This window comes from Carettochelys insculpta, chromosome 2, assembly GCF_033958435.1.
Source record: "Carettochelys insculpta isolate YL-2023 chromosome 2, ASM3395843v1, whole genome shotgun sequence".
NCBI classification, from domain to species: domain Eukaryota; kingdom Metazoa; phylum Chordata; order Testudines; family Carettochelyidae; genus Carettochelys; species Carettochelys insculpta.
This window is the reverse complement of record NC_134138.1, coordinates 77,209,096-77,353,274: the sequence shown is the minus strand read 5'-3', so window position 1 is coordinate 77,353,274 and position 144,179 is coordinate 77,209,096. Positions and strand designations below refer to the sequence as shown.

At 42.6% G+C, this 144,179-nt stretch overlaps 1 protein-coding gene across 4 annotated transcripts; it reads right to left on the bottom strand.

Moving 5' to 3' along the window:
- Positions 1-36,898: 36,898 nt before the first annotated feature.
- ST18 (ST18 C2H2C-type zinc finger transcription factor) lies at positions 36,899-112,158 on the bottom strand. Of its 4 annotated transcripts, XM_074985799.1 has the most exons (19): positions 111,969-112,158; positions 106,746-107,119; positions 106,328-106,667; positions 103,825-103,959; positions 101,324-101,414; positions 99,773-99,877; positions 97,757-97,962; positions 93,119-93,330; positions 82,350-82,595; positions 74,661-74,776; positions 68,895-68,957; positions 67,838-67,906; positions 63,563-63,625; positions 63,387-63,467; positions 56,168-56,389; positions 54,566-54,654; positions 51,886-51,989; positions 39,738-39,881; positions 36,899-37,039 (listed from the first exon to the last, which is right to left on the bottom strand). In XM_074985799.1, exons 1-19 carry the CDS (start codon positions 112,147-112,149, stop codon positions 36,899-36,901), a joined length of 2,982 nt encoding a protein of 993 aa, XP_074841900.1. In that variant the 5' UTR covers positions 112,150-112,158. The 4 variants fall into 4 exon arrangements, with proteins under 4 accessions (XP_074841900.1, XP_074841899.1, XP_074841901.1 ...); XM_074985798.1 differs by having other exon boundaries at positions 106,328-107,119; positions 111,969-112,149; XM_074985800.1 differs by lacking the exon at positions 82,350-82,595 and having other exon boundaries at positions 106,328-107,119.
- Positions 112,159-144,179: the final 32,021 nt, after the last annotated feature.

Sequence of the window (144,179 nt, the reverse complement as noted above, 5' to 3'; positions counted from 1 at the left end):
CTCTTAAGGTTTTCCAATCTAAAAAAGTAAAATGGAAGGTTAAAACTCAAAGTTCCTGTATAAACTGGGACTAAAAGCACATTGCCTCATCTCGTTTTAACCTGGGTTTGAAATACAGCAGGCTTCCTCAGAGTAAACATGTCACTATGCTCTCTTCACCCATGCAACGCGAAAGGGACAAAGGGTATTTCAGGCCCAGCCTACACTACAGAAGAAATTTAACTTAAGACACTCAACTTATGCTACAAGAATTGCATAGTTGAAGCTGATGTGCCTTAAGCTAAATTTCCAGAACATCCCCGCTGCAGGAGGTCCACAGGAGAAACTCTCCTGTTGAATTCCCTTACTCTTCATGACTGCAAGGACAACTGGAGTCAATAGGAGTGCCTCAACATTTGATTTAGCATATCCCTACACAACATGATAAATCGAATCCCTGAAGATCAACCTCCAGAGCACTGATCTTCCTGTAAGTATAGAGATGCCCTTGTGCGAGTTGAGAAATAGTGTTCTATCTTTTGCCTGGTCTATTCAATTGTCATGGATGGGGAATGGATGGGGAATGTCATGGAACTCAACTGAAGCTTGAAGAGCATGAAACAGCTTTTAAAGATGGCTAAGGCAGCAATATGACAGCAGCAGAAGGCAACATCAGCCATTTGCTTGGGAAGAAGACAAAAATAGATAGTAAGCAGCAGGTACTCACACCTGTTGTTGGGCTTGAAGAAACAGCAGCAGAAGCAGCTGGCAGGCATTATGATTTCACTCAGGGCAGGGGGCTGAGGATGCGTGGGGAGTGAACAGAGGATTTGGGGACTGAAACTCTCTCCCCTCAAGATTTATACGAAGGCTGCTTGCTATTCTCTTTCTGACACTGTCAGGGAGTGAGGGGAAAGTGCACAGCTTGTCTGCCCCCTGCCCTCCGGGGAGTCCTGTATTCTGTGTGAACACTACTCTGAACGATCTCACAGGGGTGTGCATGGCTTGTTCTGCACCTGTTATCTACAGCTTATAGGCTGCAGAGCCTCAATTGGTGCAGAGCAGCTGCAGGTCCAAGAGCACCTGACACATTAAAGATCACAGAGTCTATACTGTGGCTGCTAATGGGGTTGTTTGTTGAGTTTAACCCCGAACACCACCTCAGGTTTCGTCTCTTCTGTGTTTTCAGTGCACATTTTTATCCCAAACTCAGAAGCACTTTAGCCCCTTGAGAAAAATATCATTGAGTGTCTTAAAGGGTCATTTCATCTCTGTATTCTAGGAGTAATTTTTGGATGACACTAAGATATACATTTGTTTCGGTGCATTCCTCCTTTCACAGTTCAGGTACTTCCTCATCATGGTCCCAAAAGGGCATCTGCTCCAGGCTCCTGACTGTGGCCTTCAGCGCATCTCTTCTCCTCCTGCATGGTACTTTTCCAGGATGCACAGCTCCCTTCCTATACTTTAATGCTCCCAGCAAGCATACTGCTTTGTTTTTACATTTAAAGGCTATGAACGTCATACCTGATAACAGTGAAGAGCTACCATACAGCTCTTTCTAAGCAAGCACATTTATTCTCAAGGTGTAAGTTTTATGGAGAAAACATATTAAAAACAATAAAAAAACCTATGGGCAAGCAAATACATTTACCAGAGATCACCCCAGTTCCAAGGACTCTGGTAGCAGTCCATCCTTCCAACACAACAAAGATATTTTTTGTGCGTATGTCAGAGGTTGGCTGTGTGATCTGGGTTGGCAGTACCACTTAATGGTGCTGTTCCAGGCAGTATGTCTTATGGCAAATATCTCAAGGTTGCTTTGTCTAGGATCTACAGATTGGGGAACATTGTGGGGGAGGGGACTGAGGATCTCAGACCTACCCTACTTCAATGGGTTTCAACCCAGGGCACTTCAAAACAATAGCCCCTGTGTGGGGGCTAGGCTCTGATGCCCTTAAGAACATTTCTGGAGTCACATCCTACCCCTGTTCTGTCCTTCCTGAATGACCATAGGTTATAGTGGGGGTCCTTCCTGTGTTCCTCTTGGGTTTGCTTCTGGAGTCTCTTTGGGTAGTGACAGTGAGTTGTTACCCTCAACTCCCACAGTTGAAGGGTCCTCCTGTTGCTAGGTTATGAGGCTTGGTCCTGGCACCTGGGAGACTTGGTGACTGCCTGACAGAAGTCTGCTGAACCCAACTATTTTCCCCCTCAGTCAGCCCACACTGAACTGAGCTGCTTCCTTTTGAATGTTGTTGCCAATGGAAGCATGCCCAGCAGAGGTGGGGTGGAACCACTTCCTGTGTCCAGTATAGCTCCTTTCACCTCGCTTTACCAGGTTGGAGCTGATACACCCCAGCACAGGTTACAGGTTTGTAGAAGCCTCAGTTCAGAAGCAGCATGCTCATAAATAGTTCTGTTTTTCCTTTATACCACTTGGATTTTGAACTTCATATTCCAGGGTCAGGAAATCAGCAAATAATGGTCCTTCCCTCATGACATAACTCAAAAGTCTGGATTTGGGTATAACCAGAGGTGGGAAATTTACATTCACCACCCCCTAGAAATGTTATGTGCAATCCTGGTCCACAATAATACATAAGCTTTGCGTTTACTACATTGAACTCCAAAGACACAAACTTAATTCAGTAAGATGTTTCAAAAATATTAGAGGAAATTGTCTTATCTGTCACACTTCCAACAAGCATTTTCTCTGGCAAGGTGTCAAGTGTCCAATTATGCAGAAAAACAAAACAGGACTATGGAGCATGCCAGACACGAACAGAATTGGAAGGGGGAAAAACCATCCAAAGCGAGGTGTAGGAAGGTGGCCAGTTGTCTTTCTATTTTATGGCAATGGAAACATGCATGGTTCTCATGGTTAAGAGAGCAAAGAGAGTAAAAATACCACCTTTTCACATGCTATCTCTGTATGGGCAGAGCACCGACCAATCACTGAGGCAAACCCAGGAAAGATTAGGTCGTATATCTAAATACACATTTATTCTGTATTTTTCTCAGTGCATGCCATATGGACATTTGAGGCTTTCTACCAATTTGCCTCTCATGATCATGACCAAGGAACAAGAAAATTGGAACATAAAAGGGATTTTGTTAATAAGCCCTTTTACAATGGCACTTTAAAGTCTACCTCTCAAAGGAGTGCAGTGCCAGCTTTGTTGTGAGGCAGATGGTGGAGAAAAAGGTAGATGCGACTCTGATCATTTAGCAGGCAAATTAATTTATGTGACAGTAACCAGCCTCCAAACTGGGTTTATTGGCTCATTACAGTTTCTGTAAAATGGAAAAGTTTTATATTTTAAACAAGCTGAAGATTTTCATAGGTTTAAAAAAAAAACAGTAAATCCAAAGCTTCAGAAGGCCTGCGTTAAAGCTGTGTAATGTTGTGTAGCTTGAGACTCAGGACTTCATAGGTGATGTAAGAATCTTGAGGAAATCCCAAATTGTGAATAAATTCCCTTTTTCCCATGTGAGTGTTTTTAATTTATTAGATTTTTGTACTGCAAGGTGGGCACAATTAAACATCAGTGCTGAACTTATAAGCGAGGAAAACAAAATGAAATGTTGTTATGATCCATTCCACCAGCATTTGGATATTTAAAGCATTTGTTATTTAAGTAAATTTTTGAGCCACCTTCAGTTTACAAAAGGTTAAAAATTCAGAGTGAAGAGTAATTATTGGGCTACCTTTTCATCTTTCAATGTTGTATGTCAAGATATCACTCCATATAACCACTACATGCCCTCCTTTGGAGAACTGCGTAGTTTGACACAACAGACTAGATGAAAGAATTAAATGTTTGCTTTAACTTTCAAACTCGTACTTGTAATTAATTTAGGTAAAACACCTGCCTCTACTTATGCTTCACTCTCATCCCTTTCTTCATTTATCAGTTTATTAACATGTGTGCTGTATAATGCTCCTACTTTGTTCTCAGTGGTGCACGTGCTGATCTTAATTTTGAAAGAAGCTTGTATAATATGCCATGAAATAATCCCAGTCAGGTATGCACAAAAATTAAAACTCTCCTTAAAGTATGCAACTGTCAGTTTTATTGCTTACCACCATTTTCATTTTTCTTATCAGTAGAAAATTCATTCCCAGCAGACTCTCAAAAAAGTAAGGGATATTTTAGATTATTTAATACATATAATAAGAGTCTGTCTCATTATCTGTTAACCTTTCAGTGTTGAGATTTTTGACTGGAGAAATATTACGACTACTGATATAGATACACTGGTAACATTTCTACTCCTTTTCAATTCACAGTCCAAAGCAAACCCCTAAGAGCTACAAAGACTTCTCACAAAACTGGGTTTTTGGGGGAAAAATGGCTAATAAAATTAATCTTGAATACTGTGTGCAGATGTGGTGATCCTAACTCAAAAATATATTTCGTAATTAGAAAAGATTCATAAAAGTGCAACAAAAATTATTAAAGGTGTGCAACAATTTCCTTATGTGGAGAGATTAATAAAATTGAGACTTTTTAGGTTGGAAAAGAGATGACTATGGGACAGAAGTCTATAAAATCCTGGCTGGTATAGAGAAGGTAAATAAGCACTGTTTACTCCACATAATACACAAACTAAGGAGTCAACAAAGGAAATTAATACGCAGCAGGTTTAAAACAAACAAAAGGAAGTATTTCTTCACACGGTACATGGTCACCCTGTGGAACTCTTTGCCAGAGGATGGTGTGAAGTCCAAGACTATTACAGGGTTCACAAACAACCAGATGTATTAATGGGGAATAAGTCTGTCAATGGGATTGGCAGGAATGGTGTCTCTAGTCTACCTTTTCCAGAAACCCGGAATGGGTGATCAATTGATGATAATTTTTTTCTGTTCCTGGCATTGGCCACTGCCAGAAGACTGGTTTCTTGATTAGATGGACCTTTGGTTTGACTCAGTATGGCTGTTCTTATGTGTTTATGCATCCCAGGATCACACTAATCATTGTAGTCACTGTGTTGCTCATGTTCAGATGATTATCCACCACAACAACCATTTTTTGTTCATAGTCACTGCTTCAAAGCCTATAGTCCCCCATACTGTAAGTATGGTCTACATTCTTTGTTCTTAGATGCATACATTTACAGTTACGCAAATGAAATGTGTATAGTTTGTTTGATCCCACCTTACCATGCAGTCCAGATTGTTCTGTATTACTGACCTACCCTCTTGTTATTCAACACACCTCCAATTTCTGGGTAATCTGATAAATTTATCAGTGATGATTTTGCACTTTGAAAAAAAATGTTAAATAGCATAAGACCAAGAACCAAACCTTGCAGGATGCTACTGGAAAGATACTCACATAAAATTACATTTTGAGATCCATTGTTTAGCCAGCTTTCAATCCATAAACATAACTATGTCAATTTTACATCTTTGTATGTTTTTAATCAAAATGTCATACAGGCAGCAGCAAGTCAAATGCCCTTCAAAAATCTAAATGCATTACTTCAACACTATTACCTTAATAACCAAATTTGTAATCTCATGAAACAAACATTTATTTTGATAGCACCTAACATGCATAAAGCTACATTGATAGGACATTGTATTGCCCACCTTGGAATTTTTATTAATTGAGATGCAATTAATTAATTTATTTTCCCCAGAGAGATTTTTTTAACTTGATGAATGTTTTTGCAACTTGCTGATTTGGTTTGAGAGAAATAAATTTTAGTTTTGTTTCAAACTGACAGTTAACAGAAGAATCAGTTAGATTGGGAGAGGCCTCTACCCCTCCTGTCTGAGGCATTGCCTTTTCCTGGAGCCTAGAGCTGTCCTGCCACCCCCTGCCCACATGCCTTGCCCAGAGCTTGACTAAGGCTTCATCTACACTATGAGATAAATTCAAATTTATTAGTATTGATTTTGTAATTCTAGAATTAATAAAGTCAATTTTGACTATCCTCACTTCCCCACGTGCTCCTCACGAAGTCGACTTAATGCTCCCACACTCAATTGGCAAACATCGACTCTTTCAGTAGTCCATTGTGGGAACCTATCCCACAGTTCCCTCATCCCTGCAGGATTCTGGGCATGCTTACTGGTCTTTGAGATCATCTTCCCACATTGCATTTTCCTCATTCCGCTCCTGTGGAATCCAGGAAGAAAGATCTTTGTCTTCCCTTTTCGCGACACAGGGATTGCCAACATGGGGAATGGCAGTGAAATCTCATACACTGAACTTATAACTGAAACAGGAATCTCAACTGGCCTCCCCGCTGTGTTTTTGTGGGGGGAGGGGTGTCAAAGCATGAAGACAGATAGGAAATGTTGGAGAAAAGATTTTACAACAGAAATATCAAACCAGCAGGTGTCTGCAATGGACAGCAAGCCACTGAATATATTTTTGGTGCTGGGGTTGGGGGGTGCTGTGATCTGAAGCTGCAGAACCAGTTGAAATGCTGAATTAGATGAAGTTGTACCCTCCAACTATCTTAGCCACCGGGTAGCGGGGGAGAGTTCCCTCCAGTGTCAGCAAGCCCCTGAATATCTCAATCACTGGGGGAGACTCCCCACTGGTGGCAGCAAGACCCCAAAATTCTTTCCTGCCCTTAGAACCCTAAACATATGCAAGCCAGGGCATGGTGCTGCCTGTCAGCATGGTCAGCACCAAATGGCAGGCACATCCTTTTTTTGGGTTGGGGACTAGCCACGTGATTTGGCTGAGTGTGGGAAAGACCCCAGACTGCGTGGTGTCTGTGGGTGGGGAAGGAGGGTTCGTGCACAAATGTAAACCACTGAGAAGAAGTTTCTTGGTATTTTATGAAAGCACGACCTCCACCACCGCCTTGTTGCCACAGGGTGCGGCAGGGCAGTGGCTGACACCAGGCAGCGTAGAAAAAAATGTAGAGACAGAACCATGAACTCCCTGCAGGAGCTATTTGTAATGGGTGGATGTGCTCACAGCAGTAACAGCAAAGAAAGAAAGACATTTCTCAGGCTCTCATACTAACATGAGCCCACAGCCACAGGCTTGCTGCTCCCAATTTGAAATTCACGGTCTTCCTGTTACCTAATTCCTGCACACCTGAGCCGCGTCTACACTTGCCGGCTACTTCGAAGTAGCCGCGCCAACTTCGAAATAGTGCCCGCCACATCTACACATGGCGAGCGCTATTTCAAAGTTGACCGACGTAAGTCGGCGAGACGTCGAAGTCGTTATCCCCATCAGGAGATGGGAATAGCGCCCTACTTCGACGTTGAACATCGAAGTAGGGCATGTGTAGCCGATCCGCGTCCCGCAACATCGAAATAGCAGGGCCTGCCATGGCGGCCATCAGCTGAGGGGTTGAAAGACACTCTCTCCAGCCCCTGAGCTCTATGGTTGCTGCCTGCAGCAGGCCCTTAAAGCTCGCCGCCCCCGCCTTCCTGTGCAGGAAGCTGAGAAAGCGTGCAGGCAGCAGCAGTAACACGCGGCCAGCCTGCACGCCTCCCTGCAGCTCAAAGACACCCCCCCCACTGCGATGGCCGCCTGCCAGCCCCCCAAGCGCCCCCAGGGCACCCCCCTCAAGGGGAGCCAGGGCTCCCAGCCTGGCAGCCTGCCCTGGAAGAGGCAGAGGGGCCCCTCCTGGATGGAGGCTGAGATTTGGGACCTGCTGGGGCTCTGGAGCAAGGAGGAGGTGCTCCAGGTAATGGGGAGCAAGAGGTGGAATGCGGATGCGTTCGCTCGGCTGGCCAAGGGCCTGGCCACCTGGGGTCACCCTGCCCGCACTCCTGACCAATTCAGGAGTAAGGTCAAGGAGCTGCGGCAGGGTTACGCCCGGACCCGGGATGCGGCCAGCCGATCTGGGGCGCCCCCACCACTTGCCCCTTTTACAGGGAGCTCAGGGAAATCCTGGGCCCCCGGCACACTTCCTCCCCGCTGGCCACTCTTGACACCTCGGCCGACGAGACTCATCAGGCCCCGGAGGTGGAGTCCGCCCTGGAGGCAAGCCCCGCACCCCAGGGCCCCCCCCAGGAACCCACCCCTGGAATGCCGGAGGAGGAGGAGGGGGAATTCTCCTCCAGCGACGGGGGGCTCCACATCATCCTGGCTTCCCGGAGCTCCAGCAGGGTGTCCACCCAGAGGGTGTATCCCGACCATGGGAGCGGACCGTCAGGTACGTACCCCCCCAGTGCACACCCCCGGGGTTGAGGGGCAGGGACAAGAGACATGACCAGGGCCCTCCGCATGCCCAGATGACCATGGCCCCAAGGACAGCAGTGGCATGTCCCTCAGAAGACTGCATCAGCCCCTGCCCCCCCCAGCAGGATAGTGCCATGCCCCATCCCTGGGGATGGGGGGAGCAGAACCTAGGGTCCCCCGGGAGGAGGGGGTGGGACACCCATCATCAGCAGCAGCATCTCCTAGGGACGGGGATGGGGAACCAGCAGCAGAGGGGTGGGGGGACAAGGGCCATGGCTCAGGGGCCACACTAACGTCTGTCTCCACTCTTCTGCCCCCCCTGTGTTCCGCAGCTGCACCATCGGAGGGCCCAGAGAGCGCCGGTGAGGTGTCAGTTGTCCTGGAGAGCCCACCAGGGCCATCGCTGCAAGCCAGGCCCTCGGCAGAGCACCAACCAGCCCCAGGGCGGGGACGATGGCAGACCCAGCGCCACCACCGGACGGCGACGGACCCCCAGCTGCTGGCAACCCTCTGGCGAGAGCCGGGGGTATCGGAGCAGCACCTGCAGGTGGATGATCGGCGCCTGCAACTTCAGGAGCGGGTGCTGGCCTGGCGCCAGGAGGCATGGGGGGCCTTTATGCGCACTTTTGAGAGCATAGCAGACTACCTGGCCCCCGATGCTGCACCGCCTGCCGCTCTGCCCACCCTGCCAGCTCCACCCGCCGTCCCACTGCCGTCCGCCACCGAGGGGCCTTCCGCCGAGGGGGACCTGGGGCTTGCTGACACCCGCCGGCCGTATCTGCTGGTTCGCCTGGCCCCCAGCCAGCCTCGGCCAGGGCGGAGGCTGAGGCGAGGGTCGCGCCCGCCAACCCCAAGCGCTGGACAGTAGGGGGTGCGGGGCCCAGGACGTGGCCCCCCCCCTCCACCTTTGTACATGTCCCCGTTATTTTGTATATAGTTTGTATTAGACCCCTGTTATTTTATGATACCTGCCCCCCCATGTAAATAGTTCTCCCCTTCCTTGTGTTCCACTATTTATCATAGAATATATATATATTTGTAGTAATAATAAGAAAATTCACCGTTTTGTGGTTTCAAGAACAACAGGTCTATTTTTATTTGCAAGAAAAGTGGGGGAGGGTGTGCTCTTGGGTGGTCTGTGGTGTGGGTGTAGGGGCAGGGAGTGTGGTGGAGGATGGGGGGGTGTAGTGGGGGGCCTGCCAGCGTTCACCCCGTGGCCTGGTCAAAATGGGCCCGCAGGGCCTCCCGGACCCAGGTCCCCTCAGGGTCCACCTGGCGACTGGGGGCAACGGGTGGCTGCACGTCAGCCCTGCCAGCCTCCACAGCCCAGCCTTGAAAGAATGCCTCCCCCTTGCTCTCCACCAGGTTGTGGAGTGCGCTGCACGCTCCCACAATCTGGGGGATGTTGGTGGGGCCCACATCAAGGCGGGTGAGGACACACCTCCAGCGCCCTTTGAGGTGGCTGAAAGTGCACTCCACCACCTGGTGCGCATGGTTCAGGCACGTGTTGAAATGCTCCTGGCTGGCTGTGAGATGGCCCGTGTAAGGGTGCATGAGACAGGGCCGGAGAGGGAACGCCGCGTCTGCGACGACGCAGAGGGGCATGGTGGTGTCCCCTGCAGGGATCTCCCGCTGGGGGATGTAGGTCCCCACCTCCAGCCGGCAGCACAGGCCCGAATTCCTGAATATCTGAGCGTCGTGGGTGCTGCCAGGCCAGCCAACATAAATGTCCAGGAAGTGGCCCCGGCTGTCCACCAAGGCCTGGAGGACCTCCGAATGGTAGCCGTTCCTGTTCAGGAAGTGTCCTCCGCTGTGCTCCAGAGCTCGGATGGGGATATGGGTCCCATCCAGAGCCCTGAAGCAATTTGGGAAGCCCAGGGTGGCAAACCCTGCGATGGCGGTATCCGGGTCCCCAAGCTGCATGAGCCTGTGGTGGAGCAGGGCGTTGATGGCGCAGACGACCTGCAGGGGAAGGACACGAGAGAGCACCAATGAGGGGTGTGCAGGGTATGTCTGGCCATCCCCCTCCCAGGGCTCCCCTCCCCCCCAGGGCTCCCCTTCACCCCCAGGGCTTCCTTCCCCCCAGGGCTCCCCTCCCTCCCCAGGGCTGCCTCCCCCTCCCCATGGGTCCTCTTACCTCTATGAGGACAGCCCTGATGGTGGCCTTGCCCACGCCAAACTGCTGCCCCATGGATCGGTAGCTGTCTGGAGTGGCCAGCTTCCAGACAGCGATGCCGACCCGTTTCTCCACACTGAGGGCACGCCACATGGCGGTGTCCTGGTGCCTCAGTGTGGGGGTGAGCCACTGGCAGAGCTACAGGAATGTCTGCCGGCTCATACGAAAGTTCTGGAGCCAGCAGTCGTCGTCCCACTCGCCGAGCACCAGCTGCTCCCACCAGTCGGTGCTCGTGGGGTAGCTCCACAGCCGGCGGCGTGTGCAGCGTGGGGGCGCAGAGGACAGCAGGGTCTGGGATTGCTTCCTCCTCCCCTGGGGGCAGCTCTTCTTCCACGAATAAGAGGTGATCAGCTGCCTCCTGCATGGCATTGAGCAGGGCGAGCACTGCTCCTGCAGGGGCGGCTGGGTGGACCTCTGGCTGCTGCTGCTGCTGCTGCTGCTGCTGCGGGGCCGTAACTGCTTCGCCGAGGTGTGCGTGCCTATGGCTCTGCAGACCGGGTGCTGTGCAGGCTGAGTGTGTCTGGGAGGGGCCCTTTAAGGGAGTGGCTAGCTGTTGCCCCAGAAGTGCTAGTCTGCCCTGTGACCCCGTCTGCAGCTGTTCCTGGCACCCTTATTTCGAAGTGTGCCGCTTTGGCATGTAGACAGTCCCCTGCAGCGCCAACTTCGATGTGGTGCTGCCTGGCACCAGCCATGGAGGATGGGTAGACGCTATTTCGATGTAGCATTCACGTGTAGACGTAGCTCTGAAGAGCACTGAGGGTCAATTGTGGATTACATTTGGGGCAGCTCTGGAGGCTAATACATTTGATTTTAAGATGTGGCGCTTCCACACTGGCCTTTAATCGAACATTTGGATTCAAGTTTGATGCTATAACCATCAGGTAATGATGATATTGTAATATTGATATTAGTGCTCCCTAAATTGAGCTAATAGTATTTAGAGTGAAGACAGTCATGTGGTGATATCAAGCTAACTGCCTTTAATTCGAATTTACCTCATAGTGTAGTTGCAGTCAGGTCTGTCAGCTGCCCTGCCACCAGCCAAAGGAATGAGAGAATGGGGATTCTCTTACTTGGGAACACTCATATACTAGTCAAAAAGTACAAATAGAGTGCTTATAGAGTGCCTTTTAAAGATAGGTATGTGTGTTCCTTATAACCAAGAAGTCCAAGGTCACACATAAATGAATACATGTTATCACTGAAGACGGATAAGTTGTCCAAAACCACGTCAAAGGAGAAAAGGACAGTTTTTAAAGACTCTCTTATATTAGTATTCATAGAAAACAGCCAGATGGTGCAGTCAACAATAAACTAAAAATATCCCTGGTGCATAGTCAAAAGCAAAGTAGCATGAAAATTAAAGGAAAAAAAATTGCACTTGCCAATGGTGTCCCAAACAGCCCCTTAATGCAGACTCAGCCTATACTTGCTGAGGGGGTGAAAAAAGGACTTGTATGTGGATACACTGAAAGTTTCTTATCAGGGTCTTTCTTGGGAAGGGTGGCTGTATGAGTGAAAAATCAGTGAAGAAGAGTAATACGTTACATGACTGATTGTGATATTGTATTTTTATACAGGTGGGATGGCTTAGATGGGTTATAGAGAGCTGCAGCTTTAAACTTCCACCTGCCCTGTATGTGCAATTCATTGAATGACACTGTTAGTCTGTAAGGTGCCACAGGTCTTCTTGTTGCTTTTGAAGATACAGACTAACTGGGCTACCTCTCTGATAGTTGAGTGACACTGAGTTTCTCTTTAAAAAATCACTTTTTCTGCCAAACAAGGGACATTTTAAGGTTTTATGACAGTGTTCAACAGACCCAGTTTTCCCTTGCCTTGCAGCCTGTGCTATCACATTAAATATACCAGTGTAAATGACTTCACAAAGGTGTGGTGATGAATCAGACCTGTTAATATGGATGTCTTTTTAATCACCAGTGACCTATTCTAGGCCAGGCACATGGTAGTAGTTCCCAGCAGCATCACTGAAGCTGATTCACTTTTATGTCTTGATATGAATCTCCTGGGCTATGTCTACATGACAGCCTGACCTCGAAATAGGCTATTTTGGCATGTGACACTGTCTAAATGGTGCCACATGCTGAAATAAAGCATTATTTTGAGGCGTCCCGGTACACTCCCTGCGATGAGGTGTACAGGGATGCCGGAATAGCACACTCGTTATCTCACAAACTGTTTCAAGACAACAGGCACATTTCTTAGACATGGGCGGATGTTTCAGGGTACTGCCATATGCCAAGATAGCGCCCGCTGTGTTGCAACCTTTCTGTCACAGTAAAAAAGAGTTGGCTAGCTGAATGAAAGATGGAAGAGTAAATACAATGCCACATTCTCCTATGTCACAACTAACCTGCCAGGACTACAATTTAAAAAGTTCATGAACACAGGTAAGATCTGGAAATAGCAGTTACACCTCTGGATGACTATTGGAACGAGAAGCTGCTGCCAGCCATATGTTTGCCAATGCAGGACTGAGCAAACTTTTTATGTCGGGCCCCACTTTTTGTCCCCGAAAGCAGCAGGGCCCCACCCTGCCACCTGTCTGATGTAATCCAAACCAATGGAAATTTGGGTATGGTCATATGAAAAAAAAAATCTTTCGACAAGTGTAAGAAAATAAGTATGTAGAATGCAAATTCTTTATTAATCAGTATATAAATGTGAATACACATACATAAGGAGAGTAACAATCCCATATAAAGCAGAAACTAAAATATACAGTAACTTCATGAGTTGTAAAGAGGCTGTCTAGGCCTAAGAGAGAATCAAAACAATTCATTTTTTGCCTAACTGACTTACACAAATGGAATTTTATAGCAAAGTTTAACATTTTTTTTCAAAAAAAGATTTTTCATCAGACATTCCTGGGACATATACCACAACACAAGTGGTCTATTTAAAACATGGCCCAGCAAGGAATTTGGAGACATTAAACTTTCATGTGCCATTAACCCAAACTTCTGCTTTTCTCCATACAATGAGACTTTAGTATGCACATGGTATAATGCATGTATTCACAGGAAGTATATGCCTGGGGCACAAAACAGTTCTTATGAGTATTGTGAAAATCACCAGCAATTAAACAGAAAAGGAAAACAAAACATAGCAGCAGTTAATATATACCAGCTCAAAGACAAATGGAGGAAATAATCTTCAGTTAGCTGCAAAATTGCTACTTTAGGACTGCAGTTGCTTGTCTCAGACTGAAAGAGTCAGCCCCCCTCCTCCCCATAAAGGCCTGCTGGGGAAATATGCCTGGGGTAGTTACTCAGAATTTAAAAAAAAAAAATCACAAAAGAAGGGGCTTCTGGGAAAAAGGCTGCTTCTGGGGTTTACATCCCATCATAACTATACAGTTATGTTATTAATCCCATGATAAATAAAGGAAAAACCACAACCAAGAAAGACCAAATGTTATACAGTCAGAGATGACACTGAAATCCTTAGACACATTGTTGGATTCAAACCACCTCAGTTACATTGAATTCAGTGGACTTTCTCCGGATATTGCTGACATCACAATATGACCTAAATTCATTCAATCCAATCACTTCTTCTCCCCAAGAGCTATTTACTTTCTAGTTATGTGTTTATAGGGTTATTCAGGGCTGGAATCATTTTCATGTGAGCACGTGTGCATCTATGAACTGTTATTTCTGCAAGAAGCCAGTGGAAAAATACATTATTTTAATTATGCTGCCTTTAAAACTCCTTTTATGTTATGTAAAGAAATAATGTTCAGGGAAATAGAGTACTATGTACTTGCAGAAGACTTTTTCTGCTACCAAACCCCCTTTACTTCACTTCGGCAGTTTATTGCTCAAATACATATACACTATAATAATACACTCCTTTAAGTACCCATGCCATCAGTCACTGAAAGAAAAAAAGGATAGCTCCGGAATTGGTGTGTTTGTAGTCATAAACAAGCAGAAGGGGCAAAATTATCCAAAGTTTCATTTTTTGAAATAAAAACCACCCTCCCTCCTGTGAAAAGGGATTATTTTAAACATGAAGTGATTAGAAAAACAAATCCTTTTGTCATTTTCTGTGCTAACAGGAGCTTAGGTTACATCTACAGTACCAGATCAATCTGATTTTATAAAGCTGGGTTTTATAAGTTTGATTTTGAGTATCCTCACTTCCCCACAAAGTCCGCACAAAGTTGAGTTAGTGCTGCCACACTGAATGGCCAAACATTGACTGTTGCAGAAGTGCATGTGGGAACCTATCCCACAGTTTCCTCAGCCCTGCATTCTGCGCCCTCCCCCTGGGCCCTGCTGCGCCCCTGCTGCCTGGTTCCCAGGTCCTTGAACCTTGGGGGAGCTGGAAAGCTGACCAGCGCTGCTGAGCTCGGCTCACCAGAGCCAGGAGCTAGGCGCAGCAGAGAGCCAGGTGCTGTGCTGGTCAGTTTCCCGGCTCCCATGAGTGGGAGGGAGCTAAGAAACAGGTGCAGCGGGGCCAGTGAGTTTCCCAGCTCCCTTGAGGGGCTGGGATTGGAGCCAGGTGCATCAGCACCACTCAGCCTCTGGAGGCCAGTGAATTCAATTCAAAGACATGGCATTTTCACACCAGCCTTCAGTCAAACTTTTAAATTCGAACCTGAGACTACACTCAGCTGGTTTTAACAATGTTACGATGTCGATATTAGCGCTTCCTAAATAGAGCTAATGGTATTTACAGTAAAGACAGTCACTTGGTACAATTGAGCTAACTGCCTTAAATTCAAATTTATGTGGTTGTGTAGATTCAGCTTTAGTCTGTGAAGGGACCTCCTGGGTCCTGAAGCCAAGTGGTTTGCCATGGCAGTCAATCCTATCACAAAATCCCATTCATACACTCATCAAGGTCCCTCTTGAAATGAGTTAGATTGTTCGCCCTCTAACCCTGATGGAAGGTTGGTCTAGAACTTTACTGAGGTGTGATGTCCTTTTTATAGTAGATCAGATGGTGACATTTCCTCATGCTGGATACCTTACACCATGACTAGTCCCATGAAGTCAAAAGAGTTATTTGTAGAGTGACATACATCAGAAGTAGCTCCATGACAGGTGTGACTGTCTGACTATACTAGAATAAAGTTTGCAGCAGGACTAATGTTCAGCTGGTTTGCTCTCACTTTAAGAGCCATGACAACATTTTTGAAAACACCCAAATAATTTAAGAACTGAAATCCCATTAAAAATAATTTAGGCACTTAGGGTCTGATCTATAAAGGTATTTAGGTGTCCAACAGTGCAGATAGGTAATCAGTGGGATTTTCTAAAGGTCCTAGGTGAATTTTTCATATTTTGTTTTGTTGCGTTTTAAGAGATGTTGTTTCAGAATTTAAGCTGCATTTTTCAGGATGAATATGACAGTAGAAAAAAGAAAACACATTTCTAAATAACGTGAAAAGTGAGGGCATACTAACAAGTTTTTGAACTATCAAGCATTAGATAGTTTTGTCTTTTGTTTTCAGCATGGCCTCTTCACCTCCCAACTTGCTTTGAAGTCTTGCCACCGGTCGGTTAATGAGTGCAATAATTTTATATGATGAGACTGTTTTCCTGTAATGCTAGACAAGGAAAAATACTACCCTAAAAGTTACACTTCCTTTACAAAAATATACAAAAATTTTACAACTTCAGAATTTTCTGTATGCTCAAGAAGTCTTTTGAAAAAGGACAATTAAGTGATCCAGACTCTTCCCAATTGCTGTATAATTTATCCTAACTTACTATCACCCCACGTGACTTAGGCTGCCTGACAAACTTTGATGTCTTTTAACTAACATGTTCAAAAATACATGAAAATATAAAAACACCAAATCTCTGCAAAACTATGAAACCTCTTTTTCTAGTCAAAAGGTCTATACAGTAAAACACTGAGTTATATGGGGGTTGCATTCCTCACAACCCCTGCATAAATCAAATTTTGTGTAAGTTGGGGAGGGGGACTCCTCCCTCCTCCTTCAAGCTGGGAGCCTAGATCCAGGAGCAGAATCACTTGGTCACTTTCCAGGCTTCTGTTCACCTGTGAGTAGCCAGTAGCCAGGGACAGCAGTGCTTAGTGGACTTCACTGCTTCTTGCGGGAACCAGGAAACTGACCAGTCACTCCTCTGCCTGCCTCCCAGCGGGCTGAGGGGCTTCCTTCCCCACCTCCCTACCTTCCTCTGAGACCCCAGGAACCAAGTACAGTGGCACTGGTCAGTTTCCTGGTCCCCCTCTCAGGAGCCAGAAAACTGACCGGGGCAATTCCGCCTGGCTCCCACTCCCCAGGGGCTCAGAGGAGGAGGGTGGTGATGGGGGGAAGCCCCTCAGCCCCCCAGGAGCCAGGCACAGCATCACCTGCTCAGTTTCCCAGCTCCCCACTGCTTGCAGGAGCCAGGAAACTGACCAGGCATTGCCGCACCTGACTCCCAGCTACCCGGGAGTGAGGGGCTTCTGACCTTCCTCTCCCCTCCTCCCAGCAGTAGCACCCCCAGCTGCGTAAAGAGAGAGATAATGAGATACACATCTCCTAGAACTGGAAGGGACCTTGGAAGGTCATCTAGTCCAGTCTGCTACCCTCCCAGTAGGGCCAAGCACCATCCCTGACGTCTATTTATCCCAATCTCTGAACGGCCTCCTCAAGGATTGAACTGACAACCCTTAGCAGGCAAATGCTCAAACCACTGAACTGTCCCTCCCCAAGCCAGGGGGAAGCAGCAGGGCAGCTCCTTTTAGCACTCTGCTGCCAGCTCCAGCACTTGGAGCCCAGGATTTTGACATTTGAGTTACTATGATTAACCCGTATGTCAAACTTGTGTAAAGTGGGGGTTTACTGTAGACTTAAGCATTTTTCACTATTAAAAAGTACATATGTGTATTGCTATCACATAAAATTATATATACAAAAATGAATACACTACAAGCACTTAAGCCCACAACAACATATGATCAACTCACTTCATAACAGCAAACAGATCAATCATCTCATTTGGCTTCAGAATCATAGCCTTCTCCACTACCAGAACCTCACACAGTGAGAAAATATTCAGAATTCTGCGTAATGCAACCTGGCAAAATACACCTTTCAAAAGCTTTGCTAGACGTTTAATAGACAGTATATAAAACCAACAATATAAGTCCAACAATATACTTCTGCCACAGAGGACTACAACAGGTGAAGTTGATGCTGAATGGGCAATGTAAGACAAATGGGGTGATAATATAACAAGGATATAGCAATGGGCAAGTAACTGAGACCCTGTCCATTTCTGGACTTTTCAATGATGGGGTTATAAAATCTTTTTCATGAAAAGTGCTACACTTTATGGGGGATGTTACTCAGATTCAAATGAAACTCATTTTCGTCCATACCTCTTTTTAACCAAGATGTTTAAGAGTTAAGTACTTGTATAAAGCTGTTGTTGGTTATATTTGTCATTATTGATGGCAACACACCCCTGAGCATCTGGAACATTGTAGAATAGAATGAAATTGCAACTGGTTCTACTTCTGTGTATGTCTGTGTCTCTCTTTTCAGCTAGCACTGGGAGTGCTCTCTAACCCCTGTCTACCCATCCTGAAAAAAAAAAAAGCAGCAGTGGCACTTACTAAGAAAACACGTGCAGAGGAAACAATGATCATCTTGTAGTAGCTGCGCTCCAGCTATATAAAAGTATCATTATCAACACAACTTGCCCTGACACCTCTAGTAAGCTGTGTTGTGATTATTCAAACAAAAAGGGCCTGAAGGGAGAAGACAAATATTTTAACAAAGATTTGAAAAAAGCATCACCAGGGAGTTGAAAAAATACAAGGAAAATGAAACTGCTTCATTCAGAGGCCTCGGTGTCTTCTGCTCATTATTTTGTGTACCCAGAAAGAATTCACGAAAGAGCACTCGACGCGATGACAGTATGACAAGGGCCAATTTGTGGATAACTTGTCAACAGCTTGAATGAAACTCTAGAAATCCATAACAGGTGCTCAATAGCTATAATCGAGTGACAGATGGATTAGATATATGAAACCACAACAAACCAACTGAATGGGAGAGGGAAAGAGGGTGAGCATGGGGGAGATTCATTAACTAAGGAAGAGAGCAAAAAAACACATGAATTATTAAAGAAGCTGCATGAGCCAATTTATGTGTGTGCTTCCTGCTCATCTTGAACAGGACTGGGAAGAGGCTCTGCTGTGCCAGCTGCACATGTGCAGGAAACAACACACAACAGTAGCAGTCTCATATCTTGACAGTAGGCCGGGCGAGCATCAAAGCCTGGCATATGCTTTTGATGACAGAAAGCACTGTTTTATTTCAGTACATTTATAGAAGCTGATTCAGCAATTTACTTAAAATACAGGCCTCATTGTAAGTAGTTCCACTGAAATCAGCAAGACTACCCAGTGCTCAGAATTAGGAGTCTGTCTGTATCTTTAGGGGTCTGCTGTCTAAATACCTTGGTAAATCTGACCTTTGGGGAAATTTTGATAACGTTACACAAAAGCTATTAGACCCCTTGGTTGGCCTCCCTGACAAAACAAGCCGTTTTCTTAGGCTACGGTTACACTAGCAAGTTTTGCCAGCAAAGCTCTGGTTGTGTGAACAAAACTTATGGAGCGTGCACACACAAAATGGGATTTGTTGACAGTATTTTGACAAAGCACAGCACTTTCGCTGGCAGCGTTCTGCCTCAAAGCTTTGAGGCACAGTCCTGCTGTCTACAGAGTCGGTTGATAAAACTTGAGTGGACGCTCCGGGGGGCCTAGTCTCAATAGACAGGGCACCCACAACAATGGGCAACCCTCTCTGCTGTGCTTCTGGGTGCCTGTTTTGTCAAGAGGGCTGCTCTGTCGATGGAGTGCAGCGCTCTTCCGATTTGCTTTTATGTGTGGCTGCACTCTGTCAACAGAAGTTTTGTTGGGAAATCTCTTCCGATGGTAACTTCTGTCGTCAGAGTACGGTAATGTAACCATAGCCAGAGTGTTAGGTGTTAATTGTACTATAGAGTGAGGTTTCTACCACATCCATTCTGGGGATCTTTTTAATAAAATACATTTCATGATCAGAAAAATTTCCCCTTAAACTCAGGCTGAACTTCCCCTTTCTCCGTTTCTTCCTGTGCATCACACTGTGCAACAACACAAGCTCAGATCTGCAAAGTAATTCCACCAAAACACAGTTCAGGGAAGGGAACAGCAGTCTGACAGGTGCACATAGTATGCAGCATTGTTATACCTCAGTTGGCCCCAGGATATTAGATGGTCAAGGTGGGTGAGGTAATATCTTTTATTGTACCAACCTCTGTTGTGTGTGGGTGTGGGTGTGTGTGAGAGAGAGAGAGAGAGAGAGAGAGGCTTTCAAGGTTACACAGAGCTCGTCTTCAGACCTGAAAATATTGCCTAATCAAACTTGTGTTACTTAGACTAGCATGTACTTTTGGTTTGCTTTTTAAAGTGACCTAGCAATTGTTCCTGAAGATAGGCTGGTTATACCTCTCATGGGAGTGGATTCTGATAAGTTTTGTGTCTTGCTTGGGCAATGAATAAAAGACACTTGCTTACTTGTTATCTGAGTGAAAAACAAAGGTTTGTGATCACTAAACAATATTTGCATGACATTTTCCTTCTTTACCATAATCATCTTGGCTGCTTCTACACATGCCACCTGTTCTGAAAGTGGCATGCTAATGAACAGCTTCAGAAAATGCTAATGAGGTGTGGATGTAAATTTCTGGCACCTCGTTAGCATACAGTCACATGATTCGGAGTACAGAAGAAGCACTTCCAGACTCCAAAACAGACATGTAGAGGTGTGGGCCCCAGGGATTTCCCAGAAGGAAATCCTCCTTCCAGAAGCCCTGTCATCCTGAAATTTTTTTTCCAGATCTGTTTCTTCTGGACTCCGAATCATGTGACCATATGCTAATGAGGCACGGGAAATTTACATCCATGCCTCATTAGCATTTTCTGGGCTGTTCATTAGCATGCCGCTTTCAGAACAAGTGGCATGTGTAGAAATGGCCCTTGTGATTTTTTTCTACTATACAGCAAGCTACCAGTTATAAAATTTCAGCATTAGCGATGCCATTTCCTTATCATGTAATTCCCCATTTCTGCTGGACCAGAAATCCATGTGACCATAAACTACAGTGATATTAAAAGAATACAGTGGGTTTTAAACCCAGGCCATTGGCTGTGGCTCCCTACATACAGGTATTACTAATAGGACGAACAGCTTACTCCAATAATTCTGCTAGACGGATCATAAAGATTTATCCTAAGCTTATTCCAGTAGAAGGCAGTGAGTCTCATACACTCAAGTCAGTGTAGCTTTACATGTTCTATTATCTTCTAATACAAATGTCTGAGCTCCTTATAGATGCAAGTTGTAAATAACAATGTGTCTAGTCTGTTCTTCTCTTTGTTTGTTCAGTTCAGTTTTCTATAGGTTTAATTTCTTTTTTGGATGAGTCTTAGAACTATTATGATGCTTATGACTAATATAAAAACAGTATGAATGTCCTATGCGTGATGGAAACCAGGAGAGATAAGAGTTGCTGTAAATGAGTGAGCACAGTGTATACAGTGAAAAAGAAAAAACTGACCTCTTAAGAGCCTTGAATGGCCCCAGTTTGGGTAGTGTCTACTTAATGGTACATAATAGCTGACAGACTTTTTTGGCTCTGGTTACACTGATTCAAACCACCAGCAGCAGTATGCAAATGGGCAGTCAAGAAAATGCAAATGGATGCTCATTTGAATATATGCTTACTGGCAGACACTGCTGCCAGCAGAAAAAATGCTGTGTAAATGCGGTTCTGCCAGCAATGCCCATGACTTTGTCAGCAGCCTCTTATGTCTGACTTTTTCCAGGCATAAGAAGTTGCCAACAAAGGTGTGGTTTCACTGGCAGAACCATGTTTACACAGCTTTTTTTCTGCCGGCAGTGGCCTCTGCCTGTAAGCAAATATGCAAATGAGCAGCCATTTGCATTTTCAAGACCACCCATTTGCACACTGCTTCCAGTGGTTTGGGTCAGTGTAACCATAGCCTTCAAGTTTAATTAACATATTTCTTATGTATGGAATCCAATTACAGAAAAAAAAATCTTTCTTGGGAATTTTATAGTGTTTTAGGATTTGTTGGATACTCCTTCATGGGTAATTTCGGAGGACATATTTATTTCTCATTTCTGCTACATGCTATTAATTTTGAATGATTTTAGGCTGAATTGTGCCTTCTGGATCCAGGAAAGGGGGGTCTCCGTGTGACTGAAATGCAGGTGTATCTCACGGAAAGAAGTTATATTTTAGAAATGAGTGAGTTCTACATTCCCAAATATCTCTTTCTAAATTTATTCTAGCTAAATGGCACCATCCTTCCCTTATCAGTCATTTGTTTGCCTGTACATTTTCTTTGGAGAGCATGAACACTTTCTGATGTCAAAATCAGGGGTCAAAACTGATACTTTATTTCAGCTGTAGAGATAATTACGTGTATTTCACATATGGAATGCCCTTCAGCTGCTAATAATTAAGGAGATAATCAAGTATGACAGTTAACACACACAGAATGAATATGTACAGGTGAAATACACTTCTATGCAGAAGGTCAGCATGCCTTTGTACATCATGTAAATCCCACTAACGTCCTGCAAATCCCATAAGTGGGATTTCAGTGAGAGAGAGATTTTGTGCTAGCATATAGGTGGGTCGTAGACCTTGTGCTGACACAGGAGAGAATTTTACCTGTACAGAGCTGTGGCCAAGAGGATGAAAGAAATTAAGCAGGGAAAGTTAGTATATTAGAAGATCCTTAGGTTCGGGAGCATATCTGTATGAGATGCAAATATAATGGCTAGTACAATGGGATTCCAAGTCCTGACTCCAGCCTGCAGAGCCTCACATCAAACAAATAAATAATTACAATAATATGGCTGCTTTCAATAGTCTGCTAACAGCATCAGTAGCAGGGAGTGAGCAACGAAAGTTCATTATAACAAAACCACAGAGAAGAGTTTCATGTTGTAACCTACTGAAGAATTTGGGAGACCAGGATTGCACTTTTAAGTGCTTAATTGTTTCTCCCACTGAATTAATGAAGCATGTCAGTTTGTAAGACTTGAAATTAAAAAAAAAAGTTGTTTATCATGTGACATTCCCAAATTTGCTCCAAACTGATTTATATAAATATAAATATAAGTATAAATATAAATTTTATGTACATTTTGGCCGAGAAACCCACTTTATGTATATCAGCCTTGGATCTGGCAGGGCTGCCCTGTTCCAAATAAAGTAAAAAGCATATGCTGATTGCATGCTTTTGTGACTATGCCTCCTTTGTAACGCACACTGTAATTATCACCATGTAGAGAATTTTTGCCTGTGCGCTCCACAGCTGCTTGTGGGTGAAACAGCAACTATACGTGAGTACACAGATGTTCATCTATTTAACCACTTCTTTGCAATACAGGCCTGAGATAATTGCTTTGATGTCAGTGCTCTTCAAATATCTAATTCAATGCTGAGTTCCTTGTCTTCAGGAAACCAATCAACCTTTGGACTAGCTCATTTTATTAAATAAAAACAAAACCAGTGAACTGATCTGCACAGTTGTAACAACTAGGAAAGATTGTCAGCTCAGTCTTAAACTTGTAAGGAGATTATGTTTTGAACATTTCTCATCTCCTCCTAACCTTTCCTGGGAATGTCAGTAACAGAAGACGAATAGATACAGATGGAAAGTAGTGGTGGGATACACTTTACTGGAATATGTAACTATTATTAAACATGAGCTTCTGGGCTGTAAGTGAATTAATTGATTGCACATATGTTTAACATCTTGCACTTCTCTTTGAAGCATTACAAAATTATTTACAAACATCACTTGAGTCTACTGTAATCAGTGGTCATGGCAAAGTATTATCATTCTCATTTCAAAGTCGGGAAACTGGGCCACAAGAGAATTAAAAGTTACATTTCCAGTCAGGCCTCTCCCATCCTTCTTACACGCATCTGCAATTGCATACATGCTTGTTAACCCAGGTTAACAAACCAGGATGCAAATACCCATATTCATTCTTTAAATAGTGAAAACACCTAGTTATTTAACTCCAAAGTGAGAATTTGCGCAGACAAACTTGCACCAGATATTTGAAACAGGAATGCAGGTGCAGGCATACAGAGTTAAGTATATAGGCTCACATCTGAAACATATCCTTAGTGACTTACAGGAACTAGGAACATAACACAAGCTTTGCAAACTACAGTGATAGGAATATGAGTTTCACTCAAAACACACTCCACTGATAGCTGTGCTGACTTCATTAAAGAAATGTAAATGAAGCCATATATCAAGCCAAGTTGACATCTTCTTTAATATCAGGAATCCCTGACCCCAGGCATGATTATTTCTAAAAAAATATCTAACTCACAGTTTAAAATACGAACATTATAGATAATAATCAAGTATTGTTATATTGGAAATTATCCTTATGCAACTATAAAGTAAACTCTTTTATATCTGGCAGCCCTGGGACTGGGAGTTGGCCAGACTTTCAAATATTTGGGATAATAGAGAGATATAACTAGCAATGATAACATTAAAGAAAAAGCAAGACTAGATATTAAGAAACAAACAAAATGTATGCAGACTACTTTATTTACCAACAACAGAGTTATTATACACTGTAAAATTATAGGCTATGTCTACATTACAGCAATCTGTTGATAGAAGTTACAGTTGGAAGAGATCTTCTGGCAAAACTTATGTTGACAGATCACGTCCACACACAAAAGCAGATTGAAAGTGCAATCCGCTCTGTTGACAGAGAGTGACCAGACTGCCCAGCCGCTCTTGCGACAGAACAGCCAGCTGGAAGGTCAGCGAAAAAGGCTGCCTGGTGAACCAGAAACCCTGTCTGTCAACAGAGTGCTCCCCTGCCCACCCCAGAGTGTCTATACAGCTTTTTTTGTCAAGAGACACTGTCAACAGAGGTATTATTCCTCATTGCAGAGAGGCAGAACACTGTCACCAGAAGTGCCGAGTTTTGTCAACAAAACACATTTTGGCTGTTTCTACATAGGCCACTTCCTTTGGAAGTGGCATGCTAATACATGGAGTGAAAGATGCTAATGAAGCACGGATGTAAATTCCCCATGCCTCATTAGCATAATGTCACGTGATTTGGAGTCTGGAAGACCGTTCTTCCAGACTCCAAAACACCACGTAGAAGTGTGGCCTTGGGGTGGGGAGGGACTTATGGAAGGAAGTCCTCCTTCTGAAGGCCCCTTCTTCCCAAAAATTTTGGGAAGAAGGGGCCTCCAGAAGGACTTCCTTCCAGAAGCGCCCCCCGGGGCTGGGCTTCTACACGGCATTTTGGAGTCCGGAAGAACGGTCCTCCGGACTCCAAATCACATGATGTTATGCTAATGAGGCATGGGGAATTTGCATGCACGCCTCATTAGCATCTCTCGTTCTGTGTATTAGCATGCCACTTCCAAAGGAGGTGGCCTGTGTAGAAATGGCCTTTGTGTGTAGACACTCCAAGATTTTGGTCTACAAAACTGTCTAGTATAGATGTAGCCCTACTGTATTTGCTGTATTTATTTGCGTTTACTTTCACTATACTGTATTTATGGAAAATGTAACTAATATTTATGTATGATTAAAATATCAGTTTTTTGAGAGTTACGGATAATAGAGTGGCAGATAGGAAAGAATTTACTTAAATAAATCATACTAGCCTTTTTGTATTCTTGGAGGTGCTTATCTCCTCCTCTGCGTATTTCATTCCTCTATTGGAACAATTTCCCTATTACTAAAATCATTAATATAGATGCATGGACAGGAGGGGAGAAAAGTTGAGAGAGAGGATACACATTAGTTTCTAATTCTTCCAGACCATCTCTGGCTACACCCCCCACCTCCCAGATGGACCATTTTGACAGCCAATCAAGTTGCTCTTCTACATGAAACAGACAGAACCTAAGCAACAGAAGCCAAAGCACGATTTCAGTGAGATGGGTTGATGCAAGAGAATAAAAGAGTGAAAAGGGATTGAAATGTTGGAGGTTAAACTAGTTTTCCCCAGCAAATGCTGTGCCCTGTGTAGGAGGCTGCACTTATTAATTCCTACCCCCCTTTGTAAATTAAAGTCTCCAAGAAGCTACTACTCAGCGTTGCTTCTTTAATATACATCCTCTCCTTTGCCCCCTGTATACTTAATTTTCAGGCTGGTAATTGGAAATAGGAGTGGAGGCAGCCTGCACCATCTGGCTTGTTAATAAGTAGAGGATAAAAAATGTCTAATGCTTTGATCTACATATATATAAGAATTACCCCATAACTAAACAGCTCCCAGAAACCTCAACCTGCCAGAACAAAAGGGAGTCATCTGGGTTGAGCTTATTTAAAAACAAGAAATTCCTGATCATAGAAAGAACAAATGAGTGAGAAAATAGAGGAATAGATGGTACGAAGATGATTGTCTGAAGTTTTGGTGGAACAAAAAATTAAAACATTGAAATATAAGGCAAAAATAAATGTGTAATGTACACTTCTCACTGATGTATATGAGGAAACTGTACAAATTGGTTAATTAAAACTGCTGCCTTTGTGAGCCAAAAGCTAAGATGAGTTCATTACAACAGAAGTTTTGGTTTAAAACCAATAACATTATGAATCTCAGAATTAAGATAATATTCCTTGAGGGCATCACAGCTAAAGTATATGAAGTTGTCCTGAATTTTTGGGCAATAATTGGAAGATTCACGTTAGCAGATCTCAGGGCACAGAAAGGCTTACAAGTTCATTTACACATCAATGGCCAAGACCATGCACAATCTTGCTTGTAAACAGTGCAGTATTGTCATCAAAGATTTAATTAACTGGAAGCCAATATGAAGCTGTCAGCATTGGGGAAATCAACTTGGATCCTGTAGCCTGGATGAGAAACCTTACTGCTGTGTCTGGAGGCTCCTGGAACTTGCACAGCACTTTACCAGACAGGCCTGCATTGTTGCACAATCTGGTGGTGAAAAGGGCATCACTGACTATTAAATTGGCACCAGTCTCAGGCAGTGGATGGCCACCGTCATCCTTGGTTTCCAAGGTGATGAGAAGATTCAACTGAATTAAAAACTTTTGAATTGGATTCAAACTTTTGTCACACCTACCAACATCATGAGCTGGACAATATTGCTGGGGGGAAATGATGCAAGCCAGGCATCACAGGAAATAAAATGAAACCCATCATATCAGCTTTAAAAAATCAGGATCGGGATAGTGTGTAGGTCAGGGGTCAGTAAACAAAATAGCAAGAGGAGACATTTTTTTCCAGTTTGGTAAAAAATTCAATAATTCAAGAGCTGCAGTGCATGTGAATGCAGACAGTCCTTAATAAATAATATCAAACTTTATTTTTTGTAACCCCTATTTTGAGACCAGTGCACATGCAATGATTTGTAATGTGATACACGTGTACTGCAGGGCAGATCTAGAGAAGTGGTTATTCTGCTCTATTTGACACTGGTGAGGCCACATCTGGAATATTGTGTCCAGTTTTGGGCCCCCCAGTATGAAAAGGATGTGGATGTGCTGGAGCAGGTTCAGCGGAGGGCAACAAAAATGATTAAGGGGCTGGAGCACATGACCTACGAGGAAAGGATGAGGAATTTGGGCTTATTTAGTTTACAGAAGAGAAGACTGAGGAGTGATTTAATAGCAGCCTTCAGCTTCCTGAAGGGGAGGTCTAAAGAGGATGGAGAGAAACTGTTCTCAGTGGTGTCAGATAGCAGAACAAGGAGCAATGGTGGTCTGAAGTTACAGAAGGAGAGAAGCAGGTTGGATATTAGGAAAGACTACTTCATGAGGAGGGTGGTGAAGCTTTGGAATGCATTGCCTAGAGATGTGGAGAAGTTTTTAAGTCCAAAATTGACAGGGTCCTGGCTGGGATGACTTAGTTGGGGTGGATCATACTTGAAGCAAGGAACTGGACTAGATGACCTCCTGAGGTTCCTTCCAGACCTATGATTATATGATTTTACCAGAAATAGGTGAAGCAAGGTGCCCATCAGCAATGGCTAGGATACAGGGCTTGATCCTGCAAACACTTCCTATATGGGCATAACACTGCCATGGGTAGCCCCATCTATCCCAATACTACTACTACCACTGCTACTACTACTAATATAGTATTAGCAGTATAATTACTTCACTCATCGGTAGATCTTAATATGTATTACAGATGGGAAAACTTAGGTGAACTGACTTGTCCAAGGTCATCCAGAATGCCAGTGGCAAAGCTACAAATAGCCCCCAGGTCTCCTGAGTCCCAGGCCAATACTATATATATTAGGGAACATTGCCACTCTATGGTAGGCTTACGAATGGACCACTCCTCTGCACTAAATTATGATGTTGGAGTGCTTGAAATGAACCTCTCTTTTTGCATGTAAGCCCAAATTTTGCATTCTGTGATAGTTCTTGTTTTAGGGCCAACGAAAGCATGCTAGAATATGTGTCAGGCCCGGACTTAAGGCAAGAGGAGAACGGCTTTTGCTTTGGGCCCCATGCCTTCAGTGCTTCGCACTCAGCCCACCACCCAGGTTCTGATGTCATCATGCTGCCTTGAACCAACCCACTGGCTGGGCCATGCTGGGCTGACTCTGGTGAGAGTCCTATTAAAGCAAATCAGGTGACTCATGTTTTGAGCTACGGCTCCGACTCTCACAACCAGAGAAAACAGGCATGAGTCATCTCTGTTTTTGAGGCAGGGGGACACTTTCCTTTGTCTAACTGATTCACATCTTCCATTAAATAGAAGGCTTGTGGTTTGATTTAGGTGTATTCTTATTCTGGCTTTATCCATTAGTTCATCAGTAGTAAAAATATGTCGTCACATTAACAGAAGTGGTTGTATGGATATTGACTTAAATTTGAGATACTGAATGGGCTAATTAAATTGTCTTTTACTATATGCTTATACAGCATCCAGACCAATGAGATACCAGTCCTCACCAGGGTCTCTGGCTTCCATTTTAAATACAAATAAATAATAATACTACAATTACCAAAATCACACTGGACAAGATTTCCAATAGTAGCTGGTAATTTTGGGTGCCCAGCTTGAAAGATTTCAAAAGACCCTGATTTCCAGAAAAAGCTGAGCCATCACCCTCTGAAAATCAAGCCTTCTTGAGATGTCTGAAGTCGGGCATTCAAAATCACTAGTGACATTTGAAAGTCTTGGCCAATAATGACAAAGAAATAAAATAATGTTAAAACAAACAAACCAAAAAATTCAATAACTGGACTCCTCCCCCAATATTTGTGCAGTGTTTCCCCATTAAAATCCTTTAACAATGACAGACATTGGAACAAGAAAAAACTCAGAGAAGAAAGCAGGCTAATCCTTTATGAAATTATGCATAAGCTTGTCTGACTAAGCATGGTTAGAGCCAAAGAGGCAGAAGAAAAGCAAACCAAAATGAGATGTTGAAAGATAATGAAACTGGGTCACTGTTCTACATTACTTGAAAGAGGTATGCAGATCTATCACCCCTGCACTATTCTGTGCCAGAGAAACAAAGTTGTCCACTAAAGTCAGAATAACACATATGTATAAATTATAAAGCAAACTTTTAGCACAGCAGAGTCACAAGGTAATTAGAATTGAGAACACTGAATAATATTTTAAGCACAAATAGTGCAATAGCCCACAAAGAAGATTATGTTCATCATCCCACTTCATGATCTGATCACGATCACTCCTCCACATAATTAGAGACTATGAGACTGGGGAATGGAAGTGCATCTACACAATATGCACACAGAATATTAAAGTTTGAATGTTACTGGAAATGTACTATAATTACAGAGATAGGCCAGTAGACAGTCAAGGTAATTTATCCTTAATTGTTAAATATAAATATAATTGCAATTGAGAATGGAGTCATATTGCTACACAGCAGGCTTCGGCTGTGGTTACAGTACAACAGTCTGTCGACTGAAGTCACTGTCTGAAGACATTTTCCGACAAAACTTCTGTCGACGGAGTGCAGCCACACACAAAAGCTAATTGGGAGAGTGCTCCCGTCTGTCAACAGAGTGGCTGGACTGCCTGGCTGCTCTCTCCACCAAACAGGCACCCAGAAGCACATCAGACAGGGCTTCCCATTGTTCTGGATGTCCTGTCTGTTGAGAGAAGCCCCCACCCCCTGCCTCCAAGCATCCACACAGCTTTTTTGTGAACATTCTCTGTTGACAGCAGCATTATGCCTCCTGACTGAGAAGCAGAATACTGCTGGCAGAAGTGCTGAGTTTGGCTGACAAACTATCAACAGAATGCATTTTATGTGTGGATGTTCTACCAGTTTTGTTGACAGAACTAGAATTTTGTCAGCAAAACTCGCTAATATACTGCAGCCTTCAAGAACCTTGCTGGTTAAGATGCCAGTTTGTTTTTGTAGATTTACCAGATACCAGATTATGTATATCAGGCTTTGGCTGGTCTTTATTTCCCTTTCTCCTCCTGGTAATTTAAGCTCCAGTTTAATAAGGCATGTAAGCTCATGCTTAAATTCATGCTTAAATCCCATGGAAGGTATTGGAACTTAAGCAAACATGTAAACCTGTGGAAGGATGTTTTTTGTTTGTTTGTTTTTTAATACACAAATGAATCTGTGTAAATCAAAAGGTAAACTTTTAGCACAGCAGAAGTCCTTATGTAGTTAGAATTTACAGCATGGAATAATATTTTAAACAAAGATGATTAGTAATTTAAACCATACAGGTTTTATTATCCATTTTGCCTCGGGATGATTTATTAAATGTTCTAGCAATAGTAGACTGGAAATGTTGGAAAGGTTATTTCAGGCAGAAGGCCTTTTTTGTGCTAGATCAAAGTAATTTACCTGGGATTGTTTACATAATTCAGCCTCCGCTGTGAAAGACACTAATTTCAGTGTTGGGCATAAAAGCAATAATTTCAGAGGCTAGTTTAAAAACCTACCCTGTAACAGTCTTTCTGCAGAAACAATCTAACCATTTCACATAACTTTGAATATTTTCTTTTAAAAGCCACGGCGGAAAAGTGTGTTTGAGTTCATACCAGGCCCACCAGTGGACTGGGATGAAGGAGGCAGTTGGCCCAGGCCCCTTTGAAGCACCATGGCAGTGCTGCTCCAGCTGTGCACAGTTCTGAGGGATATTTTTTTGTGGGGTCAGTGCCACCCGGATTGCTGGTATTCACTGCTCTTGGCTCCACTCCTTCTGCTCTTGGCCTGCCCCTTCTGCGGAGCAAAGGTGAGCCCCCTCCCATCTTGCCCCAGAGCCTACGGCAGCTATCAGCACTACCGGTTCCTACTCATTAATTTCACAAGATGGTAAGCACTAGAGAGAGTACATTTGCTTGTGGCCACTACCCCAAACCCACCATTTTGGGGCCAATGATCTAGATCACATTAGATGATGTCAACTTTATCTTGCACTGGAGGGCACCATGTGGATGGGTATATTAGATGATATTATGGAGTTCAGTCATTGTCTGACCCTGCCTTTCCCCATTTCTTTGATTTGGTGCAGGTGGAGCACTTAGAAGAGCTTCTGCAGGTCTTGGAATATCATGGAAATCCAGGTCTGCCTCCACATACCAACAAATGAGACTTTCTAGAAGAGGAAACAGCCTTCATTACTTCATATAAATATTAATAAGAGTATCAGCATCTTGCCCACGTTTCTAACTAAAGGCCAGATCTTGCACCCTTAGACAAGTAATCACAGTCATCTGAGAGGCAAACAGGAGGTTGTGCTAATAGAACATTTACTTTCAGTGCCTACACTGGGAGCTCTAAGGTGCTGTGAACTAGTAAGGTGACTGTTAACAAAGGATAATGAACTTGCTCAGGCTACAATTTGTGAGTGCAGTATGATTTAGTGATTGAGTAAGAACTGGATATCAGAGGATATAGGACCATGCTCGGAGCCTCACACTGAAGGGTGTTTTTTTAGAAAGTTGCCAAAACTCTAACTTAACTGGCTTACTTAGGAGCCTGAAACCTGTTTTCAGAGGTCTAAATCCTATTTTTAGGCACTGCTGCTATCCACAAAATTTCTGCTCACCTGCTGACTCACCCTACAGGCAGCTAAACTTACAGGTTTGCCATTGGATGTGCACTGCGGCCTCCCTAGAGGTTCTCAGTCACCTGTCTGCCCACATGAACATGTGCAGTGATGCTTCATCCTAGGCATCCGGACACCTATCTGCCACCTACACCTCAGAGTAATTCAGAAACAGGGGGTATTATCTGGTAGGTAGTTGGGCCCGTTAAGCAAGTTCACACAAAACAGGCTGTGTCTGCACTACAGAGCTTTGTTGACAGAAGGGGCCTTCTGTCGACATAACTCAGGGAGCATCTGCACACGTAAAGCATTCTGTTGACAGAGAAGACTCGGTTGCCAGGCAGCCCTCTCTGCAGAGCTGCCATTCCGCTTTCTGGAGGGCAGTGCAGTCTGTCAATTCTCTGTCAACAGAGCAAGTTGTGTGTCGATGCAATCTATTGACAGAGGTTCTGTCGATATTTCCTTGTTGACAGTAACTTCTGTCGACAGCTGCTTCTAGTGTAGACATAGCCTCAGAGCCTAATTACTGTTTACACAAAATCCTCTTTCTAAGGCAATGTAAAGGAGTAATTTATGCCCTAATGATGTAAAGTGTCTACGTGTAAATAAAACCCAAGTCCTCAGAAACTTACACACGGATCACCTGGGAGTGTAATGCACCTACTGCATATATTGCCTCTTTCCATGGTCCACTGACTGAGTGAAAGGTGGTCTAAATGGGGGTAGTTTACCCAGAGAAGGCAAGGAGTGAAGCGGTGAAGGAGAACAGCGGATAATGGTAGCCCAGTTAACCCTTTACTTTTCAGGTTACTTTCACCTTCCTTTTAGACTTGAACCAAATTTCTAGGTCTAAACATTCCTGAATTTGGAGAGAGGTTGGTTTACAAACCCCATATGGATAACATCGCCCACTTTGTAACTGCAGAGAATGGAGCAGACTTGCCTCAGTCCCTGTACTGCCCCTTGTCCCAGGCCACTCACTCCATCGCCCCTCCCTCTGTCACTTGCTCTACCCCATCCTTATTCACTCGTTTTCACTGGGGTGAGGCAGGGGGATGGGATTTATGGGGGTGAGGGGAGGGGGTGAGGGCTCCAGCTGGTGGTGCAAGCTCTGGAGCAGGGCTGACGAGTTTGGAGTGAACTGGGGGGCGGGCTCCAGGCTGGGGTAGGGATAAGTGATTTGGAATGCAGGGGGTGGCTCTGGGCTGGTGCTGAGGTGTTTGGAGAGTGGGAGGGGAGTTCAGGGCTGAGACAGGGCTTGGGGCGTGGGAGAGGGTTCGAGGTGCAGGTTCCAGGTGGTGCCGAACTCAGGTGGCCCCAGCTTTTCCCAGGGGTGGAGGATGTCCATGTGACTCCCAGGAAGTGGCAGTATTCCCTCCAACTCCTAGGTGGAAAGGCAGCCTGGGGGCTCCACCTGCTGCTTCCACCCATAGGCACTGCCTCTACCACCCCCATTGGTCCAAAACCATGCCATTGGGCACTGTGCAGCTGGCACTTGGAACAGCGCCTGCAGTTAGTGGCAGCATGTAGAGCCCCCGTGGTCACTGAGGAGCCAGAGGGACATGCCTCTGCTTTTCAAGAGCCATGCAGAACTGGGCAAGGAGCCTACTTGCCATGCTGTGGCCAACTGGACTTTTAGCATCCCTGTCAGCTGTGCTTACCAGAGCCATCAAGGTCCCTTTTTAACTGGGCAGCCCATTCAAAACAGAATACCTGGCAACCCTAGATATGGATCAGAATTTTTCAAAAGGCACCTCTAGCTATAGTGAGCTGCACCAAACCTCCCAGATCCAAATACTTTCAGATGTTTGTGGGTAGTGGGAGGGTTGGCAAAATACACATCTGGATCCAAATTCTACATCTTTGGCCTATCTCCACTTCAACCCTGGACAAGTTTGTCTTTCCAGCATTTGAATCAATTTCCAGTTGTGTGACTGTGCCCATCTGTATCAACTCTACTCCAGCTCCTTCCCCAAGTTTACAGCTTCCAGTTTCACATTTCTTTAAGTGAAAGTCATGCTTTATGTAGCCATATAAGGTTGGAGTCTACGACTTCACTTGTACGTTAAAGGTACTAACATATTTTCTATTAACAAAACTAAATTATCCTTTTTCCACTTTAACTGACAATGGAATATAGAATCAGTTAGGCTGTGGCTTCACTACATTCCCCTTTCAGTGGAGGAATGCAAATTAAGGAGATCAAAAATGCAAATAAAGTGCAGATTTACAAATCTAGTGCCTCATTTACATAACATCACACAATCTCATTTCAGGAAGAGACTTTTCCAAAAGCAAAAACAGCCATGTAGATGGGGTTCCTTTCGGGGAAAAAAAAACATTTTCAAAAGAACCCTTCTTCCTGAAACATATTAGGAAGAAGGGTTCTTTCAAAAAACTTTTTTTTCTTTTTCCTGAAGGAACCCTGTCTACATGGCTGTTTTTGTTTTCAGAAAAGTCTCTTTCTGAAATGAGAGTGCGTGAGATTATGCGAATGAGGTGTGAGATTTGTAAATCAGCACTGCATTTGCATGTTTTATGGATTTCATTTGCATTCCTCCTCTGAAAGCTGAATATAGTGTAGCCATAATCTTAGACACTTGGTATATCCTCTTTCTAAAACCAGTAGGTTATTCGTTTATGCAACATCTGAACACTGCACAGCTCAGAAAAAAACAAACAACTTCATTGAAATTGTAGGTGGCTCCTAACTGCTACAAACTTTACAATGGCTTTTATGTTTAAATACCATTTAGCAGCTGTTAAAGGGGCAGCACATATCTTTCCTTTGCTACTACAGAGTCTGAAACTGCCAAGAAAAGAATGCATGATGCATTAAATAATATTTAAATGTAGTCATTATTTTCTTGATTTCTTTTCCCTGGATAATGAAGGAAATCAGTTAACGTATTTCCATTTTTTCTTGTTTCCTTCTGACAATGTAAAGCACTAATTAAATTATCTCTACCATAAATTGACTTACAGGGATGACACATTTTGTACACAAGCAAGCAAAACACCTGACACATTTTACAGTGCCAGGTGCAGCTAAGAATGTTCAATACAGATTGTCATTGAAAGGTTCACAAACCCCCCAAAACTTGCAGTAATGTTTCATTATCAATTTTATTTCCTACCATACACCAAATGTACAGCACAGAACACAGTTTTGTTGCTTTGATGTAAGAAATATTAATTGTATGAAGAAACAGTATACAAACTACTTGAAATAAAAAAAAATGCATACATCATTGCTCTTTACAAAAGGTCTAATTTACATTATAGCTCATCAATGCAGTTTAACACAAAAAAGAAAAAACAAAAGAAAAACAAGATAAATCAGTGCACATTACAAAACACATCAAGTACAAAGGAAGCAAATAAATACGAACATATTTCACAAAACATCCTGAGCAAACAATCCAAACACACACAACTTAACCTGAAGCCATAGTAGTAAATCATAGTAATAAATATATAGGTTGGTCAGAGATTTTTAAAAATGTAAATTAAATAAAATATATAACAAATTTGTTAAAATATGTAATTAATTACATTTTAGTCTTTGTAATGAGTGAACTCATTTTGTATGCTCTTTTTTTAGCAAGTACAATAACTTTAATAGCAAATTTTTGTTTGGTGTCCTCCTATTTATATTAGACAGCACATATGGTAGCTTTTAAAAATCAATTTAAAAATAACCACAACTCCTAAGAACATACATCTTCTTCTGTCTAAACTAAGGTTAGAGGGTTGAAGACACCCTCAAGTGAAGAAGCAAGCCCCACCTAATGCAGAACACAGTGCATGAGTTGAATCACCTTTGAATATTACTTTTTGTGCAGGAACAGTAATAGTATAATTGTAAGTGTCAAGACTGTGAATGCTGTCATAGTCAGTCTAGATATAAATGAGGCTAATAAAAATAAACACTTTCATTGTAGCACAGAAAAATTAAACACACGCTAGATCAATGTATACATTTACACTGAGGCACATATGCACATGAGGTGTGTGTGCATACAAAAAAGGCAGTTTAGCTGGTTGTTTATACCTTTTCTTAAGAAAAATAAATATAAAAAAAACTTTTGAAACAGTGCTTAATTACTTACAATCCCTGAAATAGACATTGCCTCTGCTATAGCAACTACTAAACTCTGATTGATTCAGAAATCCAAAACACAGGCAAACTGAATAGAGACGTGCAGCCAAGTACTTTTGTACTTGTGCGCGTCTGCGTATGCCCGTATGTACTGTACTGTTTGGCACCCTACCTAAAGACTGGTAACCAATTCAATACCAACATTGTCTTTGTGCATAAGGAGGGGTTAAAACCAACCAGTGCATTGCTACCATTCAGGTTCAGAGAAAACCAATTACAGTGAGAGTGCAGTATTATTTTTCTCCAGGTTGCTACCTTCTCAGCTTCTCTCAGTTCCAACCAGTATGACAAAATGCCATTTCAGGGGAGATCTGCTGGATTAATTGGTATGTACAAAATCTTCAGTCTGGGATGCTTTTGTATCTTGCAAATACAAATGCATATTGATATTGGTCACTCATCTAACGTAGCAACATATTATACTAAAAAAGGACCAGTCATATCAAATCATCTCTTTTTTAAGGATGATTAGCTTCTCTCTCTGAACAAACTTGACAAAGAAAACTGCATTGTTAAAATAATTCTAAAGTTCTTTTGAAACATTTTAAATAATTGTTTGAGTAGGCTAAAACACACAGCCACGTCAAATACTTCACTGATTGCTATATTTCATTATTGCTACCAAATCTTTTCCAGCAATCTGTGCTTTTCAGAGCGCAGGTTCCCCACTAGTGGGAGCCATTTATCTTTTCATTCCTGGTTTCTTCACATCTCATGTTACGGCAAACTCATTTCTGATCCAAAGCCATTATAAAAAAGCAGAATGCGATGAAAATAAAACTAGAACAACAGTTCGGTTATTTGTTACTTTCATAGTATTTGTTTTCTTCCTGTACAAACCCAACAAGATATTTAATTTACAGTATAACTTTCAGTCTATTTAAAATCCCATTGGAAAATAAATTAATAAACACATTTGTAAAAATATGGCAGGCCGCAAAAATGCTGTTAAAAGATAAAAAAAACACAACTCTTTGATTAGAAATAAATAAAAAATATAAAAAATAGTTGCACACACTTTTTACATTCACTTTACAAAAACTGAGTGCAAAAGAAGGAAAAAAGGAATCATAATGAAATAAATACAATATATTAATTGAGTGCATTGCTGTTAATACAGATAGTCTGTTGTGTTTTCCATCATTTTTATGTCAGCTGGGAAAAAATTAGTGCAATGTTGCAATTGTAAATGCAGCACGGCAACCTACACGCCTTAGCAGTACATGAACCTCCTAACAGATCCATCTGGAGTTTACTGCTGTTAAGTAATTTCTGTTGCCCGGCAGCCTTCACATCCTACACATGGATGCCCTTCACTGCCTGTTTGATACTTTCCAGCAGAGCTTTGCATTCCGGGGAATAGTCCCGTTCCAGATTGCTGTACATGTCTGTGAGTGTATTTACATATGCTTCGAAGTTCTGCTCAGTGATTGGCCCCTAAATGAAAACAAAACATATTATGCTGACTTCAGAAGCCAAAATGAAGGCTCACCCCCCCACCCCAAAAAAAAATGTTAACAGACAATACGAAAAGTGACAAGAGCGACTGAGAGGGACAGAGAGGTCAGATGCATGGCAGACATTCGAGTTACCGAGTGCCTTGTTGGAGGTGAAGGGAGTTTAATATGTTGTGGGAGCCATGTGCTCTCCCTCTCAGGAGGGAATGTGAGGCATTTGCCCTTAGTGTTCCCTGCTGCTCTTTAATTCTGGGCAAAATCTGTGTGCCTTACTCAAGCATGTACTGCCCCAGACTATGCTGGGACTGGGTGTAAGTAAGGTGAGGATGATTTGGCTCTTAATGGGCACACACTGTTGTTGTCCCCAGAGGCCATTGCTGAATAAAAACTATGGCAGAGGTGGGTGGGGATGAAATGGGGTAAAGATCTTCTGAGCAAACTTTTCGGTCTGTGTTTTATGAATAAAATGGGGAGTGTCCGGGTGTGCAGAAAGTGGAGGAAGACTGGTAGACAAGAGAATGGACTCACATACTGAGCCAAATCCGACAGCAAATACTTAACCAGGTACCTAACTCAAACCCAGAGAGTGGTTCCAAAGACTTCAGTTAGGAGTATTAAGCACTTCCTGAATCAAGCTCTCAAACCAAACTTTTATTGGCTTCAGTGAAGAGATTTGGCCAGTTCCCAGCCAAATTACAGCGCAGTATCAGTAAATTCCTTGCAGGTTTGCAGCTTTACGACTAGACAGCCAAATACATACAGAAATCGATGGGTGCTGTTAGAGACTTAACTGAAAAAGACTCTAACCGCTCATCTGAACTGTAGCAGCAACTGAAAGGACTCGTCACCTTACAGGAGACCCTCACTTCTTCAAGATGAAGGCCTACTCTACCATGCTATGTTGCAGAAGGATAGTTGTGTTAGTCTGTATCTGCAAAAACAAGGAGGAATCCTGTGGCACCATAAAGTCCACCAGATATGTCCATGCATCTGACAGTCATTTTACTTAAGAAAGCTTATAGCTAGATAAATCTGTGGTTCTTTTTCAGCACTGGTTCAGCTGCATTGGTGCTAAGAACTCTTTTAGTTGGAATTTAGACATTACAACATTGTATCATGAAAACCTATTGAGAGAAGATACGTGTTGTCCACATTGTTGGCTGGTTCCATTGCCATGAGGAGTGAAGACATCTGAGCCCTGTCAACAGTTGCAGCTATACCAGTTTTTCTACCATCGTAGTAAAAAACAAATTGATACAAAATTTTCTAGTGTGGATCAAAACCCACAACCAGATTTTTGGATGTGGCTGCATTGAACTTGGTGAGGAACTTGGTGGGAGGATAGAGAAAAATGGCTTTCTGCTCCCCCCATCTTCCCTGATCCTAAAGGCTGAACCAGCACTTAGCATACCTTAGAGCAACCTACGGGCTGCTGTAACTGGGACAGTTCCATAGGAATCCTTCTACAAGTCTGGGATTACTGAAGTGCAGTGAACAGGGATCTCAAGAAATATTTTTTGTGCCTGGTGTCCAGAGCACAGAGCCACCAAAAGATTCTCCCATGTTATCAGGGAAGATCCCAGCTGTGGACATCTGCTCACTGACATTTAGAATGCAACAAAGAAATTCATTGGACATAAGATATAGGAAGGACATTAGAGAGCATCAACTACATTTACAGCCAGTCTGACCTACGCAGAAATTCAAGGTACCATAGGGTATCCATATCTCATTACCAACCCTGAGATACACAGTATAATATGATTCAAAATAAAGTAAATTTTATACAGGGTAGGATTGCATTCCTGGTGGGTAAAGCAGGACAGTATGTGAATATAGCTCCTTCCTATCTGGCTTTTGTCACACTGCTGTTTTGAAGGAGAATACACACCTGACCCCATGAATCTTTACAGAGATCCCTTGGGAAACTTATGCAAAGATTAATTCTTGCACAGATAAAGGGTGTCCCATGTTACTGCAGTGCCCAGACCCGCTAATGGAGGGGCAGGAGGGCAAGAGGGGAGTTGCCCCTGGGCCCAGCATTTCAAAGGGGCCTAGAGCTCCAGCCACTGCCGCTTTGGCAGGCCTGGGGGCTGGAGCTCTGGACCTCTTTGAAGTACTGCAGCAGTGTGGCTCCCTCCCTCTGCACATGGGTATGATAAGACAGGGGACAGCACCATGGTTCGGGCAGCATTGACGGCACAATGCCTTAGGCTGCGCCCCTTCCAGGGGGTGGAGTCAGGTCCCCCTCTCCTTTGCCCCGAGGTCCATGGCAGCTGTTGGTGCCGTTGGCAGTGCCTCAGTCTGGGAGACTTTCCCATACCTGATGGCCTAGTGCACAGGACAGTGTGACTCCTTCAGGCTAGGACTAGCATAAAATACTTGACTCACATATAATTTTGTTTTGCACCCTCTTACACCAAGACAGAGTTTGGGCTCCACCAACTCTGAATATTTAAAACGTTGGAAGCAAGTAATAGTGCAAACTCATGCACTTACTGTGTTATGCTTGGACAGAGGGAGAGTAATGAAGCAGGAGAAATAGCTTGAACCCCAGAAGGCTGTCCTCTGTGAGGTGGAATGGAACCCACGTCGGTGATGCACTGTGTGATTACTCTGGCCAAACCTGTAGGCAAACACCCTCAAAGAAGTGGCAGCGTTTTTAACTGCAGACTTACCATTTGTGGAAGCTGAATGTCGGCGAGGCTGGTGATGAGGGCTTGGCTTAGGCCAGCTAATTCTTTCAGCAGGCTCTCGTTATTCTGCTCTATAAGCTTGTTCTCTTCTTCTATTGTTTTCAGATTGCTCTCCATAGATGTGATCTACAATTACATACATAACAAGATCCTTGGCAGCATTATGAATGGAGACGGAACCCAAAATGAAGGGCTTCCCTTGGAAGAGGGAGCACAAGACGGTGAAAGTTGTCACTTCAGATCTGAACCTTAGCTACGTTTTTATAAGGGCCGCACATAACCTGGCTACAAGATACTCACAATAGGCAGGGCTTTTTTTTACGGCCGAATGCAGCACCTTTTTGCCAGGTTCCATTTTTAAGAGGCACTGCCACTTCTCTGCGTCCGGCTCCCCGCTTGCAGGGGGAAAACAGGACTCAATTGGACGGGTTTAACGGCCAGCCATACTGTTAAACCAAGTACATTGAGTCCTGGTCTTTCAGTGCTCAGGTCAGGGATCTGCTCCTGCAGCTGTACGTGGGGGGAGCCGTGCAGCCGGGGAAGCAGTAGGAACACCTGGAGCTCCTTGTGGAAGGTAAGTCCTGGGTTGGGGGGCCAGTTGGGGAGGGTTTAGCCTGGTGGTGGTGTGGGGCATTGGGAAGGAGGTGAGGGGTTAAGCCTGGGGTGGATTCAGGCTGTTGGGGGGCAGGTCTGTGTTGAGCTGGGGCCACAAGGCTGTGTGGGTGGTTGAGCTGGGGGAGGTGGTGGGTTGAACTGGGGCTGGGGGGGCTGGGGCCATGTGGGGGGTGGCTGAGCTGTGGCAGGAGGGGGTTTAGCTGGGGCCATGTGGTCACATGGGGGGTTGAGCCAGCGTGGGATGGGGCTGGGACTGTGCAGTTGCACAGTGGGTTGAGCCTGGACAGGGGGCTAGGGTTGAGATGGGGCCATGTGGCCATGTGGGGGATTGAGCTGGGGTGGTGAGGGGTTGAACCAGGGATGTGCAGCCATGCAGGCAGTTGAGCCAGGGTCATGAAGCTACACAGAGGGTTGAGCTGGAAGTAGGGCGGGTTGAGCAGGGCTATGGGGCTATAAGGGGGCAGTTGGTGGCTGTGGGGATGTTGAGCTGGGGGGACCAAAGGGGGCGGTTTGGGGCTGTGGGTCGAGGTTAAGCCTGGGGGAGCAGTTTGGGGCTTGAGTTCTGCCACCTTTTTGTGTAGAAAAAAGGCACTGATCTCAGGAATGTACCACATTTATGTTGTTTCACAAGGAAAACTTGTGCGAAGGAACCTGTAGACTGTGGCCCTGCTGAGTGAGGAGTGTTTTGTGCTGGGAAGATGAGTCCAGAAATAGATTAGAGACATCAGGCCTCAAGCTGCTGGAAGGGTCAGTATCTAGCTAGTGATGCAGATTGTGGCCCCAGGATTGGTGGGAAGGAAAAAGAAGAAAGCTGATGTTTACGTTGCTCTTCTTTTCTCACAGCCTCCCTGCTGATGGACTATAATAGCAGCAACACCGGTGTTAGTTTTGCTGCAGCTTTCCTGTCCTCCCAATGGGTGGAGGTGAGCGTTCTGAACTGGCTGGGATTAGAAATAGGGCAAGGAATGGAGACAGTAAGAAATGAAATATACTGGGGAGGAAGTTGATAAGTTCTATATGGTATAAATATGATTGCACAGTTGAGCTCTGCACAGTCAGATGAAAATACAAGTTTTTAGGAGCCAAGACTGAAAACAACCTGGATTTAGCAACATAATGTACTTTTTGTGGAGAATCAGTAACAAGAATGAACTTGGAATGTCCACATTTATGAAAGTTCACATGCAAAAACCTGTGCTGAAAAACTGAAGCTAGAAACGTTGGGTGCTGACTCTCCCTTACAGTAATGTATATCTGTGCAAAGTGGGCGATTTGGTGCCATTACCACAATTGCAGATGACTCCCTAAGGAGCAGGGCAGTGAAGAAATAGGTCCATTTATATCTAAAGGTGTTCACTGTTCCTAAGGGGGTTTCATCAACTCTGCAAAGTGTATTAATTTTTGCATCTGGAATCTCTCTTAGACAGGCCTTGGCTACCCTAGCCCCTGCCTTTCCAAAGGGGGATGCTAATGAGCCCCTTCAGAAGAAGCTAATGAGGCGCTGCCATGAATATGCCCTGCCTCATTAGAATAACGGTGGCTGTGCGTGTTTCAAAAGCACCACTTTCGAAACGCACGCGGCTCATGTAGGCTGGGGCCTTTCCAAAGGATCTCTGGATTCTGAAAGCTCCTTATTCCCATTTGGTTTTGGAAAGAAGGGGCTTTCAAAATCTGGGCGGTGGGGTGGGAGCGGTCCTTTTGAAAAGCCCCTGTCTACGCGGGCAGCATGCGTTTCGAAAGCGGCACTTTTGAAACGCATGTGGCCACCATTACGCTAATGAGGTGCTGCATATTCATGGAAGCACCTCATTAGCATCTGCTGAAGTGGCTCATTAGCATCCCCCTTTCAAAAGGCAGGGGCTAGTGTAGCCATGGCCACTGTGACCAAATAAACTCCTTGGGCTGTGGTGGCATAAATTCAAAGATTCACGGCTCAGAACACATGGTTACCTAGCCTGCCCCTCTGTATAGCACAGGTCAGTGAACTTCCCTACATGTTTCCTGCTTGAATTAAAGTGTTTCTTTAGGAGAACTTCCAACCTTAACTGAAAATTTGTCACCATCCTAGCTGCAGACCTACTCTACTCTGCCAGGACTGGGAGGCTGTGTCTAGATTAGAGCAAGGTGTCAACGGAAGTTTTTGTCAGAAGATATTCTGTGACAAAACTTCTGTTGACAGATTGCGGCCAGACAACAAAGCAGATCGAAAGACCGATCTGCTCTGTTGAGAGTGCGGCCAGACTGTCTGGTCACTCTACCAGCAAAGCGGCCACCCAGAAACACAGCAGACAGGGTCACAGGTCACCAGTGTCTTCTGAGAGCCCTGGCAAGAAACTCCCTTAAAGGGCCTCCCCCCCACAACACACAGACACCTGTTCCCACCTATACAGCAGGCGTGCCTACCTCCTCAAGGGACAGCACAGCCAGAGCAGGGCTTCGACTGTTTCTGGAAGACACAGCTCATTACAGGGAGCTATGGTACCAGAGCCTGAGCACCTGCTGCACCTCCTGATGGCTGTCCTTCTCTTCCCCATGGAGTGGGGGGTCTGAGACCCCCTTCGAGGACCTCTACATGGCTGCAGGACAGTCACACTTGTGCTCACCCCCTGCTCCCTGGTGCACAGGTGGATTTGAAGGCACTGCACCAGTTCCGACTGGTGGGACTGGCTGCTCATGGGACAGTGGGATGACCAGCAGTGGCTCCAGAACAGATATCTGTAGAAGGACATTTTTCTGGAGCTCTGAGCCTGGCTTGTCCCCGCTCTCTGGAGACAGGACACCTGGTTGCTGCTCACCTTCTTCCTGGATAAGCGTGTCACAGTCGCCCTCTGGAAACTTGCCACACCTGACAGCTACCACTCACTGGACAAGAAGTTCAGCATGGAGAAGTCCACCATTGGGGCCCTCCTTATGGAGGTCAGCATGCTCAGGCGTGTGTGTGTGTGTCCTGTACAAGGGGAACCTTTGGGACATGAAGTTGGGAGTGCTGGGGGTGTGGTGGAGGGGAAAGCCCCATCCCTGGGGGACTGTCATCTCATTCTTGCACAACCTGGTGACTGGGTGGGTGGTATCAGGGGAGCAACAGCAGGGGCATGTGACCCCCTCAGAGTCCAGGGACTCCCTCCCCCAGTTCATGATGTGTGTTCTGCCCCCTCCCTCTGCAGGTTGTGACAGCCATTAAAACACTCCTGCTGCAGGGAGTCATCCTTATGGACACAGTTGTGGCTGCATTCATTGTCCTGGGGTTCCTGAACTGTGTCAGACTCTCAGTGGGACCCACATTGCAATCTGTGCTCCTGAGCATAGCACAGCCAAGCACACCAACCACAAGGGATACTTTTTGATGGTGCTGCAGGCCCAGGTTGACCTCTGTGGACAGTTCACAGACATTTACACTGGGATGTCGGGCTGGGCACACGGTGCCCCTGTGTTCCTCAACTCTAGCCTGTGCCGGAGAATGGAGGCTGGCACCTCTGGACTTGATGATCTCCCAAGGTTCCTTCCAGTTCCATCAGATGTGTATCTCCATATATTATTATTATTATTATTATTTGTCCCCTGCTGCGAACTGGCAGTTGGGGATGTGCAGATTCCACACTGTGTCGGGGGGACGTAGCCTACCCCCTCATCCTGTGGCTCATGAAGTCTTACACTGACCAGCTGGACCCGAGCCAGGACTCTTCAATGTTCACATCTACTGGGCCAGGATACAGGCCAAGTGAACCTTTGGCTGCCTCAGGGCATACTTTATGTGCCTGCTCACCCACCTTGATGCGGAGGGGGGGAGTACAACATCCTCCAAGTTGTGATGGTTTGTTGTGCCCCGTACAACATTGTGGAGGGGAAGGGAGAAGCCATCCTCCCAGGGTGCAGGGTGACTACTGAGTGCAAGGGGCATGCAGATGAAGAGCCAAATGTAGCTCCGATCTGCCAGACACACTGGGACAGGTTGCAGATCTGGGAGACCCTACAGGAGAGTATCTCCCAAGGACCCCAGTAACCCTCCCCAGGCCCACTTTCAGTGGGGGCCTCAGGCCCACAGCTCTACACCACCCCCACCACAACCCCTTCCTTTGAGCCCTCAATCCTCCCCAACCCTGCTCAGTAAAGAGGGATGAAGGTGTGGTGAACAAATAACTATTTTATGTAACCAAAGAAAAACACACTGAAAAGAGCCGCTGTACTTACAAACTATTTACAATAAAGCAAAGTGAAAACACCTTTGAACTATGTATGGGGGAGGGTTGGGACAAGTGGTGTGGGGGCCTCAAAACATGGAGGGGTAGAGGGCTTCGTACCTGAGGGGGAGTGGGACCCCAAGTGGCATTGGCCTTGGGATCTGCTCCTGTTGTTGGTTTGGGGCCTGCCTTCAGGCTGGGTTGGGGCCAGTACCGGGTGGGGGTATATAGGAGGTGGGGCTGCAATGGAGGCTGAGTGGGCAGGGGGCGCAGGGGTGGCCTGGGGGCAGAGGGAACAGGCATGGCCCTCAGCCACTGGATCAGGTCTAGGATGCCCTCCTGGGATGGCCAGCAGGGGGAAGGCGGTGGGAGTGGGAGGGATGGTGGGGGTGGGAGCAGCAGCCACTGGTGGCCTCAAAGCAGGACATGAGTTGGTCCCAGGTCCGCGACCACCACTCCTTTTCTGTCCACGGCTGCCACTCCATAATAAGGGTCATCCTCCAGAGGGTGGCATTGTGGTTCCAGTGGAGGTCCTTCTGGATGTGCCAAAGGAGCCTCCAGCTGTGGGCTCAGCCTGGTGGTGAGGTGGGGCCGGCCCAGCCCACGGGCAGTGTAGGTACAGCTGTAAGGAAGATGAGGAGGAGAGATGATGGACCATTCACTCAATGCAGCTCCTCGGTCCCTGCCCCCAACCATGAGCAGCGACCAACATCCTCTATGCCAAGGGATGGGAATGCCCCCACCCCCACACACAAAGGACTAGTGGGCGAGCAGGGGTGTCTGGCCACAGAGGGGTCCCTTCATGGGTGGCTAGGAGCAGCTTCACACTCCCTGGTGCCCCCACCCATCACCTGTAGCTGGCAGCACTGTCCATGGGAGCAGGTGTGGCCTCGCATCTTTGGGCATGCCTGCACGTCAGGTGCTGCGCTCCTCAGGGTGTCTGGGCTCAGGCTGGAGCCCTTGAGGCCAGCCTTGTTCTAGCCATGGCAGGTGTTGGCAGGGCCCCCCAACCCTCTGGGCCTGGGGTTCACCTGGCCTCCCATGAGGCTGGCAGTGGGATGCCATCCAGGTGCTGTCTGCTGGGTGGGGGTGGTGCACATTACCTTGCACATGGTTCCATGTGTGGGGACTGCAGCATGAGGTCCCACTCCACCTGGCCGGGTGATGCTTGAAGCATGCCCCATCTACGCCCGCCTCCCACGTCCGGGAGTGTGTGACACCCTAATACTCACCTAAGGGACCCTCGCCCACTCCAACAATGCCCTGGATGTGGCCTGGCTATCAGGGACTGGGTCCAGGACAATATACTGGCTTCAGCTGGGCTCTGACTCTGTGTCTGGCTCTAGCTCCAATGGGGGTTGGGTCTCAGACGACTTCTCCTCCTCTTGATGGTACTCCTGCTGCAGTGGCGGACGGGGCGGTCTCACGCACCGTGCCCATGCTGCGGTGCAGCGGGGAAGTGTCCTCCTCAGGATGGTGTGGAGCTCACGGTAATAGAAGCAGGTGACGGGTCCTGCCCCAGAGTGTTGGGCAGTGTCCCAGGCCCAGACATACCTCTAGTGAAGCTCTTTAACTTTGGCCTGTACCTGCTCCAGTCTTCTGGGGGTGGGGGAGTCTCCCCCATCCAAGCACATATTGGGGCATTGCAGTGTCTTGCTTTGCGGTCTTGGAGGGTCTCTTCCTCCCTCCACAGGTCCAGCAGGGCCGGGACCTCAGCCCCCACTCCAGGATGGGGCCCACCTCTTGCTGCCCCAGGGTGACTCTTAGGACCCCTCAAGCTGGTATCTCAAGGGCCCATGGGGGTCTCAGGCTGCCTGCTCCTCAGCCATCTGAGACACTCTCACCAGCACTGCAGCCTAGCTCTGCTGCTCCCACGTTCTCAGCTCCCTGGCACAGGGATTTCTGGGCTCCCTGCAGCTTTCAGAGGGGCTGGAGGCAGGGACCATAAGCTGCGTCTACACGTGCACGCTACTTCGAAGTAGCGGCAGTAACTTCGAAATAGCGCCCGTCACGTCTACACGTGTTGGGCGCTATTTCGAAGTTGAAATCGACGTTAGGCGGCGAGACGTCGAAGTCGCTAACCCCATGAGGGGATGGGAATAGCGCCCTACTTCGACGTTCAACATCGAAGTAGGGACGTGTAGACGATCCGCGTCCCGCAACATCGAAATAGCGGGGTCCTCCATGGTGGCCATCAGCTGTGGGGTTGAGAGATACTCTCTCTCCAGCCCTTGCGGGGCTCTGTGGTCACCGTGGGCAGCAGCCCTTAGCCCAGGGCTTCTGGCTGCTGCTGCGGCAGCTGGGGGTCCGTGCTGCATATACAGGGTCTGCAACTAGTTGTTGGCTCTGTGCATCTTGCACTGTTTAATGAAAGTGTGTCTGGGAGGGGCCCTTTAAGGGAGCGACTTGCTGTTGAGTCCGCCCCGTGACCCTGTCTGCAGCTGTGCCTGGCTCCCTTATTTCGATGTGTGCTACTTTGGCATGTAGACGTTCCCTCGTTGTGCCTATTTCGATGTTGGGCTGAGCAACGTCGAAGTTGAACATCGACGTTGCCAGCCCTGGAGGACGTGTAGACGTTATTCATCGAAATAGCCTATTTCGATGTCGCAACATCGAAATAAGCTATTTCGAAGTTGGGTGCACGTGTAGACGTAGCCATAGAGTGCTGTTTGCTGGGGACAGAGTGTCCCCGGGGCACTTGTGCAGTGCCCTGGAGGCCTTTTGTGTAACAGAAGTCCCCCTGGAACATCCAGACCCACGTTTTATTCACAGGTCTCGCTCAAGATCTGTGTGGTAAATGCGTGGTTGCGTAGGTGGTGTAGCAGGGAAGGATTTGGTTTCTTTGACCATGGGATTCTGTTTCGTGAACAGGGATTGCTGAGAAGAGATGGGATCCACCTCATGAAAAGAGGAAAGAGCATCTTTGCGGGCAGGCTTGCAAACCTAGTGAGGAGAGCTTTAAACTAGGTTTGTCGGGGGAAGGTGACACAAGCCCTGAGGTAAGTGGGGAAGGAGGAGGGAACAATCAAGTGGGCTTCCTGGGTGAAGACGAGAAAGTGAGCCAATCAGCCCCTTCTCTAAGATGCTTGTACACTAATGCCAGAAGCCTGGGGAACAAACAGGAAGAATTAGAGGTCCTGGCACAGTCACACAAGTATGAGGTGGTTGGAATAACGGAGACTTGGTGGGACAATTCGCATAACTGGAGCACGGTCATGGAAGGTTATAAATTGTTTAGGAAGGACAGACGGGGAGAAAAGGAGGAGGAGTTGCGCTCTATGTGAGGGAGCAGTATGATTGCTCAGAGCTCCAGTATGAGGAAGGAGAAAATCCAGTTGAGTGTCTTTGGGTTAAGCTTAGAGGTGGAAGTAACAGAGGTGATGTTGTAGTTGGTGTCTGTTATAGGCCGCCAGATCAGGGAGAGGAGATAGATGAGGCTTTCTTCAGGCAGCTTAGTGAAGCTTCCAAATCACATGCCCTGGGTCTCATGAGAGACTTTAATCATCTGGACATTTGTTGGGAGACCAATACATCAGCACACAGACAATCCAGGAAGTTTTTGGAGAATGTTGGGGATAACTTCTTGGCACAAGTGCTGAAGGAACCGACCAGGGGCAGTGCGCAACTTGACCTGCTGCTCACAAACAGAGAAGAACTAGTAGAAGAAATAGAAGTGGGAGGGAACCTGGGCTGCAGTGACCATGAGATCGTAGATTTCAGGATCTGGACGAAAGGAAGAAGGGTGAGCAGTAACATACAGACCCTTGATTTCAGAAGAGCAGACTTTGACTCCCAAACAGACTGGATGAGCAGGATCCCTTGGGAAACGAAGATGAAGGGGAAAAGAGTTGAAGAGAACTGGAAGTATTTTAAAGAAGTCTTTGTGGAGGCACAGGAACAAACAATCCCGCTGCATAGTAAGAAATGCAAACATGGTAGGCAACCAGCTTGGCTTAACAGGGAAATCCTTCGTCAGCTTAAATTCAAAAAGGATGCATACAAGAAATGGAAACGTGGACAGTTGACTAAGGAGGAGTATAAACATACGGCTGGAGAATGCCGGGCAGTAATCAGGAAAGCGAAAGCACAATTGGAACTGCAGCTGGCAAGGGATGTGAAGAGTAACAAGAAGGGTTTCTACAGGCATGTGAACAATACACAGGTTATCGGAGAAGGTGTGGGGCCATTACTGGATGAGGGAGGTAACTAAGTGAAAGATGATGCAGGAAAAGCTGAAGTACTCAATGCTTTTTTTGCCTCCGTCTTCATGGACAAAGTCAACTTCCCCATGACAGTCCTAAACGATGCAGTATGGGAAGGTGGAGGGCAGCCATCTGTGGGGAAGGAACAAGTTCTGAGCTATCTAGAAAAACTAGATGTACACAGATCCATGGGTCTGGATTTAATGCACCCAAGAGTACTGAGGGAATTGGCAGATGTCATTGCCAAACCTTTAGCCATTATCTTCGAAGACTCTTAGAGATTGGGAGAGATCCCAGGTGACTGGAAAAAGGCAAACGTAGTGCCCATCTTTAAAAAAGGAAAGAAGGACAATCCAGGGAACTATAGACCTGTCAGCCTTACCTCAATCCCTGGGAAAATAATGGAGGGAATCCTCAAGGAATCCATTTTGAAGCACTTGGAAGAGGGGAAAGTGATCAAAAGTAGCCAGCATGGATTCACCAGGGGCAAGTCCTGCCTCACCAATCTGATTAGCTTCTATGACGAGGTAACAAGCTCTGTGGACATGGGGAAGTCAGTGGATGTGATATACCTTGACTTCAGCAAGGCTTTTGATACAGTCTTCCACAACATTCTTGTCCATAAGTTAAGGAAATATGGATTGGATCCTTGGACTATAAGATGGATAGAAAGCTGGCTTGATGGTCAGGCCCAAAGGGTAGTGGTCAATGGCTCGATATGTGGATGGCAGTCTGTTTCAAGCGGAGTGCCGCAAGGCTCGGTTCTGGGGCCGGAGTTATTCAACATCTTTATTAATGACCTGGGTGAGGGACTGGATTGCACCCTCTGCAAGTTCGCGGATGACACAAAACTAGGGGGAGAGATAGATACGTTGGATGGTAGACAGAGAATCCAGAGGGACCTGGATAAATTGGAGGACTGGGCCAAAAGAAATCTGATGAGGTTCAATAAGGAGAAGTGTAGAGTCCTACACCTGGGGCGGAAGAATCCCAAACATTGTTACAGGCTGGGGACCGACTGGCTCAGCAGCAGTAGGATGGAAAGGGACCTAGGGGTTATGGTGGATGAAAGGCTGGATATGAGTAAATAGTGTGCCCTTGTAGCCAAGAAAGCTAACGGCATACTGGGGTGCATTAGGAGGAGCATTTCAAGCAGATCTAGAGAAGTAGTTATTCCTCTTTATTCGGCACTGGTGAGGCCACATCTGGAATATTGTGTCCAGTTTTGGGCCCCCCGGTATAAAAAGGATGTGGATTTGCTGGAGCAGGTTCAGCAAAGGGCAACAAAAATGATTAAGGGTCCGGAGCACAAGACCTATGAGGATAAGCTGAGGGATTTGGGCTTGTTTAGTTTACAGAAGAGAAGACTTAGAGGTGATTTAATAGCAGCCTTCAACTTCCTGAAGGGGAGCTCTAAAACGGAGGGTGAGAAACTGTTCTCAGTGGTGTCAGATGGCAGAACAAGGAGTAATGGTCAGAAGTTGAAGAGGGAAAGGTGTAGGTTGGATATTAGGAAAAACTACTTCACCAGGAGGGTGGTGAAGCAGTGGAATGCGTTGCCTAGAGAGGTGGTGGATTCTCCATCCCTTGAGGTCTTTAAGTCCCTGCTGGACAAGGTCCTGGCTGGGATGACTTAGTAGGGGTTGATCCTGCTTGAAGCAGGGGGCTGGACTAGATGACCTCCTGAGGTCCCTTCCAGCCCTATGATTCTGTGATTCTGTGAAGAGGGACGTTCATCCTCATGGCAATAGATTGCGCTTGGTAACCTGGATGCTTTTGTTGACAAAACCCTCTAGCCTGGACATAGCCAGAGAGCAGTTGTACAAATCACCACAATCCTGGCATGAAGTTTCTCCATACGATCAAAACTGCTGGCCAGGCCAATTTAAGAAATGACAGGGCAAAGACAAGCAGGGGATGTGCAGATTCAGCACCTCTCGAGTTCAGCTATCATTCAAAAGATTCACCAACAGTAAATACCACACATTTCTAACTTGAAGTCACAATAAATTATGTTAAACTTGTCTGGTATGAATTTGGATTCTTATTTTTAAGATGTCCACCTAGAATCTTAATTCTCCTCATGTAGGCTACGTCTACACCTGCCCCAAACTTCGAAATGGCCATGCAAATGGCCATTTCAAAGTTTACTAATGAACCGCTGAAATGCATATTCAGCGCTTCATTAGCATGCGGGCGGCAGCGGCGCTTTGAAATTGATGCGCCTTGCCGCCGCGCGGCGCATCCAGACGGGGTTCAATTTTGAAGCGCCGCTGCCGCCCGCATGCTAATGAAGCGCTGAATATGCATTTCAGCGCTTCATTAGTAAACTTCGAAATGGCCATTTGCATGGCCATTTCGAAGTTTGGGGCACGTGTAGACACGGCTGTACTGAGGCAGGGCTCTGTTCTTACTTTCACCGAGTTTATCAGGTGAAATATAAGTGAGTATTTATGTCACCTTGTATTTTTATACACTCAGTTCCACCTGAACCATGGGCCTGCAATCAGCATCTTCATCATAAACTTGCTCATATGAATAGAATAAAACAATGAAAAAGATTTTGTATTCTCTACCTAAAGCACTGCATAGGTTAGCTATTTCACCCACTGTCTGCCATCTATTGTGTCAATGCAAAATTCAGAGTATTTAAATAAAAACATTCATTAACTGAATGTGGTGAACAGAACTAGGGAAAATTCTAAATAATTATAATAATAAAGATCTCCTTCCAGTAGTAGTTAGAGTATGTTAATAAGAAGTTACAGTCTTGTGACCTAATGGCTGCATTTTGTTATTATAAAGCCTCCCTCCGTGGTTTTTCAAAATGCCCACAGGACAGCATATGCTGGCATATGATTAACAAAAGAAAGTGCACATTTTATACAGTAAATATGATTTCCTTGTTTGCCAAGATTAGTTCTCAAAGTACTTAGTTCCTGCTATTGACCCTGCAAGTCTTTTATAGTAATATGCAGGCATTCACTCTTCACTGCTAAATAGAAAAGCTGGTTAAAAATGTTTAAAGCCACAACATGAGGGCATGTGTGTAGATGAGAAAAAGGATACAGAAGCTTAAAAATGTGTACATTATATACATTAGAACTGATGGACTTGTTTGCTTTGATCTTATACCTGGGTTTGAAGTTTCATCATGTCAGCTTCAATTTTAAGATTGGATTCATTTAATTCTTTTATTTCCTCATCCAAGTGTCTGATTTCTTCGTCACTTTCAATACCTGCAAAAAGGCAGATGGACCAAAGTCAGGTTTAAAGGTGCACATGTAAAAAGTAGTTGTATTCTGGGAGTACCTGTATACTGTCTTTCAGATTAAACTGCAGATCTTTACTTGGGTTTTTACTAATGTTGTTTGTCAAAAGTGTGCCCTATGTTGAAATATCTTGGAAAGCAGGAAGAGTGATCAAGGGTCAAAGGGCAAGCTGAGTTTCACTGAGCTACTGTATTTCCCATCTGAATGAGAACCTCTGCTGCTCAATAAAACAAGCAACCACATCAGGGGAAGAAATGTGAGAGGGAAAGGGGATCAGTGGGCACTGAGTGGAGAATATTCCAAATACAGCGTTTAAAAACCATACAAGTGGGTATATGTTACAGTTTTGGTGGAGATTTTTAGATGTAGCAGAAAGGGAGCAGTTCCTTTGCCTCCCTCCTTTCCCCCCCACCAGCCCCCAGACAGTCAGATCCTCCTGACTCCATTGACTTTAATAGAGCTGAGAGAATTGAAACCAGCTGAAGATCTAGTCTGATGGTGCAGGGAGCTCTGTATGGGCCGACCCACAGAGACGAATCAGGCCCTTAGTTTACTGTGACACATGAGCCACGTCTACACGTGCCAGCTACTTCGAAGTAGCCGCGCCAACTTCGAAATAGTGCCCGCCACGTCTACACGTGGCAAGCGCTATTTCGAAGTTGAAATCGACGTAAGGCGGCGAGACGTCGAAGTCGCTATCCCCATCAGGAGATGGGAATAGCACCCTACTTCAATGCTGAACAGCCATCAGCTGAGGGGTTGAGAGACGCTCTCTCCAGCCCCTGCGAGGCTCTATGGTCACCGTGTGCAGCAGCCCTTAGCCCAGGGCTTCTGGCTGCTGCTGCTGCAGCTGGGGATCCATGCTGCATGCACAGGGTCTGCAACCAGTTGTCGGCTCTGTGGATCTTGTGCTGTTTAGTGCAAGTGTGTCTGGCAGGGGGCCTTTAAGGGAGCGGCTAGCTGTTGCCCGGGAAGTGCTAGTCCACCCTGTGACCCTGTCTGCAGCTGTTCCTGGCACCCTTATTTCGATGTGGGCCGCTTTGGCATGTAGACACTCCCCTGCAGCGCCTACTTCGATGTGGTGCTGCCCAACGTCAACGTTGAACGTCGATGGCACCAGCCCTGGAGGACGTGTAGATGCTATTCATCGAAATAGCGTATTTTGATTTCGCTACATTGAAATAAACTATTTTGATGTAGCCTTCACGTGTAGACGTAGCTATGGTGTGGCTTACATAACACTGTGAAAGGGAAACTGGAGCGAGGCCAAAGGAGGCAAATACATCATGGGCTATGTGTAGATTACAGTGATTTGTGAACTGAAGTTTCCTTGGAAGATATCTTCTGACAAAACTTCTGTCGACAGATCATGGCCAAACTGCCAAGTGGATCATAAGAGTGATCTGCTCTGTTGACAGAGAGCAGATGGACTGCCCAGCTGCTCTCCTAACCAAATGGCCAACTGGAAGCACAGCAGACAGAGCTGCCCGGTGTCCCACAAGCCCTGTCTGTTGACAGAGGGCCCCTTGGAACTTCCAGACTGGCTTTCTGTCAACAGCTCTCTGTCGCCAGGGGTGTTCTACTGCATGGGGAGGAAGACAAGACTGTCAACAAAAGTGCTGCATTCTGTCAACTTACTGTCGACAGAACACCTTGGAAATGCTCTGTATATTTTCTTGACAAAACCCTCTGGGGTAGACATAGCCATGGAGAAAAAGCTGCCCCTCCAGCTGAAAGAACACGCAACAGCCTCCATAAAACCCTGATCCTGAGACGTACTAAGCATCCATCACCCGCCGCGATGAATGTTTTCCCCTCACTATCATGTTGGGTCAAATTAGGCTTACAGATCAATAATTTTTTATTGCAGAAGCACCCACAGGCTCTATGTTCAGTGCCCCGTTGTGCTTGGTACAATGTCCGCACGCAGTGAGAGACAGTCCCTGTCCTGAAGCCCTTATAGTCTAAATAGACATTATGGACAAAGAATGGGGCATACAGAGAGATGACTTCACCAAGGTTAAGATGCAAGTTAAAGAATATCACTAAATTTCCTGAATGCTGTCCCTGAGCCCTTCCCACTGGACTGAACAGAATCTTTAACTCTTGGATGGTTGTTCCATTCTATTTAATGTGGTGAAAACAGTCATAGCAGGAGACTGAGCAATTTAATATGATATTAGTGGGAACGAGATTGCTAACTTCTGCTTTTAACATGTATTCCTCTGTGGGTTTGTTAGAAAATTTTTATCAGGCTGAGGTAATGCCTTCTAGTTAATAACATCCCCACCCCAAACCTGAATCAGTCTTAGTTGTTAGTTACTCTGTGTGACCGTATGTTATGTTCCATAGATGTAAATGATGTGTGGACGATGTATATCTTCTGTGAAGACATTTTTGTTATTGTTTTTAAAGAAATTTTAAGACATTTTACCTATTTTCAGATCCCTTTACAGTGTCCAATTACTATAAATAGGTGACATGTAAATGAGAATCGGGTCCCCAGCCACTGTATAAATGTAATCATTTGCACGTCTCCTTACCCCCGCTTGCTTTAAGCTTGATAGTCATTAGTTCTTCTGAGATTTTGCCCTTTTTTATGGCTTGTGCATTCAGAGGACACCCTGACAAGCTTAAAAAAATAAGAAAAAAGAAGAGAAAAAACAGTGTGACCCATGAGAAAATAGAAGCAATCCTTTCACAGTAGTATTACAGTGCTCACGTTCAGACCTCTGTTCCTAAGGTCATGTCAGCAGCTCCATTATAACCTTGTTAAAGGGGATAAAATAATTCACAAAGAGCTATTTTAGCAGAAAAAAAAATCAGGCTTGAAAATTGGCACTGAAGTCTCAGTCTCAAAGCAAACTATACTTACAGATATTTCAGACAAATCAAAATAGCAGTGGCAGATACTTTAAGGTGATATGAGTGTAATATTTATAGAAATCTTGAGGTCATATTTTTCCATCAATTTTTTAGCACATATTACTCTGTGCTTATTGTGGAATTATGCTTCAGAATAAAGGGGGCAGTAGCATCCCTTTCAATGGTGAGTATACTTCAAAAAACAAACAAACAAAGAAACAAAAACCTGATGTGCAGATTTTCACTGTGCCTAACTATAGGATAATTTGATGACACATAATGATCTATGTGGTGATACCTCGTTTTATATTATAGTCTGAAATATTTTTAAATGATTGTGTTATATGTAGTCACTTTACTTTTTTGTTGACTGTCAGAGCTATTTGCTATTTCAAATCTTATAGTTTGGGGTAATTATGTGAGACTATTTTTATAGTAAAGCACTAAGGTTGACTGTGCAGTCTTTAAAAGTGAACAATAAGATTTATCCTTGTGTTCAAGAAATGGCAGAGGGATTCATATTCTGATGTAGTCAAGCTGGAAGTGATGGAAAAGTTTGCACCAAGGGGCAAACTTCTGATTTTGAATAATGTGTTAAAAATAAGAATTCTAATGTAAGTGGTATTTCCACGCAGGGGTCAATGAGAACTTCTAGAATTTGAAATACAGTCCACTGTTTCTTTGTCTTGAGCAGACTGCTGGTCAGAAGGATGCCTCAATCTTAGTAGGCCAGCAGGAAGTTGTCTGATCTTCTCTATACTGGGGAAATACATCATCTTACAAATTATGTTAACTAGTGGCATTCTTAAGATTTTTTTTCTCCTTGTAATGTAACACAGATTTCATGTACACTTTCTCCTGCATTGGTATGGCAAGCAAGATTTTTGCAATTTGTTCAATGACAAAATAAATGGAATTGTTGCTTTTGCAAAACCTTTTGGTAAAATTTCAAAAACATTTTGGATTAGCTGATAAAGATATGCAACTGATATTGATAATTTCACATATGTCAAGCTACTTTCAACTACAGAAACCCTATAATCAGACTCAGGGAATCTAGCAAGATCTGTGAAAGTCATTGTCTTATGGGCAATATTAAAATAGTTCTAATTGCATGCAAGATCTCAATTTATTCAGCTTCTACCACCTCAACAGATATACAAACTTTTCATAAGAATTCAGTATCATTGAATTAGATTATAGCTCTATTTTTTGAAAGTGACACTACAGTGCATTGTCAAGAAAAAACAACAAAAAAGAGAGAAAACACAAAATTATACCTTCTGTGGGTGACAAAAACATTATTAACATGACCCAGCCCGTTGCAGCCCGGCAAAGGACAGTGTGGCAGCTCTTGTTTGTTCAGTTTCCAGGATAATGAAGACCCATTGAGAGGACTCTCCTTCTGTCTCTTGGCAGCCAAAGGACAACCAGAAGCAGTGCGATGAGAAGTGTATTTACCTGATATGTGACCTTGGCCATCACAGCCTATCACTGGACATCTATAAAAACATAGCAAAAGAGTCCTTATATTTACTTAAGAGAACAGAAAACAACAGTCCAACAATAATCAGTCTAAGAAAAGGAATCTAAATGGCAAATATTCTTTCTGTGCTATTGTATCAGGGCTTGATCTGGAGAGGGACCTGAATCTTCCATTGATGTCAGTGAGAATTATGGGCTTTTGGCAAACGTTAGGCCTGAACATTTACAATACAGCTGTATGTTTTAACACCGTCAGCACAGACAGCACACAAAATTGTGTCAAAGAGGAAAAAAATGCTATTAGGTGAATAAATATCACATTTTAATGGCTCTGTTTTCTATTCAGATATTTGGCAAAAGCAAAAAAAAAATGCATTTTCTGTGGAAAACTGTTATTTTCCAAATACATTCCTTGCCGAGGTGAAACCTGGCAGTTGTGCAGAGCGCTGATAGCATTAACAAGAGCATTCATAGGGCCTTTCATATGACATACCAGCCACCTGAGAGGCAATCACTAACTGACATTCTAAATCAGGGGTCAGCAACCTTTCTGAGGTGGAATGCTGAAATCCAATCTTTTGACCTTCATGTATGGTCCAAGTGCTGGTCCAAATGTCAGAGGGAGTTTTTAAAAACGCTAATAGTCCTTCATGCAACAGCTTGGGTGCATCTACACTAGTCGACTATTTTGAAGTAGCCGGTACAACGCTGAAATAGCATGCGTTGTGTTTACATGCACCGTGTGCTATTTCGACGTTGAAATCGATGTTAGGCAGTGAGACGTCGAAATCACTATTCCTATCCGAAGATGGGAATAGCGGCCCACTTAGACGTTCAGCGTTGAAGTAGTGCATGTCTAGACGATCTGCGTCCTGCTACTTCAAAATAGCGGGGTCCTCCATGGTGGCAATCAGCTGAAGGGTTGAGATGCTCTGTCCAGCCCCTGTGGGGCTCTATGGTCCCCGCATGCAGCAGCCCTTAAAGCACCATGGACATGGATTTCCTTTCGCAGGAAGCTGAGAGTGTGCAAGCAGCAGCACATGCACGTGCTAGCCCTGCATGCCCTCTATAGACCGCAACCCAACCACCCAGCGCCATGGCATCACACCAGTCCCCAGAGAGACCCCAGGGCTCCCCCCCTGAAGGGACCCAGGCACTCCCACCAGCCAAATGGGGGGGGGCAAAAAGAGGTGGGGCCCCTCCTGGTCGGAGGCCTAGCTCCGAGATCTGCTGGGGCTCTGGGGTGAGGAGGAGGTGCTCCACGTGATGGGGAGCAAGCGGCGGAACACAGAAGCATTCGCCAAACTGGGTGAGGGGCTGGCCACCTGGGGTCACCCTGCCTGCACTCCAGATCATGTCCAGAGCAAGGTGAAGGAGTTGCGGCACAGTTCTGCCCAGGCCTGGGACTTGGCCAGCCAGTCTGGGGCCGCCCGCACCGCTTGCCCCTATTACAGGGAGCTCATCCTGGGACCCCAGGACACCTCCTGCCACCCTTGACACCATGGCTGACAAGCCCCAGCAGGCCTTGGAGCCGGAATCCAGCCTGGAGGCCAGCCCCACACCCCAGGGCCTGCCTGAGGAGCCCCCACTTGGGACGGCAGAGGAGGGGTCTAGCAGCAAGCGGGGGGGGGGGGGGGGGTTCCTCATAGACTTCCCCTCTCGGAGCACTAGCTGGGTGTCTGCCCACTGGGGCTCCTCTGACCGTGATAATGGACGGTCAGGTACGTACCCCACAGGGCACATACCCCCAGGCCACGGGGTGAGGGCACCAGACATGACTGGGAGCCTCACACACCCCCAGTGGACCCCAACCCACAAGTGCCCAGCCATAGCATGGTCCCAGGACAGCAGCATGGCCATCAGCACCTATCAGCACCCACACCCATGGACAGCACTGTGCCCTAACCCTGGAGGCTGGGGGACCATGCACTGGGGATGCCCAACAGGGACATCACACCCACTAATGGGGACGGAGACCCAGCACCCAAGGGGGTATGGGGAGAACAGACCAGGGCCAGGGCACAGTACTAACAGCCTTCCCCTCCCTCTCTCTTTCTCTGCAGCTGCACCATCCAAGGCCCCAGGCAGCCAGGCACCCTCCATCGTACCCGACAGCCTGCCGGAGGTCAGCCACCGCCAGCGCCCGGGGACACCCCCAAGGCCAGCGGGATGGTCACACCGCCGACGGACCCAGGGGATGGCCCCCGTGGACCCGCAGCTTCTGGCAGCTCTCCAGCGGCAGACGAGGTGGGCAATGAGAGACTTTGGTTTGAATGGGAGGAGTCCACCCGGTGCTGGGCAGTGTGGCAGGAATTCATGGGGGTATTCCGGGACACAGCCGGGTCAATCCGGAAGGCTGTCACCCAGCTCTCACACCCCACTGCCCCCCATGCCACCCTCCCTGCTGCTCCACCCAATGCCCCTCGCCGCTCCATCTGCTTCACCCCCTGCCTCACCACCAACCGCCCCACCTGCTGTGCTGCCTGCCGTGCTGCCTGCCAGCCCCCCAGGACTGGAGCCCACTGGGGCTGAAGACCAGCCAGTGGAAGCATCCTGACCATACCTGCCAGTCCTCCTGACCCCCAGCCAGTCATGCCGGGGACCGCGGACAAAGGGGGGGTCGCGACCCTTACCCGCCTGAGGTCGCACACCTCTACACCCACCCCAGACTGATGGGCCAATGGCCGAGACATCTGCTGGGCCCCCATTTGTATATAGTTGTCCCCCTTGTGTATAGTTGTTCTCCTTGTATCTAGTTGTCCTCCTTTGTATATTGGTTGCAGTTTTAGTTGTGCACATAACACAGTTCAATAATTCAGTTTTATTTTCCAAAGAACCTGAGAAGTGTGCTTGTTGGGGGGATGGTGTGCGGGCAGGGGTGGCAGTGTGTGGGTAATGCAGACGGTGTGTGGAGGGCCCTCCAGGGAAGGCCCCTCACAGTGGGCCTGGTGACTGGGTGCAGTGCCCAGCTGGGAGGACGCCTGTTCCGGCATCGACTGCCCACCCCTGGATGAAGGCCTCCCCCTTGCTCTCGACAATGTTGTGGAGCATGCAGCACACGCTCACAGCCTGGGGGATGTTCTGGAAGCCGACCTCCAGGCAGGCAAGGAGGCACCACCAGCGGCCCTTCAGGCAGCTGAAGGTGCTCTCCACCACCCGGTGGGCATGGTTCAGGCGGGCATTGAACTGTTCCTGGCTGGCATTGAGGTGGCTGGTGTATGGGTGCATGAGCCAGGGCTGGAAGGGGTAGGCCACATCCACCATGAGGCAGAGAGGCACGGTGGTGTACCCTAGAGGGATCTCCCTCCGGGGGTTGTAGGTCCCTGCCTCCAGCCAGCAGCACAGGCCCGAGTTCCAGAAGACGCAGGCGTCGTGTGTGCAGCCGGGCCAACCCACGTAGACATCCTGGAAGTGGCCCCACCTGTCCACCATGGCCTGCAGGACCACGGAGCGGTAGCCCCTGTGGTTGATGTATCTTCCCCTTCTCTGGTCCGGGGCGTGGATGGGGATGTGGGTCCTGTCCAGGGCCCCGAAGCAGTACGGGAACCCCATGGTGGCAAATCTGGTGATGGCTGCATCCAGGTCCCCGAGTTGGATGACCCTCTGCAGCAGCATGGCATTGAGTGCACGGACCACCTGTGGGTAGGGAACACAAGTGCCCATGAAGGTGTGCAGGGTGCCCCAGGCCCTCCCCGCCAGACCCCCTCCCAGGCATCTCTTTGGGTATCCCTCGCCCACCCCCTCCTTCCCTGGCAGCCCTCCCTCCTCAGGCCCACACCCCTGGCTCCTGCCCCCAGTGGGTGAGTGCCCAGGCCTCCTTACCTCCATGATAACGGCCGGGCCTTTTCCACTCCAAACTGGTGTCCCACAGAGCAGTAGCTGTCTGGAGTGGCCAGCTTCCAGACAGCTATTGTGACCCTCTTCTCGACAGGGAGGATGTACTGCATCCAGGTGTCCTGGTGCCTCAGTGCAGGGATGAGCCACTCGCAGAGCTGCAGGAAGGTCTGCTGGCACATGCGGAAGTTCCGTAGCTACTGGTCATCATCCCACTCCCCCATGACCAGCTTCTCCCACCACTCAGAGCTGGTGGGGTAGCTCCAGAGGCGGCGGAGCACCCAGCGGGGGAAGAAGAGTGGTCAGGAGTGTCCCCATCTGCCCCCTGGGAGGGGTCCCCTGCCAGGAGCTGCTGGGTGGCCTCCTGTGCAGTACCTAGCAGGGCGCTTGCTCCCTGGGTGACTACGTGGAGGGCTTCCAGCTGTTGCTGCTGCTGCTACTGAGAGTCCATAGCTGCTGTGCGTCAGTCTGCAAGAGTGTGGCTAGCGCTCTGCAGACCTCGTGCTGTGCAGACCAGGTGTGTCTGGGAGGGGCCCTTTAAAGGAGCGGCTTGCTGTTGCCCCGGAAGGGCTAGTCCAGCCTTTGATCCTGTCTGCGGGCTTTTCTGGCCCCTTATTTCAATGGGGAATGCTTTTGTGTGTGGACGCTCCGCATTTCCTTCTGGGGTGGCTCCTTTCGATGTTCCCTGTCACTACTTTGACACTGAATGTTGACAGCACCAGCCCTGGAGGCTGTGTAGACGATACGCATTGAAGTAGCCAATTTCGATGTTCTTACTTTGAAATAGGCTACTTTGACATAATGTGCTAGTGTAAATGTAGCCCTTTATTAATAAATAAGTTAAGATGCAGAGCTTTACCATTTAGGTGGTGGTTGGTAGCATTAACTGATTAGTTAATCAGTTAACTAATCTAATTAGTTTCTACAATTAGTTTCTATTAATCTGACCAATCTGATTAATTTCTACAATGAGATAACTGGCGCTGTGGATAGGGGAAAATCAATGGATGTGATTTATCTTGATTTTAGCAAAGCTTTTGATACAGTCTCCCACAATATTTTTGTCGGCATGTTAAAGGAATGTGGATTGGATAAATGGACAGTAAGATGGATAGAAAGCTGGCTAGAAGGTCAGGTCCAGAGGGCAGTGATCAGCAGCTCGATGTCGGGATGGTGGTCGGTTTCTAGTGGAGTGCCCCAAGGTTTGGGTCTGGGTCCTGTTCTGTTCAACATATTTATCACTAACAGAGAGTAAGCTGTGCTAGTCTATACACTATCAACACAAAAAGCAGTCAAGTAGCACTTTAAAGACTAGCAAAATAGTTTATTAGGTGAGCTTTTGTGGGACAGACCCACTTCTTCAGACCAGAGCCAGACCAGAACAGACTCAATATTTAAGACACAGAGAACCAAAAACAGTAAGCAAGGAGGACAAATCAGAAAAAGATAAGCAAGGTGAGCAAATCAGAGAGTGGAGGGGTGGGAGGGAAGGTCAAGAATTAGATTGAGCCAAGTATGCAGACGAGCCCCTATAGTGACTCAGAAAGTTCCCATCATGATTTAAACCATGTGTTAATGTGCCGAATTTGAATATAAAAGCCAGCTCAGCTGCTTCTCTTTCCAAAACGGTGCGATAATTCCTCTTCAGTAACACACATACTTTTAGGTCATTGACAGAATGCGAAGAAGCTGGAGGGAGGCTGTTCGCAGTGGTCACGGATGGCAGAACACGGAACAATGGTCTCAAGTTGTGGTTGGAAAGGTCCAAGTTGAACATTAGGAAACACTTTTTCACTAGGAGGGTGGTGAAGCATTGGAATGGTCTACCCAGGGAAGTAGTGGAGTCTCCATCCCTGGAGGTGTTTAAGTCTTGCCTCGACAAAGCCCTAGTGGGGCTGATCTGATGGGTTTGGTCCTGCTTAGAGCAGGGGGCTGGACTTGATCGCTTTTTTGGGTCTATTCCAGCTCTATTGTTCTATGATTCTATGGTTCTACAAACTGGTCTTTTGTTAATCCACAAGCAGCATGACTTTGAGCATACTTCAATCTGCAGGGTGAGGAAGGCTGGGGCTGAACTCTCACCTTGAATGCTGATGAAAATTGGCTCATATGCCACTCTTGGCACCTATGCTGGGGTTTCCGACCCCGTTCTCAATAATAAGAGCAGCAAAGGAGATAGCAAAGTCCTTTGTTGTAAATGAACTAGTCATGTATGCCTTGGAAGCAGCTTGTTTATGTATTGATTTGCACAGATCACATACTCAAGTTGGGAATAAAGTGAACTTGTGTAGAACTATCAGTTTTTTCCATGGTTGAAATTTTAGCCAAGTACAGAAGAGGGATGGCATAAAACCTATGTGCCACTCCAAACCCAGGAAGCCACATTTTCAGGGCTTAATGTATGTCTTGTGGTAGATCTCTGCACAAAGGTGGATTTCACCTGGTTGTGTCTCCAGGCAAGAAGCATGAGATTTTTGAAAATTGGATCTAGTCTTAAATTTCACCACTGCTATTATTTATTGTTGCCAAGATTTCATCACAGTCAAAACTTGTTACTTATCCTAAATTTTGCCACACATTGACTACATCTACACTAGCCCCAAACTTCAAAATGGTCACGCAAATGGCCATTTCAAAGTTTACTAATGAAGCGCTGAAATACATATTCAGCGCTTCATTAGCTTGCAGGCGGCCGCAGCACTTCGAAATTGACGCGCCTCGCTGCCGCGTGGCCTGTCCTGACGGGGCTCCTTTTCGAAAGGTCCCCGCCTACTTCGAAGTCCACTTATTCCCATGAGCTGATGGGAATAAGGGGACTTCGAAGTAGGCGGGGCCCTTTCGAAAAGGAGCCCCGTCGGGACAAGCCGTGCGGCAGTGAGCCGCGTCAATTTCGAAGTGCCGCGGCCACCCGCAAGCTAAGGAAGCGCTGAATATGTATTTCAGTGCTTCATTAGTAACGTTGAAATGGCCATTTGCGTGGCCATTTCGAAGTTTGGGGCTTGTGTAGACATGGCCATTGTGTCAGGCAGGACTGGTATGAAACATTCCACCAATTTCATTAGCTACAGAAATACCATTTGTCTTAGCTTTAACAGTAAGGCATCTAAAATAATTCACATATTTCTTGGGTGTCAAGCACCATCCTGTTCTCCCTTTTGGTTGAGTTGCCTTTAAACTTACTTAAGTTCAGGGTCTTCTTTTTCTTCCTTGGTAGGAGTAACTTTGACACCACCTTTCCTGGCACGAGGGCAACCAGACAAACTGAGAGAAATACACAAGAGAAAAACAATTTTGTTCCACTGACACTTTCAACAATTTTCTGCAGCTTCACTCCCAAACAACCGAATGATATTTACCTTCTGTGTGAAGCATAATTTCCAGTCACATGACCAGAGCCATCACATCCAGGTGTGGGACACCTAATATATACAGAGAAAAAGAGATGACTTTTTAAAAAGTAACAGACACATACATCTTCAGTGGAAAGAACAGCAGTGGAACTTTTGCTACCACTAGCTCCTGCCGTTTCTTTTTTGCAATAGACTAACTACTTTCACATTTTCTTATGTAACTTTTTTTTAATATGGATCGTGAAATGTATTGTATAACAGAACTGTAGAAAAAACAAGCAGTCCTTGACCACCTTAAAGATTAAGTTTATATTTGCACTGAACATTTTGTTTTCATTGCAAAATATTTCTTTTCTTATGAAGGAAGAATTTTTATTCATTGATTTCTCTGTGAAATAACAGTTGTGTGTGTATTTAAAACTTACACTCCTGATGTGAGTCTGATACACAGACTTACAACAACTGAGACATTTTCAATATACTCTCCATTTTATAGAAAGGGAAATTGAGGCTGAGAACTTATGTCACTGAAGATCACTGCAAAAATCAACATCATAGCCAGACAGGAACTCAGGAGATTCCTGGTTTCTAGCTCTGTACACAGAAAGGAGATCACCTGTGTTTCCCATAAGCCAAGACTAGGCATTTTATTTTACAAATGGGCCCTGCTTCCACTTTAGAGTTCAGAGGCTTTTGTGCGTGCAGCAAACAGACAAAAGCCTTTAAATCTGAAAATGTAATAACAAAATATTTCAGCATCATGAAAGAAAGAAAGAAAGAAAGCTGCATCTTACTCTTAGGACCAAACTTTGTCACTGGTACTCAGATTGAATAGGCATATTGCATGTGCCAAAGCATGTTGGACTTGACCTAAAGTCTACAGAAGTCAGCGAGAGCTTCTGCGTTGATTACAATGGGCTTTGGTTCAGGCATGTGCTGGGTAAGTGGCAGATATTTAGGTTCAAAATTAATGTTGTACATATCTGAAGGAATTTTCTCTTTTGCTGGGGGTGTTCCTTTTAAAAATGCAGAGAACTGACACACACCAAGGCACACGAAGCAGCACTATCAGCACTAGGAAAACATTTACCTTCAGATGCTGTGCCAGCCTTTTGTACTTTTCTATATAGTTTTGAGTACCAGAGCTAAGCCTCCCCAAGGGCCTTTGAACATTATGTTTATTTCCAGAGTATCAGAACTACAGAGATACCTGTGCCAAGTAACCCTGTATTCATCCACTATGGAAATTCACATTGTTCAATAACTCTCTACACGCCTCAAATTCCTGCCTGTGGTGAATGCATTGTGGTTGGGTGAACTAAGCACAGGCATGCTGGGCTACTATCTTAAATAACTAAATATACAGTTGTAAACTCTCTTTTAAAGGTACAGTTGCCCCTTCTAGCAGTGTATTAGTCTATTTTTATACTGAATCGATATTAAACCATGACAGTCAGGGGACTGAGTGGGTTTAAAAACGATAAGAACTACTTTATATTGTTAATTCACCACAGGAACAATTGGTCAAGCGATGCAGAAGATTTCCCATCATTTGAAGTTTATAAAATAAGATGATGTGTTTCTGAAACATGCTCTAACTGAGTCAGACATTACAGGCTCAAAGCAGAAATTACTGGGTGAAATTCTTTGGCTGTGGTATGTAGGAAGTCAAGCTAGATGACCACAAGGGTTTCATTCTGGCCTTACCATTTGATAACCTTCATCACCCCAGGCACCAGATAAGGTATTCTGTACCAGTCCATTTCTGTTGTATTCTAGGTACCAATAATCCTTTAATTTTCAATGTGCATGTAAGGATAACTCTATGTTGTCATCAGCATGGGAGCCATCCCAAGCTAACTTTGATATAGCTAACATGGATAATAATAGCACTGAAGCTGCTGCAGCACTGCTATCTATTTGACTACGTATCCAAGCTCTCATGAAGGATCCTGTTTGTGCTGCTGCCTGGCATACTATGGTTTCACTGTGTTTTTTGTTACTACTCACACTGCTATATCACATGCTATGATTGGGACACATTCTGCTTAATTTGCTTCATTGACTGGTCCTACTAATGTCAGGCAACTTTTTTTATTTTTATTTTCTTTTGTTTATTTTTGCTGTCTATACCCTGGATTCTGTTATTTCCACTCCAACCCATCTGATGAAGTGGGTTTCGCCTATGAAAGCTCATGAACTAATAAATTTGTTAGTCTCTAAGGTGTCACAGAACTGCTTGTTGTTTTTGAACCAAGCTTGGGTACTTAACTGTGCTGCAACCACACCTCTGTCTGCAGTGTGTACACACTATGAGGGTTTTTTTTTAATTCATTTATTCTCCATGACATAAAAGAAAATAATGATGTGAGTATAGCTACAGACAGGTTTTCAGGATCAGGGTTTAAGATTTATTTTCTACTTCCTTCTTCCTGCTGTTTTTTTTTCCTCAATAAGCCTGTAGAAAATGATGCCTTTTTAAAAATGGGACTTTATTTAATGTTGGATAGAAAAAAAAATTGCTGCAACCTGAAGCTGGATGATCTAAGTGATAGCAAATAATTTTACTGGTCTGGGAACAACTTTGAGTTTTACTATTTTGTTAATTGTTTGAAATTTGACACAGAACACCTCATGCACTCTCTTCTGCTTATGGCCTGGTCTTGAACTTTGACTATATTTTTCATGACTCGCTTGTTATTAACAGCATGTGGTTGGTAAATTAAATCACTGGTTTTTTGCTGCTTTTTCCTTATTATGCAACTGAAACTGTATCATCTTTAGTGAAAAATATCTGTGTTGGTATGCAGCTGTCACAGCTCACATGTGACCATGCATGTTTGCATACAGAACAACCATGTATAGTGCTTGTATGGCCACCCAGGCAAGTCTGAGTTCATGGAAAATCCGTAAAAGTGCTGAATCAGCAACTGAAACCGAAACTGGCACCATTTGCACAAATCTTTTTTTTTTTCTTGTCATTCTTTCCATAGCCCTATTTGTACCAAACTAAAGCCAAACATTAGGTGCGGGAGTGAGTTCAGCAGACCCCAAAGCTGAAATGTCATGCCACGGTGTCAATCTATGTCTATGCTTTGAGAACAGCTTTCATCTCTCTCCCCTTGTAGCTGGCTTTTTCCTGCTGCCTTTGCCCTGTCCCAAAGGACAGGCTGCCCTTGGCTTAGCATCACACAGCATATTTTTTTATAATGCAGGGCAGCACCAGATTGTCATGGCTGCAAGTGTCTGTTTTATTGTGGGCAGTTAACAAATTTTATAACTGAATTCTGAACTCCAAGCTGGCTCTTTCTGGATTTGGCCAGCTGTAATTCAAACACCATTAAAACAATGTAAAGGTAGCAGCCTCAAAACTTATTTGCCTGCTTTTGGACTGAGGATGACTCCAAAATATTGTCAGCATGTACAGACCCACAAACCCCAACTATGTTCCAAGCCTCACATTGGAGGACCCTTTTCCTGATGCAAAGAGAAAAGAGGGCTGGCAAACCTGTCAAAGGCTACATTGACAGTACAAGCAGGGGAAATACACCCCTCATGTACAGTGCAGATGTCGCTAAAAGCACCAACCTTCCTTTCACTCCACTCCTTTCTGCTAACAAAATCCACCCATTAACTAAAGGATTGGCTGCCAATCCCTCTCCTGACACCGATGGCCAGCTCTGCAGATTAGTGAGATCTGCTTGAGGCCCTGTACGTCTGCCTATCTACTGGGGGTGCAAAACCCTTTTCATGTCATTGCATGGTGAGAAACATGCAACACTGATTCATCTGATTTGATGGCTCCCTCAGCGACATTATGCTGAGCGTATCTATCTAGTGCTGGAGGATGAAGATTTGTAGGTTTGGCTCATTTTGGTTTTCAAATGTCTGAATACTTATCCTAACCTCTTTGATCTAGAAATCAGGCTGGGTATTTTGTGAGACCAGATTCTTTGTAACACTTTGGAACATCCTGGCTCCAGCTGACTCAGTAATACAATCAGAACAGCCTCTTTATCAGTGCCCAGAGTATCTGCTCCAGGTTCAACCTAGTGTATGCAAATGAAGAGGTGCAAAACCATGAAAAACAAAGAAAAATGAATCCCACTTTTCTTAAAGGCTTTTGGTTTCAATTTGTTTCACATTTGGGACAAAGAGCTGAACTGGCCTTTATTTTACAAAGATCAATTTACTCACCTAATAAATAGCTGCATTAGTTTGGGAAACATGCCAATATGAGATGAACAGCAATCATGTCTTTCTTCTATTGTCATTACTTACTTAAGCTCCTGAGAGTTGGCAGCCATAAGGGATTTTAATGTCTTGTCAGCTAATGGACACCCTGAAACACTAAGGAAAACAGATGTGAAACATGTTTTCTTCAATATGTTAAGACAGAAAAGGGTTTTTCTAGAAAAGTGTTACTTATTTATTAGAGAAGACAAACAGCTCATCCTTCCCCCGCAAAAAGCTGTTGGCGAAGGAGAGCTAGACAATTCAGGATAGTCATTCTTTAGATAGGAGCAAGTTACTTGCTCAAAATCAGGTTCTGTCTGGTTCCAAAGCAGACATGCACATGTACCCCCCATGCCTATTGGGTGTGGGTCACTGTGCCCTGTAGGGGCACTTAGACCACTTATAGAGAGAAAGACTGAGTCTCCCTTGAGAGGCTGGTGGCTTTTTAGCTCACGCAATAGACGCTCATGCACTGATCACCACAGGACCTAGGTTTGAGGCTGCCTGTTGGTGGTTACATGTGGAGCTGCTTAAAGTGCAAAAGAGCTTTCCCACTGTTTTGCATTGCCAGCATAAAAAGCTGTAGTCCATATTGCTGAGGAAAAGCAAGGACTGTTTCCTACCTACAACTTAGGGGAAAGGCAGCAGATGGACCACGCTCTCAGCCGAGAGAGTAAACAGCCTGCACAGATTCAAACAGGGGGCACCGCCACAAAAAGTATTTGCGAATATGTGAATTGCAAAGACACATGAACACTAACATTCATGGAAATCTACTTTTAAATATGTATTCATGCCACTAGTGTTTCCACACTAGTGCAATTAAGGACACACACACAGAGTAACATATGACTTATCTAGCCAATCTCAGCTAATCCATACAGACTTGCATACCAAATGATCACAGTGAGCTCTTTGTAAACAGCTAAAATATATTTTAGATATACCACAGGGGGCGGGGAGCCAGAGGAGAGGTGAGTGCACTGAGTGCATTCATTTGCTGAACATTATTTGACCCGTAGTGGTAAATATAAAAATATCTAGCAGCTGACTGTGCATAAAGCAGCTCTACTTCCTGGCATGAGTTTTTGTCATTTCTCACCTGCGGTGTGATGCATAGTTTCCTGTTACATGACCACTGCCATCACATCCTGGAGTTGGGCAGCTGTGCATAAAAATTACCGTTAGAGTTAAGAGTATTTCCAGTTGATGTAAATATAGTTCACCTCCTACTGATAAACAACAGCCTGCCCCAGAACAACTGTACACCCTTTGATAGTATCTAAAATTAACATTATCATCATAACAGCACCACTCACAATCTAAGCATGTGTGGTTAGAACGCAGCAGAGTGATCGTTTATGTGATAGTTTCACAGCTCCTGTGAACCAAAACAATTTTAGGTAACACTGAGTTAGCTGCAACCACCAAATATTTGCATAAATTAGTTCAGTCACCAAAGATCATGGTGCAGTTTGTGTAGTTTCATTACTGCAAGCTATTTTTGATGACAGGTGATAAAGTGCTATCATGAACACCTAAGGCTGATTTCCTGCACAGCAATAGGCCACAGATCCTCTCTCCCAGTAATGCCTGTTTTATGCCCATAGCTTCAGGATGGGCTAGAATATATCTTTGAAGATGATAGTAAGTCTTGATTTAAAGACTTCCAGTAACATAATTAGCTGCCAGTGTGACTTCCAGGAGAGAAGCATCAAACCATTCATCTGACTGCAGCCTGGAGCGGCTAAGTTCAGTTCCTAGGAAACTTCTGTGCCAAATTCAATGATGACAAAAATGAGAGTGATATACAGTATACTGGCAAAATTATGCTACACCTCTTCTAATAGTTTTAGCTTAAAATATATAGGTGTGTGTTTCAATGCCACGTTTGAGTTCAATCTTTGCTGATGGCCCTAATAAAGGGAACATAAATTACAAGATTAGCATAAGTGCAGAGGTGGAAAAAGGAAACCAAAAAGTTACTTAAGTAAAAGTACAGCTGCTTGGGTGGGGGTGGAGGGATGTACTTAAGTAGAAGTCACCAGTGTCCCTCTGGAAAACTTGAGTAAAAGCATGTACACACATCACACCCAGACTGTACTCAGACTCCAGAAGTGAAAGCAGCGAACTTTTACTCAAATATCTGTTTGGGGTAATTTTCCACCTCTGTATAAGTGGCAAAGCACTAAACAATTACTCCAAAGGAGTAAAATAAGTCTGACTTAGGCGATTTCTATACACAAAATCACGTCAACCTAATTTATGCCAACGTACAGCCACTGCAGTTATTAAATTGCTTGAGTGTGTGCATACTGTACTTCTTGTAATGTCAGGAGCCATATTTAAGTGAAAACACTTCCACAGCTAGGTTGATGCAAGGCAACTTAAGTTGACCTAACCATGTAGCATAAACCAGGCCTCACTCATTGAGGTATGATTCTCACTTACACTCAAGTCCCTATATACTGCTATAGCGGCATAAAGCAGGAAGGGTAGGACAAGGGATGAATGAAGTGTACACACATTTTAAGGCTCTTTAGGCTGTTGGAGTTGTATAAATGTTCCCTAATGTAGATGAAAATCAGGCTTTGAGGGACTTATTCATTGTTACTCTCTGATCTATTTATATTGCTATGTCAGGTTCTCAAATGCTATGTCTACAAAGCAGCGTTATTGGGCTGCGTCTAGACTGCCGTTTAGCACTGCGCTGCTGCTGGCAGCACTATGCTAATGACAGGCCACGAAATTGCAAACGGAGTACCATTTGCAAACTTGTGCAGCTGATTAGCATAGCCATGCAAGATTTTACTGTTGGCAGCAGGGGTTCCAGCAGTACAGAGGCAGTGTGGATGTACCTAAGCCCCACTCTGCCACCAGTCCCTTATGCCTATTTTTTCCAGGAAGAAGGTGCTTTCAAAAGTGGGGTTTCCCTTTGAATGAACCCCATCTACACGACTCTTTTGGCTTTTGAAATTAGCTCTTCCAGAATTGAGATCCTATGGGAGTATGCATAAGAGGCATGTCAGATTTAAATCTGTACTTCATTTGCATTTCTGACTGGCTGCATTTGCATTCACCTTCTGAAAGGGAGGAGCAGCGTAGCCACAGCTGCGGTGTAGATGCTCACACAGTTATTTCCAAGTAACGTCTTCTATTTCAAAATGTCTTCTAGTTCTCTGTAAACATACCCAAAGCAGCTAGATGTGTTTTGTCAGAGTTCTCCAGTGTAGAGGAATCCCCAACAGGCACAGTCAGTGTAGTTGGCTTTACACCAACCATTGCAGGATGTGCATGACCATGGTGTTCCTATGGCCTATCTGGAAGAGCCCAATGGGGCTTTTGGAATATATCCTCCGTGCATAGATATAATTTTTCCCAAGGGCCTCTATCATGATAAGAACTTATGATGGAACCACTTGTCCCGATGTGCTCAGCAGGTTCTGTGCTCAGAGGGCACACAGTGGATACTGTCTCCTCCGATATGACCTATGGATATTTTATCCAATCTATTAAAAATGTTTCTTGTATATTGTTTGTATAGGCGCATTTTAGCTACACACTGCCACTCTGCATGTAGGGCCTATGTGTCAAAACTTCACGCAACGCTTCTAAAATATCCAATAATATGGTGAAGGAAGGAAGTCCAGTCAGTACAAAAAGGAGGAAAATGTTTTAATTGACTTCTGGATGTCAGCTCATACCCCAAAGTAATAAACATCAAGAAAGGAAAGACATCAGTGTTTTTAATATATTCACAACTGTTTGTTGTTGTTGTTTTAAAAGAGGCAAAATAAAATCAAGCCTGAGGCCCTTTAGGTCATGAACTGCAATTGCAGACACAATATGGTGAGCAGCCAATGTGCAGATTGCACTACAGGAGGTGAAAGAATCACTCTATGGAGCTTTCCCTTAGGAACCGTAATTTCCAGAGACAGAAATTGCGTCTCACTGATTCAGTGCCACTGAGTCTGCAAAGCAAATAGCAGGACCAGGGTTGATGTCATTGAGTTCAGCTGTGAATGAGTCTGCACTGATGTGCGATGGACTATCATCAGTAAGTGGTGCAGACTGCTTTTGTCTTGAGGCGCCTACCAGAGTAAGGAGACAGAGGGAAAAACACAAATGAAATATGTATACTGAGTCCTAGGTGGATTTTAAATTAGAGACAGGAGTCTATGGATGGTAATATGTTGTAGACATTGGCAATGTTCTGATGTGAATTCAAAGATTTTTCAAGAAACTTGGTCAGGATCTTAAGACTTGATTAGTGATCATGGGTGTCCAGCAAGACAGTCGACAGGGGCCTAATTTCAGAATGTGGGTAATCGACTTTTTTCTGAAAACAAGACCCCTCTGAGGATTTTCATGCTGGGCACCCAAAATCACTACTGTTTGAGCCTCTCTTGCCTGTTACTCTTGGGCCCTGACTTGTGCCAGATGAGAGAATTTGCCAGATGATGAGAGGTCTATATTTTCTAGCACATGCCAACACTTCCACTGCATATTGGGCTCTTAGAAGACATTTAGGGTTAAATTAAGTTAAATAACAGCACAGAGCACTGAGAGACAGAACTGATGGCTATCAACAAACTTTATGGGACTGCAGGAAACTTGGCCATATCCATGGTAAGTGGTTGCTTGGGTAACTAAACTCATGCCAGATTACAGATGTTGCTGGATGAGAGAATTCCAGAGGTTCAACCTGTAGTCATTTCTGAAAACCTTGGCCTGAGTATGCAAACCGGCTACTGTCATTACATGTGTAAACCAAGTTGTGAATAACATGACCCCTACTTAATCATTTTAAATAATCTGCCTGTTTGGAAGGCTTCAGATCTAATTCTTTTCATATTGATGAAATGAAGTTATTAAATAACTTTCTTAATCAGCACATGTTCCTGCCACTTGAGGCAGATCTGTTTAAACCACAGCCGGTTTTGGTTTTTATTGTTTTAAAATAGCAGGAACCAAGTGATCCTTCTGGCCGTGGACACACGAGCCCCTCCTTTTGGAAGGGCTATGATAATGTGGCCCTTCTAAATATGCTAATGAGGCACTGCCATGATATACTAATGGGGCACCTCCATGAATATGCAGTGCCTCATTAGCATAATAGCAGCTGTGTGCACTTTGAAACTGGGGGCTTCAAAATGCATGCCACCCGTGTAGCCGGGGGGAAGGGGGGGCTTTCAAAATGTCCCCGTTTTCGAAAGCCCCTTCTTCCCATTTGGTTTTGGGAAGAAGGGGCTTTCAAAATCGGGGGGGCTGTTTAAAAAGGCCCCTGGCTACATGGGCGGCTGCATTTCGAAACCAGCAGTTTCAAAGCCCGTGTGGATGCCGTTATGCTAATGAGGCACTGCATATTCATAGTGACACCTTATTAGCATATTCTGAATCGCCACATTACCACAGCCCTTCCAAAAGGAGGGGCTGGTGTGGCCATAGCCACTATGTTATTTTATGTTTCCACTATTGTGTTCCTTTATCGAATAACACAATGGTCTACTTTGCGTCAATGCCCAAGGGCTGCTTCATTTTCTTACTTTACAGTCTATCATTTTACAAAAGAAATGAGACATATTTTATTTCAGATTGTGCAAGTAAGAGAACAATCTGTTTATTCTATGAGCACCTTGAACAAAGACTGTTTCTTCATCTATGTTCAGTACAGTGCAGAGCCCTGTGTCACTGCATGACAAGTAGTAATAAGAACATGCAGAAAGGAAATGATTCTGAGAAAGACATCCCACATTCATTTGTGGGTCCATCCTTAAGACACAGGCCATCTTGCAAATAATGAAGATATCACACCCTCTAAGCTGGGGATCTGGGTGGTACAACAGACAGTGAATTATTATACATTATTTAAGGCGGACTATGGTTTTCTATTTTGAGCAATGATTTTAAAATACTTTATGCATTAATCAAACACATTATGTTGTTTGACATCTGGAGGATGCAGGACGTACCTGCAGACAATGCTGCTCAATGGATGTTTTTTAGCCCATGTTACTCATCTGACATTCAGAACCAGCAGTTAACAAATCTTAATTCCTGGCTTTTTTTTTTTTTTTAATTTTAAAGGAAGAGCTGAGGTTTCTTTTAAGAATGAGCCTTTATTACTCCCATGCATAATGTAACATTTAGATATGGATGCTAATGTTCAATTATCCTATAGAAGTGCTGCATGCATCTTAGAACTATCCTCTTGGTTACATCTACATACCATTCTCACATGGACATCATTGTTCAGTATGTGTGGTAACCTCTGCTACTCTCATTGTCTTAGCTATTAATCTTTTCTGAGACTGCACATGATTCTGTGCAGACAGGCAGGCTTGAGTCCTTCGTGAATTGTTTCTCTTTACAGTCGATATTTTTTTTTCTTTCTGCTCTGCTTCTTTTAAAGGCTAGAGCTATGCCCTGGATTCCTACACAAAATCACTGTCAGGTGGGGGTGGGGATCAGGGTCCTCCCTGGTGGATGAATGGGAATAAAAGCTTTTTTCCAGAACCGCAAGAGGAGTTGCAGAGCTACCACTCTGCAACCATTACTACAGTCCAAGTGTGCAGTAGTAGCAGGTGCTATTTTATTTCCTCAGTGAATGAGAGATGGTGTTAGACAGTAAAGCTATGTCATCACGAATCCTCCAGCCAGGTCCATAGACCTCTCCTGACCTGTCTTGACTACAAACCTCATGGCTGCCCAGTCTGAAAGTGGAACTCTCTTGTGTAGGAAGCAGAGGGTGCAGAATTTTCCTGCATAGCTCCTACAAAACAGTCGACTCACAGACGGTCTGTTGTGCTTAATGTCTTCAGTCTCCACAAAGGAAGAGAAGGGAAAACATGACATTTTTGTGACTCACGTGATGAGTTCCTTTTTGAGATCTCTCCCATGGAGCTTGGGTTTTGGACTTGGTATGGAGACATCTCCTGGATACTTTTTTTCCTCCGGGTTTTCTGGGGAGCTCAATGGATCTTTCTGAAATATCAGATAAGAATGTCACAAATGGTTTTCTGTCTTCCCTTTCTTTCTTATATTCAACCAATCTTTTGTTTTTGTATAGAAGGGAAAACTCTTGAAGAACACACAGGTAAAGTCACCTAAGCTTTCAGCAGTGGTAGAGATACGATAAAAATGATTAATATACCATATTTTCAGACATTGGGAGATGGATGTTTTACCTTCTGCAATGATTTATTTGTGAAATAATTCAGAGAGGTCTGGAAGCCACACAGGGTCTTGAAGCTGTGTCCTAAGTAACCCGGGTTTATATTTGGAAAATGATTGTGCAAACAAACAAACAAAAATCCATAGAGAAAAGCAGGGGAGAAAATACAGCCCATGGCTAGAAAATTGTTGGATGTTTCAAGTTACAGAGCCAGTAGTTTTCCTATGTGGGGAAGTTACTCTGGCTTTCTTCTACAAACAAAACAAAAAATGAATGTACTATACACAAATAAATCATTAAGCTACACTCCAGAGCTGCGTCTACACGTGCACGCTACTTCGAAGTAGCGGCACCAACTTCGAAATAGCGCCCGTCGCGTCTACACACGTCGGGCGCTATTTCGAAGTTAACTTCGACGTTAGGCGGTGAGACGTCGAAGTCGCTAACCTCATGAGGAGATAGGAATAGCGCCCTACTTCGACGTTCAACGTCGAAGTAGGGACCGTGTAGACAATCCGCGTCCCGCAACGTCGAAATTGCTGGGTCCTCCATGGCGGCCATCAGCTGGGGGGTTGAGAGATGCTCTCTCTCCAGCCCCTGCGGGGCTCTATGGTCACCGTGGGCAGCAGCCCTTAGCCCAGGGCTTCTGGCTGCTTCTGCGGCAGCTGGGGATCTATGCTGCAGGCACAGGGTCTGCAACCAGTTGTCAGCTCTGTGGATCTTGTGTTGTTTAGTGCAACTGTGTCTGGGAGGGGCCCTTTAAGGGAGCGGCTTGCTGTTGAGTCCGCCCTGTGACCCTGTCTGCAGCTGCGCCTGGCATCCCTATTTCGATGTGTGCTACTTTGACGTGTAGACGTTCCCTCGCTGCGCCTATTTCGATGTTGGGCTGAGCAACGTCGAAGTTGAACATCGATGTTGCCGGCCCTGGAGGACGTGTAGACGTTATTCATCGAAATAGACTATTTCGATGTCGCAACATCGAAATAAGCTATTTCGATGTTGGCTGCACGTGTAGACGTAGCCCAGGAGATATAAATGCCTGAGAGTTTTGGGATGATGTTTTCATTTTATCCAAATAGTGGAGTCTTGCTATGAAAAGAAAAAAAATCACAAATACTCTTCACAAATTTGTTGGACAGTACAACTGTAGGAATGGGACTTAAATTCTAACCTGGCCTGTTTATTTGTAGATATACATTAAAAGGTTACCATCTGTTGTTTTGCTGCTTAATGGATATTATGGAACCATGGTAGTCACTCCATTGAGAAGTCATTTTGGAAATCTGAAATATTGGATGTGCATTACCATTTCACTTTCTGAAGACTTCTCTTTTTAGATTGTCATTGAAACTTCAAGATTATTTTGTGCTTACTGAGGAGTGGTGGCTTTGAAATATATTGGAAGGTTAAGTGACTACTTTTGAAGAGATTTACCATCAACATATGAACTTTTGTGAAGTATCCAGAGTCATTTGCAGAACTATAAATTCTTGCTGGTTTATAAACTCCACTGGAGAAGGGAGATCCAAATAGATAGAAGTTGCGGAAAATGTTTAGTAGGATCAGAAATTGTTGCTAACAGTTGGGACAAGAAGCAATTTGGTTTTGCAAAACTCCCAGACTGAGACTATGTTTCTGGCCTTGCACAGTTAACAAGCTCTCCAGGATTAGACAGGGTTGACAGGGCTGCAGAATTGTGTCTTGTAGAGGATCTCCAGGACTGGAGAGAACCACAGGGGCAGGGCCTTCTATAATTGATAAACACAAAGCAAGGAGAGCAGCAGGAATTTGGATGAATGTGGACTGCAAATGAAACTTTTGCCAGGGTACTGGAAAAATTTGTAGAGTGGAGGTGCTGAGAGCCATTGACTACACCTGTAAGCCCTGTATATAATGGGAACCTCTTCACAACCATGGTGTGGTTTCACTCCAGTACCCCTACTTCCAGAACCTATGAGCTTCTGCCTATCAGGGGTGTTACTTCTGACAAAGCGCCTATTTGCTCTCCCGTTATGGAAGCACACCTTTGTGAGTGTGTAGCTGATTTCTGTGCATGACTTCCTTCTGCTTTCTAGTGTTGGTGCTCTTAGTCTGGGTATACATACATACACAGAAAATTTGTCATGTTATTGTTAAATCAATTACTGCTAATTTTTACCACTGCAGGGCTATGTCTACATGTGCCCCCTCCTTTGAAGGGGGCATGGTAATCAGGGTAATGGGAGATTACTGACAAAGCGCTGTGCTGTATATGCAGCACTTCACTAGGCAAATTCTCCCCTGTGGCAACATCAAAGTGGCAAACTTCGAGGTGCCGGCATACCGTGTAGCTGCAGGCACTTCAAAGTGCCTTTACTCCGCAAAATGTTACCTAATGAAGTGCTGCATATGCACCACAGCACTTCATTAGTAATCTCCCACCACACTGTTTACCATGCCCCTTTTGAAGTTGGGGGCAGGTGTAGACATAGCCATTTGTTCAGGAATCCTTTTTCACGCTACTATTATGAACAGAGGGAGTACCTATATTTTATGTTGATTTTTCTCTACACACTTTTTCATGGTAATTGTTAATATTTTTAAATGGAAGACATTTAGCTAATATTTTAGAATTTAGAGATATAAATGTGTAATTATCAATTACTTTATTTTACTTCAATTTGAATTTAATTAATACAAATATTCATTTAGAACATTATTAAAAAGTAAATATAAAAACCTAAACCTGTGAAAGTAAATACAGTTTGGAGTTAATGTTAAAAGCAACATTTGAAAATCAGTAAATTTAAAAAACATTGTTCAAAATCCCCAATATCAGAGTTTTGCTGTTGATTTCAAAGGAGCCAGCATTTCACTCAATAGCTTGTTCTCCTCCCTTTCCTCTCACCACCCTTCCGTATGTACTTTTCAAGTGCCAACTATTGACCCTTACCATCACACGGGAACCTCAGCACTGTAACTATCTATGAAGAGCAAATCCATCATTAATCAGAAACTAGAGACTTGTACCTCCCTGTATCCTGCAGCATGGGCCAGAGACACCAAAAGCTCCAAATAACCTTACAAGCTACACTTAAGCTCCTCATTTACCTGCTTCAGGATGAAGTGTGTGGGGCAGGGTGGTGGGTGGTGGTGGTGGTGGTGGCCGCCTTTTATGTGTGTTGTATGTTGCCCTCTAGTGTCTCACCAGCATAGAGGATAAGGGACCTATTAATGTTTCCATGAAATGGATATGTTCTTTATGTGAAGTGGAAAATACCTGGATATATGTGTGTGTGTGTGTGTGTGTGTGTGTGTGTGTGTGACAGAGAGAGAGACAGAGAGAGAGACAGAGAGAGAGGGTGGAAGAGGAGGAGACGGGGGAGAAGAAAAGAAGGAGGACAGAGGGAGAGGGGTAGAGGGATAATTACACCTAGTAAGTGCCTGATGTCTGTAGCACATACGTTGATTAGATAGGGTTCCTAGCAAATTACAGAAGGCCCCACTGAGCTGCTTGGGACCCTAAGGACTTGCTTAATCTGTGTATGCCCGGTGCTAGCTCTCGCTTGAATGTTCTGACTTTCAAATATTTGGGTTTCTTGTATGCTAGTTGTGAAGCTCCTGCATTGCAATTTTAATAATTATGATATTCTAAAACTATTCTTTTATATTAATACCTTCTTACAGTATTGATTCCACTGTAAGTAAACTTATCGTTGAGAATCTTTGCAAAAGAAAGATATGGTTTAAGGGAAGTGCTTTAAATGACAATTGTGATTAAATGGTCAATAAAGAATCTGTTTTTTTCCTGTTGATATTCTCAATTATATTTCTGAGAAAATGATAGAGACAAAAATTTAAATCAAAAACTTCCTTTCTAGTTTGGGCGATATTGCTATCTTTTGAGCAACATGAAATCCTGGAGCCTGGGGAAATTACATATTGCAGTAAGAGCTACAAGGGAGGCCTGATATGGAGGGGTTCTGCAGAAAGACACTGAAGCTCCTAGTATATGGGGGAGGTTGGCGAAGGCAAACCAGCTATGTTTATAGCCTGCTGGTCACCAGCCATGCAGCTCCCACTGGCATTAAACACATGTACGGGCTGTCTGTTGGTCCTTGAATAGATACTACTGCAGGTTGGAGCAGAGATTTCTTTCCTTGCCTTCACACACATAGGGCTAAATGTGTAGACCAGGTACCTGTGCTGTGCAGTCCTCTAGTGGGTTTCATCCTTTTTGTGTGACATAAATAGTTCAGAGAATGGATCAAAGAAACTCCTCTCAGCAACCCTCCATTCCTCTTTTTCACCCATGTCAAGAGAGAGTTGCTGGGTACTTATCTCAGCTGATTAAGTGCAAAGCACAATTTTCTTTTTCTATTTCAAGACAGCAGCCTTAGAACGAAATGTTATTAGAATTCTAAAGTACATTTGACTTAAAAACCAGAACCAGTACAATAGGTCCATTTTCTACAAAATGTGTGTGTGTGTGTGTGTGTGTGTGTGTGTATGTGTGTGTATGTATTCACACATGGGCACAAAAGCAAGCAAGCAATGAAATTCCATTAATGTACAGATGGAAGTTTATATTGATTTCAGCAAAGACCAGAACATAATGGTAGCATGAATAACAGATAATAGCATCTGGCACTTTAAACATTTTTAAGCCCTGAAATCTTTGGAGAACTGACAGTTGAACTAAGCTGACAGTTCTGGTTATTTCTCAGTGCTTTCCTTTTTACAGAAATTTTGAGCTTTTTCCAAATTCAAAATTTTTTTTAGGGGGCATCTGGACAGGCTATTTCGCTGAGAGAGAGAGAGAGACAATATTTTCTGGAAATTACTACCAAAATTAAGCAACTGTTGTGCATATGAACCAGATAACAATGAATTAGAAATAGATATTATCATTCATTTGCTTTGCATGGGGAAAACTGCCAGGCTTCGACTTGCAAAACAGAGCCATTGGCCCCCTGACTGCTGGATATGTCAATGTTCTCTGGGAACAGAAGTGCTCAGAGAAAAGGTCTAGGTCCAGATCCCCGATTAGGGACAAATTGCACACAGGAAGTTCATTGAGGCGGAGGGGAGCAGAGATAGGTTTATACTCAGCTTCGTGACCTCCTTAATGATATCACCAATGTTGCTCAAGCAATGCATGGGGCCAGCCTTCACATCACAATTAACCAACACTGCAAAAGGGGAAGAATGAGGCGAAGCAGTGTTCTAGTTGGGCCCTCTTTCCTCCAAACACAACCCCTTTTTTCTATGCTTTGCTGGTAGCAGGGAGGAGTGGCATGATAACCTCTTTGCCAGGTCTGCAGTACCAGTGGATTCCCTGGCAGAAAGACAATGTTCTCCAGGTTGGGCACACTGCTGGCAATGCAGCATACAGCGGCCACAGTGCAGGGAAGTATCTGTTCTTATTTACAATAGGACATATGTCAAACCAATCTCCAGACTTCGTCTGTTTTTCCTGAATAAAAAATTGTCTTTCTAGACTCTTAACCTTGGGTTACAGATGAGCACCTGGACAGTGGGGGTCACATCACTTGGCTCTCCAGGATACTGTAGCTATCCTATGATCACCTAAAAACTTGATAGCCAGTCTTGTGGATTCTGATCTCAGCAGCTGCCTGTACCCTTCCTGAGAGTTTTCTGGTACTTCACAGATGCCCTTTGTCTTCCAGGCATTTTGAAATAATAGGGATGAATCTTCATCCTCAGCTCTAGGTGGATCTATGCTTGTTGAATGTGTTACTTTGTTAAAGTCTACCTATCGTGGTAATTCAAAAAGTAAATCCACTTCTACAATAACTAAAATGCTCAAGCGCTATCTTTTACTCCGGACGAATACAAAAGGGATGACCATATATTTGTCCCTGAACTAAAACTGCAGATCTTTATATGCCTGAACTATAAGGAGTGTGGGGCTGGAACAGACCTGTCTAGCTCAGGCCCATCTCTCTTAAGACCAAGTTGGTACTTAGTTAGCTGCCTGTACATAGTGTTCACCATAACAACAAACCCAACCAAACCTCCACTGCACTCTATTTTGGCAGTGAAGTTTAAGAGAAACATGCAGCCAAAAAAAACAAAAAAAACCAAAAGCAAGCAAGAAAGAAACCAAAAGACACTGTGCTGCCAACATTCAATTAAAAAAAAAACATGAAAGGGGCAAAACAGACAAAGACCCTTAAAGAAAGATAATTATCAGCACTTGGGCTCTCCAGGACATGAGAGCTATCGTACGAACTCCTAACATTTGCCAGCCTGTCATTTGGAGTCTTATCACGGCAGCTGCCTGTATCCATCAGGAGAGTTAGTTTTATGAGATTTATTTAGGATTTTGTATTTTTGGGCTGTTAATTTCAGTTGAACTTCCCTAATTCCAGCAGTATACTGAGGAGTGTAATCTAGAATTGTAATATCAGACTCTTATCTGGATCCTTGGATATGGAAATTCTCACCATAGGATAATGTGAGCAATGTACACCTGGATATTTCAAAGAAACAATAATATTTTAACCCAGTGAAAAATGATCGTAGGATTTCATGCCTGTATTAACACATACCCAAACACAGGAATGTCTGGATTGTACAAATAAGGTTGCTTGGAAGAATTACATTACACGTCAAAATTATAAGGCGATGTTGGCATTTTTTAAAAAAGACCAAAAATGGACCACAAGGAGGTCATGACCCTTCAGCCACTGGAAAGTGGGGATATACATTCAGAAATGGGTTCTAGTTTTGGATGCCTCACATCAGGAATCATTAAACATCTTTGCAACTGTTATCCTATTCTGACAACAAGAATTACTACATGACCCCAGAAGCAGGGACTGAAGCCTTAGCACCACTTTTCCCAGTGTTTGCTTTGGGGGAAAGCTGCATCCCCAGGCAAGAAGCCCTTAATCTGAGCCCTGTCAGCCATGGCTGAATCCCTCAGGCTCTGGCTTTTAATCTGAGCAGAGGAGCTCAGGCATCAGCCCAGGCCCCAGCAAGTCTAAACCTGACTAGCTTTGGGGTCCCAACCCACAATCTGAGACCAAGCTAAGAGTCTTGCATGCACTCAGTTAAAATGAAAGGTTGCAACAAGTTCTTGGCACGTCTAAAAGTAAGGCATTAGGATCAAGATTTTCATACGTGGTTAATGACTGTATGTGTTTTACTTGAGATATTATTAAAGCTGGCCAGATTTTCACAACCTGCTCAGCTGCCAGGTCAGCTTCCATTAAGTGATACCAAAAGGGGTACTCCAAATTAGTAGGCACTTTTGAATATTGAGATGACGCTGGTTCAAACTGGGCATTCAAGAACCCATGATTACAGGCCATTTTTGAAACTGAGGGTCTTAGTGTCAATTCTTCAACTTCTTTAACTGACAAGCTGAAAAGATACCTCTTTCTCTTCCTCTTTCCTGCCTGGTGTCTTGCTATAGTTGATTGGCGTATCCCAGGCCTCCTGTTCACAGAGAGCCCGATAGAAGGCCGCATTTACCAGAATGCTGCTTGTTTTGAAGGGAGAAGAGGAAAGAGTGGGCAGTGCTGCATTGGAAGAAATTAGAGGCATAACCTTGTCCTGGTTTCGGTTCTTTTTCATGCTCAAATCCAGAGTGCCATTTTCATCCACAGCTATCTCAGCTCCCTAATATACGACAAGAAATAGAGAAATGTTTAGAGAATGCACAATTTGAGGCTGCAAAATAGCCATGTGGTGCTTTTAACGGATGATAGTAAATGCTTTTGTTTAAATTTATCTGAGTCTAAAACCAGCTTTTGGATTTACATCAGTTAATGTTTAATTCTTAGGCAGACTTAAGTGCAACCTCAGTAATACTCTCCAGGCTTCTGAGCTTAAACATAGTAAGTAGCATTTAAATAAGATGCTTCTAAAATGTAAACTATACGCACCAAATCTGAGTTTATTTAAAAAAAGTTTAGCTTTAAATCTTCTTGATCTATTTACTCTTAGAGGACGCTATGACCCCAATTCACATTTAACAGCATTAATGCACTGCTTAGTTTATCAACACTATTTGATCAACTATTACATTTTCACTGTCTCCTCCCTCACGCCCTGGAAATATGCTAAAACAGCAGGAGAATTTTTTCCTGGGTGTTTTACATGTCCCTGAAAATAACATACAGTAAACCCCCAAAAAAGGTATGATTTTGAGTTGCACTTAACTTGCATTAACATAAGGTAAGCACAACTTGAAGCCTCTCTGTGTCTGTTTGCCCACCTAGCTCCCCCAGCTGGGGGAAATGGGGTGGACAGACAGCCATGCCACTGGCTGTCTGTCCCCCAGCTTCCGCTAGACGGGGGAAACCAGGAAGACAGCCACAACAGTGTGGCTTCTCCCCAGATTCCCCCAGCTGAGAGAAGCCACGCCACAGCAGCTGTCTCCCCAGCACTTCTTCTCCCAGCCGGGGGAAGCTGGGTGGACAGACAGCCATGCTGCTGCTGTTTCTCCCTGGTTTCCTCCAGCTGGGAGAAGCCAGGGAGAAGCCACATGTGGATCCCAGAGTGGTGGGAGCCAGAAAACTGACCAGCAACATGCTGGTCAGTTTCTGGCTCCTGCCAAGGGTGGAGAGCCAGGATCCAGGCTGCTGGAGCCAGGAAACTGACCAGGGTTGGTGCCTTCATCTGTTTCCTGGCTCCCCTGAGTTGTGCGGGAAATTTGACTTATGTGGGTTTTGCAGGAACCCAACCTCTGAATAAGATGGGGGTTCACTGTATTGCCTGAATTAGAATTTGACTTAGAAAGAACCTTTAAAAAGATTTACTACAAAACAAGGACCAGATTGTGCCATTAAGGCAGAGGCCTGTGCTAGGAGCAGGGTAAAGCCACATTGGCATAGGGAGAGTTTCAGGAGATATCACGTACAATTCCACCCAGAGATATTCAGCATGGATCTGCACCATTACTTATGGACACATGCAGCATACATGCTCGTCTTGAGCAGGCTAGTTCTGCCAGTTAGCTTGTGTGTGTGTGTGCTGTGACAGGCCTCATCCTTGTCCCTTCCTCTCTCCTTATTTCAACTTGAGTTCTGCTACTTGAGTTCCTATACACAGAAAGATGCAGGGGCTGCTACAGCATCTCAAATGGATATGGGGAAGGCAAAGTGTCTTGTTCTCTCTGACTCTCCTTCCACCAGCTGACCATAAAATGGAAGTATAAAACAATATGATTTGGGCAGGACTGACCTTATGGTTTGTCAGAAGCAGAAGTAGCAATAAAAAAAAACTCAACAAGTGCTGTGGCACCTAACAGAGTAACAGATTTTTTGGAGCATAAATTTTTGTGGGCAAAGACCTGCTTCATCAGATATAACAGTACAGCTCTCCACCTTCCTGTTGGGTCTCCTCACCGCTGAACATACACCACCCACAAACAGAACCTGCCTACAGTCTCATTTGAGAAATCACAAACCATCTCCCTGTCACTTGTTTGTGGGGTGTCTGCTCCCTCTGGGGATCCCCATCCTCATCCTCTGAGGTGCTGCCAATGTGTAGTACTCAAATCACAGAGCAAACTTAAATGTGCCACAGCTCAATGTTTTCAGTGTGATGGGACCATGGAAGCAGTGTCTGGTTGCAGGCTGTGTGTATGTATGGCCTTCTGGCTTCTGAAACACCAGGGACATATGTGGTCCTGTTGCACAGGTTGCCCAGGCCAACAGTGGCTTTGGGGTTATGGACTCACATCAAAGTAAAGTTGACTTATTCAGTAGCAAGTACAAAAATCTCTGCAGTTAACAGTATAAGTTACCATTGTTATTGTTTTATTATTTGTATTGCAGAATGCCCCAGAGGCCCTAGTAAAGGTTTGAGACCCAAACGTGCTAGGTATTGTACAACTGTAGTAAAAGACAGTCATTTCCTCAAAGAACTTAAAATCTGATACAATGGGATAGCAAATTCTGCCTGAAAGCATGGTAGGCCATCTGGGCTGGACTCAGATGAGGAACAGGCATCATGCACACAGCTATGCACTAAACCTTCCATGGCACCACTCTTAGAGATAAAATGAAATCACAATGTCCATTTAAGCATATGGTGGCTTCCACATTCAAAACAGGGTACCCTCAGCAGTAATGTCATTTTGCTAGGAGGCCAAAGGTTTGGTATCATAATTATCGACTTCTTGGTCTTTATCAACACCAAAACTTTATAAACCATCCAGCTCTGCAGAGTTAGTATTTCCCATCTAAACTTTCTTCAGCAAAGGAAAGCAGTTTCCTCAAGTGTATTTGCTGGCAGGCTACAAAAACAGGCGGTTGGCAGTGACCAAGGCCTACCTTTTCGAAAGCCAGGAGTGATTTGGGATTGGTCAGTTATTGGGTGACCAAGATGAGACACCTGAGATGAAGCCAATATTCAGAAGAGTTGAGTGCTTTCTTCCCCTGTCCCCTCTGAATGCCTCAAGTTAGTCACAAGGCATGGCTGGAAAAGGAGAACTTAGTGATCAAACTCTAACTTTGGGTCCTTCCCTCCATTGATAAACTACAGGCATAAGACAGACATTAACCCACTTCCAAGGACTACTTGGCTAGGTGCTTATGCACCACTTAGAAACTCGAAGGCACCACTTGTATGACAAAATTCAAATTTTCAATCACTCAGCTTAAGGGGAGATATGCTCTATTATATTTATGGGAAGTAAATACACTTCTAATATGTTCATACTAAGATGCTTTGATTATACCTTTCTGCCCCTTTTTAGTAAATAATTTAATCTCTTGTGATAGTTTTAAGCCCTGAATTTGCCAGTGCAGCTTATCCTGGATAATAACTTAGTAACAACAACATCTTATGCCATCTGTATAATATCAAATACATTTTTATACCAGCATTAATGAACGTTAGTTACAAAAACCCAAGATATTAACTATATCACTGCCAAATGCATGCTCCAGGATCTGACAATACAGCTTTGCCAGGCCTGCCCTGGTGTTTTTTGGCTTCACAAGTGAGATGTAACTATGGCAATGAAACAGAGCTACAGTAATCAAGTTTAATGACCAATGTAAAGTAAAATGCTAAATATTGTAGTTGGTGACATTTTTCACAATAAAAAAAAAACTTCAGTTAAGTCTGCACAACCAACATTCACATAAAATTCCAGACCTCTGTGACAGATGGCTTAGGAAAAGACACCATGTGACTGGGCTGCAGTACTTTTATAATGGAAAAAGCCATAAATAGTGCAGATTCTCTGTCAATGACAAAATACCAACTACTCTAAAGGCGACAACAACTAAAAAATTGAACAAATGCAATCATAGTCCTTCCAATTTAAATTGCAGATTGCAAAATGTCAGCAAATATATATCATCACTGGAAACAGAGTATCATTCAATGCACCAATGAGGTTTGATGGATGGAAACAACATTTACTGATGTGTCTATTAAGATATTTTCCTGTGCTTTCCTAAAATTCACACAGAAGTTGGGTTGTGCAACACAGACTGAAATCCGACCAGAAAAGAGCATGAATTGTATGCATTTGTGAAACAGTGTACAGATGGGGTTTAAGTGAGCTCACAGATGCACACAACAATTAAATATATTCATGGAAAGATATTCCCTTTTGCTCATAGTTGGATGGATCTCACATTTGCAGCATGGCTTTTTATTCTGAACCCTTTGCTGCACTCATTGCAAACTCCACAAAGGAGAATTAAAAAAAAGGATAATCAGAAAGACTGCTCCAATTTTCTTTCCTATTCTTATCCCATCATTCTCTGAATATGCCTCCTTTACTTGTTTTCCCATTATTTACCTTAAAGTAGAATTAACAAGACAACAATGCCAAAAGATTTTGTTAGACTATAGTGCAAAATAAAAATGTATCGTGTTTGACTTTAGAGTGGATGGTACCTCTTCTAAGAGCAGTGTCGACTTCAGTAAAGACCCAGTTTTGGTCCTTTTGAAATTAACAAGGATGAGAGCAGACTTGTGGTTTTAGACCATGACAGCTTTCCAATATGTCATTCATAGCAATAGAAAATGAACAAGTTCTTAGCTTAAAAACTGCAGTATATAAACTATATAAGTATAAAATAGAGCTGGCCAATGAAGGCTTAAGTGCCCGAGTCTTCCCTATATTAAGTCAGTTTCATACTAACTTTAAAGTGCCTGAGTGCGGTCTCATTGATCATGATGTAAACACTTCTTTGAAGACAATGGAGTGAAAATAGTGCAAAGGACAGAGCCATGCTAATGGCATGCAAGCTACTCCTGATTTACTCTGATATCAGGAGAGTATAATTATCCTTAAAGTCTGAGAAGCATCTGGAAAAAGCATTTAGAATGAAAAATGAAAGAAAAATTACTAAAAATATTTCATTTTTTTTCTAGGATTGGTGTAGTGAAACAGATACAGGAGAGGTGCCACCCTAGTATGAATACTACACCAAAATTATTACTAATCATAAGCAACTTCACAGCGAAGATTTAATAGTTGAGCTTTGTTGAGATGTCTCACAACTTGACTTTTTATTTTAGAAAATATACTACAGAACATTTCCTAGTACACTCTGATGTATTGCCATTATCCATGAAAACTCAGGTACATGTATCTACTAAATGCATAAAACATGGCCCATCTGAAATGGATTTAACCCTTGCTTTTGAGATCGTTGGCTCATTTGCTAGCTCACAATATTTAATATTCTGCAACAACTCTAAAGGAACAGTTCTAACTTAAGCCTTTACCTTACCATTTGATCAGCTTGATGAATCATTGTGTCCAGATGAATCTCATTGCAGAAACTGGGGCTTAGGGAGATTCTCCTGTAACATTAAAGGGTTTCTATCCATTCTTTGATTGTCCAGAGAAAGTAAAGCCCCGGTTATTTAGTTTTCCCAATATGCACAGTTATTACCTATTCTAGGAGTGATCTTCATTTTAAATATATAAGTATCTCTGGAACTAGTAATATCTATACAATCACAATGAATTTGTTAAGTGTGCACACTATATTACTATTTGAATGTATGGGATTCCTAATGTGCCTGCAGTCAAGGCAATATTCTAATGGGGAGACAATTATTTTAAAAAAATTAAGCACTTGGACCCTGATTCTGCAAACACTTATTACACACATGCTTTACTTTAAGCAAGCAAGTTTTTCCATAGAAGTAACCTGGAATACTCAGATGCTCAAAATTAAGCATGGATCTAAGTGTTCACAAGATCAGGATTGCATGCTGTGCTTGACACTATTTGAGACACAGAAAAGATACAGTCCCAGCCAGACCAATTTGCAATCTAAGGAAAGAAAGAGAAGAATACTGCAATGATAGAATATCTGTAATAGTGTAACAGTGCAACCAGCACAGCTAATAGGCATGTGTGTGTGTGTTTTATTTCAGAAGGTCATGTTAACCATTGATATTGTTCTGCAAACAAATTATCCGGTAGTTAGATTTTAAGATTTTTGGGGTAGGGGCTTGTCTGATAACCGTGCTGCCAATCAACTGCATTATCTACATAACTGATGCAGCTGTCATCATTGTCATCATTAATATCCAGGAATGGACAGATGACTTAGTTTGTGTTTTCGGGTTTTGTTCAAAAAACAGAATTCAAACTTCAAACATTTCAAGCAAGTGTCATTTTTTGTTTTCTTTCAAGGCACAGCATGCATATGCCATTTTGTCTAAACAGGTGGGAAAAACACCAAAACATTAAACAGAATGCTTGGCAAGCAGCAGTGATGAGGATAAAGATAGACTGTACTGCTTGCTTCTACCTCTGTGAGTGGTAGCAGTGGTGATGGTTGTAAAACAGAAAAAAATTCTGACAGGACCTGCTACATGCATTTGCTTTGTGCTAGCAAATATGGGCCTGCCCCAGCTTCTAGTGAACCAACTTACATTTGCTTCAATGGGTATTGGACCAGGCTCTATGCACAGACAAATTATGCTGAGACTATGATCACAGAATTATAAGCGATTAGGGTTGGAAGAGACCTCGGCAGGTCATCTAGTTCAACCTTCTGCTAAAGACAGAACCAACCCCAGCTAATTAGTCCAGCTTTGTCAAACCTGGTGTTAAAAACCTCTGAAGACAGAGAAGTGAAATAGTTTTTCCCAATCACCAACCTAGACCTCCACCCACTGAAACCTCACACCACCATTGCTTGGTCTGTCTTCTGCCATCACTGAAAGTAGACTGGCTCCATCCTCTTTGGAACATCCTTGTTCAGATAGTTGAAGGCAGCTACCAGTCCCATTTCACACGTCTCTTTTGCATAAACCCATTATCCTCAGCCTCTCCTCATAAGTCACGTGCCCCAGACTCCTAATAATTGTTGTTGCCATCTGGTGGACTCTCTCTAGTTGTGGGGAGAGCACAAAACTGGATGAGTTATTCCAGATGTAAACTCCCCAGCGTTCAATAGAGTTTAATAATCACATTCATCGATCTGATGCAGTGTCTGATTCTTTTATTTGTATTGAGGACTGTATCTGTTTCATTTCTGTATTTCAGGAGCCAGCTGAGAAGAATCATAAATGGTTATATCTAGAAACCAGTTTCAGCCCTGTGAATATTACAGTAATAGTACTTATTTTTTAAAAACAAGGTTTCCAGGGTGGCTGCTATATTTTGCATGCAGTTGGTAGAAAATTAACTGAGGGAACTTAGGATCCAAATTAATTTAGACTAAAAGCAAATCCAGTCCATCATGAGATAATTTTTATATTTATGTATGGTCTGTACATCACTTGTCACTGTGCTGCTTTCCTGCCCCAGACCATGCTAAAAGTAAAACATGATTTATTTAGCTCAGGCTATGCATCTTTCTCACCAATGAACCTTAGAAATGCAGGAAGCGTTCCCCCACATAGTTGGAGATATTCCAAATTCACTGAAAAATTGAAACTTGTCATTTTTGAAAAAAAAATTAAACTGTAACTGAATATTTTTAAGTGAAAAATGGCCCATGTTTGACGCAAAAGGTCAAATGCTTATTAAGAAATGAACAAAGTTTTAGGAACCCAGAAGAAAAATTCGGCAGACATGAAATAACCAGAAACAGCATTGGGAAACTATTTTTACAGATTTGTACTTTCAGCTATTCTACGAGAAGAAGTCCAGCCATGGCATCTTCAGATGTAGAATAACTGTAACGCATCATAACCAGTGCAAATGCATCCATCCACATCACTCATGCCAGCAAGGTATGCCCTTCTGCAAAGGTGGGCCTGTAATTGAAGGCCACGATGGAGGTAAACTCCCTTGTAAGTGAAGGAGCTTTGATCTGCAGTGGCACCTTATGCACCATTTTATTTGTTATTTTTTTGGCAAAGGGACAAGGTTTAGGGGCAAATTAAACTCTTGGCAACAAAAAGGTCAAGTCTGATGCCTAATGTGAATTGCCAGGAGTGTGTGCAGAAATTTAAATTTGACCCCACTGGGGGGCACATTTTGTGTTCCCCCAGGAGCTTGCCACCCCCTCCCTACTCCCCTGCTCCAAGAGGAGCTTGATTTTCACGCCCTCTGTGTGCTCCTAACCCCATCTGCCACTCCACCTTCTCTCTTTCCACTTGGCCTTGGAAGGAGTTTGACCTTCCCTTCTGCCCCCCTGCCCTGGTTTCAGTCCCAGGAGAAGCTCAATCTTCCCTCTTTGCACCCCGCCCAGCCCTTTCCTGCATCTGTGGTTCTGGGCTGGAGAAGTCCTGTGCACCCAACAATTATGCCCCGTGTTTGTCCCTCCCACTTCTCCTGGGTATTTCTAAGGACAAATAAAGAAAATAATTCAAAGTGGAGGGTCAAATAAACCTGCTGCTGTTACAGTATTATTTATACATAAATGCAACATACAGCAGATACAATCCTTGAACTCTTTTTGACAATTTGAAAAAATATAAGATTTGCAAATAGTTGTATGTTGCCATATATGTTTTCTGTGTTAGTCACAGAAAATCAAGAACATTTTAAGATAATTTTAGAAATGTTTTAAATAAATTACGGTAAGTTGTGGCATATTAAAATATGGTTTGTTCCCCTTACTGGAGATATAGTTTCTTAGAGACTCTGTGTCTGTATTTTCCTCTAAGAACCCTGTTTACTAAAAGTAATAAACTTCTAGAACCATATAAAAAAGGATTTATGTGCTTTTGGCCACTCACTTAGTTTGGGGCTTACTTTCCTCTATTCTGGCCAGAAGCTAATTCTGATTCTTCTGTCACATGTTTCGTAGCAGTGGGCTATCACTATGTCCAGTTGAAAGTCTGGCAAAAGTGGAGGCAGGCAGATGACAAGGTGTACAGATGATTCTCTTTTAGGTTGCCATTCCTGGCTCTGAAAAAAAGGAATAAACTGTGTGCCCCAAGTGCCTCTGAGTGTTGCTACTATTGTATTCAGACCCACTATGATTTGGCAAACGTGAAGCAGGTGTAGAATGGAAAATCTTTGGGTTTTGCATGGTCCCTTTATTGCTCTTTGCTGGCAAGAAAGGTCTGTTGCTGAGTTCAGCCAAAGGCTGGGGCAGCAATTTAATCCAATCGTTGGCATCAACCTCCCTCTCAACATAACAGGAAACCTTACTAAAGTCTGGCATAAGAAGCCCCCTGTGGCTAACGCTGCAAATGGATCTGTCAACTAGGAAAGAACCACTAACAAATTCTGGGTCCTTGGTAAATATATCTCTGGGCGGACTAATGCCTATCTTGCTGGGTTGGAACATGGTCCCACATTAGAATGTTCCCCAATATCAGTTTCAAGAACCTGGCTGTGACAAATAAAAATCAGAGTCAGCAAAGTAGGAGATACCACTTTGCAGGAGTGCAGAGCTCAGCATACCTGCAGCTGTTCCTCCCACCCACTCAGCAATTCTGTTAGCAGCTCTGTTTGTAGGCCAACATATCTGGACACACTTTCCAGTCAGATTGAGCCTGGTGCCCAAACAGGACAGTGATGGAGATGATAGATAGATAGATAGATAGATCCTGAAGGCCCCCACCAAGAATAAATATAATATTTTATATAATATTCCACAGTTTCCTCCAGGCAAGATTGTATAATTACAGCTTTTCATCTGTTCAGGACAAGGGTATGCCTGTACGATTTCTAGCACAATGGGGCTGCAGTACAAATAACAAACAAAAATGCTTCTCCTACTCCCAGGAAGGAGGTCACAAATGTATCTTGACTAGTTTCATGAGAAATGTGTTTCTATCCTCTCTGTTACTATTCCACATAAAATAAGACTTCTAAATCATTACAGTGACTCTTGTGAATCACAAAGAACAGTGAGAAACCTAAGACCAATCCAAAAAATATGACTGCAATGCAACCTTCACAAGGAGCAATTCTTATGTGGTGGCTTTCAGTCTTAAAGGGATTTCTCAGAATATTTTTTAACCTAAAGGCTTTGGATTTTCTCTCACTCACTTCAGTAAAAATCAGAATTAACTCCACTGAAGTCTATAGTTACTCTGCTCTGATGTAAGAAAGATCATAATCAGATCTAATGAATATGCTTCTACTCCACCTTTATTATAAACCCTCTGTTAATAAGGTGATTGTTACCACTCCAATGGTGCTGACAGCTGCTACATGCTTGAAGGCAAGGTGGGAGAGAGGGCGTGGGTGGAAGGAGTGGGGCCTAGGGCAGTCATCCCTGTCCCCCTACCCCACTCATTCAGAGCCGCATGCAGAGTGGTGACACAGTGGTCTGCAGCATTTCAAAGGGATCCACAGCTCTGGCCACCATCACTGCTACTTTCACGGTGGTGGCAATGGGAGCTCCAGGCCCCTTTGAAATGCCAACCCAAGGGCCCCATTTGCCACCTCCTGTTGGCGAGCCTGCCTCAGACACTTGAGTGGTTGCTTACCTCCGGTTTCTGGATATTTCATTAACAGACCCAGGTCCATTACGTACCAAAAATTCTTATTGGCTTTGGAATTTCCCTCCCCTATACCCTTCCAAGTACTTTAGATCCTGTCATGAAGATCACCACAACCTAATGCCTGTAATTTTTTTCCTCAGAAGCAGTGAGGGTGTTACTAATTTTGCTCTGTCGCTCTTCAAAAGAGCATTCAACCAGAACTCTCTTTTTTGAGATTTAGTGCAGTCACTTCCATGAAAGACAGTTTATGCACACATTTCAGTAACTAGCACACCCTCCAGGTTCTTGGACTACCCTACCTTGGCAGTCAGGCTCTGTGGTTTGCTGGAGAGGATCTCTGCTGCTTCCCTGCAGCGGGTGGAAAGGTTCAGAATAGCAGCAGCTGCTGCTATGTGGGTGTCTTCACTACATTGACCGTAGCTGTAAGAGTTGGCATGAGAAGGGCTCTGTGTGTGGGCGCTAGCACTAGGCAGTCGATTAGAAAATTTCACTGGATTTGAAAAATGCTTTGCTGTTGAAGAGAGATTTGATTAGCATGTAAGTCATTTTCCCCATCAAATAAATTCATTTTTCAGGTTATAATTTCAAACACTAAGTTATGTGAAAAATAAGTTTTAAACAATCTTTTTTTTCTTTTTGGTTTTTCAGGATTCCTTTCAAATGTTGCACTATTTGATTTTTTTTTTTGTCACAAGAATACCTTTAATATTCTTTTTTTAATCCCAAAAAATCCTAAGTGATGAATGCTGTGGTTCTTACTCAGGTTTTACTCACTCCTGAGCAAAGATGGAGTAAAAATAAGTTCTGACTTCAAGATATGACCCCAACACTGCAGTTGCTTAACAAACACATGGTTAAAATTAATCATATTCATGAGGGATTTTCATTTTTAGAGCACCTTTGTGTCAAAATAAGATGGACCTCTGCATCTTAGGTAAAACAACTTGAAGGCTATCACCTAGTTGCCTTACATCTCTGAGTAGCCCCATTATTCACATGGGATTACCTGGGTGAGTAAGAGGAGCAAGATGTGACTCTTGGGCTACGTCTACATGAGCCCCAAACTTCAAAATGGCCACGCAAATGGCCATTTTGAAGTTTACTAATGAAGCGCTGAAATGCATATTCAGTACTCCATTAGCATGCGGGTGGCCGCAGTACTTCGAAATTGACATGCCTCGCCACCGCGCGTCTCGTCCCGACTGGGCTCCTTTTCGAAAGGACCCTGCCTACTTTGAAGTCCCCTTATTCCCATCAGCTCTTGGGAATAAGGGGACTTCGAAGTAGGCGGGATCCTTTCGAAAAGGAGCCCTGTTGGGACGAGCCGCGCGGCAGCGAGGCGTGTCAATTTCGAAGTGCCATGGCCGCCTGCATGCTAATGAAGCGCTGAATATGCATTTCAGCGCTTCATTAGTAAACTTTGAAATGGCCATTTGCGTGGCCATTTCGAAGTTTGGGGCTCATGTAGACACGGCCTTGGAGAGGCTGAAGTGGTTAAGTACAACATGAGCCCTAGGGAACATGAGCAGTATCATGTTCACGAAAAATCCCAATATTTAAGTCTTAGACTTAAATCATACCAAAAAAAAAATCAAAGAAAATTTAGAGTTAAGGTGGTAGTTAATTCATCTTGTTGTTCCTATTATAGCTAGGATCTTCTTTAATATTATGTAGGTACCAAACATAATTAGGACAGTTAAAAATGAAGAGATTGCATTATAGCTGAGTAGAAAATCTATTTTACATGTCAAAAATGGAGTACATGGTTCTACCTTTTTCTTCTATCACTAACATATACTCTAAAGCAGAGCAGGAAGGTGCCTTCTATGTCCTGTGTTATATTATTGACTGTGATGGGGAAACCTAGAACCATGAATTCAGGTCTTCACAATTAATAAAGCATTCTTTCATCTGTAGCTCTGAAAGTGATTTATGAAAAAGGGTAAAAGAAGAAACAATTTTCAGCTTTATTTTAAATAAATTATTAATACCTATCTAGAACCCAAGCCAAAAAGAAGCAACAAGCAAAAATTTAGTTCTTTATTTGCATTATAATAGATCACGAATATTGTTATACATAACCACATGTTATACAGTTCAGTTGTGGATTGAACTACAAAAGTTGGGATCCAGCAATCAATTCCCAATATTAAATTTCTTTGGGGTCTAGGTATTTTGTCCTTTATACCTTTGAGAGCTACACAAAAGTTTGGGCCATGATTCAAATTTCCCCTATATTTGGGATGCCTTGTTTAAAGTTATAGGTCAGACCTAAAAGTCAGACCATCTCCAAAACAACTGAGCTCCGTATTTGAATGTTTCTAAATATTGGTGACAAGTATCAGAGAGATAGCCGTGTTAGTCTGTATCTTTGAGAACAACAAGAAGTCCTGTGGCACCTTATAGACTAACAGATATTTTCGAGCATAAGCTGTTTGTGGGCAAAGACCCACTTCATCAGATATCTGATTATAAATATAATATGATTATAAATATCTGTTAGTCTATAAGGTGCCACAGGACTTCTTCTTGTTCTAAATATTGGATTCATCTGATGAGAACTGAGACTGACAGCCTGAATCTACTTTCCCTTATACCAGTGCAAATTACTGTAAAGATTGCAAAATCATGCTATTAGTCTATGCTTGATATTAGTTAGTTCAATTGATTGGAGTCACCAACCCTGTTTAAACTAGAGCTTAGTTGAAGGTCCTTCTTCCATCATCCATTTCAAAGTTACCACCAAAAACCCCATGCTATTAAATGAACATGTCATGTCTCAGTATGGCAAATTCATATGTATAAAATTCAAAGAAAATTAGTAACAAATTTGTAGATTCGTATTTACTTAGGGTACGTCTACACTAGGAGTAAACTTTGAAGTTAACTTCGAAGATAAGCGCTACTTCGAAGTAGCCACCAGAGAGTCTACACATATTTTCCCTTACTTTGAAGTTAGGGAGATCAACTTCAAAATCCTTAATCCATTCCTGGGAATGCAGTAGTGCCCTAGTAGAGTGTGTGTGGACTCTCAGCTTCGAAGTTGTTTACTTGGAAGTAAGCAACTTCAAAGTTCTTTTAGTAGTGTAGACACAGCTTTAGTCTGCTGAACAAAACTCAGCCCAATCACTTTATTATATCAAATGCACCCCTATATCTAATATGTTCAGGCACTCCTATACTTTTTGTCTTTACAGCTACGCATTGTGCAATCTTTGCAAGCATGACTTTAGAAAATTTCATTAATTATATTATGTTCTTTTGAAATTATATAATCAATTCATTCACATATGCATGCAACATTTCATATAGAAATACCTTAAAAGAGCCATTAAACTGTCTTGTGCATGTGCAAACAAATAATTAAATAAGCAAGTCCACTTCTGTGCGTAAAATTAGAAATTGCTCATGCAGGTTCCCACACATATCTCTTTGTGTTCCAACATGCCTATTTGACAGGTACATATTAGGTTTAGTATTGGAGGGGTAGCCATGTTAGTCTGGATCTGTAACAGCAACGAAGGGTCCTGTGGCACCTTATAGACTAACAGAAAACTTTTCTGATAGTCTATAAGGTGCCACAGGACCCTTCGTTGCTATATTAGGTTTATACATTTGTAAATGTTGTCTTCATAAACTCCAATATAAATGGGGTTGGAAGAATTGGATTTTTATCAAGCAATATCACTAAATGACGGTTGCACCACACAGAGATAAAATGATGAAAAATACTTTGATTGATAATAATTTAAATTTACAGATAGGTACCATAAGAAAAATGCTCCTTGAGAACTTGTTAGACTTTGATTTAAGTCTATTTGCTTTGTGTGTTCTGGCATGCAATGTTGCCAGTTTGTGTTTTAAGAGTTGTAAGATTTGAATTTTTTGATTCTCATCATCTAATGTCACTAAACCATTATGTCAGACCTCCCCTATTGTTTGCTTCTCACATAAGTTCCTGCAACTGAGTAAATGTATACTGATAAAAACTGAAAAATAAAAGCTTTAACAAAAAACCTCAATGTTATCTGGCAATATTATAAAAATAAAAATCAAATTATGCCATGCTTAAATAAACATCAGATACTCATAATTGGAGAGCTTAAATCAGGATATTCTTTGTTATTTTTTAATTGTTGCAGTTCTGTTCGCCTTAACCATCACTGTTCTTTCTTTTTTTGCATTGTGTAAGCTGTATAACATTAACTATTTCTTGCCTCTTCACTTTCTTTGGTTATATTTTAATGATACTAAAGAAAACACAAATTAAGAAATATTTTAATGGTCATCGTTTTGGATCCAGATTCCTTTGAACCAGGCTACAACATAAAAAAAACAACACAAAAAAAAAACTTTTAGGATTCTTCCATTGCCCTTATAGCATAGGCATCTTTTGCCAAGACTTTGGACACACTCTGAAATATCTGGAACTGTGGAAGTATTATTAAAGGTTGATGCAATAGAGCACACAAGTGCTGTAATCTATACAGAGCCTACAATGAAGAGGATCAACCCATGAAATTACTGCTACCAGTGTGTCATATTGTGATACCTTATTCACATAAGTAATGTCATATTGCACAAATAGTCCTTTTGGGAACAGTGTGTTAGCTGGTACACATTGGAATGCCTTTATGGAGGTCAATGTAACAATGTCAATTTGTGCCAGTTCATGATTTCATCTCTAACTTCAGTCGGACTACTCATGGTGGAATTGTACTGTATGAATAAGTGTATCACAGTCTGGCCCAGTGGAAAGGTGACAATAAGGCAAGCATTTTGCTTTTCACCATGGTATGATTTTTATAGAATAATTAACAACACTTTCTGATCAAAATAGACTAAAGACACTGGCTAATACGCATTATTTCCTGAAGCAAGAAACTTTCAGATAAATGGTATTTTTCTTCTAAGAAGGATAGGCTTTTCATGCTTACCTTCAAGGAATGGTGGGGTTTTTCGGCCTTGCACTGCTGGGGTCATTGTACGTTTGCCAAAGACTTGTGCATCAAAGCTAGCATAGTCAAATGGGACTTTCCCAAACTTCTCTTGTTCTTTTGTCAGGTTGGCTCTAGTAGAGGTGACTGGTTGTGCAGATCTGTAATTATACTGCGATAGCTCTAGCTGCTTTGCTAAGTTTGTCCTGCAGAGACTGCCAGGGGGAGAGTGAGAAAAACAGAAAGGACAAACAGTAAAGAACACCCTTTTCAGGTCCTTGCATTGAAAAATGGTCTATAGTGGGATGGCACCCGCCAAAACAGACATAAGTAAGTCTCATAACTGTTGCCTTTTTAGAAGCTCATGCTTAGGAGTGTACAAAGTCAGCCATAAAAATACACACTGTGGCTGATCCAACAGTCTAGCAATCCTACAACTTACTAACAGAATTAATATGCTGTTTCTACCTCACTACCATAGAGTGGGGTTTCCTTTCTTTAAAAACGGGTGAGATGAGGCTTGGTGTTTTACATGAGTCAGCAGGGCCTTGGAGCATTGTGGGTCACCACTATTATTCTAGTAGCGAGCCTTCTGGGCAAATAAACACAATAAAGTTTGGTCCAAAATAATTGCTTCTGCTGTTGGGGAAGAAAGGATAATTAATAATGTGCTGTTCCATTTAGCTACTGTGCAGTAACTACTTGTCTTCAATAATTTCCTAAGGACTTTTTTGATGTAGAGTTAAGGCATGTGCAGTTGGCAGACACATTGACACAATATTCTGTAATGGCTCAGAAGGAGCCATTACAACCAATCATGTCAATAATCCACAAATTAAAGTGCCCCCAAATAGGCCTGAATATAATAGGCCATGATGGTGCTGATGCCAATGATGTGCAAATTATGCAAGTCTACAGGATCAATAGGACTCTCAGACCAAATACAATCTCAACGAGAGACTTCTTTGCTCAGGGTTTTTGAAGCACTTTTTTGCTACTGTAGGATAAAAATAAATTAAACCGAGCAACTGCATTACAGTGAAGTAACTTGATGGGTCAATCAAAAATCTGTTATAGCAGGGAAATAGAGCATTGAGTGCTTGACCCACTTATATACTAGTACACTTACAACAGTTAGATGCTGCTGTGATCGCCAGGCCTTTCCTTTGCAAAGGATTCAGCATGTCAGCATGGGATCCCATTTTAGAGAAAAGGCAGCAAGAATTGGTATGTATTAAAGAAGCAGCAAAATCTTTAACCAGTCCTCAGCAGGCATACCATTGCATCTGAGGTACAATCTGGGAAGTCTTCTTAACGAGTAAATCCAGTCCCATTGAAATACAGGTTGAACCTCTCTAGTCTGGCACTCCCAGGACCTGATCAGTGTCGAATGAGAGAATTTGCCAAACCATGGGAGGTCAATACTGTCTAACAGCATTACCAACACTTCCACTGCTTACTGGGTTCTTAGAAGACATTTAGGAGTAAATTGCAGCTAAAAAACAGCACAGAACATTGAGATCCAGGACTGGTGGCTACAAAAAAGCTTTATGGGATCACGGGAAACTTGGCCATGCTCATGATAATCGGTTGTCCCGCTAACTAAAATCATGCCAGATTACGGATGTTGTTGGATGAGCGATATTCCAGATTAGAGAGGTTTGACCTGTAGAAGACTGGTTAACACTAGTAGTCATTCCACTCCAGAAACATTACTGAAACAACTTTTTTAATGTTCCAATAATGTTCTTGGAGGTTTTCACATATTTTTCAAGGACACCTATTAGTCATTTAATTGTACCTGGATGCACAAGGACCCACTGAGTGCCCTTAGGCTATCACAAGTCATTATTGGTTTTGCTCCCCACATGTTTGTATGGAGTCAGCCTGCTACAGTGAACTTGAGTATCTCACTAGCTTAGAGCGAAAAGTTGTAAGGAGAGAAATCCCTTACAAAATAAAGAGCAGCGCTGGGACAGAAATACCTGTGGGAGACATGTCATGTGAGAGTCCTACCTGGGAACCTGATCGTGGCACTGTCCAGTTTTAGGAGAATCATGCTGATTTTTTTCCTGGGACATTGCCAATTTCTCAGCTGCAGCAATTGGACAGCCAGAAAGACTGTTTAAAAAAAGAGTGGCATGATTTGAGTTACCAGAATATGAACACGTCTTTCAGTCCTAAAGGACCTCAAAATACTTCATAAACTACCAATGGCACTTCCTACTATTAAGTTGCAGCCACATCTGGGATGAAATGTGGCAGCTGTTTAACAGTGTGCAGAAAAAAATATACACAAATTGAAGCCAAAAAGTGAAGAACACTAGAGAATGAAATTCATTAGAGTTCTTGCTGGCCTTTCATGCCACTAATATTTCAGAGTGTCATTGAGTGCATTGGGTGGACTCCTCATTGGCTCTAAAGAAGTCTACACTTAGTGTGTGGAATTTGAAACACGTCGAAGAATCTGTGACTACAAGGGTCTGATGGGCCCAAGTTCACCCATAACCCCTCAATCTCTTTCCCCTCCACACACAGTAGAAGTAGAAGCCGCTACTTTAGATCCAAAACTGACCCTTTAGAACCAGATTTGGGGTTCAATCGTTTATATAAGAGGGGTTAGATGTGAAATTTATAAGAGTAACATTTGCAAGTTAAACCAGGGCAAAAATTTTGGGTCATTCAGCTCAGAGGTTTTGGGCCAGGCAATTTTTATTTAATTTTAAAAAGATATATGTATTTGCCATCAGTGTCTGCTGAACTACTGGATAAATGCTATTACAGGCTGACAGAAAGATGGACTTTGGTGGGGAAAAAAATCTGGAGAATGATTGTGACATAATGTACATTCTGTTCAAGTTATATTTTCTTTTTGCTATTCACTTACAGTTTGACTCAATTCCCATCCATTGATAAGTAGTAGTGCTGATTTATGATAGAATAGGTCACAAAAGGGCTGTAAACATGACAGAGTTTTTCAAACAAGAAAATGACAAGAAACATTTCCTTTATTTTTTCCCGTCTCCCACTCCAACCCTTATTGTTTATCCACCTGCCGCAGCATTTTGTCATGATTTCTTAACTGGCTTTGTTTTATTTTTTATGTACTATTACTAGTATAAACAGGCCCTGATCCATGATTTGAGCTTCTTCATGCAATTGCAATTAAAAAATAAAAATAATAAGAATTGAGCATTTATGGACAAGAGGGCTTTGATTTTGCTTGCTGTGTTAGTCTATTTATCTAATAGTGGTATTTCATTTACATTATTAGGTTTCACTTGTATTTTGTTTCATTACTATTGTTTGAAATCTCATCTCTGAAGCAGGACTAGTGGCTTCCGTCATGCTCAGTATACTGCAGATATTTTTGATACTATCCTGAAATTTAATATTTAACACAATTATGTAGACTAATTGGTTGATTGTGCACAAGGTAGGTTCCCGTTGTGGACAACTGATGGTTGAAGTATATTATATTGTTCATGATACCAAATTCCAGATATGTCGGGCAATTTCCTCCCGGGTCTATATTAATTATAACGGATGCTAATTGATCTGGATTACCTTCTGTGTGTGTTGCGATTGCTGTTGACATGTCCTCTTCCAGTGCATCCTGGAGTGGGGCACTTTAAAACATTTTCATGCATGGCAAGAACTAGATGCAAAGAAAAAGAAAGGGGTAACAACATACATCTAGAAATCTCTCTTTCTGAGGAACATTTTCATCTAGCAACATGATGTGTTCTCCAGTGTGATGCCCAATGGCTTGTCATTTGATTTTGCATTCTCCTTCTCAAATGAAACTTCACGTATTCAAAGGGTATCACTTGGCCTGAGTTACACTAGCATGAGCCATCAAACAAGGGTCCCTGTCTAGTTTAAATCAATGGGAGAGGGGGCAAATTCTAAATGACATCAGGACTCCTCACTTCTTACACTGAGATAAGATGATGATACATAAGTGCAAAAGCCATGTGTCTTGGACACATCCTTTTGGCTCAAAGCTCCACCCACTTCAGTTTGTGTCCATGACATTCTACTGTGTTGTATGTAGATGCCAATGCACCATATACCAACGGACTCTACTCCCAAGATGTAGTTTGCACATACATTCATTTGAATGCCAGTGAAAGCCAACATAGTGAGAATTGCACCAGTGGTGAGTAGGACCCATTGCAAGTACATTCCCCCTCTCCTCAACCAAAGTAGCTGTTGTGGGTCTGTGTTTATTGAGAACAAAGTAAAACATAATTCAATATCTTTGTACATCTCTCTTTGTCCTGTTAGCTCTATGCTATTCTTTTGGGTGCACGCTGCCTCGAAAGATTGTCTGATTGTTAATCAAGCGGGTGGTTCTGTTAGTAAGAAAATTTTGATTACAGATAATCATTTTGTACCCCACAGAACAGTACTGAGTTGATTGGAAGTGTGATAATTAGCAAAACCTTGCTTTTAAAAAAGTTAATGTTGTTGGGGCCTTCAACTGCAGCAGCCTGGTTAGCGTAAGAGATGTTTCCATAAATACAGATTTTAAAAAGAAATCTACAATTAAGAAGAGGACACTGGTAAAACGCAAGTGTCCTTTTAATTTGTTGTTGTGAATGCCAGTACAAAAAAGAACCAAAACCAAAACCAAAAAACAAAAGCAAAACAAAAAAACAATCAGACTGGGTAAGTTATTAAAACTAATGCTTTCATATTCCTTTTTAGCTTTTTATATATCATTTCACTTGCATCATGTCAGAAAAGAACTTACCCAGCATAAACCAAGGTAATCAGACTGGCACAGTAAGAAATGAATGGGGAATTCAGGCTGGTCTGGCCATATATATGTTAGCATAACACAGTCATCAGAGAAAGGCATGCTATGAAGCAAACACCATTCCCTGTTCTTGACTCCTGGAGGTGACCCACTAGATCTCACTGTAGCTACGTCTACACATGAAGCCTACATCGAAGTAGCTTATTTTGATGTAGCAACATCGAAATAGGCTATTTCGATGAATAACGTCTACACGTCCTCCAGGGCTGGCAACGTCGACGTTCAACATCGACGCTGCGCAGCACCACATCGAAATAGGCGCTGCGAGGGAACGTCTACACGCCAAAGTAGCACACATTAAAATAAGGGTGCCAGGCACAGCTGCAGACAGGGTCACAGGGCGGACTCAACAGCAAGCCGCTCCCTTAAAGGGCCCCTCCCAGACACAAGTTGCACTGAACAACACAAGATCCACAGAGCCGACAACTGGTTGCAGACCCTGTGCATGCAGCATGGATCCCCAGCTGCAGCAGCAGCAGCCAGAAGCCGTGGGCTAAGGCTGCTGCACACGGTGACCATAGAGCCCCGCAGAGGCTGGAGAGAGAGCGTCTCTCAACCCCTCAGCTGATGGCCACCATGGCGGACCCTGCTATTTCGATGTTGCAGGACGCAGATTGTCTACACGTGCCCTACTTTGACGTTCAACTTCGAAGTAGGGCGCTATTCCCATCCCCTCATGGGGTTAGCGGCTTCGACGTCTCACCACCTAACATCGATGTTAACATTGAAATAGCGCCCAACACGTGTAGCCATGACGGGCGCTATTTCGAAGTTAGTGCCGCTACTTCGAAGTAGCGTGCACGTGTAGACACGGCTTAAGACAGCAGCACACCAGTCACATAGCTGAATGTTCATGCCAGTTATTTGAAAGGAAAAAACCGCAAACTCTGTACTGGCTATGAGCCAGCCCAGCTATAATAACCGATGTGGGGGAGAGGGGAGGAGGATGTGTGGCTGTAACCTTGTTTCTTTCCAGGTCCTGTGGGGAGGCTAGTGTCACTACTGGTGCTGGCTTTAGCCAGACCTGGAGTGCCAGAAGTGTAAGGACTGGAATTGTGACTATGCTCTGCAGAGGAGCACCAGACTGGCCACCTCTTATTGAGCCATCTCCTGCCTTAGGCAACTACACAGAGCTAGCTACCATCCAGCCCTGAGTGTTTACATGGCGTGCCCTGTATGAGCGCAGATGACTTAGAAAGAGTAACTGATTCAGTTACTGCCTGTGCCCTAGGATGATACTTACTTTCTAGTGGCACTCTGACTTTATGCGGACAGCCTGAGAGACTGCGGTGATGTGGGTACAGCCCAGTCACGTGCCCTGTGCCATCACAACCTGGGATGGGACATTTGGTTTCTCTTTTTTCAGGCCTGGGTGAATCTGTAGGGAAATCACAGAAGGATTTGGCTGATTATGGTTTCCTGCCTGCACTCAGCAGAGAAGTGAACACCTCTTTTATACTTCACATGCAATTTTCTTCCAAGGCTTTAGCTTTCAGAGTAACCACACAATCTCAGCATCTATTTTGATTCTCACATTGTCTCTTTTAAACAACAGCTTTCACTTCCCAGTATGCCATTGTGCACTAAACATATGCAGCTTGGGAATTGTGATGTCATTTATTCCATTCAGAGCCTCAAGCTCAACAGGACCCAAGCCACATCCATGTAGCCAGAGAGCTGGCAACCGCGATCAAGAGAAAGATCTAAAAAAGGAATAAATATTGAAACGAAAACAATCTTTTGTGAGGTTAATGCCAGGTTTCAGGAAACTGGGATGAAATAAACAAACAAAAAGCCTTGCTACCACGAGTGGTTCCTTTAATATCACAGATCTCTAGATCGTTGGTCTTTTGTTATGAAACTGAATACATGCCACTCTACATCTGAGAGGCCCTAGCTCCCCCTCTGCTACACATTGCAGTGCTGTCGATCAGCCTGAAAGCAGAGTAGAAACATGGAATAACCAATACCCTTTCACTGGACATTGTCTCAGCCCACTCCTGTAACTACCAATGTACAAGGAAGCAGAGGTTGGCTTCCTTAGTGCATTTTTCAACTTCCAAATGCAAGGTACTAGCAGCCTGTAGGAAGCATGGATTAGAAAGTGTCCCTTTTGCTTTTGAAGACAGAATCTGAAAAGCTGGATGAGAAAGGAAGTAATTCTAGTCCTCTTGTAGGAAGAGACAGATGGCAAATGGACGTATGAATTGCTGAGGATGGTTTCAGATCAACATTATTGACTGCCAACACACAGAGTTAAGGGGCAATAAACAGCTATAGTCCAAGCCAGGATAAAGCAAGGTAGTAGGATATTTTCTTGGGCTATGATCTAGAACCAGAAGCTGCAGGGGGTTTAAGCTTTTTGACAAGCCTCTAGATAAGAAAATATATGGAGGAAAGAAATCAAAATGGATACCAACAATGCTTGTTATAATCACACAGATGAATGGAAAGAAGTCACTGTAAGAAATTGTCTATGGGAAGAGCAGACAGAGAGCAAAAACAACAACAAATAGTAAAGACAAAAAAAAAAAAACCCTTTTACTCCTCTACTCCTGAAATTTAAGTTCAAGTTGCATAAAAAATAAGTAGAAAAAATAAGATCAGGAGAAGGTAACATATATAAATGATATGGGCCAAAAAAAAACCAAAAGCGTAGAAGCTGAAAAGCATATGGAATTCCCAACACAAATTTAAAAAGCTATAAAAAATAAAAAGCTGTCAGAGCATATGGAGCACATGGAGAAGCAGAGAGAAGAAAGCTCAAGATCCTTTTTCTATGAAGGTTATCTCAGAATCAAACTGCAAACCAAGAGTTTGTTTGAGAATAATCAGGAAGGACCAGAGTATGCCATTCTTTCCACATTTTGTATGCTCTGCTCTGCACATAGTCCCATTGATTCCAGTAGGAGTAAGGGTGAGTATTCCACATGAATAAAAGGATCGGAATCTGGTCTGTGCTAATTATGGCCATCTGTACAAATGAAGGTAACAGCAAGCATATGAATTTAGGAAGGAGACTGATGAGCACGTATATACTGCTCTAAAGACATTTTAACAGGGAAGCTGTATGCAGCTTTAAACAGAAGAAGGAGATACATGCGTACTCTAGTTAAGTAGTACAATAGGGATTGTAAAGTGGTCACCATTAGAAATTGCCATTTATCTTAGATTCTAAATCCGTTAGATAGCTAAATAACCCTCAGTATTTGCAGTAAATATACAGGGAAACATACAGGGAATATTCTAGTGAATACTGCACATTCCTAAGGAACTATATTTGCTTATCAAAGGCAAAAAAAGCAACTTTTATAGGGTGATTACCACTTAACCTTTGCAGTTGTGAAAGTAAATTTCTTAGACATTTTAGCTTGTTATTTAGCTTATTATGTCAGGAAAAGTGAGGTAAAGTGATGTATTTTGATGTATTTTGATGCTCCATAATTATTCTCAATCAATGAGTTCCACATCAAACCTGTCCAGTTTGCAGATCAAAACCAGAGCTTTTTAATCTCCAGCACTACAGGTTTGACTTCGTATCTGAAAATGCAACTGTTTCTTTCTTGAATAGATTAACAAGCCATCAGAAACAATAACAATTTTGGAATGTAGATATCAATTTTTATGGGGGGGAATGAGGCTGAAAAATATGAAGAATATGGCTTGTTTCAGAATCCAGTTCAAAATTGTTTACCAGCTGTAGAATAAATGTTTGAGCCAATATGAGTGATCAAAATATTTCTTACGTTTGTTATTATATATTTGTCTCCCACCAATGTCAATAATTTTGGTTTGTCTCCTTTCCCCAGCTAAATGCTCCAAAAGAAACCTGTCCAATTCTTTGTAGGTGCTGTGAAACACATGACCTTGCTCTGCCTGCAGAGCTATTGCTTGTTCTAGCAAACTCAAATTCCCTTTTGTTTTGTCCAGGTCAATTGAGACTTCGGTAGTTTCTGATAGGCACTCATCATCTTCCTCACTTTCAGGGAATGGATTCTGAATTCTCTTGTTATAAGCATCTAAACAAGATTCCTGTGATTCTCTTAACTCTGTTTCCGAGTCACAAACAGTTTCACAGGGGCCAAACTCTGAGTTTTCAGTCTTAATTTCTGGAACGTCCAGGATGTCTTGTTGTTTACATCCTGCAGTGTATTTCTGAATTACATGGGGCTTTATGCTAGTCTCTTCTGAGAAATTTGAGGAACTCTCCCATTCATTGTCCAAAATTTCAGAGCTACTTTCATTGTCTTCAGATGAACAACACCGTGGGTCAGAAACACAAATCTTTTCTTTTTCTTCTGATGAGTTAATCATGTAGCATTCATCAGCATTACTTTCTGTTTTTAAGGACTGAATGCCACTGTCATTTAGGTTCTCAGTCACCGTCTGAACTGGTTCATCTTTTGCTAGTTTTCCCATTTTCATTAAAGATTTGACCACAAGGTCCTGGTAGCAGCTGTAGTTGTCCTTCTTCTGATGGGAGTTTTCTTGCCCACCTGAACGAGAGGTTCCATCTGGAGATTTTATAGCATTTTCTTCTATAAGAAAAACCAAGAGAAAAATATAATACAAATAATGCTTTCTATAGGAAAAAAATTAATACTGATCTGACTTGGTTTCAATCTTAAATAAAAAGGGATTTATTTAACAATCCTTGTTTATTTGTTCAATGATACTTTGACAATTCTTCAGAAATGACACCCATTTTAGTGAGACAGTATCTGAAATTACTGCTAGTATATAACTATCATAATTCCTTCCAAGATTAAATCTGTGCACTGGGGGTGCAGAGCTATTTGAAAATGGAATGCTTTTGCACTTTTCATTGTTGACACTATAAAATTCCTTTGATCTTTTTTTACTCTCCTCCGTGTCTAACACACCCAAATATTTTCTCAAAATGGGCCCCCCAATTATTTTCAAATCACTTCAGATTTCCTGAAAGACCTTGACTGAAAAGACTCAATAGTTTACAAAGGGCAAGCTCTTGGTCACCATTACAGTTGCCACACTGAATGATACATCAGGTCATGCACAAGCAAACAGAAACAGCTCTTATGAATAGACTGTTAAAGGACTGCTAAAGGCACCATTGAAATACAGCCTGCAGTAATAAACATCTTTCTCTGGAAGAAAAGCAGCAGCCAGCAGGTAATAAAGGCTGTGTGTAGGTAAGGGTGTCAATGTTGGGAGACAATATGCCTTTTGTATCTCATTTAATTTTTTATAAAAACATTTGCTCTGACAAGGACACTCAAAAATACATCTCCATCATCTTTCTTGCTGGTAATTATCTCTCTAAAATCAACAGTGGTTTGCCAGGATCAAGTAAATATTGCCATAGTAACTAAAAGCATTTTTGGACGAAGGGAAGAATTTAGTCACAACAGTAGCCCCTTCAATAATGCTGATTATAGGGTGCACTCTTTTGTTGGGCTCTATTCAACGTACACTGAACAATATAACATTTTACTTTCTAGAAGGGAGGCTGGATAAATAATATAATATTTGATCAGATGAATCTGTCCTCTCCTAAATCGGAGGAAGTCCAGGTTTAAATAATAAATTAAACATAGTCTAAAATGCAAATGAAGTTTCTCTCAATAACGCAGTGAGCTATTAGGAGAAAGTGTAAAGGGTTATGATAATTTTAAAGTATTATGAATGGCCGAAAACAAATAAAAAGCATTTTCAGTGAATATGTCCAATTCATTGAACTATTCTCTCAATCCACTTAACTACCCACATGTGTACAATAATGATTTATAGACATTATACCTAATTATGCATATTTGGGCTGTGTTAGAGTGCCTAACAAAAGCTCTAGAAAGCAACAATTACCTCTGTTGCTTAGCTACATAGTTTAAAATATTCCTATTAAGTGCAGATTATTGTGGAGGGGGAAAGGGGGACAAAAATGCACATGTGCACCACAATGCATTTCACTTTGCTGCTGCCAAACTGTTAGCATTTTGGGTCATTTCCAGTTTATGTAATTGTTTGGTTCAACTGTTTGTTATATGTTAAAAGAAAATATTTATTAATTCTTATTCTTTCTCAGAAAATTGGACTCGTATGAGGATTGGCGGCCTCACGCACTGTTTGCAGATAGCTGTGTGTTTTGGTATTTTTTTAAAAAATGTCTGCAAAACTCGAGGCAACTTTTTAACCAGTTCACGTCTTACTATAGACTTTGAAGTAATCTAAAGGAAAAAGTTTGATGTGTTTTCACAACATGGCACCAAGGATGATTGCTATTACTTGTGGTTTTGTAATGAACCTCTGACAAATAAATGTCTGTGATTTAACAGCTTGTGGCTCTGCTCTGCACCGAAATTACAGGTAGTCTCATCACCAGGCCATTTTTGATACAAATGACTTTAATACTTTTTTATGAACAAACACACTTGTGGAAACTAACATGCATTTCTTTAATTAACTGTGTAAAAGATTATAGTAACCATATTATAGCTACAAGATTAAAAAGCATGACTCAGCTGTCCCCCTACTCAATAATGAGATTGTTTAAAAATAATGAGGTTTTAAAAAATGTGTATTTGATTTGTCTTTATTGCCTTCTGGTTTTGAGCCTTTGTGGTTCACATGTTAAGTTTTTCTCTGTAATCACAAGGACTTGAAACTTACTTCAACAAATTAATTAATGCTGAAATGTCTTGAAATTACATTGTTCCATGAGCTCAGGGGTTTCAGACAAAGACAAAACATCATGGCTGTGTCTACACTAGCCCAAAACTGCAAAATGGCCATGCAAATGGCCTATCTGCTGTTAGGAATAAGGGGATTTCGAAGTTCCCAGGGTCCTTTCGAAAAGGAGCTCCATCTGGATGAGCCATGTGGCGGCAAGCCACATCAATTTCGAAGTGCCATGGCCGCCCGCATGCTAATGAGGCGCTGAATATGTATTTCAGCACTTTATTAGTAAACTTTGAAATGGCCATTTCGAAGTTTTGAGCTAGTGTAGACACAGCCCATGTGTTTAACAATAAAATAATGGAAGTTGGCAACGTGCAAGAAAAGACGGAGTCGCTATATTTGCAGCTCAAACAGAATATGCATCCACACATCTCCCAGGAAAATTTAACTTAAAAGTGCATTTCATAGGCCTATCAAGGTCTTTATTTTGTTTTCAATGAAACTAGTATATCTGAAACGGTGGGGGCTGTGTGGATGCTCTCTATTGAAAGAGCAGATCGATCTTTGGATCTGCTTTACTGTGTGAGGACGTGCTCTTTTGAAAGTCTTCTTTTGGAAGACATCGTCCAGAAGAGTTTCTTTCAAAAGATTGCTGTAGAATAGACATTGTCTAGGAGAATTAGGGACATTAGTCTTCTGTAGAGTTGTTCTAAATGTCCACGGTTAACTTGAGAACTGAATCTGGTTGCAGAATTTTTTCTCTCAACGGAACAGCTCTGAATAACTATAAACTACAGTAAACCCTCAATTTTAAGGAACAATGGATGTCTGCCAGCCCCTACCATCAACCCCCCTGTTAATCCCAAAGTCCACTGGGGTCCATATTATCCTAAATCCCTGCCACCACCCCCAAAAAGTATGTTAAGGGACTTACCACTGCCATGGCCTGGAGGAGCCTTACCTCCTCCACTGGAGCCACCATGTGTTCCTCTCACCCGGGATGGGTTGCGTACCCAGGCAGAAAGTACTCATGTATGCACTCAACCCGTGGTGGGAGAAGCATGTGGCAGCTCCAGGGGTGGCTCCTCCAGACAATGCAGCAGGGTTCAACAGCTTCAGCCATGCATTGTGGGGCACCTCCAGCTGCACGGAAGGGTCCCAGCTGCAGGCCCAGCAGTTTCAGCCACGTGGCAGGTTCCCAGCCGCACAGTGGGCTCTGGCAGCAACTCCAGCAGCACAAATGGTTGCTGCTCCAGAGGCGGTGACTCTGGTGAGTTGCCAGCTTTTTTGAGGGGGAGGGAGTTGGGAACTGGGGCTGGGGGAGCCTGTCAGGGTGGGTGGGCAGTAAGCCCTTACATTTAATGGATGTTTGGGAATAACAGACACCCCTCCCCATCATTAGTCTGTTAAATCGAGGGTTTACTGTATCAAGATTTCAGAACACTTCAGTTCTATACCCACCGTGATGTATAGCTCGCAGGATTTTACTGAAGTGGTACAAAAGATATACACAGGAGAAAGTGTGCACATTAATCAGGGTTAAAACAAGAAAGTTATGGAGGTCCAAGGTACAGCCTGAATCAGCTAAGAAAAAGTCACTTAAACTTTTTGTGAAACTACTGACAGAGAGAGAGCTGTGATAGACTGTATCTTCACCAAACAAAAAAGCAGTCGTGTTACACCTTAAAGACTAAGACAATGATTTATTAGGTGATGAGCTTTCGTGGGACAGACCTGAAAAAGTGGGTTTGTCCTATGAAAGCTCATCACCTAATAAATCATTTTCTTAGTCTTCAAGGTGCTACAAGACTGCTTTTTTGTTTTGCGAGACTACTAGTATTGTGGGATGAAAATACTGCTAGGAGCTCAGAAGAGCCACTGAAATCAGTAGAGTCGTGTCTGCTTAGGTCAGTAGTGAATTTGCGCATAACTGCATCAGAAGGGGATAGTGAATGCACAGTTCCTTACTAGTTTGATATATTTTAAAAGGGAATACTTCCCCATCCTCCACTGAAACCCACAGTATGCATTCCAAAGAGAACCCTGACAGAAGATTAACCAGAAATAAACTCCTGGTCTCCCTGAATTGAATTGGAGTTCCCACTGACTTCAATAGGAACAGAATCTCACACACAGTCTTCTTACCTGGATGGCATTCATTGCAGACATATTGGAATACATTGCAAGCTACGCGGATCAGAAATGTAAAGAGTTTTTGATTTTCAAAAAACAAGATAATTCTATGATAAATACACTGCAAACTCTAATAATCAAACTAACCAAACACAAAGTGACACTCACAATGTAAAATTACATTGTTAAATGTGAAAGTCAGCATTTTGCTAAGCAGGTGTTTTCCTGCCCTTCCCGCACCCCACCCACACTGAATATATTTAAGTGAAACTCCTCTCTGTACAAATGTGCTTTTTCTAGTTTTTCCACTATGTTTAACCTCATTCGTTGACAGCCTGTATTAAGAAGCAGACACTATTCCTTAGTTGAGTGATGGCAAGGCTCGGTGACCTACACAGCATTAAGGACCGTAGACAGAGACATTCAACAGGGTCCTTGTTTTAGAATTACCATATTTATATCTAGATTGCAGTGTATTATCTAACATCTACTCTGAGCCCAAATCATTCCCTATTCCCTTTGAAAGCTTTCAGTTTGACGGCCCTCTCTTCTTTGAGGACAGGGCAGACACATTAATTTGGAGCCATTCTTCATTGCTACCTGTAGCAGATGTATCATTTGTTTCAAGGATCTTGATGCCTTCCTGCAACTCTCTTCTATCTTCATTTTCTTCTTTGCATTCCACACTGGGACTGTAGTGACGGGGTTTCATTAACAGGGACTTCCTTTTATTGACGGGAACTCCTGAAATCTGTTCTTCACCTTTTCTCTTCTTAGCCATGGAGCATTTGTAGGCACTGCATTGATTTAAAAATGAAAATAAATGGGACATTACTGCAAAAACACCACCGTGCTATCTTCTAATTTCAAGTGGAAAAACCAAGACTGGTAAAATGCTAATACACTTGCATTTCCAGCCAGCTGTGTTTAGAGGATGTTTCGTTTTAGCTGCTGGCTCTAGAGAGCAGGGCACAAACAAATCCAATGTACAGTTTCTTTTTCACCGCTACCAACGTCTGGTTATAAAAAATCCTTAATCCCAAGTAAGCATATGTTAATCTAAGCCCTGTCCTGCACTAGATGAATACACCCAGAAAGGATGAGAAAAGATTTATATTGATTTGCTAATCCTGAGAAACAGCTAATGTGAAAAGTATACCACCAGTTACACTGCAGCATGCAGTAACTTTATGACCCTTCTACTTACATGCATCTGGCTACTTGATTGAGGCTTTGTGGTGCTGCTTGGGGGTTTTTTTGTTTACTTGCTTTAGAAAAGTGGGTGAAAGTCCACCTTAAAATGAATGCACATTTTCAGTGCTAAGACTTTCAACTGTAAGGGCAGATTTTGTTCTCTGTGCTCTGTCAGATGAACTAAACCATGTCAGCATCTGATTTTTCTGGTCACCATGGCCTAGCTTCACCCAAGTGCCTGCTCTCCAGACTCAGGCACCTAAATCCCAGTTTTAGGCTCTACTGCAATTCACAAAACTCTTGTCAAGTCCTGTAGACACGTGAACTCCTTCAGCACCCATTGGGGGAGCAGGGACAAGCAAATTGCCAGGCTCTTGGGCAACAGGTGTGTGGGAGTGACTCTGTGCACCCAAAATGGGCAGAACTGGGGGCAGGCAAACCTCACTGCTTCCCACAGCACTCCATGCCCACCTCAGTGGAGGCAGCCCTCAGAGCTGCCCACAGTTCATTGCTCGGGGCTCTGGTAAAATTTAAAGGGCCTGGGGCTCTGGGTTCTGCCCTGCTGTGGTAGTGGTGGTGGCAGCTAGAAGTCCTGGGCTCTTTTGAATTGCCAGGTACCAGGCAACTGCACTCTTTGAAGACCCCAGCTACCCATCCAATGGTAGGTCTGGTGGCCCTGTATTTAAAAAAAAAGAAACCCACACACACATAAAGGTCTCCAAGGTCTACATTTCCGCCCAAGAACATGTGCACTGCAGCCTCCATTTGCCTATCTCCCAGCTAATTGTCAGAGCAATTCACCAGCCAGGAGAAGGTAGGTGTTTGGCCGCCTATTTCATACATGGGACCTGATCCTGCAGGCTCCCTCAGAGTATGGTTACTGGATCAGGCCGCTCAGGTAAGTACACACAAGGCAATAGCAGCTGCCATCACCTCAGACTTCATCCCAATGGTTTGTTTATTGACTTGGGATAGTTTAGGTTAGGTATACCCTAATATTGCCCACTGGGGTAAAAGTTGTGGATCCTCCTCCTTACTGTTGTAGTAAAAACAGCGCAGTTAACTAACTCCAAAGATCGTGAATCACTAGTAGACACAGGTCTGAGCTGCATAAAGGCACTTAAGAGCCCTTCTGTGTGGGTCGGTATTTGTGTGCACATATGTAGGGTATTAGCATAAACCTCTGTCCTGAGCAGCTTTCATTAGCTAGGAGTTTGAGGCACCTGTCTTTCCCCAAGCATCCTATAGAGACCTAACTCAAGCTTTCTAAATCACACTGCACACCTGTGACTTTACGCTCCTCAAAACTAGGTGCTGTGTCACAACCCTTCACTCCTTATTTGAATCCAGGCTGTTTTGTTTAGGGCTATTTACAGTAAATTGTTGCTATTGATTTGTATTGAGCTGTACTTGCTTGGACCTGGCCGTAAGAGTTGAAATCAGATATATACTTTGGGCATACATGGTGTACCATGCTCTCTTCCCCATTCCACTAGTGTGCTCCCAGCTATGCCAAAGGGGATGCATCAGTGTTATGGATAGTACAATGGGTCCATCCACTGTTGTATCTGTGACCATATATCTGTGTCTATTTCAGTGATTTTAGTGCCTTTGCTGCATTCTAGCTAAGCAATTTTCAATATGCTTCCATGTCATATTACTACAGACAAAGCATGATGGCCATTCAAGGAATGTTGATTACCTACATTACCTCAAGGGAATGTGAGACAAACTTCGGTTGAACACCTCAGCTAATGAGAATGACTTGGCATGACAATAGATACAGTATTTGGTTCCTATAAAATACTACGAATAAACACACAAATAAATAAATAAATAAAAGACTGTTTTCCTTATTCCTCGTAGGCCAGATCATTAGACTTTATTGGCACAGTGCTGCTTACTAGTTGAGAAATTGTAACCTGAATAGACCTATAACAAAGAGGAAGCCGTGCTAGTCTATACACTATCAAAACAAAAAGCAGTCAAGTAGCACTTTAAAGACTAGCAAAATGGTTTTTGCTAGTCTTTAAAGTGCTACTTGACTGCTTTTTGTTCTCAATAGACCTGCTATCTATACCTAGATAAAGGTCTGCAATACAAGAACTGTGTGTGAAATATGCAACACCTTCCACATCAGGTTGAGTAATGCCACATTTTGTGGTAACCGGGTCACATTCACGGAAGCATGAGGAGTGGAAATTTAGTAAATGATTCAAACATATCTTTCAGTTTTGACAAGACCTGAACATCAATATATTGAGCAGCTATGTCATAGCTATGTATTCAATATAGCGCCCCCCATGCTAGTCTTTGGGGGACATGACAAACTAGGTGACACATCATACTTAAGAAGTCAAAATGTGGTACTTCAGGGAAAAGCCTGCCTCATGACATGGTATTCTTCAGCCCTTTTCTCACTCTCTGTATAAGTAACTTTCATTGTGCTCAATATTGTCTCCGATGGGGAATACAGCTATGTAATATGACTAATAACATTCATATTACATCTGTCACAGATGAAAAAACTACATTTGTGGATCAATGTAATCCACTCATTGGTTTCTGGGCCCCAGGGGACATCCCACATCTACACAATGCCCTTGGTTACTGAATTTTGTATTTGGCTCTCTGATTTAGTTGCAAGATTTGCAAAAATCCATGTCTCCAAACAGCTCCCTATTGGTTACACTTATTACAAGGCGCAACAGCATAAATTAATCCTTCCAAGATATCTTATGTGTGCGAAATTGGCTCAAGTTCTGATTGTTTTGGATGGTAGCATGTGACTAAACTTGAGCCTTTGAGAAGAAAGAATCCATTTCTGGCCAAACACCTTTTTGGCAACGCACCACTGCAAACATGAGGGATAAAGAAGTATGAAGATCTGCAATTTTAGGGGATGTTAGAATACTGCCAGTGTGCATCTTGAACACAGTGGATGCTCTTGATCTGCTAAAGGTGAAACTTAGTTCCATTAAAAGCTGGGTGTAAACCACTTGCAATAGTTAAATGTAGTATAAATTTTATAGTATTTCTCTTTCTGAGATAAGTGAACATCAGAAATATTACAGCACACACTGTCACAAACATCCAGTCATACACACCAGATACATCCACCCACCCACACCAGAGATACATAGTGTGGATTGAGTGCATGGAATAGTTTATTAGTCATTATTGATGAAGTTCTGCAGTACTGTATCACTCATAATAGTCAAAGTGTTGCAGACAGGCTGGAATTCTGAAAAAGAAGTAGAAAGAACCACAACAGAGCTTTAGAAGTCAAAAGGATCAAAGTTTGCTGTTTGAAACTTTTGCTTTCATTTGTCAAACTGCCAATTTACCTCCAATGTTTATCACAAGAATTTAGGAACTCATGTTCTCCTCATTCCCACTCATAAAGCTGTTTCTCACACAAGCTAAATTAATACATTGTTAGGCTAGAAGCACCCTTTACATCATCTAATCAGAGCTCTTGTGTAAGGCAGGTGTTAGAATTTCACCCAGTTACCTCTCTAATGAGCCCAATAGCTTGTGTTTGTATTAAGCATATCTCCCAAAAAAGACTTAATTATGTGGTCCAGAGCTAATGAAAAGTGGAAGAAAGAAGGAAAGCAGGAAACCCTAACCCTAACCCTAATTACATATTAGTAGACCATCACTGTGATGCCCACACCAATGTCATGATACTGTATACATTTGTATATCACAACATTTAAAAGGTGTCCAAACACAGACGTTGTCAAACTACAGGGTCCCCTCTTTCTTGGAGTTTCACTCTAGGAATAAACAGTAGGAAAAATCCCAGCTGAATATAATTATTATCATCTGGCATCAAAGATTCAGCTTTGATTTACATTCTTTACCTGACTTTACTCTTCCATGTCCAAGATGGATCAACATGCAGCCATTTTCAGAAATGAATATATAACAACTTCAAGTTCTATTTAATTCAGATACTGAGGTCTGTTACAGGCTGTCTGCGCGGCACTGACCCTGCAAGGGTTAAAGCCAGTCATGGGAAAGGGCTCAGCTTGTGGATCCAGCAGCTGTGACATGTATCAGCCAATTAGGACTCAGCTGAGAGCTATATAAATGAGGGCTCCTGGAGGGGAGAGCAGAAAACTTTTGCTTCTGCTGTAGAGCAGGAGGGACTTAGCTGTTAGGAAGCCAGAAGTTTCCTAACACAGAGCAGGATGTGAGGGAAAGCAGGCTGGGGTGGGGGACCTTTGGCCAGGCAAGGACCCAGTGGGCAGGGCCTGAGTGAGGGTTTGAGTACTAGGGCTACCGGTGGCTGCCAGGGTAAAAGAAGGCAGCAGGTCTGAAATTCCCTTGCCAATGCTGAGTGGCATTTCAGACTGCAGTTTGCCGCTGAGGTGAAGGGCTAGATGATGACTAGCAGTGGGCCACTGATGCAAGGTGGGCATGAGGATTTAGGGTTCCCTGAGAGAGTTGGGGCACTGTGGCAGGGCAGCAGTCTGCTGGACAGGCCCTATGGCCTTGGAAGGGTGTGGGCCCCAATACAAATTGGGGGAGAACAAACTGATAGGTAACAGAAGACACTACACCAGCTGGAAGAGCTAATTCCCATGTGACCAGCAGGAGGCACCATGGTGATGAGTCCCATGCTCCACTACAAGGACAAATTCAGTTCTCTGTCACATCACTATAAATCCAGAACACCACACCTGACTTCATCCTGGAATGCCCCTGGATTTAACTCTTCTGCAGTACGCCGTAAGCACATCTTCAGAGCCAGAAGACTTTTTCTTTATGAAGCAGTGCAATGCATGAGCTTGACCTCATCATGCTCCTTTGTCTAACCAGAGCTGCTAAGTTCAACTATATCTCTAGTACAATTTCTAGAGTGTTGTCTTCTCTGCTTGAAATACATCTGTTTTATCAAAGCCAATTTGATACAAGCTTATTCCCGACACCTTTCTCTGAGACTATAAGGGCCAATGATCACAGTGATTGTCTCTTTCTTAGGAAGCTCAACTTATTCTTCAGAGGTCAGGATTAGTTTTAACCCCAGAAGAAAAAGCCCTCCTGTCTTGGCTGTTAGTGTCCTTTTAAGTTGTTGTTGTTGTTTTTTTTTAATCTTAAGTAAAATCAACCAGACACTCACAGCCAGCTCACATAATTCACTGAAATCAGTTCTTCCTCTTACCCTCAATCTGTATGGTCTTAAAGGAAAGCCCAAACATCCAAATTTGCTTAAATGCAGCTGTTTTATACTCTTAATTTTAATTTTTAGTTCATTGTCATTCTCAATGTCTCTGATTGTATAAGCTGAGGGATCTGCATTTGTGAAGTACCCATTTCAGCATTGCCTTAAAAAGTTTCTCTCACTGTCTCTCTCTCATGCACACACACACGCGTGCACGCTCACACGCATGCACACATATGCATGTTAGCAGAGAGATGTCAGGCTATAGTTTGTCAAACAGTAAACCTATAATTTAGCTTCTCTTTTACTCATCTCATAAATTTAACATCTAATAGTTTTGTTGCTATTTATCAATAGTCTGCTTGTTGTCATGGAACACTGATTCAGCTGTCAAGGTTATTTGGTAATCTGCCTCTCATAAAATCGGAGAAGATTTTTTTTTTGAGGCCAAAGCCAATACTTGCTTCCCCCAATTTAACTATACTTAAATGTTATGAGTAATAAATCATTTTAATACTGTCTATAATGAGCAGCTTTTTTAAGAAAATGAGTCAGCTACTAAAAATAATCCTGTATCAGATATGATACAAGCCAAGAGGCATAAGGCCATTGCTTCTGTGGAAAGAAGAGCTCCATGTAAAGTTTTCATGCTCATAGCAAACAGGAATTTTTAACAATTTTATACAGAGTACTTAGGATCTTCTCTTTCCTTTATCTCTGCCCCAGGGCAGGGGTGCATGGTGAATGGTGGGGTTAGGGGGAGTGGAACAGTTCCCCAATTTATCTAGAAACCTATTGGCCAGTTTGAAGGCAATGGGAAAGCCAATCAGCTTCTGTGAGCTTCTATGAATTCCCCCACCTCCCCATTAAGCATTCCATTCCTGCTGCTGGAAACTGACCTGCAGGCTCTTCCCCCTAGGTGGCATAGTTGTTAGTGGAGGATTCCCCACTTTCGTGTGAATTTAACTCTTTAGGCATCTGGAGGGAATTTCTCCCTCTTTGCAAAACAGGCAGAACTCTGGTGATTTTTCCCAGCCTCATGCCAGCATCCTGGAGATTGGCATGTGTGGCTGGGAAAGTGTATATTTTTAAAACAATAAATAAAAAAGGAAGAGAATACTTTCATACTTCCAGCTGATGTCCCAAGTACAAGCCATTGGGGGTCAGCTTCTGGGGCAAACCTCAGCAAGGGACCCACAAAAGCCTGGTGGAGTATGTAAGCTTGTAGGGCAAGAGACTGTCTGTACCTTCATTCTTCCCTACAGGGTGGTGGGGTCCAGCATCAGACTGAATCATAAACAGGGTGATGTAGAATCATAAAAGAATCCCTGGTGCCAGGATCAGAGGTCATTTAACCCCACACCACAGGAAACAAATGCTAGGTAGATAAAGAATGAGTCAGCCTCCCTATCTTTTCATATTACATTTAATAATATTGTAGGCTGCTGCTTGAAATCCTAAACAACTTATTCGTGAATGTTTTACTTTATAGCAAAAGAATGATTGATTGTGTTTTGAAGATGAATCTGTGTCTTGGAGATCCTCTTAAAAATAGTGACAGTGAAGTGCTACTTTCCTGTTACCAATACCTCCACTAGGTTACACAGATCCTCTTTTCTGACAAGTGAACCAGTGGCCACAAAGCACTCGCTCACTGACATCTATCATATAGATTATCTTTTTATTCAATGAGTTTCAAGGTTTTTATTTCATTCTATTTTTAACAGTACACATGTACTGGGGGGGCGGGGAACAGTAATGCTGAAGGATTCCTCCTGCTCTTGTCCAGAATTTGCAGTCTTCTTCTATGACTGTTTTTGGTTACTTAGGAAACAGATGTTGGCATTTGATTGGCTGTCTTAACAGAATGATGTTTTAAAGTTACTATATGCAAAGTTTTAGGCTTTGGATGTATGAGTGCAACACACACAGAAAATGTACATTTTTGAGAACTATATATATAATATTTCAAGGATTGTGAAGGGTGGGAACAATTGGTAACACCTGGTGCACAAAAGGAGAGGCTTTGGGATACATGTAGAGATTGATTACATGATAGCTGAAAGGACAGGGGCTCTGGGTTAGAGGCTGATGTTATTGGTCACACCCACCAAAGATGTTGAAGGTAAATGTAAACAAAGGAAGAGATGCCAAGGATGGAAGGGAAAAATTTACAGAGCTGGTAGCCTGGTCAGTATGGCAGAGAAGGAGAATTAATGACATTAATAAAACAGCACTGGCTAGAACAGCAGTAGTTAGAGACCAGTTTAAATAGTGTTCAGATGACAGGCAGTACTATGCGTCTTGAAGAATCACACAAACACAAGAAGCACGTGCACATTTTGTAGCTCTGCACAAGAGAGGGACGGCACGTCCAGCCTGGCGTGTGCTGTCAACTGCGGCAGAGACACAGCACTGATATTACTATGCTGTTTCTTCAAGGACACAAGTTGGAGTCTTCACAGGAGTGAATTGGAACATTCCAGTCTCCACTGATAGTCAAAATTCAGGGACTTGTGTGACATTTCTAATACTGTGCAGTTATTTGCTGAATGTAAAAATACTCAGTGCATGCAAAGCTGCAACATACACAATGTGCCACTGTATAATTCTCCGACTATAATTGACATGGCTCCTCCGCAGACAATTATATGTCTTTAGCAAATGTTACCATTGTTTGAAGTGGGGAGAGATGATGTAATTTGTGGCATTTCTCTGATCAAAGTGTAAATCCCAATCAGGTTAATTCCTTGGGGCATTGAAAGAAGCACCCAAGCAAGATGATGAGTTGGGATGGGATGGGCTCAGAGGCTGTCCAAGACCACAGGTAGATATTCAGGGTAGTTAGCCTCTCCTGCCACCACAGCCACACTTCTCTTTTTCATGGGGTAACTCATTCAGAGTTATTGTGCGTATGGGTTTCTGAGCTGAGGTTTACGTTTGCAGATCCAGAGTAGACATACTCACAGGACTCAGCCTCAGAAAAGGGGAATCAACACTGCCTTTTCACTCACCCACCCCCACTCCAGGGTTGATTTGTGGTCCCCTGTGTAAAATGGACAGAACCAGTGATGTTTATAAATTGCACAGCTTGGCCCCCACTGCTTGAGTCCTCAGAGTTGTCCACAATCCTTGTAGCCCTGGATCTTGACACCTCATACAAAAACACATGGAAAGAAGATGTAAATCCCTCCCACAATGCTGGCACAGCAGATTCATTATGCCAGGGCTTGCAGACCACAGTGCCTGTGCTAGGAGAGTCTTTCCCTGGCCAGTCACAGGGCTCATAAGGCCCCTTATGGTGCTCTGGCACTTTGACTACGCTGAAGTAGGTGAAAGAGGTGTGAAGAATTCAGCCACTGAGTGTGTCTACATGGGCACAAATCTTCAAAATAGCCATGCTAATGGCCATTTCGAAAATTGCTAATGAGGTGGTGAATTGAATATTCAGTGCCTCTCTAGTATTAGGACTTTTCCGACCGCAGCGCTTCGAAAGCGCCACTTTCAAAAGTGCGTGGCTGTGCATGGCTACACGGGGGTCCTTTTCAAAAGGACCCTGCACCTTTCAAAATCCCCTTATCCCGATCACTGATTGGAATAAGGGGATTTCGAAAGGTGTGGGGTCCTTTTGAAAAGGACCTCTGTGTAGCCACGCTGAGCCACGCGCTTTTGAAAGCGGTGCTTTCGAAGCGCCGTGGCCAGAAGTGTCCTAATGCTAATGAGGCACTGAATATTCAATTCAGAGTCTCATTAGTAATCTTCGAAATATGGCTATTTCAAAGATATGTGGCCGTGTACACACAGCCACTATGTTTACCATCATGGTGATAATCATAGAATCGTAGAATACTACGACTGGAAGAGATCTCGAGAGGCCGTTGAGTCCAGCCCCTGCCCTCATGGCAGGACCAAGTACTGTCTAAACCATCCCTGATAGACATCTATTTAACCTGTTCTTAAATATCTCCAGCAATGGAGATTCCACAACCTCCCTTGGCAATTTATTCCACTGTTTGACCACCCTGACAGTTAGGAACTTTTTCCTAATGTTCAACCTAAACCTCCCTTGTTGCAGTTTAAGTCCATTGCCTCTTGTTCTATCCTCAGAGGCTAAGAAGAACAAGCTTTCTCCCTCCTCCTTTTTGACACTCATTTAGGTACTTGAAAACCGCTATCATGTCCCCCCTCAATCTTCTCTTTTGCAAACTAAACAAGTCCAATTCTTTCAGCCTTTCTTCATGTTCCCTTTAAAACTAAGGGCAAATTCTTGACTAACTTAAACGAGCCCAAGCACAAGCCCTAGCTAGTTTTTACTGTGAAATACTTGTTAAGGAAATAAATTTATGATGGGATAATTTAACTGAAGGGGAAAGCTGGTGAGAGTTGCTGGGTGGAGACATTTTTCTAAATTGAGCATTGCATACATTTGTTTTATAACATTAAAAACACTGAGAATAATATTCAGATGCGAAAGTTATTTCAAACTGGGGCAAGGGTATATGGAGACAATGTGTGCCCATTATGGTACAAAAAATTCTAGTCATATGTTGAATGATATGCCGAGGTCTTCTAGCACATTCAAGAAAACTGAAACCTAAAGAAAAACACTTGGATGGTTAGCCCAGCTGAGACGTTTTTAGGCATGTAGAAGCACACTTGAACATTGTTTCTCACTCTACAGTGCTACTTTGTGCAGTGATAAGAACCATCTGATGTTTTATGCAAATGTTAAACTACTCTGTTCAGTGAACAAGGTATCCAATGTCAAATATTACATATGAGAAAATGGGATAGCTCCACTGATTAGTGATCGGCTGACAAGATACTGAACACAATCTACATGGACGAATAAACTGTGGTCAGTCACATGCTATCTAAGTTGATTGTTCATGATTGTGTTCAAATATCATACAATTCTTTAATACAGACAAGGGCTTTAATAACTCAGAAACCAGTCTATAAATGTTTGGCTCCTTATTCCTAGGACCGATAAAGGGCTAGATTCCTGATTCAGCTTAGGCACAGTGATTGACCTCTGACTGTACAGAACTGAAGATGTATTTCATCATCACCTGCCAGCAAAGAAGCTCTCCAGTGATGGCTATCTTCCTCGCAGTGTAAAGCTAGCAAATCTAGTTCCTCCCACTCCCAACACAGGGATCATGTTGGGAGGAGGAGAGAGAAAGCAGGATCAAGGCATGATGGATCTGATGTGCTACAGAGATCCTCTACTGGCTGAGGACTTTAGAAAACCTGTTCCAGTGACATAGACAGGAGCAGCCCATAGGCTGCTGTGACACACAGATTGGAGAGTCTGTTCAGAGAGCATCTGAGCAGCCTGGGACTGCAAATCAGCAGACTCACTCTTCTTTATACAGACATAACTGAGATCAGACGCTAGACCCTGATTTATACAAAGTCAATAGCTAACTGTTGTCTGCATAGCAGAGCTGTCAGATTGTCTCCTTCCTCCTTGAATACCATAGTGATAGGTGTGGCATGAATGTCTTAGTAAATCACTGATCAAAATAAAAGAGGCAATTAGATACATTACCTGGTACAGATACGGAGCCAAATTCAGGCTGGAGTAACCAGCGGCATCTCCCGAAGGAGTCTTGGAGCCATACTGAACAGTGACTTAAATGATGGACCATAAATGGAAAAGAGTTGCACCAGATTTGACATTCAACAGGTCTGCATGATATTGAATGTAACTTATCAAATGACAGGATGGAAAGTAGAGTTTGGAATGGGGGAATCTGTGTTCAGAAAATTTTAACTTGTATTTCATCATTACCTGCCAGCAGATTCAGACCTGGCAGAAATGGATGCAACACCATTGGATTTTAAGGGGACTTACACCCACTTGTGCTGGATCTGAAAACATCAAGTCTTCCAAATTAGAAGATATACTTTTTTACTAGCACTTCTTTGACAAATTTACATTTCTAGTTACTTACACAGCCATTTACAGAACTTTTGAATTTGACCTGTTAAATTTCTCTGGAAATTTTCACTAATTCTTTCCCATCACTTACTTTCAAAACCTTCATTTTCCTAAGTAACTGTCCTTTCTTGTACCGTATAGTTTCTGCCATTAGATACTTTTAATTTAGCCTTTTCATCTAGCAATTTGTTGACAGGGATGATTTTATTTTCTTACTTCTCTTGACTAATTACTGAAATTAATCCATGGACTGCACAAGAAGAAAGGGCTATTAAAGCTAAGGAGCATGGAAGAAGACCAAGGAGTGACTGAAAAATCTGAGGGAACTTCACTGAAGCATGGAAGTGAGCCAAAGCTTGACACAGGGCTAGCATTAGAGTAGAGGTACACTGTGCTTTGGTAAAGGCTGATAAAAGTCTTGGAGGTTTAGAAGGAACAGCTGAAAAAGATCATGGTCCTGATTCTGCTATCTCATGCAAATACATAACGCCATTCACTTTGGTAGATTTATTCCTGATTTACACTAGAGAACCAGGTCCCCCAAAACTACTGGAGAAAGAAATGGACATCATGTTCAGCCCAGGTGGGTGAATCAGGAAGAACAGGAGAGCAGTTGAAGAGAGTGTGAGGAGCAGGATCTAGGAGGACTATGGCACAGCTGCAAGAACTGAATGACTATGGAGAGGTGTCAGAAAGGTCTGTGCACAGGGCGCTCCCTCAGCCACCCAGTGTGCCGCTATGCCCAGTCCATTTGAGTGCTCACTTATTCACAACTTCCACACAATCCACTTCTTTTTCCCATCTGTACCTTTTAATTTTTAGATGTGATGCCTTGTATAATGTAACACTGGCATGCATTCCAGGGAGCCATCCACCTCACCATAATGGATTAATTGACTCCCACCACGCCCGCAGTCGTCTTTGTGACACTTCTCAAAGTGACCAACCTGCTGTAGTCAGCACCCTGTCACAGCCTGTAATTTAGGTTAGGTGTGAAAAATATGAGGAGCTGGAAGAGCCAAAAGAGCATCAGAATATTGGCATGTAGTGGGAGGAGGGTGGAATTTCACTTTACTGTTTATTATGAAATCTTTTCTCCCCCTTCTTTCAATGACAAATATATCTTTCTGGTCATTGGACTTGAGTGTAAAGCAGATTGGACTCAGACCCAGTAAAAATAAACTGTCAGACATTTAACTTAGTGCAGTGATAATGATTTATCCCAGCTGAGGATCTGGCAAAAAGAGTAAAACCTGTTTGATGATGCATTTATATAAACCAATAGAGTGGATCACATTCTGGAAGGTGCTGAGTAGCTGAAGTGCCCATTGATTTCAGTGGCAGCAACAGGCATTCAGGAGCAGTCAACACGTGGTTCAATAATATGATACTAACAACCCAACAATAACTATTTGTTTTCCAATTTCTACAATCTCCCACAGGGAAATAAATATATTTCTCACAATTCTGTTTTCAACAGAGGCATCTATTTGGTGCCGAGCTTGTATTTGTAAAATGGTATGAAAGGGTAGGGGTTGTTCTGTAAGTTGGTGGGAAAAAATGGAGTTGAAGGAATGCATACAGATAGAAAGGGTTACAACTGAACAAGGTCTATGTTCTTGTAGGAGAAGTCATAGGAGGAGTTCAATTTAGGACTGTATGAGAGAAGTATATGTACACAAAGATGAAAGCAGTACTCAAAAAGGTATGGATGGAGAGGAAGATAAAAGGGAAATAAAGATTTATGGATACTAATATAGAGGAAAATAAGCTCAATAACACAGAGGTTATTAAAGTTTCTGTCTATACAAATGAAAGGTTTAGCAAAGAAGAAAACAAACGCACTCGAGAGATATGTAATAATATAGAGCAAAATATATCATAGCTAAAGTCTGGCTGGAATGTGATATTAAAGGACATAGTTTATTTAAAGACAACCAGGGAAAGTAAAGGAGGTGTCATAGTCTTATTGATGAAAGAGGATTAACTAGTCCTCATCAGAGGAGACAGGAGACCTGGGTAATGGTGTTACTGAGTCACTGTGCATGGAGGCTGGCGTTTTCAGACAGTAAGCTAATGTTATAGGCCACTTGACTGAAAGCAACAACTGAACTGTGAAATGACTGAGCAAATAAAAAGAAGCACATAGAGAATCAGAGTGATAATAAGTCAGCAATAACCCAGGAAAAGGCATGCTGGCATAACGAAATGGACACTTGCCTCAAGCTGATTTTGAAGCTTGAGGCTAAAGGACAAGTAGCTTCAGACCCCACTGCATAAACAGATTTTAGCCATACCAGAGGCCCAGAAGTACATTTGAGTGCTATACAGGCTTTTTCGTTTTTCTTTAAATACTACGTTCATGTAAAGTAATACGACTTAAGCAGAGTTTCCCCAAGATAAAGGAGATCATTACAGGATAGGAAAAACAGAATTTTTCCTCACTACTTTTTATGTTCTTACTCATTTCAAATGTTTATAAAGCATGATGCACTGTTGCTACTATAAGAGTCTCATCGCCAAAAGAAAGAGAAATCACTGATGAAAATAGTTACTAGAACCCACGTTCCATTGATCAAAAATGTAATTCTGCAGTCCTTGTAAGCAAGGAGGGAGTTTTGTGTCCAGGAAGGCTGCAGATGTGGGCTGTTAGCAAATGGATAATTTAAATTCAGCAAAAGTCAGTTTGGGGAACATTAATTTTTTGCTAATTGGAGCTAAAAAAAGTCTTCAGTGCATTACAGGTTGAATCTCTCTAGGCCAGTGCCCTTGGGACCTGACCATTGCCGAATAAGAGAATTTGCTGAAGGATGAGAGGTCCTTGTCCAGCACCATTACCAACACTTTCCCTGCTTATTGGGCTTTTAGGGGTAAGTTGCAGTAAAATAATATCACAGAATGCTGAGAGCCAGGACTGGTAGCTGTAAATAAACTTTTTGGGACCAAGAGAAACTTGACCACACCCCAGATTAGTGGTCATTCATCTAACTAAAATCATGCCAGATTATGGATATTGCCAGATAAGAGAGCTCCAGGCTAGAGAGGTTCCACCTGTAGAATAAATAGAATCAAGGAAATAATGATCATAATGACAAATACTGAAGTCCTAATCCATTTTTCATTCAGTCCCTCACTCAGGCAAACACCAGTGGAGCAACTGGCTTCATTCAGAGTGTGAATGAGAACTTGGTTCAAAATACGGAAGGCTTTTAGAGAACAAATGCATTCAAAAATGCACACATAGGGTTGCAAGACGGTAAATGGTAAAGCACACAAATGGCAAAGTACACATCCGGACTCTGCTCTGTTTCTTTGGTCTAAAACCCTTGTTGTAGTTATTCTGAATTCAGGGTTTCTACAGCTTTATAAAGCCAGAATAATATTTAAGGAGTTAAAAACATCTCCTTGGAATGTCATATTTTTTGCTTAAAATCGCCAGGTTGTCTTTTGTCTTCTCCAACCTGCCCTGCCCTGGCTGAATTCAACCTCTGACTCTAGAAAAGACAGTGGCTTATCTGGTGATATGCTTTAATAAACATGAAACAGGCGGAAGACACTGGCTGGGATGAAAAGCTCTGGATAACTCACAGTCATGCTAGAGAGAAGACCAGCCATGAATGTAAACGACCATTCAAGGTATAAATTCTATCAACCAGTAGGTGACATTGGGATGTATGGCACTCCATAAGTATATTGTATGTTGTATGTTGTCAAATACTGAAGTAATGGAGAAGACTTTGACTTGTTAGTAATATAAAATCTCACAGGACAAGGTGAAGAATGAAATTAAGAAGGCAAAATTTTTATTTACAGAAGATGGACAACACAGAGATGTGCTCTCATTCTGGCACTAACTGCAAATAGTCTATATCTACCCATTACACCGTAGCAAGTCAGGTTTAAATTACCTGAATTTGACCTATAAGATAATACTACAGTTGCTTTAGCAGAGAAATTGAGAATAAAAGTTTTCAATTAAATTGAAAGTTAAGACGAAACACAAAAATATCCAAAATGATTATGATGTTGATGTTGGGCAAGAAGCCTTAAAGAAGTATGGCTAGAAACAAACAGAAAATACATAAATATTTAAGAAAAAGAAGACTCATAATGGATTTATCAGATTAATGAATATATTAATTACCAAATAAGTATGCCAATAGGTTACAAATCTAAAATATTTAAAAATAAAAATAATAATTGAGATTATGTATACCATAAAACAAAATGGAAAAGGAAGAAAAACATAAAATAAACTCTTCATATACTATAAATAAATAAAGCTATGCAGTGCTTACAGGAGCAAAGAATAAGCAGGGAAAGTTAGGGGCAAATGAGCCTGAATTTATTTTGCATTTTAGTATTTACAAGACTTAGTCAAATTATTCATTTTAAATATTATGATTTGCAAATGTAGCCATACAGCTGTTTAAATATAGTATTTGATACAGATCCTGATTTCTGCTAATTCATTCAATGATTTGTTGCTATCCACTAGATAGTAAAGGCAAACAATTGTCAACCTATGAATTATTTGCAAACTGTTCAGTTCGTTATAATATTTCTGTACCATGACTGGATGACATACTTTTAACAAGGAGAATAATGGATAACAAATGAGGTGCTTACATACATTCATATAGGTAAAAGGAATTAATCATATACATCCTTGTTTTTCGTCTCATTTTAGGTATTTGTTAGGAGGAAATGCTTTTGAATTTTAGTGTGAACACATATCCATTAAAGTGGAAAACTTGGGGCCCAGTTACTTTTGAAATATTAAAAAAAAAATAAGGTAACATCCCAGAAATGAGAGAAATTTTTCCAGAGTAGGCAAGTAGGGAGAGGGGACTAAGAAATGGGTAAAAATGTTAGGCCCAGCAATGTACCAAAGCAACCCCAACCCCAAAAATAAGAACAAAAAACAGGATTATGCAAAGTTGCCAAAGCTGTAAGGCCAGCCTTTTTATGGCTAATAAAGTGGGGACTGGGAGGCGAAGAAGGAAACAAGGGATGTTTTTAGACAACACAGACCTATAAACTGGGTTGCAGTTATGTTTTATATTTATAACTTGTTTTATTAGTGGTGATGAGAACAGTTGACATACAGGATGCAATAATAAGGATAGGTGAATTTAAGCATTAATATTTTATTAGTGCTGTGAGCAGCATATATTTACACTAGCTTCATTCTAAACTGTATTGCATACTGATCGTTTGGCTTTTTTCACTTTGGTATTAAAATATCAGTCAAACAAAACAGATTTTTATGTCAAATTTAGTGAGACCGTCCTGATTGATTCTTAGGGAAAAGTTCTAGTTCAGCAATTTATGCCAAATTTATTAGAAAGTTCGCAAAATTTGCAGAAAATATCAAAAATGGACAACATTTATATGGGTTTCAGGAATGTCTGAGAAACTATCAGAAAGTATGTGACAGCAAGAAGGGGATGCTCAGTTTAATGTCTTCCTCTAACCTTCCTAATTTATAATAGGCTCAGAACTGGGGAGACAGGATGGGAAAATTCTTTTCCTGAGTAGCGAGTGAACTGTGTGCAAGCATTTTGTCTTCCTTTGTCCTCAAAAGCAAAGTTTAAAATGTTGGGTATGGTGGCGTTAAGCTTGGGACCCTTCCAGGCAAGTCTGGATGTCAGTAAAGCTAACATCCTTCATAAGTCCACCTGGAATGAAATTCTTGAACTTAGCTATATCACTGAGAACTGGCTTAATGACAATAAGGCTCTGTTCTGGCATAACTTGACATAGCCAGTGACCCAGAACATCCTGGACATAGCCAAGCCTGAGGAGAAGTGGCCATGTTTCCACTTCCAACCTCAGCTGCCGAAAGGGCCTCTTGTAATGGGCAGAATCATCTGAGAACATTCTCACAACATGCAATTTCCTGATACAAAGCCAACGTAAATATCCTTGCAGCATACATAACACCGTGTAACCTAATTGACTTCCTCTCAGAATTTACTTAGGTGCTATCAAATTAGGCAGTAGATTCACCTAGACTCTTCATCTTAGGCAGTACATTAAAGATTATTAGATGCTCAAATACTACAGCATAGTGTGACAGACAAACAGATTTCAGTGTCCACATAATTCACATCCCATACATGATGAACATTGGCTTTTCACAAGTAGTGTCCACACCTTTACCTCCAACACACAAGGGGATACACACTTGAATTCAATTCAGATCTTGAAGCATTTAAAATGGGAAGGAATACATTTTGAACTACACAGAAGAAGAAATCTGAATTGGACTGAATAGTTAATATAATTGAATATTAAATTTATTTTGGTATTTATCCTTATTTATTCAAAGTCTGAGACAACACAACTGGTCTGGGAAATAGGAAGTCTAATGAATCTAGAGTACTTTCACATAGTTTCATACTTCAATACCTCTACCTATAAACAATTATGCTACTTTGTAGAAAAGCTCAAGTGATTCCAAGACTCTTTGATTTTCTGGGAGTAGAACTGGATCCAAAGGGGAAAACTACCACTTTCCCACACTGAATTTAGGTCAGTTGCATGAGCAGTGGTTCTACGTGTACTAGGGAAAGTCTGAGCTGGAAGACACAAAAGGCACCCGTGATCCTCACAGTTAATTGAAACCAATAAGCAATTGACAAAATCTGCCTAAGATAGTGTACCTACCAGGAATTCAGTGCATGCAATGACCCCATGTAAGCAAGAGACCACAACCAAACAGCTCCACCAACTACTGTCCCACCTCAAATCTGTTTTTTGAGAAAAACAAGAAGACAACAGTGGCTAGCCAACTGAAGCAACAACTCAATATTTACAGTGTCACCTCACTACATCCTTTGCTGTTCTTGTGTATCAGTCTTTGCCTCGTTTTTCCACTTTTCTTACAATCCCCCTCCAGGATGCCTCCTGTGCATGAAAAAACCCTTCTGAGATGGTCTACAACGCTGCTGCCCTCTTCTCATGCAAATACTTCCTGGAAAATTGCTTCTGCTGTGAAGCCTACAAAAAAGGAGTCACCCACAATTACAGAAATTTTTAATGAGAACAAATATGTCTGCTTCATCATACAGTAACATTTTGGCTGCGTCTACACGTGCACGCTACTTCGAAGTAGTGGCACCAACTTCGAAATAGCGCCCGTCGCGTCTACACGTGTCGGGCACTATTTTGAAGTTAACTTCGACGTTAGGCGGCGAGACGTCGAAGTCGCTAACCTCATGAGGAGATAGGAATAGCGCCCTACTTCGACGTTCAACATCGAAGTAGGGACTGTGTAGACAATCCGCGTCCCGCAACGTCGAAATTGCTGGGTCCTCCATGGCGGCCATCAGCTGGGGGGTTGAGAGATGCTCTCTCTCCAGCCCCTGCGGGGCTCTATGGTCACCGTGGGCAGCAGCCCTTAGCCCAGGGCTTCTGGCTGCTTCTGCGGCAGCTGGGGATCTATGCTGCAGGCACAGGGTCTGCAACCAGTTGTCAGCTCTGTGTATCTTGTGGTGTTTAGTGCAACTGTGTCTGGGAGGGGCCCTTTAAGGGAGCGGCTGGCTGTTGAGTCCGCCCTGTGACCCTGTCTGCAGCTGTGCCTGGCATCCCTATTTCGATGTGTGCTACTTTGACATGTAGACGTTCCCTCGCTGCGCCTATTTCAATGTTGGGCTGAGCAACGTCGAAGTTGAACATCGACGTTGCCGGCCCTGGAGGACGTGTAGACGTTATTCATCGAAATAGACTATTTCGATGTCACAACATCGAAATAAGCTATTTCGATGTTGGCTGCATGTGTAGACGTAGCCCCTATGAGCAACAGTGACACCTACCACTATAAACCTCTATTCTTTCCTCTGCAATTTGTAGATTACTGTTTAACACCTTCACTTCATCAGTGTCTGAAATTTGATTGTATGTTTAATGGGGACAGAGATCATGGCTTCTCACCTGTATAGTGAGGCACCCAGTACACTACTGGGCACTATAAAATGATAATGATAATTTAAATCCCTTCCAATATGGCTCCTGAAGGCACTTTGATATGGGTCCAGTATTAAGTATGCTGATGAACTATGTCTATCATTCTATCATTGTATTCTACCATGTCTATGTCTGTGCATTCTCTGGGCAGTGTCCAGATATTCATGCTAGTGCTGCAAAAGATACTGAGCTCCTTCAACAGTGCTAGTTATGTTGTTGGCCTACTGGCTTCACACTTTCTTATGAGAGAGATAGCAGAGGGTATAATGGGCTGTTGTTTCTTCTCACCAAATGAACATTCTTGTGGAGTTCCTCAAGGCTCTGTCCTATAATTTCTCTCTTACTAGTAACATTTTCATATCCACCCTTATGTGTGTCTCACTCAAAGTGAACAGGTGAGCTTTTCTGTTATTCTAGAGTATAAAGGAAACAGGGTCTAGCATAAAAAAGAAACTGTCTCAAGAGGTGATGCTGGTGAGAAGTGAAAACTACTTGTAGATCTAACAGGAACTGTGACCTTATCCACCACTGAGAAAATCTGCTGTTCATTTTTAAAAGTAGTTTGAAATCTTGGGATCGTACAGGATTCTTTATGAATCACAGATATTTAGATAGCAGAAGAAGCCCAAAACATTTACTTTTGCATTTAGCTATCCAGGAGATTGCACCCTTTTCCTTTAGATGTGGACCTAGCCAAAATGATTCATTATTTTGTTATTTCAAATCTGGATGTGTGTAATTTGCTTTTCTTTAGTCTGACCAAGATGTCAGTCCCTAAAATACAGTTTGTTCAGCATAGCATCTATCCCATCTGCTAAGTTGAGCAAACTAATGAACATATCACCCTAATTCTCCCAAGTCTACTATAGCTTTCAGTTCAATAATGAATTAGTTCATGATCTTGGTCCTTTCAATTTCTAAATTATCTAGGATTGCATTATCTTAAAGTTAACCTCTTCTTTCTGTCCATTTCAACACAGCCGCTGGGGTCAAATGGTTGCAAAGGCTGAGAGACACGAGCTTCAAACATGAATTTGTTTCTTCTCATGAAGGATTGTTGAAGTCTTTTTAATGTAGGAAAGAATGGTCAGATACTACAAAACTAAGATCTGTAGTATCTGAATAATGATGGAAGCCTTAGAAATGTGAAATAATAAAAATTGTAAAACTGATGCAAGAAGAAATCAGTTTAAAACAACTTAAGACTGTTTTAGAACTTTAGATTCCTTAGTGGACTGCAGAGTTCATTGTAAAGACATTCAAGGTGAGGATATGGTGGATAAAGAGCACTAAAGATCTGATTCAACTCTTATTTACCCCAATATAAATCAAGTGTAACTTCACTGGAGTCAATGGAAATACATCAGCCTAAAGTCAGCATAATGAAAGGAGAATCAGGCCCTTGAAGGAATATCTACACTGCAGGTGTGATTTGTAGAAGATCTAGAGAAACTTGTCCTAGCTCAGCTTGAACTAGTGTGCTAAAATTGGCAGTGTGGATGTTGCAGTACATGCAGCAATTTGGGCTTTCTGTGCAAGGTCAGAAACAAAGGGGTGGGTAGGTTTGGATTCGTGGCTAGCTTGAGCTGCCACCAGTCCCACAGTGTTCACATTGCTGTTTTTGCCCAGTAACTCAAGCTAATATAGAGTAAGCCTGTGCATCCATGCTGGGAACCACACACCCCCAGCAGCAGTGCAGACATGCACAAAGGCTTCATCAACTCTGCCTTGCAGTCTGGACTACAGAGATGTGAATAGCAACATGTGGCAAAGTGCTTTGGCAAAACTCTCCTGAGCAGACATTTTGAGTACAAACTAAAAGGTTCCTAGTTTACATAAATGTAGTCCAGTTTGAAGAGGACTACATTACTTTTTAATTCTTACCTGTAGTGTCAACCTAGATGGTTACAGCACAGCACTTTGGTGTACTCCGCTACTTGCAACTCCGTAGTCCAAACTGTGAGTAGGCAGTGCAGATATATTCTAAGAGACTTTAGGCCTGAGGCCACACTATCCCTCCCTTTCCAAAAGGGGCATTTTAATAAGGCAGATAGGAAGATGCAATTGAGGCACTGATACGAATATGAAGCACCTCATTACCATAGTGTTGGCCGCACACAATTCAAAAGTGCTGCTTTCGGAATGCACACCGCCTGTGTAGATGGAGGGCCTTTCAGAAGGACTCCCAGACTTCAAAAGCTCCTTCTTCTTATTTGGTTTTAAGAAGAAGGGACTTTCAAAGTCAGGGGGTCCTTTCGAAAGCCCCTGTCTACACGGGCGGCGTGAATTCCAAAAGCAACACTTTCAAATTGTGTGCGGTGCACATCATGCTAATGAAGTGCTGCATATTCATGTCAGTGCCTCATTAGCGTCTTCTGAACTGCCTCATTAACATGCCCCTTTTGAAACACGGGGTAGTGTGGTCACAGCCTAAGTGAATGAGGGAATGTAACTCAGAATCCCTAACAGGAAACTGAACAGAGGGTGATAAAAGATAATAGAAGAAACCCTCACAAATCTTCTGCATCCTATTTGGCAACAATGCAAAGGTCAAATTGGTCTTGGGATACCTGATGGAATATATATTGGCAGGAGTTATTCTGTCATTGTGTAAAGCTTTACAGTAACTAGTGCTGAAATAACATGTGTGATTCAGACCAATTTATCACAGGAAGGATGATGTAATTAAAGGAACCAGTTGAGAGGGCTCAAAGTGTTTGGGAATTAGGAGGTATGGAACAAAATGCAAATATTTGGCTAGCACAGATTGAGGGAGGAAAAGAGATAAGAGGATCAGATAAAGTGGTAAAGATTCTGAAAAGAAAAGAATGAACAGATGCTATAAATTGTTTGAAATAGTAACTAGTTTAAAACCAATCATGAAAAAAGTGGAAGAACATGTAACTATGTAAAGAAGCTGGGCAGTTTTGTTTTTTTTTGTATGAGATATGGCTCCTAGGTCAACTGACGAAAACTGGGGAGAGTTCTGCTCACTACATGAGTGAAAAGCAAGGTCCTACTGAAGTTAATGGAGGTTTTGCTATTGACTTCAATAGAAGTAAAATTCCACCCTATTCTTCTACTCCTCTTCAGAGACATTAAGGCTTCTATTATACGTAATATTTTTATGAGGTTGGTGTCCTTCTTCGAGTGTTCAACATTTGGGTACATGAAGCCTGCTCCTGCCGTATGTAGTTGAACCTTTGAAACAGATCAACCAATCAGAGAGGGCCCCAAAGTTTGAGAGTACAAACCCTTTAAGGCTGGCTGTTGATGAACTGTCTGAGCACACACAGTGATGCTCCTTGCAATGTTTCTGAGAGCTCAGTTTTGCACCCCAGAGTTCACGTGAAGTAGATTTTCAAGTAATGTCACATTTTCTGGTCTAACTTGTAACTTTTAATTTAGCTTCATTGTCCCTTTACAACTATAAAACATAACTTCTAAAATTAAAACAGGGTGACAAAGGATGTAGAATAAACCAAATGTTGTAAAATTAACAGCAGTACAGTTTGAGTGTGCAAGCTTATCTCATGCCTTTCATACAGAAGGATTTCAAGGTATTTTAATATTAAAATTCAATAAGAAGTGCAAAAGTGCTTTGTCAGACAGGATAAAGCAGGAAACAGGTAAATTAAGATAAAATTTAAACCAGTCAAAACAATTTTGAACATTGGTCAGAACAGAGACAGCTTCCAAACAGCTGTTTTTAAAACTCAGTACATTAAATAATATTTTCAATCTTTATTTCCCGGGATGAATTTGCAATGGTTCTTTTATAGTTTCATAGATACAAGTAACAAGACTAAAATATATGAATTACATTTTCAAAAAGCAGTCTATGCCTATCTATACCTCTATCACTAAATATAATTTTTGCATACGCAATTTTGAAGCTCCAATGTTTTTATCTGATTTGTACATGTACATTATAATCTGATGAGATACCAGTTATCTCCTTTGCATGTGCTAATATGGTTTTTTTGTCTCAAAATTGTACGTAGAAAGGGATTGGATTAAAACCTTACTGAATGTTTATTCCCATATTTCAAACGTGTATGTTTTTTCACGCATTCTATAGCTCTGACTGTAAGAATAATGTGTGATGTAGCAGTTTCTAAGATAATACATGTTTCATAGAGAATACCAACATGCTTCGGGAAAACCTAATAAACTGGTAATGCATAAATTACAGTTTTCCGGGTGTTGAAGAAACTTACACATCTTCTAGTTTTCAAACATTTTTCTTTTATGAACACATGGACCATTTTGAGTTTTGGATGACTGCCTTTTTGGATTAATGCATCCTTCTGGTGTATAAATTAGGGATGCACTGAAGGAAAAGGAGCTCTGCTAAATCTCAGGAAACACAAAACAATATAGAAAAATGTGGTAGAGTTGAGCAAACAATTCACAATAAAAATTATCTGATAAATTAGCCTGAACTTAGTTGCTATTGGTCAGATGAGTCATATGGTAGCTTCTGTTCTCTGGTTGGATGAACACACTATTTTTCTCTGCATGCGTCAAAAATCTCGTAAGTTCACATGTTGAAAAGATTTGAACTTCACCATATAAAATTAACAAAAAAATAAATAAATCAAAGCCCCTCCAGTGAAAACCATGGAAAAGATTTTGCAGTATTTACACACCTACAGTTCTGTGCTTCTTTTGTCATAATTGCTACCAAAACTAATATCATCCCTTGATGATATTTTTTCGTAATGAAACCTTTGCAAAAACATCAATCTTGTAACTTGCTTCCTAAAGTATGTATGAATTTTAGAATATAAATATTAAACAGTTAATTTCAGTATACTCAGGTATCACGGTTAAATGTAAAATTCAGATATTAATCATTTAAGAAATTATTTAAGACCTGAAAGATCCCTGTCAAATTTATGCTTTTGGCCAGATTGTCACTGTTTATGGAAAAATGGAAACGATCAGCCTTATTTTGTTCCACTCTAATAAAATACAAAACTTCATGAGGTAATTGATGGCAAATAAACAAATTATGCATGTGCAGCTGACAACAATTTACCGAGCCTGGCTATTTTGTGAAAGCTATTAACTAAACCTATGAAACTAATACTAGTTCACAGAATGCTCAATATAACAATCCTGAGGATTACCTAGAAAAGTAGTAGGTTCTGAGTGCTGAAGTCAAAGGGGGTATAGGCAGAGAACACACACTCCATGCATGTCCAGTTTGCACTAATTTCTAATTATGATGAGAAAGGGTATATTGATAACCCTTCATTTTTATTTTTGGTTCACTTAAAAAGGGACTGTAGCGCAAGCAATCTTTGCAGGGTAATGAATATATCACTACATGAATGCATCATTTACTGCATTCTCTATTTTAGCCAATGTGCTATGTTTAAGGAATGATCAACCAGTCTGATCAACTAATGAAGCTAGAAAATATAAACTCTGTGAGTTCTTACCTGAGCTCCTGAGCTATAGAGTCCACTTGCACTGTTAATGAAAGCAGAGGGAATGAATGAATTAGTTTACACTTCCAGTCCTGTGCTTTCTGCAACCTTGCACCTGTCCCTCTGTGATGACAGGAGCAGCTATCAAAACACAGGTGATTTTTTTATTTCATGTTAACCACAGGAACCCAGGTATCACTGGCAAATGTTGACCAAATGTGTAATTCCCAGGGTTATTTTAGATAAACCCCACACAAGATGAAGATGATAATCTTCAGCACACCAAAGCAACTAAGGCACTTTATTATCCGGAGAGTGATGAGAAATCTTTGCTTTTTGGAGTATTAATTTGATCTGGGAATGAAGAAAGCTGGTGTTTACAAACACCTGCCCACACAAGAGTATACAGCATATTGTCAGAGCCAACAGGTGGTTCTAAAGCTTACTCATGTTGCAGAGGCAATATCAGTTGGTCCACTTCTGGGAAAATGCACTTGCTCTATTAAGTCTGTGTATGTGTGTGTAAAGAAACTATGTTTGTATATTAATACTGAATAGAATATGTTAAAGGAGACCCAGCCAATCAGATTGTAGTTTCCAGGAGTACTTGGCAGCTGGAAAAGCCACATATTGAGAAGTACTGCAATAATTTTATTTCTTCATTGAATTAACTCTGGTTATTAGACTGATCTGAGACCCTTTTAGGTTTATGGGAATTTTGCCTTTTCACATGGAACAGTATTGGGTCCTGTATTAAAAGTGTGTAACAAGAAGTGATGTGCCTTTTTAAGGGAGATTTTTCTAGCCTTAAGGCCTCTTTATTTATTTATTTATGGGCAAGAGATAGCACATCTCTGTCCATGCACCTAAGTCTTGACCTGGGCTGAGATCCTGGTTCCATTGAAATCAATGGCAAGAGTCCCACTGATTTCAGTTTTATCGCAGGTCTTCTCATGAGAAGAGAGCGGCAATTTGCAGTGGTTTGGTGATGTGCCACTAGGGAATTAAAGGAACCACTAATCTCACTTTCACTTTTGGCCTCAGACATAACATGATCTTGGCGGTTTAAAATTAATGCATTTATCCCTTGGGCCATGTAGACTTCAAGTAACCCAGGACTACTGAGCCTTGACAATGAACCAAAGTACTTAGTGGGCCTTTTTGTCTCAAGTACTGAGTACAAGCAACTTCCAGCAAAATCCTGGTGAAGATCAGATATTCAGCTCCTCTGAAAACCAGGCTTTATAACTATGCTTACTTATCAGGTAGGTAAAATGTTATGTTTATTTGTGTATGTGTTCACTTTCCCCTCACTACCAATGGTCTCAAAGTCCCAAAATTAAAATGAGTAATTGTATTGCTAGTCAATCATGTTTTCCTGGTGTTTAAATCATAAAGAGACTGTTTACTTTACAATATTGCATTGCCATCTGCTCCTTTATAAAAACAAAATAATCTACTTTAAATATCTCACTGTATTCAGAGAGAATAAAGAAACTATACTTTGATTCGAACAAAGTTTACTTGTGTGCCACATATACAAGACTTTTGTAGTCACTTGCTCCCAGTGAATAAGCTATTCTTTTTTCTGGTTGATAAAGTTTAGCATATTATTTTGAAAACATCATTCAATTTCAGACAACTTTATTTCCTTTACAAAACCTTAATTTGCATGATGAAAGGCATGCCTTAACAAAGTAAACAAGATCCTTTGCATGCTTTCATAAATATCCACATTGAAATAAAGTACATTTAAAAAATATTTCCTCTTTTCTTTAAACCAAAGCCAACAACCTTTTGCCTCTTAATGCCAGGAGCCCGTGTTCTGGCTTGATAAAAAAAGCTGCCCTAAAAAAGCCATATAAACTCTGAATACACATGAGTGGTTGTACACCGGAACTATCATATTTCATTGTGTGATTGTGTGATGGATACAGGGTCATCAAAGATGCTTGCTGACTCACCCTTGGTTCCTTTTGAGCGTGTACGTAGCTTTTTATCTTCACCATCTGCATCCATCTGTAACATTAACACAACATCTTTAGTTTCTTTTGGCCACTGAGAAAGAAAATCTTCAAAATGTATTAAAAAGTTTCCAATACCTACACAGTAATGGGAAGGAGTATTACCACACAGATTAAAAAAAACAAAACAAAACAAAACATATCTCTGACTATCTGATAATCTCTTGAAAACATCTGTAATGATGAAACTTGTTTAATCAAGCAATTGGTAAGAGTTACTTTTTAAGTTTCGTACCTAGAGGTATCAGCACCTGCAAATGCCTAGTGCTAAAGTCAGTTAAAATTTCTGAGTGTCTTATCCAGAATTTTAACCTATAACTCCTTCTGCCCTAGAAATAAGAAAACTATTTCTTCAGCTATCAAAGGTAAGATATCTATTATGAACTGTTAAAATGCAACAATCACTAAAATGTTTTTAAGATACATCTCAAAAGGGGTTCAGTACTACAAAAACATTACTATGTAATAATCTAATTTTCTCTCTCTCTGTCTCTTTCAGTCACTTACACGCACGCACAAATGGGCCAAGGAGGCAATACACAGATTTGGATGAAGGATAACATAGAGCTTGGGATTCATATTTGATAATGAATCATGGCTAGGGTTCAGGTTTTGATTTCACAGCACGTAAATATTGTGAGCTGCTGTCCTAACATTTCTGACTGATATAACGGAAACGTTATATGATCGTCTGTTCTCCTAACATTTTTGGCTACATACTAACCAAAATCAGAAATATACACCTTTTGAGACTGGATCTAACCCAAAGCCAAAATTGTAGGGACAGATTTTCAGTCCAAGGATTTAATTACAACTCCCCCACTTGAAATATTACAGGGATGTTTGATATTTTGGTGGTGAGAGTTACAGTGACATACAGCAGATTGCGCACAAGTGTAAGAGTGTAATTTTTTTCAAGGATAATGAGGAAAATCTTTGCTTTTTCAGAAAATACAATCAGGCATTTTAGGTTTGCTCTTTCAAGAGACTATGTGGTGTTGAAGACTACGCAAAAGAACAGGGACCCATAAATTTTCATTCTGTCTCTGGTAGTTACTCACTCTTTATCTGTGTGCAAGTCACAGAATCTCTGTGTGACTCAGTTTTCCCATCTCTAAAATGGTGATGATGAAACTCACTGTGAAAGAATCAGCTATTCTGTTGATTAATTTATTAGCTTTAAAAGAAGATCCCAGCACCTGGTTTTGGTATCTGACCCAGGTAATAGGGAGAGATGTTGGAAGAATTATTTTCCCTCGGTCCAGTACATAGCAACAATACTATTCTATGGAGACCATTTCAGACCAATAGTTGGAGTAACCTATGCATGAGAATTTATGCACCACTACCTGCAAAAAGTGGCAAGATAAACATCTGTGTAGCAGAAGATTCCCTGGCTCTTACTTCATTGCTGTCTCAGTGTACACCAATGTGCAGGGGGCTTCCTAGAGGATTGAAGAGAGGGGATGCTCAAAACAGAAATAATTTTGCAGCATATATGCTTTCAGAGGTGAGCAAGGAGCAGCTCACCATTTTCACAAAGCTCTGAAGATGTAAACATGCTTTAATGTTAGGTTCATGGAAAACAGACAACTGAGACCTTTTCAAGGTCTTCTCTTGAACTCTCTCAACACTAAGGAGTTCTGTCAAAAGAAGTCACTGTTGACAGATATTTCCCAACAGAACCTCTGTCTACAGAACATGTCCACACCTAATAGGGGCTCCCCTTGTCAACAGAGAGTGACCAGAGTACCCAGACATCTGCCAACAGAACAGCCAACCTGAAGCTCCGCAAACAGGGCTGCCTGGTGAACTGGAAGCCCTCTCTGTCAATAGAGAATCCTCTGGAGCGTCTAAACTATTTTGCTGTTGAAAGAATCTGTCTTCAGAGGTATTATGTCTCAAACTTTCAAGGCATAACTCTGCTGGCAAAAAGATTGTATTCTGCCAACAGATTCTAGAGAGAATGCATTTGTAGCGTGGATGCTCCCTAGTTTTGTTGACAGAAGGCCTCTTCTGTTGACAAAACTTTGTAATGTAGGCACAGCTTTGGAGACCAAATGCAGTAGGACTGCACTGATCTAACGTACAAGGAAAAAAGGGTTTAGTCAACTGGTAAAGGTGAAAAAACACCTCCCTAATTTGACCTTTTTCTAACTCATTCTTACAGATGACTCTACATGACATGTGCCACATGACACAGTACTTCTTTACAGGAGAGAACACAATCAAGTATTTAACAGATATATGAGAATTTTAGATATGTACTTGACCAGTTCTGTTGCTTTGCCCTGTGCTTGGGGAATCAGAAACTAAAATATATATTGATCAAATATGCAGCAGTAAAACTAAAACTTTACATTTCGTATGATTATATTTGTAGATAATCCTTGTTAGCAGTAGGGATTAAAATGTTTAGTTTTTTATTCAGCAGTGGCTCTCGGTAGCTGTTACCATTCTCAAAACCAGAGAACGAGTGGGTTGCAATGTGACTGCAATGGTAATGGGAAACATGGCTCTGTTCGCTGAAGCTGAGTTGTGATTGAAGGCACTGACCTGCCATAGACTTATAATAGGGGAGCAGGTGTGGCAATGATGGACTTTAATTTCCTTTAATAAACCTTTTATGTGCCACACTTTTACTGCCATTCTACACTCTCCAAGGTCCTACACATAATAGGTTCATTACTTTTGATTACTGTAGTCTATTGAGACAAACAACTCCAGAACACACTATATATTATGTTCAGTTAAACCAATGTAGACTATTTATCCATTGTGCATTATTTCACCTGCAACTCTACAGACAAAATTAACAACAGCTCCTGTGAGCTAAAACTATTAAAACCTCTGGTACTCCTTTGTCATCATTTCATAATAAATACCACACCAATCACTTGCTGCTCTTTTAATTATGAAACAAAAAGTGTCCATTGCTTCCACTGAACAGCAGTTACCAGGTTCTAAATAGCATGTTTCATGGTGATGAATATTTAAAAATCACACAATAAATGAAAAGCCACAGTAAAAATCAATGTAGGTGTTTTTTCTACTGCTTTTCTTTCTTTAAAATCATTTGAAATTATGACAGCCCACCCAGAAGGCTGCATGTTGCATTCAAAAATCATCATCTTGCGAGTGTCTCTGCTGCACATAAAGTGACTCAACTCGCACAAAGTCCCATGCATTAAAGTAAAAACACACTAAGAATAACTATGGATAAAGCTGTGAAAAGAATTAATATTTTGCAGCTACTTTCCTTCTCTATCTGAAAATTTGAAGTGAAAAAGTTTATTAGCTTTTCTTTTCCCCAGAGATCATTTAAAAATAAGCTAAGACAAATATAAACATTTTCTGCTGTTATGTCTTCAGTTTTTTTATGTGGAAGAACACAGTGAACTGATCCTCAACCATTTCAGCCTTTTAATAAGCTAACAGGAATATGAAATGGTGTCCTTACTGTGAATGTCTGCCCAATAGCTCTGAAGCCAACTTTTTTTCTCTCCAAGCTGTTTTGAGGCATATCTTGCTATAGCTACACATGACAAAGGCCTGCTTCTTTATAATGCTGTTACCAATGGGAGTTGAGGGTCGTCATCCTTATCAGTTATGACCACTACACCCAAATGGCAATAAAAGTTCATGAAAAAAATTATATACAAAGTAATACATGTGGCCTTTTTGTTCTAAGGCTAAGGTTCTTTTTTTTTTATCTTAACTCAACTGTTTCCCTCAAAGTTTGTTATAGATTATAAGTCTCACTAATACCTTTTTGTACTGAATATGTAAACATATAAAATGTTCTGGGTTTTTTGTTTTTGTTTTCTTATTTTTGTTTATTTGTTTGTTTGTTTGTTTGTTTGGGTTTTTTTACTCTTATTGGCTGGGACACACATTTATTTGGGGCCAGTAAACATACTTTTTGAATACTGACCAGAGATATTGACCAGCACATCCACATGCTAAAGGCAATTTATTTTTCCAAGTGGACAAGTGCACAGTCTAGAATCTGTGGCTTTATTAATGAAGTAGCAGTGTTTGACCCTTACCGACCAGATCATTTCAGTTTTTCTAGTTATAGCAACCAAATGCTACTCACCTTACTCAGACAATCTCAGAAAAGTCAGATTACTTGTGAGTTGATCATTTGAGTACTTGTACAAATGAGGCAATCAGGACTTGGCTCATGTTTTTTGAGAGAGTCATAGTTTGGTTTGAGAAAATAGCTTTGGGCAGAAATGGTATAGTGAATACAAAAGCTTCATCTTGGGAACAGTCTGCTTATTTTGTATAAATGTTAATACAATCCTTTCAAAACTGAACTGAATTGTCACCCCCTAACAGAGACCCTCCAGTACGTTAGTGGGGAAATAAGAGCAGTGTGGGGAAGCTTGCACTGATGATGTAGATAGAGTGAACATCCCTGAGCAAGGACAAATTTCACCGAGCTTGAGACTCCGGGAGTAGCAGACTGCAACTTTCCACCAGACTATAGTTACTAAACTAGGAAAGATAATCATTGAAGTCTCCCTCAGTTTTAGCGGGAGTTCCAAAATTAGAAGATTCCCAGAGCTCTTTTAACTAAAAATAACTCTGACTTTGAAAATCAGCTTTGTCAAAGAGCTTGTCTAGAACAAGTTTTCATTGATTTTGATACCTTTAAAGAAAGAGCAGATCTAGGGTTCCAGCTGAATATTACGTATTTGCATACACATTTTCTGTGTATATTTCAGTATGCATTCCAATTCACATCTAAATACATACGCAAATAGAGCTGAGAGATTTATTATGACTTATTCAAGAGGTTTAACAAATATGCTTTCATACAACAGATGAATAGGATCCATCCGCATAATCATTTTCCTATTAAAAAGTCCGTCTGAACATTTTAAAAGAAGTCTCTCTTTTTTTTGATTTACAATGGTGATAAAAGTTAATTCCATTCCTGCCATGATATTTTAAAATGAGAATATCATGCCAATATATTTGTTACAATATTATTATATCAACCATTCAGTGTTCTCTCTCACAAACTTATTAGTAGATAGGCTGCAAGTATTCTCA

Excerpts from the sequence above, each read along its gene's own strand:
- ST18 (XM_074985798.1), bottom strand. The coding sequence starts at position 112,149 with ATGGCTAAGAAGAGAAAAGGTGAAGAACAGATTTCAGGAGTTCCCGTC. Across the intron at positions 103,960-106,327 it reads ACAAATATATAATAACAAAC|ATTCACCCAGGCCTGAAAAA; the intron begins GTAAGAAATATT and ends ATTTCCCTACAG. Across the intron at positions 63,626-67,837 it reads GCCAACTCTCAGGAGCTTAA|GTGTCCCACACCTGGATGTG; the intron begins GTAAGTAATGAC and ends TGTATATATTAG.